This window comes from Mobula birostris, chromosome 7 (genome assembly GCF_030028105.1).
Source record: "Mobula birostris isolate sMobBir1 chromosome 7, sMobBir1.hap1, whole genome shotgun sequence".
NCBI lineage: Eukaryota > Metazoa > Chordata > Chondrichthyes > Myliobatiformes > Myliobatidae > Mobula > Mobula birostris.
The window spans coordinates 637404-759299 of NC_092376.1; the positions used below are offsets into that span (position 1 = coordinate 637404).

Consider the following 121896-nt stretch of genomic DNA (forward strand, 5'->3'; position numbering starts at 1 on the left):
CTCCCAGGCGGGACCTTGTCAAAGGCCTTACTGAAGTCAATGTAGACTATATCCACTGCCTTCCCTTCATCCACTTTCCTGGTAACCTCCTCGAAAAACTCCAATAGATTGGTCAAACAAGACCTACCACGCACAAAGCCATGTTGACTCTCCCTAATAAGTCCCTGTCTATCCAAATGCTTGTAGATTCTGTCTCTTAGTACTCCCTCCAATAACTTACCTACTACCGACGTTAAACTTACTGGCCTATAATTTCCCGGATTACTTTTCGATCCTTTTTTAAACAACGGAACATCATGAGCCACTCTCCAATCCTCCGGCACCTCACCTGTAGACAGCGACATTTTAAATATTTCTGCCAGGGCCCCTGCAATTTCAACACTAGTCTCCTTCAAGGTTCGAGGGAACACCCTGTCAGGTCCCGGGGATTTATCCACTTTAATTTTCCTCAAGGCAGCAAGGACCTCCTCCTTTTCGATCTGTACAGTTTCCATGATCTCACTACTTGTTTCCCTTAATTCCATAGACTTCATGCCAGTTCCCTTAGTAAATACAGACACGAAAAACCTATTTAAGATCTCTCCCATTTCCTTTGGTTCCGCACATAGCCGACCACTCTGATCTTCAAGAGGACCAATTTTATCCCTTACAATCCTTTTGCTCTTAATATACCTGTAAAAGCTCTTTGGATTATCCTTCACTTTGATTGCCAAGGCAACCTCATGTCTTCTTTTAGCCCTCCTGATTTCTTTCTTAAGTATTTTCTTGCATTTCTTATACTCCTCAAGCACCTTATTTACTCCCTGCTTCCTATACCTGTCATACAACTCCCTCTTTTTCTTTATCAGAGTTGCAATATCCCTTGAGAACCAAGGTTCCTTATTCCTATTCACTTTGCCTTTAATCCTGACAGGAACATACAAATTCTGCACACTCAAAATTTCTCCTTTGAAGGCTTCCCACCTACCGATCACATCCTTGCCAGAGAACAACCTGTCCCAATCCACGCTTTTTAGATCCTTTCTCATTTCTTCAAATTTGGCCGCCTTCCAGTTAAGAACCTCAACCCTAGGACCAGATCTATCCTTGTCCATAAGGAAAATCTTGCCTGACGAACCTGTTGGAACTACGTGTATTACATGTAAGATAGATAAAGGGGATGCAGTGGATGTTGTATATTTGGACTTTCAGAAGGCCTTTGACAAGGTGCCACACATGAGGCTGCTTACCAAGTTAAGAGCCCATGGTATTATAGGAAAGTTACTAACATAGAGCGTTAGCTGATTGGTAGGGGACAGCGAGTGGAAATAAAAGGATCCTTTCCTGTTTGGCTGCCAGGTACTAGTGGTGTTCATGGGACAGTGTCTTTTTATGCTGTATATAAATGGTTTCAATGATAGACTAGATGGCTTTGATGCCAAGTTTTCAGATGATATGTAGATTGGTGGAGGGGCAGGTACTGTTGAGAAAACAGACAGGGTGCAGGACTTAGATTAGGAGAATGGGCAAGAAAGTGGCAAATGAAACACAATGTTGGAAAATGCATGGTCATGCACTTTGGTAGCAGAAATAAATGTGCAGACTAGTTTCTAAAGGGGGAGAAAATCCAGAAGTCTGAGATGCAAAGGGGCTTGAGAGTCCGTGCAGAACACATTAATGGTTAACTTGCAGGTAGAGTCGGTGGTGAGGAAGGCAAATTCAATGTTAGCATTCATTTTAAGAGGTCTAAAATACAAGAGCAGGGGTGTGATGCTGAGTCTTTATAAGGCATTGTTAATGTATTATGAACAGTTTTGGGCTCCTCCTCTAAGAAAAGTTATGCTGGCCAGGTGATACAAAGATAGATGGAGGAGCGGGTAGTGTTGTGGAAACAGAGAGCCTGCAGAGAGACTTAGGTAGTTTAGGGGAATGGGCAAAGAAGTGGCAAATGAAATACAACATTGGAAAGTGTATGATCATTCACTTTGGTGTAAGAAATAAACAGGCAGACTATTATTTAGATCGGGGAAGAATTCAAAATGCAGAGATGCAAGGGGACTTGAGAGTCCTTGAGCAGGATACCCTAAAGGTTCACCTCCAGGCTGAGTTGGTTATGAGGCAGGCGAATGAAATGTTGGCATTCATTTCTAGAGGCATAGAATATAAGAGCAGGGATGTGATGTTGAGGCTCTATAAGGTGCTCGTAAGACCACACTTGGAGTATTGTGTGCAGTTTTGGGCTTATAAAAAATATACTGACGTTGGAGAGGGTTCAGAGGAGATTCACAAGAATGAGTCCAGGAATGAAAGGGTTACTGTATGAGATATGTCTGGCAGCTCTTGGGCTGTATTCCCTGGAGTTCAGGAGAATGAGGGGGGATCTCATAGAAACATTCCAAATGTTAAAAGGCCTGAACAGGTTAGGTATGGCAAGGTTATTTCCCATGGTAGGGAATTCCAGGACAAGAGTGCACGACTTCAGGACTGAAGGACGTCCTTTTTGAACTGAGATATGGAGAAATTACTTTAGTCAGAGGGTGGTAAATCTGTGGAACTTGTTGCCACGAGCGGCTGTGGAGGTCAAGTCATTGGGTGCATTTAAGGCAGAGACAGACAGGTTCATGATTAGCCAGGGCAGGGGAGTGGGGATGACTGGATGAATTGGATCAGTCCATGATTGAATGGTGGAGCAGACTCGATGGGCCAAATGGCCTACTTCTGCTCCTATATCTTATATATCTTATGGTCTTACAAGGTTCACAAGGATGATTCCAGGAATGAAAGAGTTATCATACAAGGAACATTTGATGGTTCTGGGTCTGTACCCACTGGAATTCAGAAGTATGAGTGGGGATCTCATTGAAACCTTTCAAATGTCGAAAGGCCTCTTCAGAGTGTTTCCATGGTGGGGAGTCCAGGACAAGAGGGCACAGCCTCAGAATAGAAAAGCATCCATTTAGAATAGAGATGTGGAGAAATTTCTTTAGCCAGTGGGTGTTGAATTTGTGGAATTTGTTACCACAGGCAAACTAGATGCAGACTTGGTGTTCTGGCAGATCCATTGAGCTCCTGGGTCACAGAAGCTCACACTCTTTATCACACCAAATGGATGTTCTGCCATCAAGGATCTCACTGTTGGCATATCATCAGCCCTTGAACTCTTTCAGATGAGGATGAATCAAACTTTGGAGGGACTGGAAGGAGTACCCTGCCACATGGATGATATACTCATCTTCGGAGGCTCAAGTGAGGAACATGACAAAAATGTCGAAGCTCCCTTTGAGAAGCTGAAACACCCAGGAATCACCCTGAACGAAAAGAAATATGCATTTGCAGAGTTGGAGGGCGAAGTTCTTAGGCCACTAATTGTCCTCAGAGGGAGTGCAACCAGATTCAGACAAACTGGCAGAGGAGTCCAGAACATGGAACAACCTACGAATGTATCCGAGATCTGCAGTTTTCTTGGCACAGTAAACCAGATGGGAAAGTTCATTGCAGATTTGGCAAAGAAAACAAAACCACTACGTGACCTTCTCTCTCAGAGAAATATTTGGATGCAGGACGCATTGCAAGAGAGGTCATTCTCATCACTTAAAGCAGAGCTTATGTCTCCACCAACATTGGTCCTCTTTGACCTGAACAAAGCTATCAAGGTCTCAGCAGATGCCTCTTCCTTTGGCCTAGGGGGAATGTTCATGCAATACTGTGGTGGTGTATGGAAAGCAGTGGCATATGCATCAAAAGCACTGACTCCTACTGAACAGTGTTATGCTCAAATCAAAAAGGAGACACTGGCTCTTTTGTGGGCTTGTGAATTCTTCAGTTGCTATTTGATAGGCACAAAATTCCACCTTGAAACAGACCACAAGCCACTTTTCAGCCTCCTCAGCTTGGAACATTTGAATGACTTACCTCCACGTCTGCAAAGATTCAGGATGAAGCTTATGTGATACTGTTATGACATTGAACATGTCCCCGGCAACTCTTTCACAACACCAGACACTCTGTTGAGGATGCCATGCAAAAGAGAGTGGGCGGAAGTTAATTCCCATGGAAAAGATCTAATCTACTTAGCTTAGATTTGTGAAAGCTTTCCTGAATCACAAAGTCAACTATACAAAATTTGCACTGATCTGAGTAAGGACCAAATCTGCAGCAAGGCCATGCAATACCGTGAACATGAAAGGCCAGTTGTTCCAAAAGGAGCTCACAGACTTAGACCTTATTGGTATGAAAGAGACACTCACCATTCTTGATGCTAAAGGGCTACAGGCTCATCATTCCTGCATCTATGCATGCCAAATCATCAGTCAAATCCACCAAGTACATCAAGGCATCGAAAAGTGTCACCAAGAGCAAGGCAATCCGTGTGGTGGCCTGGTCTGAGAACGTCGCTGGAAGATTATGTAAAGCAATGTTAAACATGCAGAAATCTGCACAAAAGTCGTGCTGAGCCTTTCTGTCCCACATTAATATGGTGGGGAATGGGAGCCAGTAAACACGAGCCAGCAGATTTTCAAAAAGATCATGGGTGTAATATGAATGTAAGGAAGGGCAAGCCAACAATTGGGTACAAATGCAGATAGATCAAGGAAATAAATTGTACCAAAGGCAAAATTCAAAAGGGTGAAGAATCCAGGACTGAAGGTGCTGTATTTAAATATGCGTAGCATTCAGAATCAGGTGGACGAACTCGTGGTGCAGTTCTAGACTAGTCAGTGTGACGTTGTGGGCATCACTGAGTCGTGGCTGAAAGAAGGCCATAGTTGAAAGTTTAACATCAAAGGATATACTTTGTATCGAAAGGCCAGGCAGGAAGGCATAGGCAGTGGTGTGGCTCTGTTGGTAAGAGATAGAATTAGATATTTAGAAAGAGGTGACACAGTGCCAGAGATTGTTGAATCTTTCTGGGAGGAGTTAAGAAACTGCAAAGGTAAAACAAAGATTATGGGAATCATATATAAGCCTCCAAGTAGTAGCCAAAATGCAGGGTTGAGATTGCAAAGGGAGCTGGAAAAGGCATCTACTAATGGTAATGTCACAATTGTAATGGGAGAATTGAATATGCAAGGCGATTGGTAAAATCAGGTTGGTGTCAGATCACAAGTGAGGGAATTCATACAAGATGGATTTCTAGAGCTGTTTGTGCTTGAGCCTACTCAGGGAAAGGATAACTTAGATTGGGTGTTGTGTAATAACCCAGATCTTATTAGGGAGCTTAATGTAAAGGAACCCTTAGGAGACAGTAATCATAATATGATTGAATTCATACTGCAATTTGAGAGAGAAAAGCAGAAGTCACATGTACCAGTATCACAAAAGAATGAAGGGAATTACAGAGGCAAGAGAGGGGAGCTTGCCCAGGTGGATTGGAGGAGGATACTGGTGGGGATGATGGCAGAGCAGAGATCTGAAGTTTCTGGGAATAGTTCACAAGGTGCAGTATAGACGTGTCTCTCAGAAGAAGTTGTTTTCAAATGGCATGGGTAGGCAACCGTGGCTGACAAGGGAAGTTAAGGACTGCATAAAAGCCAAGGAAACGGCTTATAATGTAGCAAAAGTGAGTGGGAAGTTGGATGCAAACATGAGGAAGTCTGCAGTTGCTGGAATTTTCAGCAACACACACAAAAGTTGCTGGTGAACACAGCAGGCCAGGCAGCATCTCTAGGAAGAGGTACAGTCGATGTTTTGGACCGAGACCCTTCGTCAGGACTAACTGAAAGAGCTAGTAAGAGATTTGAATGTGGAAGAGAGAGGGGGAGATCCAAAATGATAGGAGAAGACAGGAGGGGGAGGGATGGAGCCAAGAACTGGACAGTTGATTGGCAAAAGGGATATGAGAGGATCCTGGGACAGGAGGCCTAGGGAGAAAGAAAAGGGGGAGGGGGAAGCCCAGAGGATGGACAAGGAGTATAGTGAGAGGGACAGAGGGAGAAAAAGGAGAGAGAGAAAAAGAATATAAATATATATAAAAAATAAATAACGGATAGGGTACGAGGGGGAGGTGGGGCATTAACGGAAGTTAGAGAAGTCAATGTTCATGCCATCAGGTTGGAGGCTTCCCAGACGGAATATAAGGTGTTGTTCCTCCAACCTGAGTGTGGCTTCATCTTTACAGTAGAGGAGGCCGTGGATAGATATATCAGAATGGGAATGGGATGTGGAGTTAAAATGTGTGGCCACTGGGAGATCCTGCTTTCTCTGGCAGACAGAGTGTAGGTGTTCAGCGAAACGATCTCCCAGTCTGCGTCGCGTCTCACCAAACCTATACTGGTATCTGTCCCCCACTTTTCCTATGCTACATCGACAACTGCATTGGCGCTGCTTCCTGCATGCATGCTGAGCTCGTTGACTTCATTAACTTTGCCTCCAACTTTCACCCTGCCGTCAAGTTTACCTGGTCCATTTCCGACAACTTCCTCCCCTTTCTAGATCTTTCTGTCTCTGTCTCTGGAGACAGCTTATCTACTGATGTCTACTATAAGCCTACTGACTCTCACAGCTATCTGGACCATTCCTCTTCTCACCCTGTCTCTTGCAAAAATGCCATCCTCTTCTCGCAATTCCTCCGTCTCTGCCGCATCTGCTCTCAGGATGAGGCTTTTCATTCCAGGATGAAGGAGATGTCCTCCTTTTTTAAAGAAAGGGGCTTCCCTTCCTCCACCATCAACTCTGCTCTCAAACGCATCTCCCCCATTTCACACACATCTGCTCTTACTCCATCCTCCCGCCACCCCACTAGGAATAGGGTTCCCCTGGCCCTCACCTACCACCCCACCAGCTTCCGGGTTCAACATATAATTCTCCGTAACTTCCGCCACCTCCAACTGGATCCCAGCACTAAGAAAATCTTTCCCTCCCCAACACTCTCGGCTTTCCACAGGGATCACTCCCTACTCAACTCCCTTGTCCATTTGTCCCCCCCATCCCTCCTCACCGATCTCCCTCCCAGCACTTACCCGTGTAAGCGGAACAAGTGCTACACATGCCCTTACACTTGCTCCCTTACCACCATTCAGGGCCCCAGACAGTCCTTCCAGGTGAGGCAACACTTCACCTGTGATTTGGCTGGGTGTGATATACCGCGTCCGGTGCTCCCGATGTGGCCTTCTATATATTGGCGAGACCCGACGCAGACTGGGAGACCGTTTCGCTGAACACCTACGCTCTGTCTGCCAGAGAAAGCAGGATCGCCCAGTGGCCACACATTTTAATTCCACATCCCATTCCCATTCTGATATGTCTATCTACGGCCTCCTCTACTGTAAAGATGAAGCCACACTCAGGTTGGAGGAACAACACCTTATATTCCGTCTGGGTAGCCTGCAACCTGATGGCATGAACATCGACTTCTCTAACTTCCGTTAATGCCCCACCTCCCCCTCATACCCCATCCATTCTTTATTTTATATACTTTTTCTCTCTTCCTTTTTCTCCCTCTGTCCCTCTCACTATACTCCTTGCCCATCCTCTGGGCTTCCCCCCCCCCTTTCTTTCTCCCTAGGCCTCCCGTCCCATGATCCTCTCATATCCCTTTTGACAATCACCTGTCCAGCTCTTGGCTCCATCCCTCTCCCTCCTGTCTTCTCCTATCATTTTGGATCTCCCCCTCCCCGTCCCACTTTCAAATCTCTTACTAGCTCTTCTTTCAGTTAGTCCTGATGAAGGGTCTCGGTCCGAAACATTGACTGTACCTCTTCCTAGAGATGCTGCTTGGCCTGCTGCGTTCACCAGCAACTTTGATGTGTGTTGTGGGAAGTTGAATGATTGGGAAGTTTTTAAAATCCAACAGAAGGCAACTGAAAAAAGCAATAAGAAGGGAAAAGATGAAATATGAGGGCAGACTAATCAATAATAAAAAACAGGATACTAGAAGATTTTTTTCAGTTATTTAAAGAGCAAAAGGGAGGTGAGTGCTGATATTGGATCATTGGAAAATGATGCTGGTGAGGTAGTAATAGGAGACAAAGAACTGGCTGATGAACTTAATGAGTACTTTTCATCAGTCTTCACCGTGGAAGACACTAGCAGTGTGCCAGAGGTTTGTGAGTGTCAGGGAGCAGGAGTAAGAGCCATTGCTATTACAAAGAAAAAAGTGCTTGGCAAACTCAAAGGTCTTAAGGTGGATAAGTCACCTGGGCCAGATGGACTACATCCCAGAGACCCGAGAGGGGTTGCTGAAGAGAGAACGGATGCATTGGTCATGATCTTTCAAGAATCATTTGATTCTGGCATGGTCCCGGAGGACTGGAAAATTGCAAATGTCACACCACTCTTTAAGAGGGAGGAAGACGAAAGAAAGGAAATTATAGGCCAGTTAACCTAAACTCCGTGGTTGGGAAAGTGTTGGAGGTTTTGAGGTACTTAAAGACTAATGATAAAATAAGTCAAAATCAGTATGGATCCAGTAAAGAGAAATCTTGCCTGACAAATCTGTTGGAGTTCTTCGAGGAAGTAACAAGCAGGGTGGACACAGGAGAGGCAGTGGATGTCATTTACTTATATTTTCAAAAGGCATTTGATAAGGTGCCACTCGATGGGCTGAATGGCCTAATTCTGCTTCTATGTCTTATGGAATGTTGAAAGGACTCATTGGTGTGGATATGGAGAGGATGCTTCCTGTGATGGGGAAGTCTAAGACCAGAGAACACAACCTCAGAATAGAGGGATGTCCAATTAGTACGGAGATGAGGAGGAATTTCTTTAGCCAGAGAGTGGTGACTAAATCTTTACATATATTTATGGTAGAGGTTGATAGATTCTTGATTTGGGCTTGAAGGAATATGGGGAAGGGGTGGTATGGAGTGGGAGAAGGCAGGAGTTTGGGGCTGAGAGGAAAATAGATCAGCCATGATGAAATGGCGGTGAAGATTCAATGGGCCAGATGGCCTAATTCTGCTCCTATAGCTTATGGTCTTTTGGAAAACGTATCCACCCTGTCCAACTTCTCCTCATAATTAATGTTCTTCAATTCTAACAACATCCTGGAGAAACCCCTATCCAATGCAGCCACATTCCACCCTCCCCCTTGCCTGGTCTCATCTATCACCTTCCGGCTTGTACTCCTTCCTCTTCCCTCGCCACATAACTCTAGCTTCTTCCCCCTCCCTTTGCAGTCCCGATGAAGGGTCTCAGCCCAAAATGTTTATTCAATTCCATAGACGCTTCCTGTTGACCGTTCATCAATGGAACTAGGTCGGGAAACTCACTATGCAACTCATAATTCATCAAAGCTGACATTTTATTGTCTCTGCACAAACAGCAACATAAACATGTTGACCCCGAGCCAATAGCTTAGAACATGAATTCTACTGTTCACTCGGTACCAATACTCACTCAGACCACTTTTCCCATTTATAAAACCAAAATAGGGAATCTCCATTGGCCAGATGATCGATCCTTTCTTCACCCAGGCCCTGAAATGGGTATTTTTCCTTGCGATGGTGGGTCTCTTGAGAGAGTTATTGCTGATAGCATACTCGAAGTGTCCACTTTTATATCAAATATTGCATTCCAGTGTCATTGGCTGTCAGTCATCTGATTGTCCTTTAACATCTTTTTATTGGCTCTGCTCCAGGCCAGCATCCATTTATTGCCCTCTTCCCAGCAAGTGACAGTCGGTAATTTATGGCTGTTGGTTCTCTTCATTAACCAGGTCAAATCCCTCCGAGCGGGCATCAACCCCAACATTCACAAGCCTATATGCTATGTTATATCAAAGAACACATGACAAATAACTTCTTATTTGGAAATGATCTCTAGTCCCACAGATTACCTGAAACATCATCATGTCTACTTTAAAACACAGAAAGCAAAGCAACTCCACCTGACAAAATGGAGGATGTAAAACAGTTCCACAAAATGGTAGCATCCACCTCCAAGCACATGGCAGGAACAAATATGTTGTAACTGGGTTAACTGTCTGGACATGCCCCTCTGCTGACTGCCCCTGTGGCTCCTCCCACAGACCCCTGCATAAAGGCCATTTCGCCATTGCTCCTCCTCCTCAGTCCAGGGGCAGACACTCAGCATGCTGGAAGTCACATTTCACTGCGAATAAAAGCCTTTCAGTATTTACCCTACTTCCAGTCTTTTGGAATTATTGATGGTGCATCACAAAGACAATTGATCTGTCAGCTTTCACTGTCCTTGACCCATTCATGTTCAAAGTTTTCAATCCACCATGGCCTGACCTGCTGAGTTTCTCCAGTATTTTGTGTGTGTTGCTCTGAATTTGCAGCGTGTACAGAATCTTTTGTGTTTTTGATCACGTCCTTCCCACAGTGTGATGACCAGAACTGCTCACAATAATCCATACAGTCTCCCTTGTGTTTTGTGAAGTTGTGAAATACTTTCATATTCTGTGTCCTGATTTATGAAGTTGATCTTTCTGTGCACCTTCTTCACTATCCACTCCATTGTTGTTACATGGGCTCCACCTTGTTACCATGCTCATGAAACCACAGCCTTCATTAACACCCACACGTTCACTGTACATGTCCCAGGTGTCTATTAGATGTAGAGGGTAGTGAGGTTACAGTGGAGCATATTCAGAAGCCAAGGCATTTCAAGATTAGGGAAGAGGTTAAGTCAGGTTTCTTGAGAAACATTAAGGTTATTGAGAGAGGTAAGTAATGAGACTGATATCTTTGAGTCCTCAGAGGACTGGTGAACTGCTAATGTTATTCTATTATTCAAGAACTATGGTTGGGAGGTTACTGGAGAGAATTCTTAGGGATAGGATTTATCAGCATTTGGAAATCCATTGCCTATTTAGGGAGAGCCAGCATGGCTTAGTGCAGGACAAGTCAGGTCCAACTAACTTGATTGAGTTTTTTGATGAGCTGATTAGAGTAATTGATGAAGGTAGAGCTGTGGATTTTGTCTACGTGGATTTTACTAAGGCATTTGACAAGGTCCCTCATGATGGAGTCATCCAGAAGATTAACATACATGTGATCCATTGTGACTTGGTTGTCTAGATTCAGAACTGACTTGACCAAAGAGGACAGAGGGTAGTGATCAATGGGGCTTATTCTGGCTGGAGATTTGTGACCAGCGGTGTGTCCCAGATCTGGACTAAAACCTCTGCCATTTGTGATATACATGCAGTGACCACTTTATTAATTAGTCTTGTAAACCTGCTTGTTAATACCAATTAACCAATCATGTGGCAGCAACTTAATATATAAAATCATGCAGATATGGTCAAGAGGTTCAGTTATTCATTCTAAACATCAAAATGGGGAAGAAATATGATCTAAATGACTTTGACCATGGAATGATTGGTGGTGCTAGATGGGGTGATTTGAGAATCTGCTGATCTCCTGGGACTTTCCACACACTACAGTCTCCAGAGTTTACAAAGAATGGTGCAAAAAAAACTCAAAAACAAAACTCCAGTGAGCGGCATTTCTGATGGTGAAAGTACCTTGTTAATGAGAGAGGTCAGAGGAGAAAGGCCAGACTGGTTCAAGCTGACACTAACTCAAATATGTTACAACAGTGATGTGCAGAAGAGCATCTATAAATCCATAATACACAGGAATGAAGTGGGTGGGCTAAAGCAACAGGAAACCACAAATATACAGTCAGTAGTCACTTTATTATGGGCTAAAGGATGGCTGCCATTGGGAGCTAAACTTCTAAGGATATACGGTATAGCAGAAAGATGGGTTAGTAGGCAGAGGGAGTGGTGTAGCTCTGTGTATAAGAAATAATATTAAACCATTGGAAAGAGATGACATAGGATTAGAAGGTGTACAATCTCTATGGGTTGAGTTAAGAAATGGCAAGGGTAAAAGAACCCTAATGGCAGTTGTATACAGGCCTCCAAACAGTAGCCAGGTGTGGATTACAAATTACAGCAGGAGATACAACGTTGGTAAATGTGAGATCATCCACTTTGGAAGGAATAATAGAAGAGCAGATTATTATTTAAATGGCAAAAGTTTGCAGCATGCTGTTGTGCACAGGGACTTGGGAGTGCTTGTTCATAAATCGCAAAAAAGTTGGCTTGCAGGCACAACAGGTTATTAAGAAGGCAAACAGAATGTTGGCCTTCATTGCTAGAGGAATTGAATTCAAGAGCAGGGAGGTCATACTGCAGGGTACCGGTGAGGCCGCATCTGGAGTACTGTATGCAGTTCTGGTCTCATTACTTGAGGAGGGATATATCGGCTTTGGAGGCAGTGCAGAGGAGTTTCACCAGGATGATTCCAGGGATGAAGGGGTTAACCTATGAGGAGAGATTGAGTCGCCTGGGACTATACTCCTTGGAGTTCAGAAGAATGAGAGGGGATCTTACAGAAACATACAAAATTTTGAAAGGGATAGGTAAGATAAAAGTAGGAAAGTTGTTTCCATTAGTGGGTAAGAATAGAATTAGGGGACATTGCCTCAAGATTCAGGGGAGAAGATTTAGGTCGGAGATGAGGTGAACCTGTGGAATTCTCTGCCCAGGGAAGTAGTTGAGGCTTCCTCACTAAATACATTTAAGAAACAGTTAGATAGGTTTTTACATATTAAGGGAATTAAGGGTTTTGGGGAAAAGGCAGGTAGATGGAGCTGAGTTTACAGACAGATCAGCCATGATCTTACTGAATGGCAGGGCAGGCTCGATGGGCCGGATAGCCTACTCCTGCTTCTATTTCTTATGTTCTTACGAGATAGAAAAGGCGTGTCAGAAAGGCAATGTCGGGATTTGCCTGGTTGTCGCCGATGGAGTAAAAGCTCCCTGCTGGTTCTCCTAACTTACTTTTGTTTCCAACCTTTTGAAATACTACCGCTAGATGGGTTATTATATTACTATGACTACCAAAGCAGCTTTGGAAGCTATTACGGGCTCAATTCAAAAGCTTACTGAGGAGTTTCAATAGTTCAGAAAAGAAGCATCAGCTGATTCACAACAAATCAGCACTGAAATTAAGCAAACAGGTACGAAATTAGATGATATTTAAGCAACTCTAACCGAGCATGACAAGAAGATAAAGGAACATGAAGAGGTTATTTCTATACTGGATGAGCGAATGAATGATTTGCAAAAGCTGTATGAAATACAAACCAAGTCCAATGAATACTGAGACAGAAGATTATTGATTTGGAAAACGGAAGTAGGAGGAACAACTTACAAATCTTGGAACTTAAAGAGCAAACGGAAGGAGATAATTCTAAATAATTCTTTGCAAACCTTTTGATGGAATTATTCCCTGATATCATAAAGTCTCTACCTTTGATTGATCATGTTCACAGGTCGCCTATCTACGGATCGACTTCAAAATCGAAACCAAGAACAGTCATAATATGTTTCCATGAATTTCAAATAAAGAACAGTCTGATTCGTGATGCCCATGGAAAAGGTATGATTGACTACCAAGGTCAGAAGATTTTTCATCAGAAGTTATGGCAGAACATGTTAAGTTTAAAAAAGTTATAGCGGAGCTTTACAGCCAAAATTTTAAGCCTTCTCTTCATTCTCCGGCTCGAATGAGAATCACAGTGGAAGATGGATCATTTAAATGGTTTTGTACGAAGGAGCAGGCGCAAGAAATTTTAGACTCAAAAAAAATGACTGTATACATATATTGAATAGATTAAAAACCTTGCAAAAATAGAAATACTATATATTATAAAAATGACTGTTTAATATTTTTCAGTATGAATAATTGCTCTTTCTGTTTGATAAACCTGTCTAAGCTTGTATTTTATTGTATATTATTTAGTCTTGGTTGGAACAGTAAATAACCTTGAATTCTTTGGAGTGGTTCCAACAGGCTTTCTAAGGGCATGTTTTCAGTGGGGGTAGATAGCAGTTGTTCTTTAACGAATTTTCTCTGTTTGGGAGGACGGAGGGGGAAGGGGAGTTTTTTTTCTTGAAGCTGATTTGGGAATCTAGTCAATTCTGTTGCTTAGCTAATATATCTCAAGGTTTATTATTTGGGTTTAATATACATTTCTTTGATTGCTACCTTAACCTTTCTTATAAATAGCTTTAAAATGGATCAAAGTATTAATTTACTTAGTTTTAACATGAAAGGGCTAAATCACCCTGTGAAAAGAAATAAGATTTTTGTCTATATTAAAAAACTTAAGGTACCAATTGTTTTTCTTCAAGAAACCTATGTACATAAGTGTGACAATTTACGCCTTTTTAATAGATGGAGAGAATCTCATTCCCATTTCTCATTTCAGGCCAAAGCCAGAGAAGTTTCAATCCATAGATAATGAAGTTCCCTTTGTTCAACATGAAGTAATTTCTGATACTAATGGATGTTTGTTATAGCATCAGAGAAACTAAATAAACAAACTAATGGTATTTGCCAATGTGTATGCTCTGAATATAGATGACCCAGGTTTCTTTGAGCGTTTTTTTTTTCATTTTTGCCAGATCTAAGTCTGTACTCATTAGTGATGGGTGGAGATTTTAATTGTTGCTTAGATCCAGCTTCAGATCATTCATCTTCTAAACTAATGATATCAAATAAATCAGCTGTGTTTATGAAATCTTTTTTAATGAAAGGTGGTATTGTTGATGCTTGGAGTTTTTTTTATCCAGTAGACAAGGAATATTCATTTTTCTCTCATGTCCATCATATATATTCCAGAATTATTTTTTATTGATAGCTAAATGATTCCATCATTATATTCCTGTGATATTCCTCTATATATTCCTGTGATTATAAAGAGATTGTTGTATCAGATCACACTCCTGTGTTTCTATCTTTAAATCTTCCTGTTCTTCAGGTAACTAGGTTTTGGCGATTTAATTTAACTTTGTTATCTGATAAAGATTTTTTTAAAAAGTTTACGGAGAGACAAATTACTTTTTTTTAAGAGAATACGTTAGAGGACATGAGATGCCTTTAAGGTGTATATTAGAGGACAAATTATTTCTTATACCGCAAGTATTAAGAAAAAAGCTAATAAAGAGTAAAGTGATTTAGCTAATCAGCTGAGACAATTAGACCAAGAGTATACCTTGGCTCCAGAACCTGCCTTATATAAAAGACTTGTTGAAACTAAAACTAAATATGATCTTCTTTTAACCTATCCAATTGAAACCCAACTCCTAAAATATAAAATTCAATTTTATATTCATGGAGATAAAACAGGTAAATTATTGGCTGATCAAATTAAAACCTTTTTAGCTAAACAGCAGATTAAAGAAATATGCAAAGCAAATGGTGATAGGACAACTGATTATTTAGAAATAAATGATACTTCTAGAGAAGTTTATTCTAAACTGTATAGTTCTGAATCTTCTAAGGATAACACTGTAATGAATATTTTTTTTAGATCAACTAAATATTCCTACAATTTCTGCTGGCAACAGAAAGTTGTTGGAAAGCTCCGGGTCCAGTTGGATTTTCTGGAGAGTTTTACAAGATCGTTTCCTCACTGCTTATACCTCATTTACTTTCATTTTTTTTTTGGATTCATTCAAGTCAGGTAGACTCCCTCAATCTTTTTATGAGGCTTCCATTTCGCTTATCCTTAAAAAGAATAAGGATCCAACTGAATGCTCTTTTATAGACCAATTTCTTTACTTAATGTTGATACTAAGATCCTATCTAAAGTTTTGGCCCATAGAATTGCAAATATTTTACCATGTCATTTCCGATGACTAAACTGGATTTATCAAAAATTGATATTCTCACTTTAATATTCGTTGGTTATTAAGTGTTATTTATTCTCCTTCTAACATAATATTGGAATGTGTGGTATCCCTAGATGCTGAGAAAGCTTTCAACAGAGTTGAATTATTTATTTAAAACTTTAGAAAAATTCAATTTTGTACCCATTTTCATTCAATGGATTAAATTACTTTATTTAGCTCCTTCCGCTATTGATATCACTAATTCTCATAAGTCCAAACAATTTAAGCTTCAACGTGGCACTAGACAAGGCCGTCCGTTGACCCCTTTGCTTTTTGATCTGGCCTTAGAAACTTTAGCCATTGCCTTTCGAGAATCTAATGATATCACCAGTATTTTAAGGAGAGACACTATTCACAAAGTCTCGCTGTACGCTGATGATCTGCTGCTATTTATTTCTAATGTTGAGACTTTGTTACCCCTGCACTTTCTTTACTCTCCTGTTTTAGCCAGTTCTCAGGTTATAAATTAAATCTACATAACAGTGAACTTTTCCCTTTGAATAATTTGATACCAACAAATTCTAACCTTCCTTTTAAAATTATAAGAAACCAATTTACACTTACTGCTAGTGATTGTTACACTTGAGTGTAACAATCACTAAGAACTATAAGCATTTATTTAAAGAAAATTTTCTTACCCTATTGAATCACGTAAAAAGGATACTATCAAATTGGTCGCCTCTTTCCTTATCACTGATTGGCCTAATTAATTCTATCAAAATGAATATATTACCTAAATTTATATACCTTTTTCAGGCATTGCCGGTTTTTATTCCTAGATCTTTTTTTTGATTTTCTTGACTCTATTATATCTTCTTATAAATGGAAGAATAAGCATTCTAGATTAAATAAAATTCATCTTCAGAAAGATAAAAAGAATGGAGGATTAGCCTTACCAAACTTTAGATTTGGTTATTGGGCAGTTAATATAAGAAATCTTACATTTTAGTTATATTACATTAATCGTGAGGATTACCCGACATGGGTTTTTTAAGAAGCTAACTCTGTTAATAAATTTCTATTATTTCTCTTCTTGGATCCTCACTTCCTTTGTCCCTGAGTAAATTAACTGATAATCTGGTAGTTAAACACACTATGAGGATTTGGATACAATTCTGAAAATACTTTGGCTTATTGAGATTTTCTCTTTCTAATTATTTTTTAAAACCCTCTATGATTCATGCGGCTTTTAAAGAATGGGATAGATTAGGTATTAAATGTTTTCAGGACTTGTTTGTAGAGGAACGTCTCTATTCATTTGAACAACTGTCAACTATAGTTTACCCAAAGCTCATTTTTTTTTTGATACCTACAAATAAGAGATTTTTTATGGTCTCAAATAAGTACATTTCCTAAAAGTCCTGATAAGAATCTACTAGATGTAATTTTTAGTTTGAAAGCTTTTTATAATGAATCTGTATCTAATATTTATAATATGCTGCTGGGAATGAGAAGTGTTCCTTCAGATAAAATTAAAAATCTTTGGGAACAAGATTTACAGACTTCAATTTCTGAGGAAACTTGGAACCAAATTTTGAAATTGGTTAACACTTCATCGTTATGTGCTTGCCACTCTCTCCTACAATTTCAAGTGGGCCATAGGGCCCATATGACTAAGGATAAGTTGTCTCATTTTTATTTAGATATATCTCCGTATTGTGATAAAAGTAATAATGGAGAAACTTCACTCATTCATATGTTTTGAACATGCCTGAGACTTGGAAAATATTGGAAAGAAGTATTTCAAACTTTCTCAATACTTTTCAAAGTAAACTTTAACCCTAATCCTTTGACCGTTTTATCTGGTATTGTTGGAGGAAGGGATATTATTTTGGACTCATCTGACTTGCACATTTTGACTTTTATTTTTCTAATGGCCAGAAGAACGCTCTTGCTTAAATGGAAAGATTCAGCCCCTCCTATGCATGCTCAAATGTTACGTGATGTGATGTCATGTTTAAATTTAAATTTAGAAAAGATTCGAAGTTCAATCTCTGAATCTAGCCAAGACTTTCAAACATTGTGGGGACCTTTTTTTGAATTATTTTCAAAACCTTTGATTTGCTCTTAAAGCACAGGTGATGACTTTTTTTTTCCTTTACTAATCAGCTTCGGTCTTAGTAGTGGGTTAGATTTTTTCTTATATAATAAAATCACTATTTCAATGTTATGAATTAATTAATTTGTATGACTATAGGGTAAGGAGTCTTTATATGCAATTTAGTATAATGTACTGATATTTTTTCTTGTACTCCGTATCCTTATATGTAAAATTAATAATAAAAATATTGGAAAAGAAAGAAGAAAGGCAATTTCATGATAATCGTTGCAATTTTAACATGAAGGTGGATTGGGAAAACCAGGCCAGTACTGGACCTCAAGAGAGAGAATTTGTAGAACGTCTAAGGGATGGCTTTTTAGAACAGCTTGTTGTTGAGCCCACTAGTGAAGCAGCTGTGCTGGGTGTGCAATGATCCTGAAGTGATAACAGAGCTTAAGGTAAGGAACCCTTTGGGAACAGTGATAACAATATGATCAAGTTCTCATTGAAAGTGGAGAGGGGAAAAAATAAAATCCAATGTGTCAGTATTTCAGCAGAATAAAGGAAACCACAAAGGCATGAGAGGGGAACTGGCCGAAGTTGACTGGAAAGGAACATGTGCAGGAAGGACAGCAGAGCAGCAATGGCTGGAGTTGCTGCAAAAAATAAGGAAAGTGCAAGACAGAATATTCCAAATAAGATAAAATTATTGAATGGAAGGACACTACAATGGCTTAAAAGGAAGCCAGAGCTAGATGAAAGACAGAGGACTGCGGAGCTTTTACAAACTTGCAGAAGAAAACTAGGAAGGTCATTCAGAAGAAAAAGATGAATTATGAGAGGAAGCTGGCGACTAATATCAAAGATACTAAAAGCTTTTTTCAGTATATAAAGGGTAAAAGGGCTTCGCGGGTAGATATAGGACCAATACAAAATGATACTGGAGATATTGTAATGAGAGATGAAGGGATGGCAGAGAAACTGAATGCGTATTTTGCATCACAGTGGAAGACGTCTGCAGTATACCAGCCATTCAAGAGTGTCAGGAAGTGAAGTTTGTGCAGTAAAGATTACAATTTAGAAGTGCCCAGGAAGCTTAGTGGTCTGAGAGTGGACAAATCTCCTGGCCCTCATGGAATGCACCCTTGGCTTCTGAAGGAAGTAGCTGGAGAGATTGCAGAGGCATTAACAATGATCTTTCAAGAACTGATAGATTCTGGCATTGTACCAGACGACTGGAAAATTGCAAAAGTTACTCCGCTATTTAAGAAGGGTGGGAGGCAGCAGAAAGGAAACTATAGACCTGTTAGCCTGACATCAGTGGTTGGTAAGTTGTTGGAATTGATTGTTTGGGATGAGACTACAGAATACCTGGAGGCACATGACAAGGTAGGCCAAAGCCAGCATGGTTTCCTGAAAAGAAAATCCTGCCTGACAAACCTACTGCAATTCTTTGAGGAAATTAAAAGCAGGGTAGACAAAGGAGATGCAGTAAACATGGGGTACTTGGATTTTCAGAAGGCCTTTGACAAGGTGCTGCACATGAGGCTGCTTAGCAAGACAAGATCCCAAGGAGTTACAGAGAAGTTACTAGCATGGGTGGAGCATTGGCTGGTCGGCAGAACACGATGGGAATAAAGGTAAACAACAGGAATTCTGCAGATGCTGGAAATTCAAGCAACACACATCAAAGTTGCTGGTGAACACAGCAGGCCAAGCAGCATCTGTAGGAAGAGGTGCAGTCGACGTTTCAGGCCGAGACCCTTCGTCAGGACTAACTGAAGGAAGAGTGAGTAAGGGATTTGAAAGTTGGAGGGGGAGGGGGAGATCCAAAATGATAGGAGAAGACAGGAGGGGGAGGGATGGAGCCAAGAGCTGGACAGGTGATTGGCAAAAGGGGATACGAGAGGATCATGGGACAGGAGGTCCGGGAAGAAAGACAAGGGGGGGGGGACCCAGAGGATGGGCAAGAGGTATATTCAGAGGGACAGAGGGAGAAAAAGGAGAGTGAGAGAAAGAATGTGTGCATAAAAATAAGTAACAAATGGAGTACGAGGGGGAGGTGGGGCCTAGCGGAAGTTAGAGAAGTCGATGTTCATGTCATCAGGTTGGAGGCTACCCAGACAGAATATAAGGTGTTGTTCCTCCAACCTGAGTGGGGCTTCATCTTTACAGTAGAGGAGGCCGTGGATAGACATGTCAGAATGGGAATGGGATGTGGAATTAAAATGTGTGGCCACTGGGAGATCCTGCTTTCTCTGGCGGACAGAGTGTAGATGTTCAGCAAAGCGGTCTCCCAGTCTGCGTCGGGTCTCGCCAATATATAAAAGGCCACATCGGGAGCACCGGACGCAGTATATCACCCCAGTCGACTCACAGGTGAAGTGTTGCCTCACCTGGAAGGACTGTTTGGGGCCCTGAATGGTGGTAAGGGAGGAAGTGTAAGGGCATGTGTAGCACTTGTTCTGCTTACACGGATAAGTGCCAGGAGGGAGATCAGTAGGGAGGGAATAAAGGTATCCTATTCTGGTTGGCTGCCAGTTACCAGCTGAGTTCCACAGGGGTCGGTGTTGAGACCGCTGCTTTTTACAATGTATGTCAATGATTTGGACTATGGGATTAATGGATTTGTGGCTAAATTTGCCATGATATAAAGATAAGTGGAGGAGCGGGTAGTGTTAAGGAAACAGAGAGCCTGCAGCGAGAACTAGATAGTTTAGGGGAATAGGCAAAGAAGTGGCAAATGAAATACAATGTTGGAAAGTGTATGGTCATGCACTTTGGTGGAAGAAATAAACCGGCAAACTATTATTTAGATGGAGAGAATTCAAAATGTAGAGATGCAAAGGGACTTGGGAGTCCTTGTGCAGGATACCCTAAAGGTTAACCTCCAGGTTGAGTCGGCGGTGCAAAAGGCCAATGTAATGTTGGCTTTCACTTCTAGAGGTATAGAATATAAGAGCAGGGATGTGATGTTGAGGCTCCATCAGGCACTCATGAGACCACACTTGGAGTACTGTGTCCAGTTTTGGGCTCCTTATTCTGACATTGGAGAGGGTTCAGAAAAGATTCACCAGAATGATTCCAGGAATGAAAGGGTTACTGTCTGAGGAACATCTGGCAGCTCTTGGGCTGTATTCCCTGGAGCTCAGGAGAATTTGGGGGGGGGGGGGGGAGAGAGAATCTCATAGAAACATTCTGAACGTTAAAAGGCCTGAACAGATTAGATATGGCAAAGTTATTTCCCGTGGTAGGGGAGTCTAGGACAAGAAGGCATGACTTCAGGATTGAAGGACGTCAATTTAGAAAAAGAGATGCGGAGAAATTACTTTGGTCAGAGAGTGGTAAATCTGTGGAATTTATTGCCATAAGCAGCTGTGGAGGCCAAGTCATTTAAGACAGAGATAGATAGGTTCTTGATTAGCCAGGACATCAAAGAGTATGTGGAGAAGATAGGGGAGTGGAGATGACTGGAAGAATTGGATCAGCCCATGATTGAATGGCGAAGCAGACTCAATGGGCCGAATGGCCTACTTCTGCTCCTATATCTTATGGTCTTAAATGAGAAGGTACAAACATCAGAGGAGCAGGGGGACTTAGGAGTCCTTGTGCAAGACTCCCTGAAGATTAATTGACAGATGGAGGAAAGGCGGCAAATGCAATGTTGGCATTTATTTCAAGGGAAATAGAATATAAAGAGATAAATGTTGTGGATCTCTAAAACATTAGTCAGGCCACACCAAGTATCGTCAACAGTTTTGGCCCCCATATTTCAGAAAGGATGAGTTGTCATTGGAGAGAGTCCAGAGGAGGCTCACAAGTACGATTCCAGTAATGAAGGGGTTAACATATGAGGAGTGTTCAGCAGCTTTGGGCCAGTACTCACTGGAGTTTAAAAGAATGCTGGGGGGATCTCATTGAAATCTACCGAACATTGAAAGGACCGGGTGGATGAGGATGTTGCCTATGAAGGGGGTATCCAGAACTAAAGGGCACAGCCTCAAAATTGAGGGTCGATCTTTCAGAACAGAGGTAAGCAGGTATTATTTTAGCCAGAGTAGTGAATCTGTGGAATGCGCTGCCACAGACTGCAGTGGAGGCCAAGTCCATGGGTATATTTAAGGCGGAAGTTGATAGTTTTCTGATTGGACAGGGCACCACAGGATATGTGAGAAGGTTGCCATTGACAAGTGATGGTCCGCAGGGTTCAGTATTGGGCCTGCTTCTTTTTATATGGTATATCAATGATTTAGATGATGGAATAGACGGCTGATACCTAGTTTTCAAACGAATAAGATTGTTGAGGAAACAGGAAGGCTGCAGAAGAGCTTAGGAAGATTAGGAGAGCAAGACCATAAGACATAGCAGCAGAATAGGAGCCCTTCAGGTCTGCTCCGCCATTCCATCATGGCTGATCCCGGATCCCACTCAACTCCATACACCTGCCTTCTCACCATACCCCCACCATAGGAAACATCTTCTCCATGTCCATTCTATCACATCTTTTCAGTGAGTACAGGCCCCAACTTGCCAAACACTCCTACGTTAACCCCTTCATTCCCAGAATGGGCAAGAAAGTGGCAAATTAAATACAATGTTGGAAGATGCATGGTCTCGCACCTTGGTAGTAGAAATAAATGTGCAGGCAGAAAATCCAGAAATCTGAGATGTAATGAGACTAGGGAGTCTTGTGCAGAACATCCTAAATGTTAACTTGCAGGTTGAGTTGGTGGTGAAGAAGGCAATTGCAATGTTAGGATTCATTTCAAGAGGTCTAGAATATAAGAGCAGGGATAAGATGCTGAGGCTTTCTTTATAAGGCACTGGTGAGGCCTCACCTTGTGTATCTAAGGAAAGATGTGCTAACATTGGAGATGGTTCACAGGACGTTCACAACGACGATTCCAGGAATGAAAGGATAATCATGTGCGGAACATTTGATGGCGCTGGGCCAGTTCTCACTGGAATTTAGAAGGATGGGGGGGGATATCTCATTGAAACTTTCAGATGTTGAAAGGCCTACGTAGAGTAGATGTGGAAAGGATGCTTCCCAGGGTGAGGGTTTCTCTGACTAAAGGGCACAGCCTCAGGATAGAGAGACGTCCATTTAGAAAAGAGATGAGAAATTTCTTCAGCTAGAGGGTGGTGAATCTGTGGAATTTGTTACCACATGCAGCTGTGTAGGCCAGGCCAATGGGTGTAATTAAGGCAGAGATTGATAGGTTCTTGATTGGACATGCATCAGAAGTTGTGGGGCAAGGGAGGGGGAGAAAAAGGATCAGCCATGTTTGAATGGAGTAGACGCAGTGGGCCAAATGGCCTAATTCTGCTGTTTTATGGAACCAACAAATGTGAACTCCCACTGATCACCCAGCCTTTCAGCTTAGAGACTAATCTGATGATTTCCTACACGCTGGCCTCTGACCTGTCATCCCTCTGCCCTTCTTCAGGAAGGAATAGTAGTTACTGGAGGGAGTGATACTGGAATCTGGAATACATCTGCTGAAATAACTCGGAGGATGAGCAGCATCTGTGAGGGAGGAATTGTTGATATTATGAAGAGAGACCGCACTAAAGTTCCTTTTCTCCCAGCAAATACTGCTTGACCCAATGAGGTTTTCCAGCAGATTTCTGGAGCTAATGTGACTGCTGGGGAGGGTGAGCGTGAGGGATGGAGTTGTGGAGGAGGGGTGGATGGTGGGGGGGGGGAGGAGGGGTGGATGGTGGGGGGGGGGGAGAGGAGGGGTGGATGGTGGGAGGGGGGGGAGGGTCCACTGACTGGTTCCTGTAGGATGGGGTTCATGTCCAATCAGACAGACACCTGTTGCAAATAGTTAATTTATTTTACAGACAGTTATCAGGAGGCATCGATCAGAGAAGCCCCTCCCATCCGACGCCCCTCCCTTCCTCTTCAGCATGGGCAGTCAGAGATCAGTGCACCCTACCCACCAACAGCCCAGGGCAGTGAGTGCAGGGGGAGCAATAACAGAGCGAGGGGAAACTGTTCCTGCAGATAAGCAAGGGTGAGTTAAGGGGGAACAGGGTGAGGGGAGTAGTCACACTGCTGGCAGGATCAGATGAGGGTGACACAGAGGGAGGTCAGACAGTGGGAGATACAGACAGGAGGCCATTTGGAGGGGACCAGACCAGGACGGGGGGGTGGGGGAGGTGGGCAGTCCAGCTAAGACTGAGGAAGATGCCAATCTTCCATCATGGGCACCAAGGAGCCAGGTGTGACAGACACTCAGTTTCGCCCTTCCTCAATACTGTGGGGAGCTCCCTGAGTTGGCACTTTTGCTCCCTCAGTGATCATGGAGAGATTGAAAGGGATAGAGAGAGATAGAGAGAGAGAGAGAGAGAGACACAGAGATAAAGAGAGACAGAGATAGAGAGAGAGAGAGAGAGAGAGAGAGAGAGAGATGTATCGATTAGAGCGACAGTGACAGGGAGTTGGTGAATGATACTGATGGAAGGTGGAGCAGGGGATCCCTCAGAGGAGGTCTCTCAGATGAAGGTCTGCAGACAGCCCAGGTGGGCAGCAGAGAAATGATGACCCCAGGCCACTGACCAAAGCTTCCTCCTCCAGATATATCATGAAATAAGCCTCCTTCCCACCTCATGACAGTGACCCAACAAGAGGACAAGACTAAAACAAACACACACACACACACACTCACTCACTGGGGGATGGTCCCACATTCACATCGACTCTCACTGGGGTTTGGTCCCATGCACACGCAGACCTTCACTGGAGGCTGGGTCCCACACAAACACACACATTAACCCTCACAGGGGGACATCCCACACATACACACTGATCCTCAATGGGGCACACATACTGACCTTCACTGGAGGACGTTGGTCCCACACACATACACACACCCACACACTGACCCTCACTGGGGGTCGGTCCCACACACTGACACTCACTGGGGGTCAGTCGCACACTGGGAATGGGCCAGTGGGACATCACTGTGTTGTGTCTTTTCTTTGTCCCCGGAAACATTGTGTATTTAGTGGTTCCAGTGAGCGGTCAGCCAGTCCTGTGATGTAGTTATGGTCAGGACCTGGCTGATCTCCAGACAGCATCCAGCCCGCTGTACACGGATGCAGGGTAAATAGCAGTCGCTGATTTCTGTGGTCTCTCTCCACACTGGCGTATCACTGCTGGACTCCATGATATTTACAATCACACAGGTCCTGAGCTCAGGCCGCTCTGGCCAGTCACTACGCCTCATTCACTGCAGGTATCGATAAACCTTGAAACAGTGATTGCCCGAGTCTGCCACAGCTACGTGTCCATCAGACGTCAAAGCCAGTCCCTGGGGGCCATACAGAGGGTCTGCAGCTGTGTTAATGTACGATAGGAAAGATCCCGAGCTGTCAAATACCTATGGAGAGAAACAGAGGGCAAGTCACATTGGGCTGACAGTGGAGAGGGTGGGAGGGAGATAGGGCTGGGAAGAGTTTGGGCAGGGGGAACTGGAGAGGGGAGAAGTGAGACTGACCAACATCTGTGCACCTTCAGTAGCTGCAGAACCCTGCCCTCTCCAAAGCTTCGATGTCCTCAACACTCAAAGCTGCTGCGCAGGTTGACTCTGTGGTTAAGAAGGCACATGGTGCATTGGCCTTCATCAATTGTGGGATTGGGGTTAAGAGTCGAGAGGTAATGTTACAGCTATATAGGACCCTGGTCAGACCCCACTTGGAGTACTGTGCTCAATTATGGTCGCCTCACTACAGGAAGGATGTGGAAACCATAGAAAGGGTGCAGAGGAGTTTTACAAGGATGTTACCTGGATTGGGGAGCATGCCTTATGAGAATAGAACTCAGCCTTTTCTCCTTGAAGTGACGGAAGATGAGAGGTGACCTGATAGAGGTGTATAAGATGATGGGAGGCATTGATCGTGTGGATAGTCAGAGGCTTTTTCCCAGGGCTGAAATGGCTAATACAAAATTGCACAGTTTTAAGATGCTTGAAAGCAGGTACAGAGGAGATGTCCGGGGCAAGTTTTTTTACTCAGAGAGTGGTGAGTGCGTGGAATGGACTGCCGGCTACAGTGATGGAGGCGGATACGATAGGGTCTTTAAGAGACTCCTGGACAGGTACACGGAGCTTAGAAAAATAGAGGGCTATAGGTAATTTCTAAAGTAAGTACATGTTCAGCACAGCGTTGTGGGCCAGAGGGCTGTATTGTGCTGTAAGTTTTCTATGTTCTATGTCCTTCCTACAATGGGGTGACCAGAACTGCATGCAATACTCCACATATGGCTCACTAGAGTTTTATCAAGCTGCAACATAACTTTCTGACTTTTGGATTCAATACTTTGACTCATAAAGGCAAGCATGTCAAATACCTCCTTAACCACCCGATCAAGCTGCGTAGCCACTTTGAGGGAGCTTCCACCCCAGCATCTCTTTGTAACATCAATGCTATTGAGGGTCCTGCCATTAATGGTGTGTACGGGGTCTCTTCTTTGTATGTTAAAATTAAAATGGCTTTTTTGTTATGTTGATCTTTTAAATTGCTGTGTATGTGGATTAAAATGGCTTCTTTGTTATGTTAAATGCTGAGAAAGTCATTTGCCTAGGTTAATACAGAGAGCATGGTGCTATTAGCCAATGGGTGTTCATGTTATTATTTCTTGGGGTGATAATGCTGTCTCATGTGACTGGGAACGGGGGTTTTTGGCAGGGAGTCGGACGAGAGACCAGGATAGATGACGGACGTGAGGGAAGGCTCCTGTCGATCACTCCAGGCAGTCCTGAGCCACGGGGTAAACGGGGTCCGGGCGGTCCCGAGCCGCGGGTCCACGGGGTCCAGGCGGTCCCGAGGAACTTCCTGAGCTCCAACTTGTGCACGAAGAATTTGAACTTTGATAAGTCTGGCGCCTTTTTCCATTCCTTCTTTTTCTGTATTGAACTTACATTAATTTCATAGACTTAGTAACATCTATAAAGTGTACTTGGTAAAACTTGGGGTGTGTGTTGCCTGATGCTTGATGTTTGGGACTGATTTGGGGTGGCAGTGGTACAGCAACGCACCCAGGTGGGCGCCGGGCGGCATTTCCCTTAGATATATACGAGCCAATATAGCGGAGCTTTACAGGTGTAAGGCTTGTTATATCTGAGTGAGGTATGTAAAGTAGAAGACCACAAGACATAGGAGCAGATTAGGCCATTCAGCCCATCGAGTCTGCTCTGCCATTCCATCATAACCGATAGATTCCTCTCAACCGCATTCTTCTATCTTCTCCCCGTAATCTTCAATGCCCTGACTAATCAAGAACCTATCAAACTCCACTTTAAATATACTCAATGACCTGGCCTCCGCAACCTTCTGGCAATGAATTCTACAGATTCACCACCATCTGGCTGAAGATAAGACCAACATGATGAGCAGAATGAACAGAATGGGCCATAACAGACAGACAGACACCAGAGGGCAGAGGTGTAAGGTAAGAGGAAAGAGGTTTCAAGGAATCCGAGGATGAATGCTTACCCCAGAGAGGGGCTGGAGTCTGGAATGCAGTGCCTGAAGAGGTGGTGGAGGAGGCAGAGACATTGAAGAGGTGTCTAGACGAGCACCTGAGTTGCTAAGGCAAAGAAGGCAACAGGACAAGAGATTCTGCAGATGTTGGAAATCGAAAGCAATGCACAAAATGCTGGAGGAACCCAGTAGTTCAGGCAGCATCTATGGAAACAGTTGACATTTCAAGCCACATCCTTCATCAGGACTGAAAAGGAAGGGGGAAGACAGCAGAATAAAAAGGTGGGGGGGGAGGAGAAGCAGGCTAGCTGGAAGATGATATGGGTGAAACCAGCCCTTTACCTTTCACACCCACCTGGAGAGGAGAGAAGTGTTGACCATAGGAGAAAGGGAAGAAGGTAGGGCATGGGGGGGGGGGGGGGTGAGGAGGAGGTAAGAGGCCAGAGTGGGAAATGAAAAGAGGGAAGGGGGAGGGGAAAAATTACTGGAAGGAGAAATCAATGTTCATGCCACCATGTTGGAGGCTACCCAGACAGAATATAAGGGGTTGCTCCTCCAACCTGAAAATGGGTTCATCCTGGCACAAACAGACGCCTTGAGCCAACACAGCAGAATGGGAACGGGAATGGGAATTAAAATGTTTGGCCATCAAGGAAATCTGCCTTTGGCAGATTGAGTGGAGGTGCTCAACAAAGCAGTTCCCCAGTTTACGTCGGGTCTCACTGACACAGAGGAGGCTGCATTGGGAGCACTGGATACAATAGATGACCCCAACAGATTTTCAGATAAAGTACTGCCTCACCTGGAAGCACTGCTTTGGGCCCTAAATGGAGGTGAGGGAAGAGGTGAATGGGCAGGTGTAGCATTTCTCTCACTTGCAGGGATAAAGGCTTTGAGGGAGATTAGTAGGGACGGACAAATGGATAAAGGAATCATGGATGAAGCGCTCCCTGCAGAAAGCAGAGAGTAGGAGGGGAGGTAAAGATATGTTTGGTGGTAAGACTCCTTTGGAGATGGCAGAGTTGTGAAGAATGATGTAATGGATGTGGATACTCTTAGGGTGGTAGGTGAGGACAAGAGGAACTCTATCACCGTTAAGGTGGCAGGAAGATGGAGTGAGTGCAGATGTCCCGGAAATGGAGGCAATGTGGGTGAGGAAGGCAACAATGGTGGAGGAAGGAAAACCCCGTCTTCGAATGAAGAGGACACTTCTGGAAGGGAAAGCATCATCCCAGGAACAGGTATGGCGAAGATGAAAGAACTGAGAAAAGGGTTTTTTTTAACATACAGGAAATAGGGTGGGAAGAGGTACAGTCAAGATAGCCGTGGGAATCAGTAGGTTTATAAAAGATGTCAGTCACAGTTTGCCTCCAGGGATGGAGACAGAGATAAAGAAAGGAGAGGGAGATGTCAGGAATAGACCAAATGAAGCTAAGTGCTGCGTGGAAGTTGGACACAAAAATTGATGGAACTGGCAAAGCAGCACCAATGCAGTCGTCAACATAAATAGGAGGAGCTAGGGAGCATTAACAGGAAAGGCTTGGAACACGGACTATTCCATGTAGCCAACGAAAAGGCAGGCATAGCTAGCGCCCATCTGGGTGCCTATGGCTACCCCTTGAGTCTGAAGAAAGCAGGAGGAGCCAAAAGAGAAATTGTTGAGTAGGGACCAGTTCTGTCAAATAGGTTTTGGGAATTGACAAGAATGAGAGAGATAAGTGAAGGGAAATGCTCTAAGAGCTAGCGTTCAACTCCACACTGTCCCATCAACACTACACCATACAATCACACACTCCCAGGGTCATACACAAGGTGAAGCTCCCTCCACACTGACCCATCACACACTACTGGGTCAGACATGGAGTGAAACTCACTCCACACTGTCCCATCACATGCTCCCAGGATCAGACACAGTGTAAAGCTCCCTCAACACCGTCCCATCACACACTCCCAGGGTCAAACACAGAATGAAGCTCCCTCCACCCCATCCCTTCACATACTCATGGACATCCCATCACCCACCTGTATTCGGCTGTTGCCCCAATCAGCTACAATGATGTTCCCGTTGGCATCCACAGCCACTCCAGTTGGGGCGTTGAACTGTCCATTCCCCTCACCATGGGACCCAAACTTGAAGAGGAATTCACCGTCTGAATTATAAACCTGTAGAGTTAGGAAGCCATCAGCATAACAATGCAGACAAGCTTGCTCCAAGGAGAACAGCCCATGTTTGTCCACCACCTCATCATCACTCCTATCCTCTAATGCAGGGAGCATCCTAGGCAACCTCCCGTACATCATGCCTGCAAAGAGGTGAACAACACTGCACAATACTCCCAGTGCGGTTTGATGCACCATGATTTCCTCACTCTTATTCTCAACAACTCTACCAATGAAGACGAATGAATGGATGGCACAGATCTTCTTTATCAACCGCTCCACTTGTGCAACCATGTTCAGTGAACCGTAGAGCTGGACCCCTGAGACCCCGCTGGACATCAGTGCTATCCATTACTGGCATTCTTTGTTCAGCCATTTTCAGTGAAGTAGACCATAAAGCCATTAAGACACAGGAGCAGAATTAGGCCACTTGGCCAGTCAACTCTTCTCCACCACTTAGTCATAGCTGATCCTTTTACCCCCCTCCTCAAAACCACTCCCCAGCCTTCTCCCCGTAACCTTTGATGGCATGTCTAATCAAGAACCTGAGTCTCTGCCTTAAATACACCCGACGACTTGGCCACCACTGCTGCCTGTGGTAATAAACTCCATAAATTGAGCACCTTCTGGCTAAAGAAATGTCTCCACATCTCTGTTTTAAATGCATGCCCCTCTGTCCTGAGGCTGTGCCCTCTTGTCCTAGACTCTCCCAACATGGGGAAACATCCTTTCTACATCTACTCTGTCTAGGCCTTTCAACATTCAAAAGGTTCCAATGAGATCCCCCTTCCTCCTTCTGAATTCCAGTGAGTACAGACCCAGAGCCACCAAATGTTCCTTGTAATGATAACCCTTTCATTCCCAGAATCATCCTCGTGAATCTCCTCTGGACTCTATCCAATACCAGCACATCTTTTCTTAGATGAGGAGCCCAAAACTGTTCACAATACTCAAGGTGAGGCCTCACCAGTGCCTTATAAAGCCTCAGCATCACATCTCTGCTGTTGTATTTAGACCTCTTGAAATGAATGCTAACTTCCTCACCACCAATTCATCCTCCAAGTTAACCTTTAGGGTGTTCTGCACAAGGACTGCTAAGTCACTTGGCATCTCAGATTTTTGGATTTCCTCCCCATTTAGAAAACAGTCCGCACATTTATTTCTACTACCAAAGTACCTGGTCATTTTCCAACAATGTATTTAATTTGCCACTCTCTTGCCCATTCTCCTAATCATCTCAGTCCTTCTGCAGCCTACCTCTTTCCTCAACACTACCTGCACCTCTACTAATCTTAGTATCATAGGAACATAGAATTCAACTGCACATTACAAGCCCCTTGGCCCACAATGTTGTGCCAACCATGTAACCTACTCTAGAAACTGCCTAGAATTTCCCTACTGCATAGCCCTCTATGTTCCTAAGCTCCATGTACCTCTCTAAGAGTCTCTTAAAAGACCCTATTGTATCCTCCCCTACCACCTTCACTGGTAGTATATTCCATGCACCCAACACTCTCTGTGTGAAAAACTTGCCTCTGACATGCCCCTTGTACCTACTTCCAAGCACTGTAAAACTATGCCCCTCGGGTTAGCCATTTCAGCCCTGGGAAAAAGCCTCTGACTACCCACACGATCAATGCCTCTCATCATCTTATACACCTCTATCAGGTCACCTCTCATTCTCCATCACTCCAAGGAAAAAAGGCCAAGTTCATTCAACCTATTCTCATAAGGCACGCTCTCCAATCCAGGCAACATCCTTGTAAATCTCCTCTGCACTCTCTGTATAGTATCCACATCCTTCCTGTAGTGAGGTGACCAGAACTGAGCACAGTACTCCAAGTGGGGTCTGACCAAGGTCCTATATAGTTTTAACATAACTTCATGGCTCTTAACTCAATCCCACGAGTGATGAAGGCCAACACACCATACGCCTTTCTAACAACCTTCGCAGCAGCTTTGAGTGCCCTATGGGCATGGACCCCAAGATCTCTCTGATCCTCCACACCGCAGAGAGTTTTACCATTAATACTATATTCTGCCATCATATTTGACCGACCAAAATGAACCACTTCACACTTATCTGGGTGGAACTCTATCTGCCACTTCTCAGACCAGTTTTGCATCCTATCAACGTCCCACTGTAACCTCTGACAGCCTTCTAAACTAGCCACAACACCCCCAACCTTTGTTATCATCAGCAATTTACTAACCCATACTTCGACTTCCTCATTCAAGTCATTTATAAATATCACAAAGAGAAGGGGTCCCAGAACAGATCCCTGAGGCACAATATTGGTCACCAACCTCCATGCAGAATATAACCCACCTGCAACCATTCTTTGCCTTCTGTGGGCAAGCCAGTTCTGGATCCACAAAGCAATGTCCCCTTGGATCCCTTGCCTCCTTACTTTCTCAATAAGCCATGCAGGGGGTACCTTATCAAATGCCTTGCTGAAATCTATGTCCACTACATCTACTGCTCTACCTTCATCAGTGTGTTAGTCACATCCTCAAAAAATTCAATCAGGCTCATAAAGCACAACCTGCCTTTGACAAAGCCATGCTGACTATTCCTAATCATATTATGCCTCTCCAAATGTTCATAAATCCTGCCTCTCAGGATCTTCCCTGACAACTTACCAATAATTGAAGTAAGACTCACTGGTCTATAATTTCCAGGGCTATCTCTATTCCCTGTCTTGAATAAGGAAACAACATCTCCAATCCTCTAGAACCTCTCCCATCCCCACTGATGATGCAAAGATCATCGCCAGAGGCTCAGCAATCTCCTCCCTCGCCTCCCACAGTAGCCTGGGGTACATCTCATCCGGTCCCGGCGACTTATCCAACTTGATGTTTTCCAAAAGCTCCAGCACATCCTCTTTCTTAACATCTATATGCTCAAGCTTTTTCAGTCACTGTAAGTCATCCCTACAAACGCCAAGGTCCTTTTCCATAATCAATACTGAAGCAAAGAATTCATTAAGTACCTCCGCTACCTCCTCTGGTTCCATACACACTTTCCCACTGTCACACTTGATTGGTCCTATTCTTTCACGTCTTACCTTCTTGCTCTTCACGTACTTGTAGAATGCCTTGGGGATTTTTTTAAAAATCCTGCTCGCTAAGGCCTTCTCATGGGCCCTTCTTGGTCTCCTAATTTCATTCTTAATCTTCTTCCTGCTAGCCTTTTAATTTTCTTGATCTCTATCATTACTTAGTTTTTTGAAACTTTCGTAAGCTTTTCTTTTCTTCCTGACTAGATTTTCAACACCCTTTGTACACCATGGTTCCTGTACACTACCATCCTTTCCCTGTCTCACTGGAACGTACCTATGCAGAACGCCACGCAAATATCCCCTGAACAATTGCCACATTACTGCTATATATTTCCCTGAGAACTCCTCCCAATTTATGCTTCCAAGTTCTTGCATGATAGCTTCATATTTTCCCTTACTCCAATTAAACGTTTTCCTAACTTGTCTGTTCCTATCTCTCTCCAATGCTATTCTAAAGGAGATAGAATCTCCAAAATGCTCTCCCACTGAGGGACCTGACACTTGACCAGGTTCATTTCCCAATACCAGATCAAGTAGTCTCTCCTTTTGTAGGCTTATCTACATATTGTGTCAGGAAACCTTCCTGAACACACCTAACAAACTCCACCCCATCTAACCCCCTCACTCGAGGGAGATGCCAATCAATATCGGGGAAATTAAAATCTCCTATCACGACAACCCTGTTACTATTACACCGTTCCAGAATCTGTCTCCCTATCTGCTCCTCGATGTCCCAGTTACTATTAGGTGGTCTATAAAAACACCCAGTAAAGTTAATGACCCCTTCCTATTCCTAACTTCCACCCAAAAGAGACTCCGTAGACAATCTCTCCATGACAATCTACCTCACTCTATTCCTATACTCAGATACGTGGCACAGGCTGTAATCCCGAGATTACTACCCTCGTGGTCCTACTTCTCTGCTTCTTTTTTCATTCCCTGTAGTCTTGTTTTCAGCACTTCCTCCCTTTTCCTACCTATGTTGTTGGTACCAATATGCACCATGACCTCTGGCTGTTCTCCTTCCCACTTCAGGATAACATGAACGCAATCAGAAACATCCCGGGCCCTGGCACCTGGGAGGCAAACTACCATCTGTGCTTCCTTCCTGGGTCCAATGAATCGCCTCTCTTATCCCATAACTATATAGACCCCTATCACTGCTGCCATCCTCTTCCTTTCCCTACCCTTCTAAACCACAGGGCCAGACTCTGTACCAGAGGTGTGGTCACTGTTGTTTCCCCCAAGTAGGTCCCCACCCCAACAGTACTCAAACAGGAGTACCTATTGTTAAGGGGGACAGCCACAGGGGTACTCTCTAGTATCTGAATTTTGCCCTTCCCTCTCCTGTTACCCACTTTTCTGTCTCCCGAGGCCCAGGTGTGACTACTTGCCTATAGCTCCTCTCTAACACCTCCTCACTTCCCCTGACCAGACAAAGATCATCGAACTGCATCTCCAGTTCCCTAACACAGTCCCTAAGGAGCTGCGGCTCGATGCACCTGGCGCAGACGTAGCCGTCTGAGAGGAGGAGTCTCCAGGACTTTCCACATCTGACACCCACTACAGAACACCAACCTCACAGCCATACTTCCTATTCCTTTGTCTGATCTTGTCCTTTGTCACCAAGTACTCCATAACCTTATTCTCAACAATTGATTCCAACATCTTCCCAACCACTGAGGTCAGCCTAACTGGTCTATAATTTCCTTTCTGCTACCTCCCTCCTTTCTTAAAGAGTGGAATGAAATGACATTTGCAATTTTCCAGTCCTCTGGTACCACGTCAGAGTCCAATGATTTTTGAAAAATCATTACTAATACCTCCACAATCTCTACTGCTACCAGAGTCAGAATCCCAGGGTGCAGTTCATCTGGTCCAGGTGATTTAAGTTCCCTTAGGTCTTTCAGCTTTTTGAGCACCTTCTCCCTTGTAATAGAAGCTGCACTCACTTCTCTTCCCTCGTACCCTTCAACATCTGGCACACTGCAAGTGTCTTCCACAGTGAAGACTGACGCAAAGACCAGTGAAGACCTGGAACCCACTGGACCTCAGTGCTATCAAGAGGTCCACTACTAACTGTACACTTTTTCCTTTCGATTGATTAAGATCAGATTAAATCAGCTTTGTCACCTGTAGATCTAAACGTCAGAAGCAAACAGTCAGTGTTGCTTTGCGTCAATGACCAATGCGGTCTGAGGATTTGCTGGGGGCAGACCGCAAATGTTGCGATGTTTCTGGTGCCAACATAGTATGCCCATCACTCACCAACCCTAAACGGTACATCTCTGTATTGTGGGAGGAAAGTGAGGCACTCAGAGGAAACCCACGCAGTCATGGGGAGAAGGCACAAACTCCTTACAGACAACTGCGGGAATAGAAGTGATCGCTGCATTGGAAAGCATTTGCACTGACCGTGCCACCCAGAGTCTGATCTCCCAAAGTGCAGAACCTCGCACTTGCCCAGATTAAATTCCATGTGCTACATCTGTGCCCAGATCTCTAACTGATGATAGTCCTTTCCAATATGCACAGGGGACATCAGTACGTGATGGAATGCTCTCTGCTCGCCAAGATGACGGCAACAATAGGCTCAAAACCCGCACCACCAAGAGAAAGTCAATGAGCACCCATCCACACTCGAACCACCAATCATCCCAGTGCGGAGTATCTACAGACTGACTGTAGTCATCAGGCTAGGTGACACTGACAGAACCTCCCAAGCTTTCCATTCATCACAGGTCGAGCAGGGAACACCACCACCTGAAGATTCCTCTTCACAGCACACACCATCCTCACCTGGAAATATCCCATTCCTTCATCATCATTGGATCTGAATCACACAGCTGCCTCCCGACTTCACCAACGTAACTGGGGCCAATAGCATAAGACTATCAGACATAGGAGCAGTATTAGGCCACTACGCTGATCTAGTCTACTCCACCATTCTGTCATGGCTGATTTATTGTTCCTTTCAACCCCATCCTCCTGCCTTCTTCCCATAACCTTTGACACCCTGTCTAATCAAGAATCGATCAATCTCTACTTTATTATACCCAATGACTTAGCCTCCACAGCAGTCTGTAGCGATGAATTCCATAGATTCACCATCTGGGGAAAAAAAAAATCCCAACAACTGTGTTCTAAGTGTATGTTCCTCTATTCTGAGGCTGTCCCCTCTGGTCCTAGACACACCCACTACAGGAACATCCTCTCCAAGCCAACTGTCTTGGCCTTTCAATATTCAATAGGTTTCAATGAGATTCCACACCCCATGCATCCCAGCCCCAATCTTCTAAACTCCAGCAAGTACAGGCCCACAGCCATCAAAATGCTCCTCACACATTAACCCATTCATTCCTGGGATCATTCTAGTGAACCTCCTCTGGACCCTCTGTAATTCCAGCACAAACTTTCTACACCACCCACCCCCAAAACTGCATCAACATTACTTCCTTTTTTTTTTACATCGTAGTCCTCTCAAAATGAGGACCACAGACTCAACCTGCAAGTCAACCTTTAGGAAATCCCGCACCAGGGCTCCCAAGTCCCTTAGCTCTGAGTTTTAAATTTTCTACTAGTTTACTAAACAGATTACATCTTTCTTCCTTCTACTAAAGTGCACGGCAGGGGTATGGGAACCTGAATGATAGGACTGAGGATAGGGCTGTTGGTTTGCAAACAGAGGAAGAGTATAGTGAGACTGTCAGGAAGCAATGGCAGATGACAGGGCAAAATTACTATCAGTGGGATGAGTTGCAGTGTAACAGTGGGACAAATCAAAAAGGATGTTGATACAGGATTGAAGATGTTATATTTGAATCCATGCAATATACAGAATAAAGTAGATAATCATGTAGCGTAGTTAGAGATTGGCAAGTATGACATTGTGGGCATCACTGAGTTAAGACTGAAATAAGATCATAGTTGGGATCTCAACATCCAAGGATACACATTGTATCCAAAGGACAGGCAGGTAGGCAGAGGGGTGGGGTAACTCTGTTGGTAAAAAATGAAATCAAATCCTGAGGAAGAGGTGACATAGGATCAGCAGATGTTGAATCCTTGTGGGTGGAGTTAAGAAACTGCAATGACAAAAAATACACTGATGGGAATTATATACGGGCCTCTGAACAGTAGCCAGGATGTGGGCTACAAATTACAACAGGAGATGGAAAAGGCTTGTCAAAAGGGCAATGTTATGATAGTTACGGGGGATTTCAATATGCAAGTAGATTGAGAAAATCAGTTTGGTGCTGGATTCCAAGAGAGAAAATTTGCAGAATGCCTATGAGATGGCTTTTTAGGGCAGTTTGTGATTGAGCCCACTGGGGGAAAGGCTATTCTGGATTGGGTGTGTGTAATGAACTGGATTTGATTACAGAGCTTAAGGTAACTCTTAGGAGGCAGTGATCATAATATGATAAAATTCACCCCGCATTTGAGAGGAAGAAGCAAAAGTGAGATGTATCAAAATTACAGGAGAGTAAAGGGAATTACAGAGGCATGAGAGATGATTAAAACAGGACACTAGCAGAGATAACAGCAGAGCAACAAGGGCTGGAGTTTCTGGGAGCAATTCAATAGTTTCAGGATACATTCCAGAGTAGTTTTCTGAAGGCAGGATGATGCAACTGTTACCGACAAGAGAAGTCGAGCCAACATGAAGGTAAGCTAATCAATGATATTAAAGAGCATACCAAAAGTTTCTTTTCAGATACATAAGGAGTAAAAGAGAGGCAAGAATTGATATTGGACAGCTGGAAATTGACAATGGACTAGTAACAGGGCACAAGGGTATGGTGGATGAACTGAATAATTATTTTGCATCACAGTATGATGGAAGTTCAAGAGTGTTGGGGCAGAAGGGAGTGCAGTTGCTATTACAAGGGAGAAGGTAGATGGTCTACACCCTAGGATTCTGGAAGAGGTGGCTGAAGAGTTTGTGGAGGTATAAGTAATGATTTTTCAAGAATCACTAGATTCTGGAAGACTGGAAAATTATAAATGTTATCCACTCTTTAAAAGTGGAGGAAGGCAAAAAAAGGAAATTATTGGCCAGTTAGCCTGACCTCAGTGTTTGGGAAGATGATGGAGTTGATTGTCAAGGATGAGATTTCAGGGTACTTTAAGGCACGTGATAAAACAGACCAAAGCCAGCATGGTTTCCTCAAGGAAAAATCTTGCCTGTTAGAATTATTCGAAGAAATAACAAGCAGGATAGACAAAGGAAAATTGGAAGTTGCATACTTGGATTTTCAAAAGCCTTTGACAAGGTGTCAAGCATGAGGTAGCTTAGCAAGATAAGAGAACATGATATTACAAGAAAGATATTAGTATGGATAGAGCATTGGTTGATTGGCAAGCAAAGAGTGGGAATAAAGGTGGCTTTTTCTGATTGGCTGCCAGTGACTAGTGCTGTTCCACAGGGGTCTGTGTTGGGATGGCTTCTTTTTATTCTGTATATCAATGATTTGGATGATGGAATTGATAGTTTTGTCACCAAGTTTACAGACGATATGAAGATAGGTAACATTAGGGGTAACATGAGGGGGACCTTCTTTACTCAGAGTGTGGTAGCTGTGTGGAATGAGCTTCCAGCAGAAATGGTTGAGGCAGGTTCGATGTCATTTAGGGTTAAACTGGACAGCTGTGTGGACAGGAAAGGAATGGAGGGTTATGGGCTGAGTGCAGGTCGTTGGGACTAGGTGAGAGTAAGAGTTCGGCACGGCCTAGAAAGGCCGAGATGGCCTGTTTCCGTGCTGTAATTGTTTTATGGTTATATAGGTGGAGGGGCTTAACTTATCTTAGAAAGGATGCGCTGACACTGGAGAGGGTTCAACGGAGGTTCACAAAATGATTCTGGGTTTGAAAGGCTTATCATATGAGAAGCATCTAATGGCTCTGGACCTGTAACTGAAATTCAAAAGAATGAGTGGGGGGGATCTCCTACCGAATGGTGAAAAGCCTAAAGTGGATATGGAGAGGATGTTTTCTATAGTAGAGGAGTCCAGGACCAGAGGGTATAAGCTCAGAATAGAGGGATGTCCATTTAGAACAGAGGTGAAGAGGAATTTCTTTCGCCAACAGGTGATGTATCTGTGGAATTCGTTGCCACAGGCAGCTGTGGAGGCCAGGTCATTGAGTGTATTTAAAGTGGAGGTTGATAGATTCTTGACTAACTTGGGGCATCAAAGATTACATAAAGACAGGAGATAGGGGTTTGAGAGGGAAATGGATCAGCCAAGATGGAATTGCTGAGCAGACTCGATAGGCTAAAAGGCTAATTCTGCTCCAAAGCCTTAGGATTTTATACACTACCCTGCACTATATTCGACACCTTCAGGTGTAAGTAGGTGTGGTAACAATAGTGGCCTCGAAAGCAACCATAAGATCAGTGAGAATAAGGAAGTCCTCACCTTGACGGAGTGGTTGTGGAAATCAGTCACCAGGATCTCATTCCTATTGTTGACAGCAACAAAGTGTGGTCCTGCCAAAGAAAGAGAGAGCGCGAAAGTCCAGGTCACAGCAGCAGCCCAAAGAAGTCATACCTCCTCTCCCCGTCCAGAGAGGAAAAGTGAACTACAGAGGAAACATTAAGGACACCGCACCAGTCCGGGCTACACTGCCCATCTGGGATGCCCCACCAATCTCATCTGGGATGCCCCACCAATTCCACCTGGGATGCCTGTGTGGTGCTCAGGGTGAAGCGACCGGCATGACTCCCCACAGAAGCATTGGCCTCCATCCACACCAAATCCTTAACTTTGCCCAAAATACCCACACTCCTCCACCACCCGAACTCCCAACCCCTCCTGATCCTCACTCCAAACCCTGCAGAGCCCACTTCTGGACACCACTCCACACCCACATAGACCATGCTCCGCGGCTGCCTGGACCCCACAGCTACCCCTGACGCACCCATATCTCCCTCAAATCACACACCCACCCCTGGCACACCAACATCTCCCTCAAATCACACCCACCCAACACACCCACATCTCCCCCAAATCACACACCTCCCCAAACACACCCACATCTCCCCCAAATCACACACTCACCCCTGGCACACCAACATCTCCCTCAAATCACACACCCACCCAACACACCCACATCTCACCCAAATCACACACCCACCCAACACACCCATATCTCCCCCAAATCACACACCTCCCCAAACACACCCACACCTCCCCCAAATCACACACCTCCCCAAATGCACCCGCACCTCCCCCAAATCACACATCTCCCTCCCACACACCCACACCTCCCCAACACATCCACATCTCCCCCAAATCTCACACCTCCCCAAACACACCATCTCCCCCAAATCACACACCTCCCCAAAAACACCAACACCTCCCCCAAATCACACACCTCCCCAAACACACCCGTACCTCCCCCAAATCACACACCTCCCCAAACACACCTGCACCTCCCCAAATGCACCCGCACCTCCCCCAAATCACACACCTCCCCACACCTCCCTCCCACACACCCACACCTCCCCCAACACATCCACATCTCCTTCCAACACACCTATATCTCCCCCAAATTGCACACCTACCTGCCCCACAGCCCAGACTGAGAAATGTAAATGTGAGCGAGGCAGCTGATGCGTGAGGTTGAATTTGCTGAAATTCCCTCATGTCAGGGAGGGTTGCTTTGGAGTGGGAAAGACCAAATGCAAGAGAGAGGGACAGCAGGAAAGCACAGGCCACCCAGCATGTTACCAGGAAAGTGGCAGAACCGTTCACACTTAGTAATCAGGTAACATGACATCTGATTTCCGAAAGGGAACTTGGTGTTTGACCAGAAAACTGCAGTTCTCTGAAGGATTAACATAGAAAAATTTTTACCCCAGGGAGGGTAATGCACATAGATTTAACATAAGGTGGGAGAAATTTAAACTATAATTTCAGACAGAGGGTGTTGCATATTTGAAACAAGCTGATAAAGGAAGTGGTGGAGAGAAAGTTTGGTCAGGTATGTTGATAGATAAACCATAAAACTAAGACATGGAGCAGAATTAGGCCATTTGGCCCATCGAGTCTGCACCGCAATTTCATCATGGCTGATCCAATTTTCCTCTCAGTCCCAATCTCCTGCCTCTCCCCATATCCCTTCACACCATGACCAATCAAGAATCTATCAATCACTGCCTTAAATATTCATAAGACTTGGCCTCCACGGCTGCCTGTGGCAACAAATTCCACAAATACACCACTCTTTGGCCTTGGACTTTCCCACCATAGAAAGCATCACATCCACTATCGAGGCCTTTCGCCATTCGATAGGTTTCAATGAGGTCACCCTTCATTCTTCTGAATTCTAGTGAATACAGGCCCAGAGTCATCAAACACTCTTCATACAACAAGCCATTCAATCCCGGAATCATTTTGGTGACCCCCCCTTTGAGCCCTCTCCCATTTCAGCACATCCTTTCTAAGAGACCCAAAACTGCTCACAATGTTCCAAGTATTGCCTCACCAGTGCTTTATGAAGTCTCAACATTACATTCTATTTCCTCCCCATTTAGAAAATACTCAACCTTTTCATTTCCTCTAACACAGTGCATGACCATACACTTCCAAACACCATATTCCATCTGCCACTTCTTTGCCTATTCTCCTAATCTAACTCCTTCTGTATCCTACTTCTTCAAAACTACCTGCCCCCTCCAAATATCTTCTTATCGTCTGCAAACTTTGCAACAAAGCCATCAACTCCATCATCCATATCATTGACATACAGTGCTTATAAAAAGTATTCACCAACCACCCCCCCACACCTTGGAAGTTGTCATGTTTTATACTTTTACAACATTGAATCACAGTGGATTTAATTTGGCTTTTTTTGACACTGATCAAAAGTAAAAGACTCTTTTGGGTCAAAGTGAGAGCAGATCTCTATAAAGTGATCCAAATTAATTCAAAAATAAAACACAAACTAATTCATTGCATCAGAGTATTCACCCCCTATAATATAACACACCAAATCATCACTGGTGCAGCCAATTAGTTTTAGAAGTTACAAAATTAGTTAAATGAAGATCACCAGTGGACAATCAAGGTGTTTCAATTGATTGGAGTAAAAATACACCTGTATCTGGAAGGTCCAACTGCTGGTGAGTTATTATCCTGGCAAAAACTACACCATGAAGACTAAAGAACACTCCAAACAACCCTACAAAATAGGTTATTGAAAAGTACAAGTCAGGAGATGGATACAACAAAATTTCTAGTTCACTGAATATCCTTTGCAGTACAGTTAAGTTAATCATCAAGAAATGAAAAGATATGGCACAGCTGTAAATCTCAGAGCAGGCTGTCCTCAAAATCTGAGTGACTGTGCAAGAAGGGGACTAGTGAGGGAGGCCACCAAGAGACATATGACAACTCTAGGAGAAGTACAAGCTTCAGTGGCTGAGATGGGAGTGACTGCGCATACAACAACTGCTGCCTGGGTGCTTCACCAGTTGCAGTTTTATGGGAGAGTAGCAAAGAGAAAGCCACTGTTGAAAAAAATTCACATGAAACCTCAGCTAGAGTTTACTACAAGGCATGTGGGAGACTCTCAAGTCAGCTGGAAGAAGGTTCTATGGTCTGATGAAACCAAAACTGAGCTTTTTGGCCAACTGACTAAATGCTATGTTTGGCATAATTCTGGTCACCGAATTATAGGAAAGATGTCAATAAAATTGAGAGAATACAGAGGAGGTTTACTAAAATGTTGCCTGGGTTTCATCTAAGTTACAGAGAAAGGTTGAACAAGTTAGGTCTCTATTCTTTGAAGCGTAGAAGGTTAAGAGGGGACTTGATAGAAGTGTTTAAAATTATGAGGGGGATTGATAGAGTTGACGTGGATAGGCTTTTTCCATTGAGAGTGGGGGAGATTCAAACAAGAGGACATGATTTGAGAATTAAAGGGCAAAAGTTTAGGGGTAACATGAGGGGGAACAACTTTACTCAGAGAGTGGTGGCTGTGTGGAACGAGCTTCCAGCAGAAGTGGTTGAGGCAGGTTCGATGTTGTCGTTTAAAAGTTAAATTGGATAGATATATGGACAGCAAAGGAATGGAGGGTTATGGATCGAGCGTGGGTTGGTGGGACTAGGTGAGAGTAGGAGTTCAGCGCGGACTAGAAGGGCCGAGATGGCCTGTTTCCGTGCTGTAATTGTTATATGGTTATAAGCCAAATACTGCACTTCATCAATAACACACCATCCTTACTGTGAAGGTGGTGGCTGCAACATGCTGTGGGGATGCTTCACTGCAGCAGGCCCTGGAAGGCTTGTGAAGGGAAAGGGTAAAATGAATGCAGCAAAGTACAGGGAAAGCCTGGAGGAAAAGCAGCCTGCAAGAGAACTCTTGACTTGGGAGAAGATTTGTTTTCCAGCAAGATAATGACACCAAGCATAAAGCCAAAGCTACACAGGAAGGCTTATAAACAACAAAGTTAATGTCCTGCAATGGCCAGATCAGACTCCAGACTTCAATCCAATTGAGAATTTGCGGCTAGACTTGAAAAGGGCTGTTCACTCACGAGCCCCATGCAATACGACAGAGCTTCAGCAGTTTTGTGAAGAATAATGGGGAAAAATTGAGTGCCCAGATGTGCAAAGCTGATAGAGACCTATCCACACAGACTCAAGGCTGTAATTGCTGCCAAAGGAGCATCTACTAAATCCTGACTTGGAAGGGGGTGAGTAATTATGCAATTAAATATTTTGTATTTAATGATTAAAATAACTTTAGAACAATTTCTAGAAAATTGTTTTCCTTTTGACACAAAAGAGTATTTTATGTTGATCAGGTTAAAAAAAAAAGCCAAATTAAATCCACTATGGTTCAATGTTGTAACATAATAAAACATGAAAACTTCCAAGGGGGTTGAATACATTTTATAAGCACTGTATAGCATAAAAAGCATCGGTCCCAACAAAGACCCCAGTGGAACACCACTAGTCACCGGCAGCTAAGCAGAAAAGGCTCCTTTTATCCCACTCTTTGCCTTCTGCCAATCAGCCAATGTCCTATCCATGCTGGAATTGTACTTGTAATACCAGGGGTTCATAGCACTCCAGCGCGTGGTGAAAACTGCCCAGCGGATTATCGGCACCCAATTGCCTACCATTGAGAACATCTACCATAAACGCTGCCTGGGCAAGGCGAAAAGCATTATCAAGGCTGCATCTCACCCTAACCATGGACTTCTTAACTCTCCTCCCATCTGGTAGACACTACAGGAGCCTCCGCTCCCGCACCAGCAGGCACAAGAAGAACTTCTTCCCTGAGGCTGTGACCCTGCTGAACCTCACATCACAGCACTAAGCAGTACTGCACCCATATTGTACTGTCTCAGTACTTTTATATTTGTGTGCTGTAGTACTTTTTTGTAGTTATTTTGTAAATAACACTATTCTTTGCACTTCTGGTTAGATGCTAACTGCATTTCACTGGCTTTGAATCTGTACTCGGCACAATGACAATAAAGTTGAATCTAATCTAATCTAATAGCTTGTTAAGCAGCCTCATGTGTGGCACCTTGTCAAAGGCCTTCTGAAAACCGAAGTACATATCAACTGATTCTCCTTTGTCTATGTTGCTTATTTCTTCAAAGAATTCCAACAGATTTGTTAGGCAAGATTTTCATGCATCTCCAAGTACCCTGAGATCTCACTCTTATTAATCAACTCCAACATCTTCCCAACCACTGAGGTCAGACTAACTAGCCTATAGTTTCTTTCTTCTGCCTCTCTCCCTTTTTGAACAGTGTAGTGACATTTGCAATTTTCCAGTCTTCCAGAACCATTCCAGAATCTAGTGATTCCTGAAAGATCATTAGAATGCCTCTACAACCTCTTCAGCCACCTCTTTCAGAGCCCTGAGGTGTACACCATCTGGTCCAGGTGACTTATCTACCTTCAGATCTTTCAGGTTCCCAGGATCTTAGACCATAAGACACAGGAGCAGAATTAGGCCACCAGCCCATCAGCTGTGCTCCACCATTCCATCATGGCTAATCCTGGATTCCACTCAACCCCAGATACCTGCGTTCTTGCCATATCCTTTGATGCCCTAACCAGTCAGGAAACTATCAACTTCTGCTTTAAATATAACCACAAACTTGGCCTTCACTGCAGTCTGTGGCAAAGCAGTCCACAGATTCCCCACTTTGGCTTAAAAAAATTCTTCCTCACCTCTGTTTTAAAAGGTCACCAATAATTTTGAAGCTGTGCCCTCTAGTTCTGGATACCCCCACCACAGGAAATGTCCTCTCCACATCCACCTTATCTGGTCCTTTCAACATTCAGTTGGTTTCAATGAGATCACCCCACATTCCAGTGAGTACAGGCCCAAAGCTGCCAAATGCTCCTCAAATGTTAACCCCTTCATTCCCAGAATCATCCTCATGAACCCCTGTACATTGGATGCTCTCCAATGACAACACTTCTTGTCTGAGATCAGGGGCCCAAAACTGTTGACAACATTCCAACTATGGACTGACTAGTGTCTTATAAAGCCTCAGCATTATATCCTTGCTTTTATATTCTAGTCCCCTTGAAATAAATCCCAACATTGCATGTACATTCTTTACCACAAACTCAACCTGCAAATTAACCTTCTGGGAGTCTTGCACAAGGACTCCCAAGTCCCTCTATGCCACTGATGTTTGAAGTTCCTCCCCTTTTAGATAATAGTCGCACTATTGTTCCTTTCACCAAAATGCATAATACATTTTCAAACACTGTATCCCATCTGCCACGTTTTGCCCAATCTTCCAATTTGTCTAAGTTCTGCTGCAATCGCATTGTTTCCTCAGCACTACCTACACCTTCATCTATCTTCGTATCATCCACAAACTTTGCCACAAAGCCATCAATTCCAATATCCAAGTTGCTGACAAGCAAGTAGCAGTCCCAATACTGAACCTTGAGGAACACCACTAGTCATTGGCAGCCAACCAGAAAAGGCCCCTTTTCTTCCCACTCACTGCCTCCTGCCTGTCAAACCTTCCCCTATCCATGCCAGTATCTTTCCTGCAAGGCCATTGTATTTTACCTTGTTAAGCAGCCTCACGTGACACCTCAACAAATGCCTTCTTAAAATCCAAGTAAATGACATCCACCACCTTTCCTTTGTCCACCCTGCTTGTTACTTCCTCAAAGAACTCTAACAGATTTGTCAGGCAAGATTTCCCTTTACAGAAACCATGCTGACTTTGATTTATTTTATCATTAGTCTCCAAGTAGCCCAAAACCGCATCCTTAATAATAGACTCCCAACACTTTCCCAACCACTGAGGTTAGGCTAACTGGCCTATAATTTCCTTTCTTTTGCTTTTCTCCCTCCTTAAAGAGTGGGGTGACATTTGCAATTTTCCATTCCTCTGGGACCATGCCAGAATCAAGTGATTTTTCAAAGATCATGGCCAATACATCTGGTACCTCTTCAGCAACCTCTCTCAGGACTCTGTAGTCCATCTGGTCCAGGTGACTTATCCACCATAAAACCTTTGAGTTTGCCTAACACTTTTTCCTTTGTAATAGCAATGGCTGTCACTCCTGCTCCCTGACCTCTAGCACATTGCTAGTGTCTTCCACAGTGAAGACTAATGCAAAGTTCTTCTTAAGTTCATCTGCCATTTCTTTGTCCCCCATTACTACCTCACCAGCATCATTTTCCAGTGGTCCTGTATCAACTCTCACCTCCCTTTCACTCTTTATGTAACAGAAGAAACTTCTAGTATCCTACTTTATATTATTGGCTAGTCTGCCCTCATATTTCATCTTCTCCTTTCTTACAGCTTTTTTAGTTGCCTTTTGTTGGATTTTAAAAGCTTCCTAATCATCCAGCTGCCCACTCACTTTTGCTACCTTATATATCCTTTCCTTTTATGCAGTCCTTAACTTCCTTTGTCAGCCACAGTTGCCTACTCCTGACATTTGAGAACTTCTGCTCTAGGACATATCTATCCTGCGCCTTGTGAACTATTCCCAGAAACTTCATCCACCTCTGCTCTGCTGTCATCCCTGCCAGTATCCTCCTCTAATCCACCTGGGTAAGGTCCTCTCTCATGCCACTGTAGTTCCTTTTATCCCATTGTGATACTGATACATGTGACTTATGCATCTCCCTCTCAAGTTGCAGTACAAATCCAATCATATTATGATCACTGCCTCCCAAGGGTTCCTTTACCTCAAGCTCCCTGATAAAATCTGGGTTATTACACAATATTCAATTTGAGGTAGCCTTCCCCCTAGTGGGCTCAAGCACAAGCTGCTCTAAAACGCCACCTCCTAGGCATTCAACAAATTCCCTCTCTTGCGATGTGACACCAACCTGATTTTCCTAATCCCCTTGGATATTGGTCCCCCATTACAGTTATGACATTACACTAATTACATGCCTTTTCCAGCTCTTTGGGCAATCACACCACCACATCTTGGCTACTATTTGGATGCGTATATGATTGCCATAACGGTTTTTTACCCTTCCATTTTCTTAACTACGCACACAAAGATTCAACATTCTCTGACCCTATGTCACATCTTTCTAAAGATGTAACTCCATCCCTTACCAACAGAGCCACACCACCGCCTATGCCTTCCTGCCTGTCCTTTTGATACAAAGTCTATCCTTTGATATTAAGCTCCTAACTATGGACTTCTTTCAGCCTTGACTCAGTGATGCCCACAACATCATACAGACCAATCTCTAATTGTACTACGAGTTCATCCACCTCATCCTGAATACTACACGCAATTAACTATGGCACCTTCAGTCCTGCATTCTTCACCCTTTTGAATTTTGCCTTTGTGGTACAATTTAACTCTTTGTTCCGTCTGCATTTGCACCCAATCATTGGCTTGTCCTTCCTTACATTAATGTTGCATCCATGCTGGTTCTATCATGCTGTTTCCCATACTGCTGCCATATTAGTTTAAACCACTCTCAACAGCTCTAGTAAACCAACCCACAAGAATATTGGTCCCCCTCGGATTCAAGTGCATCCGTTCCCTTTTGTACGGGTCCTACCTGTCCCAGAAGAGGTCCCAATTATCCAGAAATCTGAATCCCTGCCCCCTGCTCCAATTCTTCAGCCATGCATTTATCCTCCATCTCATTCTATTTCTACACTCACTGTCACATGGCACAGGCAGCAATCCCGAAATTATTACCCTTGAGGTCCTGCTTCTCAGCTTCCTTCCTAACTCCCTGTATTCTGCTTTCAGGACCTCATCCCTTTTTCTACATATGTTGTTGGCTGCTCACCCTCCCCCTACAGGATACTGTGGACACATTCAGAAACATTGTGGACCCTGGCACCTAGGAGGCAAATTACCATCCACAGAATCGCCTATCTGTCCCACAAACTATAGAGTCCGCTGTTACTGCTGCCATCCTCTTCGGTTCCCTACCCTTCTGAGCCTCAAGGCCATACAGTGCCAGGGGCACAGTGCTGTTGCTTCCCCCAGGTAGTCTCCCCCAACAGTACTCACAATGGAGTACTTATTGTTGAGGGGGACGGCCAACAGAGGTGCTCTCGATTATCTGACATTTTCCCTTCCCCCTCAGTTACCCATTTATCTGTCTCTTGTAGCCTTAGGGTGACTACCTTCCCATAATTCCTGTCTACCACTGTTTCACTTTCCCTAACAAGCCGAATGTCATCAAGCTTCAGCTCCAGTTCCTTAAAACAGTCTCTAAGGAGCTCATCTCGAAGCATCTGGTGCAGATTTAGCCATCGGAGGCTGATAGTCTCCCAGAAATCCCACATCTGACACCCAGAACAGAACACTGACATATCCACTATTCTATCAAGAGTTAAATCAAAAATATGGAATATACTTTTCTACTTACCTTGCCTCTGCCTGTTCTCGCCGAAACCCTGTTGAGCCAAAGCCTTACCACTCCGACTCAGACTGCTTTCATGATGACTGCTCCGCTAGATGATACCCCTCTTTTATGGAGACTGGGTTTTTAAAACTCTTCACCAGACTTGTGCAGGAATGCGTTACTACGTCTGCACAGTACTCAATCAAAAACATTCTCTGTAGTTATGTTAACTTTACACACTTCATGACCCCTGACACCTGGAACTTCCACCATACTGCTAGTGTCTTCCACAGTGAAGACTAATGCAAAATACTTATTCAGTTCATCCCCCATTACTACCTCTCCAGCATCATCTTCCAATGGTCTGATATCTACTCTCACCTCTGTCAAACTTCACGTATATGAAAAAAGGAACTTGTAGAAGCAGTTTGACAGGTACGTAGATGGATAAAGGAAATGGTGAAGGCAGAGCTTGACCGTAAACACAGGAGCAGAAATAGACCATTTAACCCATCGAGCCTGCTCTGCAAACGAATCATGGCTGATCCTTTTCCTTCCTCCTCAGGCCTACTCCCCTGGCCTTTTCCACATAACCTTTGATGCTGTGTCCGATCAAGAACCTATTGAGCTCTGCCTGACAACAACCAACAAACGCCTCCGCAGCTGCCTGTGCTAACAAATTCCATAAATTCACCACCCTCTGGTGAAAGAAATTTCTCTGCATCCGTTTTCAATGGACATCCCTCTATCCTAAAGCCGTAGCCTCTTGTCCTCGACTCCCCCTCCATGGGAAACATCCTTTCCACATCTACGCCGTCTAGGCCTTTCAACATTTGAAAGGTTTCAATGAGATCCCCCATATTATTCTAAATTCCAGTAAGTACAGACCTAGAACCATCAAACATTCCTTGTATGATACCCAGAATTATCCTTGTGAACCTCCTCTGAACCCTCTCCAATACCAGCATATCTCTTCTAAGGAGCCCAAAACCATTCACAATACTCAAGGTGAGGCCTCACAAGTGCCTTATAAAGCCTCAGCATCACATCCCTGCTCTTGCATTCAAGACCTCTTGAAATTAATGCTCACACTGCATTTGCTTTCTTCACCACTGACCAAACCTGCAAGTTATCTTTTAGGGTATTCTGCACAAGGACTCCCAAGTCCATTTGCATCTTAGATTTTTGGGTTTTCTCTCTGCTTAGAAAATAGCCCGCATTTATTTCTTCTACCAAAACACATGACCATGCATTTTCCAACATTACATTTCATTTACCACTTTCTCGCCCATTCTCCTAATCTGTGCAAGTCCTTCTGCAGCCTACCTGTTTCCTCAACACTACCTGTCCCTCCACCAATCTTCATACCATCTGTAACCTGGCAACAAAGATATCTATTCCATCATCTGAATCATTCAGAGCATAAAAAGAAGTGGTCCCAACACCAACCCCTGTGGAACACCAGTAGTCACTAGGCAGCCAACCAGAAAAGGATCCTTCTATTCCCACTTGCTACCTTTTAACAATCAGCCAATGCTCTAACCATGTTAGTAACTTTCCTGTAATACCATGGGCTTTTAACTTGGTAAGCAGCCTCGTGTATGGCACTTTGTCAAAGGCCTTCTGAAAGTCCAAATATACAACATCCACTGCATCCCTTTTATCTATCCTACATGTAATCTCCTCAAAGAATTCCAACAGGTTCGTCAGGCAAGATTTTCCCTTAAGGAAACCATGCTGATTTTATCCTATCTTGTCCCCCTGTGTCACCAAGTACTCCATCACCTCATCCTTAATAATTAACTCCAACATCTTCCCAGCCCCGAGGTCTATAATTTCCTTTCTGCTGTCTTCCTCCTTTCTTATCGTGGAGTGACATTTGCAATTTTCCAGTCTTCTAGCACCATGCCAGATCCAATGATTTTTGAAAGCTCATTACTAATGCCTCCACAATCTCTACTGCTACCTCTTTCAGAACCCTAGGATGCAGTTCATCTGGTCCGGGTGACTTATGTACTTTTAGGTCTTTCGACTTTTCGAGCAACTTTGATCAAAAGTTGAGCAGCTTTTAAGGTGCTTGGAAGTAGGTACAGAGGAGATGTCAGGGGTAAGTTTTTTTGTTTTTACACAGAGAGTGGTGCGTGCGTGGAACGGGCTGCCGGTGACTGTGGTGGAGGCGGATATGATAGGTTCTTTAAGGATAGGTACAAGGAGCTTAGATAAATAGAGGGCTATGGGTTACCTGAGGTAACTTCTAAAGTAAGTCCATGTTCAGCACAGCATTGTGGGCCGAAGGGCCTGTATTGTGGTGTACGTTTTCTACGTTCTATGTTTCTAACTTCTCTCGTTATAGTAACTGCACTCACTTCTCTTTCCTCACACCCTTCAACAGCTGTCACATTGCTAGTCTCTTCCACAGTGAAGACTGATGGAAAATACTCATTTAGTTTATCTGCTATCTCCTTGTCCCCCATTATTATTTCTCCGGCCTCATTTTCTAGCAGTCCTATATCCGCTCTCATCTCTTTTTTACATATTTGATATTGTCTGCTAACTTGCTTTCATATTTCATCCTTTCCTGCCTTTAACTGGGGAGCCGTGAACAGGAATTGGTGTAGTGAGTACATAAAAGAACAACTGCCTCTGGAAGATTCGAGCTCCACCAAGCACTTGTGACTGTTTAACTATAATGGGCACTTTGTTTTTTTTTCTTTTCTCTTCTTTAATAACTGTCTGCTTTAGTTAGCATTCTTAAATGTACTCCAGCGAGTTGTTTCGTTATGTCTTCCCTCCTGCTGTGAAACGGGGACACCTCTTTTTCCCTTTTAAGGAAAGAGAGAGCCTATGGTATGAATTACTGGCTGAACGAGTAGTCTTTGGGGTACTGCAAGTCCATGTCTTTACTGACGCTTTGCTACATGTTTGAGTGCTCGGTGGGGGGCATCGATGCTTTTTTGCTAATGGGGGAGGGGAGGGGGATCATTGCTTTGCTGCTGCTTGTGCGTGGGAGGGGGGGAGCTGGGGGGGGTGTTTGGGGTTCTAACATTTAACTGTCATTTATTCTTCAGGGCACTTATCTATTTTCATGGATGTTCACAAAGAGAAAGAATTTCAGGGTGTATATTGTATACATTTCTCTGACATTAAATGTACCTATTGATATACTTTCTATATAATTGTATCCAGACTGTGATCTGTTATTTTTTGCTAATGGGCGATTACAGGGGGTAGTAATCACACAGCATTCACACAAACCGGGGTTTGGTGGAAACAAAGTCGTATACACCCTCGACATATGGAGCCTCAGAAAGGTGGTTTCCTTGCCACAGAGACCAGTGGCTGTTAGCGAGGGGCCAACAAGCCACATCTCTAGAGATGCCCAATAAAAGGGGTTTTATTACTGGGGCTTTCGGCCCAGATTGAATTCATTGAATGCTGTGTAATTGATCTAAGAATTGATTAAGTGGTTTTGTGTTAAACTATTGTCCAGGAAAGTGATTAAGATACATGGTTATGGGTGCCACAAGGATTAGGCGCTGGTGCGATGCAAAGAGATTACCTGCAATTAATGCTCGTGTTCTAAGTGGGATGGATATTTGCAGCCCAGATGAATTGTTGATTAGGGTTTTAAGTACTGTTAAAGTATTACAGCAAGTTGCCATCTTGGAGTGGCAGTTTGACCTAACAGCGGGGAAAGATGTAGTATGAGTTGAGACTAGCGCTGACGTGCTGGGAGTGGATCTGGCTGGTATCACTGGGGTCCCGGGTGAGGTGAGGCCACAGGCTGTCCATACTTTAAGAGAAGAGGAGAGTGAGACGACGGTTCTGATTCGAAAGCTGAGTTTCCCATGGCTGGGGGCTGAGACTTTACAGACAAGTTGCTGTCATTTCTGTGGAGTGAGGGGAAGGAGTGGTCTGATGTGGAAGGTCTAATGAGTCCTCCAGCAAGGGGTGAAAATTCCGAGTTGTTATCGGCAATTACATCCCTGGTGGATAAATGGCAATGGAAACCAGTGGAGAATCAAAGTTACCGTAGGCTGAAAATGTTCTCAGGAGTGAAGCCAAGAGGGAGAAGATGGTAAAGTTTATTGGCCAGAGAGCCAGAACAGTGATGTGGATGTATTGTCTCAACGTGAGCATGAAGAGCTGGAAATGGACGGGGAGTGTTCCTGTACCTGGAGTTAAAGCAGTGTGGCAGTTTTCCATCACAGGAAAATCACAGGCAGGATAGAGAGGTGGTTCATGTGGGAGCTTCTGGTTGTGTCATTCCACAAGCTCACTGCATCCTGACTGCTCTGAATACAGAGTCGTAGCCTGCACTGAGTCCCGGGAAGTGGCTGTCACTCAGCCAGATGACCTTTGTATAGGGTCATCTTTGGGCAGCTGTTGCAAAAGGGGATATGCCCCAAAGTGAAGAGATGAAACACCCTACCACACCTCTACTGCTTGAGAGAATGGAACAAACTGGAGTTGAGTGACCAGGTTCCATACCAGGTCACATCTCCTTCAGATAGGCCTCAGAATTCCCAGTTGATTTTGCCTGAGAAGCATCAGAGGATTGTGTAGAAGTCACTTCATGATGGTTCAGGTTATTTGGGACTTGACAAGACATACTGATTGGTCCGAGTTCGGTTCTACTGGTCCCGAATGAAGCCTGGCCTGAGGTCGAAGAGTACTGCAAGTTATGTATTCAGTGTTTTCAGAGGAAGACGCGGCCTGCTGTGCTGTACTATTCTATGTCTATGTCCACAAGGGACACTCCTTTATCCCATTTGCATAGCTTAGGGACACATTTTCTAGTATATATGGATTTCCTCTCCATAGAGCCTCATTCCAGCAACATGGCGAATGTCTTGGTTACCACTGATCATTACACCAGATATGCTCAAGTCTTCCCTGCAAAGGATCAGAGGGCATCCACCGTGGCCAAAGTATTATGGGAAAAGTATTTTGTTCATTATGGCCCTCCCAGATGGATACACAGAAAACAGGGAAGGGATTTTGAGAGTAGGCTCATACATAAGTTACTGAGTTGAGAAGTTGAGGACTACACCTCATCACCCTCACGATGATCCCCGGCCTGAGAGGCTTAAACGGACATTGCTAGACATATTCAGAACCCTAGGTATCAGGAAGAACAAATAGAGTCAGCATACTGGGCATCTGATCTACTGTTACAACTGTACACAGAATGAAGCTACTGGATATTTGCCATATTATTTCATGGCTGGGCATGAAGCAAGACTGCCTGTACACCTTTGTTTTGGGACTGATGGGGGAGACCTGCCACAAAGGACCTAACTTAAGTATGTGTCTGACATGAGGAGGGAATTGCAAAAAGCTTGTGAACTAGCTGAGGTTTCTGCTACCAGGCCGCATCAAGGAAACAAGAGGAGATATGATCAAAAGACAAGGTTCTTCCAAATGATGCCTAGAAAAGGAGTTCTCATAAAGTATTCGGGGCTACCAGGGAAGCATATGTAGGCTGACTGCTGAGTGGCTATGCCTTACGTAGTGGAGAGTCGGATGCCAGACGTACCTGTTTTCCAGGTGAAGCCAGAAGATGGGAATGGACATGTCAAGATTCTCCATCAGAACCACTTTCTACCTCTGGGACAAGAGGTACGTGTTGACCCAGAGCCTGACATGCAACCTACACCTAGTAAGAGGACTCTGTGGCAAAATAGAACAGAAGGACAAGCAGCGGAGAGACCTGGAAGGGATTTAACCACTGAATGTTGTACAGACTGTATGCAAACTCCCCAATAATTGACAGAGATTTTCAAACCTCCCCACACTAGTGCAAATGTAAAGGGGGGCGGGGGGGACCGACAGTGAACCGGCAGGCTTGTGGCCGTACAATGAAGGGAAACTGGGCCCCAAAATAACTGGGGATGAAGCTGAGATCAGTCAAGAGACAGGGGATAGAGTTGCCAGTAGGTATGAGTCCTCTCTCCAAGTAGACAGGAAAGATCACAAGGACTGTCTGAGACGGAAGAGGATGATGGGATAAGGTCTCAGAGTCAGGAAACCCCCAGATAGGCTGGCCGATGCAGCACCTGGGGAACAGTGTTGCGCCTCTCCTCCTAGTGAGGTATGTCACTACAATTTACAAATGCACTGGGGGTCCTGACATCACGAAATTCCTTTGAAAATTGTTGCTAATGAGGGGATGATAAATTTCAAGGTCACGAGGATATAACTATGGGGGGAGAAAGAGTGTAATGCCCTGGTAAAGGTTTTATTGCTAGTGTTGTAGGGTATTATATGTATTGGTTTTTCTGTTGGAGCAGTGTGTTCTGCTGGCAGTGTTTGGATTAAAGTTAAGGGATGCTTAGGAATGTGTGTGTCATCCAGTCAGGAGGGTGGAACTGGGAGAAGGTTCTGGAAAACGGTGGGGGAACAGACTTTGTGATGGACCTTGGTGTAGGCCGAGGTCTTTTTCAGTGAGAAATGGAGAGAGAAAAGCCTCGAGGGAACAGACCGTAGGATTCGAATGTACGATCCAATGGAACCCAAGAGGAGAACTTTTACTGGGGAGTGGTGAATAGGGGTTGATACAGTGATCAACCCAAAACAATGGCTATTGGAATATTTGAGCTCCACCATGCACATGTGACTATTCAACTGTAATGAGCCCTTTTTGTTTTTTCCCTTTCTTTTCCATAAGACCATAAGTCATACGAGCAGAAATAGGCCATCTGGCTATTCGAATCTCCTCCGCCACTCAATCATAGTGGATCCTTTTTCTCCCCCCTCCTCAACCCCAGTTCCCGATCTGCTCCCCGTAACCTTTAATGCCATGTCCAATCATGAACCTATCAATCTCTGCCGTAAATACATCCAACGACCAGTCCTCCACAGCTGCAAGTGACAACAAATTCACCACCCTTTGACTAAAAAAATTTTTCCACATCTGTTTTGAAGAGGCTGTGCCCTCTTGTCCTAGATTCTCCCACCATGGGAAACATCGTTTGTACATCTTCTCTATCTAGGCCTTTCAACATTCAAAAGGTTTCAATGAGATCCCCCTTCATCCTTCTGAATTCCAGCGAGTACAGACCCAGAGCCATCAAACATTCCTCTTATGATAACCCCTTCATTCCTGGAATCATCCTTGTGAACCTCCTCTGGACCCTCTCCAATGTCAGCACATCTCTTCTAAGATGAGGGGCCCAAAACTGTTCACAATACTTAAGGTGAGGCCTCACCAGTGCCTTATAACACCTCAGCATCACATCCTTGCTCTTGGATTCTAGACCTTTTGAAATGAATGCTAACATGGCATTTGCCTTCCTCACCACTGACTCAGTCTTCACGTTAATCTTCAGGGTGTTGTGCACTCCCAAGTCCCTCTGCATCTCAGATTCCTGGATTTTCTCCCCATTTAGAAAATAGTCCGCACATTTATTTCTACTACCAAAGTGCATGACCATGTGTTTTCCAACATTGTATTTCATTTGCCACTTTCTTGCCCATTCTCCTAATCTGTCTAAGTCCTTCTGCATCCTACCTGTTTCCTCAACACAACCTGCCCCTCCACCAACCTTCGTATCATCTGCAAACTTGGCAACAAAGCCACCTCTCCCATCATCTAAATCATTTATATACAGCATTAAAAGAAGTGGTCCCAACACCGACCCCTGCGGAACACCACCAGTCACTTTTCTTTAACAAATGTTTGCTTAAGTTAACATCCTTCAATATACTTTCTTTATAATTCCACGCAGTGTGCAATCTGCTATTTCTTGCCGACGGGCGATTGCAAGAGGCCATAAATCATACAGCATTTACACAAACCGGAGTTTGGGTGGGCAAGACATCCAAATCTCACGGGTTTGGCAGGACAAAGTTGTGTACACTCTAGACATACAGAGCTGTGAAAGGTGGTTTCCTTGCCACAGAGTCCAGTGGCTGTTAGCGAGGGGTTAATGAGCTGTATTTCCAGAGATAACGGATTTCACACCCAATCCAGTATAGCCGATTCCCTAGTAGGGTCAGCAACAATCCGCTCTAAAAAGCCATTTGTAAACATTCAACAAACTCACTCTCTTGAGATTCCTGATTTTCCCCAATCAAGCTGCATGTTGAAGTCTCCCATGTCCATCACAACATTGCCCTTTTGACATTCCTTTTCTATTTCCCGTCGTAATCTGTAGTTCACATCCCACCTACTGTTGTAGATAACTACCATCAGGGTCCTTTTACCCTTGCAGTTTCTTAACTCAGCCCACAAGGATTCACCATTTTCCGATCCTATGTCACATCTTTCTACTGATTTGATGCTATTCTTTACCTGCAGAGCCACGCCACACTCTGCCTATCTTGCTATCCCCCCAATACAGCACTTGGTTAGGAAGGGTGATGGATAAAGGAAGAGGTGGAAACAGTTTGATCAGATACGTGGATGAATAAAGGAAGTGCTGGTGGCCGAGTTTGATCAGGTACGTGGATGGGAGAGAAACAGAGGGACTTGGGGCTAATACAGCCCAATGGAACTAATACAAAACTGCACCATCGGTCAGCACAGACGAGCCAGGCCAAAGGGCCTGTGTGGTGCAGAGGAAGAGGTAGTGGGAGTTATTACCGTCCAGTGTACCTGCAAACTGTCTGTCTGCAGTGCCTCGAGCCCCGAACCGCGTCACCAGCTTCCCGTTGGACTGGAAGATGAAGACACTACACGCTTTGTTATCAACCACAATCAGGTGGCCGTTCCGGTCTACTGCCACACCCTTCGGACCCAACAGCTTCCCCGCACCGATCTTACTCTGCAGAGAGAGTCGGAGACAGAGTGAAAGAAGTTCAGAGACAAAGTGAGAGTCAAAGAGAAAGCGAGGGTCAGTAAGAAGGAAAGGAGGGGGAGGGGACAGGGTGGGGAGACCAGGAGGGGTTGTCTAGAAGGGGGAGATGGGGGAGCGGAGGGTGGAAGGGGGTGACAGGGGCGGGCGGAACGGATGGGGGGTTCAGAATGGGGGAACCAGGCAAGGCTGTTGCCCCTTCCCAAGAATCTAAGGAGACTGTGGGGGTGAACCATATAGAGGGATTTGCACAGTACTGTTGGTGAGGAAATAGACACAGATAGAGGAACGAGCAAATAATAAGGTGGTTAACATGACGGGTGCTATGTTCGACTTTATTGATTGAGGCATTGAGTTCAAAAGTCAGGAAGTTATGTGGCAGCTTCATAAAACTCTAGTTAGGCTGCATCTGGAGTATTGCACACAGCTCTGTTCACCCCATTCTGGGAAGGATGTCAAGACTTTGAAGAGAATGCAGAAGAGGTTTACCAGGATGTTGCCTGGATTTGAGGTCATGTGCTCTAGCGAGAGGTTGGACAAACTTGGGTTGTTTTCTCTGGAGCAGCGGAGGCCGAGAGGAGATCTGATGGAGGTCCAATGGGCCTGTTTCTGTTTGATGTTTACTCTTGAGCAATTGTATCGGAGAATGCTTGTTAATGTAGTTTACTACACCCCCTCCACCTCACTCGCTCACGCCCCTCCTCTCCCCATTCACTGCCCCCTCCCTCGTTCTCTCCCCATTCACTGCCCTCCCCTCCTCATAGTGCTGAGCTAAGTAATCCATTGACTGAATGAATCTGATGCCCATCATTTCTGCCAACACCACTCCAGCAGTGCATTCCAGGCACCCACCACACATACTTTTTTTTTTAAACGTCTTGCCTCTCACATCTCCTTTGAACTTACCCCTTCTCAGATTGAATACATGCCCTCTGCTATCAGACATTTCAAAACTGGGTTAAAGCAACCAACTATACACTTTATCAATCCCTCTGATATTACGAGGGATGAAAGGTAAAAGGAGTCAATTTTAGAAAACCTAGAACATTTATTTTTCCTACATTTACACACTCAGTCCAGCAGTCGTGGAGCATACAGATCCCTTCTTTGTAGAAGTCAGTGTCTTGGACCTCCAGAAAGTGGTCCACAGCAGGGGTGACTGATAAGTTCGTGGCCGAAGGTAAAAGGAGATGATTTATTAACTTCAAACTTTCTGCAATTTCACTCAAAGTGTTAAACTGCACGTGCATATAACAAGAGCTGTATAACTCATCTCTTTCTACCCAAGGCCACGAACTTATCTATCATCCCTACTGTGGGCCACCTGGAGGTCCAAGACGCTCTCGTTACATGCACGTGCAGTTCAACTCTGAGTGATAATGCAGAAAGTTTGAAGTTAATAACTCATCTCCCTTTACCTTGGGCCACGAATTTATCAATGACCCCTGCTGTGGACCACTTCTACAAAGAAGAGATGCGTATGCTCCATGACCACTGGACTAAGTGTGTACATGTAGGAGGGGACGATGTTGAAAAATAAATGTGCTAGGTTTTCTAAAATTGACTCCTTCTACCTTAGGCCACGAACTTATCAATCACTCCTCGTATTTACATCTCTGTCAAGATGCCTCTCCATCCTCCTCTGCTGAAAAGCCCTTATAAGACATGCCCTCTAATCCAGGCAGCAGTCTGGTGAGTCTCTCTTTTCTCCCTCTCCATAGCCTTCACATCCTAGCAAACAGAAATGATGCAATACTCCATATGTGGCCAAACGAGAGTTTTATAAAGTTGCAACATAACTTGAAGTCAGAGTCATAGAACACAGAAACAGGCCATTCAGCCTATCTGGTCCATGCCGAATTATTGATCTGCCTTGTCCTATCGACCTGCACTGGGATCATAACCCTCCATACCCCTCCCATTCATGTACCTATCCAAACTTCTCTCAAATGTTGAAATCGGCCCCACATCCACCACTTGTGCTGACAACTTGTTACACACTATCACCACTCTGAGTGAAGAGGTTCCTCCTCATGTTCCCCTTGAACATTTCACCTCTCACCCTTAACCCTTGACCTCTAGTTGTAGTTTCACCCAAGCTCAGTGGAAAAAGCCTGCTTGCATTTACCCGATCTATACCCCTCATCAAATCTCCCAAAGTCGTAACGTATTGAAACTTTCTCTATAACTCATGCCCTCGAGTCCCTGCAACATTTTTTTGAAAGTTTCTCTGCACTTTTCAATCTTATTGCCATCTTATTTACCTTCTCCTCTCTCTACACTCACAACCTCCACTTTCCTACCAATTTACTCCCCCCGGACCACCCCACTCCACCTCTCCGCTCTCTCTCACACTGCCCCATTCGGTCCCCATACCTGCCCTTTGCTTTTACTCCCCTACACCCATTCGGGCCCTACCTATTCACCTATTCCCCCTCACTCCCCCCACCACCCATTCAGCCCCTACCTTGAACTTGCCATCAGGAGTGAAGGTGCTGACCCATCGGTTGTCATAATCGGCCACAATGATGTCACCGTTGGGGTCAATGGTCACTCCAGTTGGACGCTGGAGTTGGCCTGGAGATCGCCCCCGCACCCCGAAGCGTAGTTTGAACTGTCCATCGTTGGAGAATATCTGGGGGACAGACAGCACATCGTCACAAACGCTCCCTCCTGTCAAAGACAGTTCCCTGCTCACAGACGCAGTGCCAGTACCTGAATACATTGGTTGTTGCTATCGGCAACCACAATGCGGTTGTTTCCCGAGGCAGAGATTCCCTGCAGGTTGGTGAACTCTCCCTTCTCCCGACCTCTACTCCCTGTGGGCACAACACACACAGAACTGTAAGGGGCTGTGATACAGGAATACACAGAGATACACACACACAGAACTGTGAGGGGCTACAATACAGGTATGAACAGAGTCACACACGCACAGAACCGTGAGGGGCTGTGATACAAGGATACATAGACACACAAGAGAACTGTGAGCAGCTACAATACAGGTATGGACGGAGAAACACACACACACAGAACCGTAAAGGGCTATGATACAGGGATACACAGAGACTGACACACACAGAACTGTGAGGGGCTACAATACAGATAAAGACAGGGACACACATACACACCCCCGTGAGGGGCTACGATACAGGGATAGACAGACACACACAGAACCGTGAGAGGCTGCAATACAGGTATAGACAAGAGACACACACATACAGAACGCTGAGGGGCTACAATACAGGGATACACAGAGACAGACAGACACACACACACACAACCGTGAGGGGCTGCGATACAGGGATACACAGAGACGCTCACACACACAGCTGTGAGGGGCTGAGAGACAGATTGCCACAGACACACACACGAACACAATCCACCACCCTGCACAGATTCAAAGACACTCAAGCACACATCTGCGGATGGCTAGACCCAGAGGCAGACTAAAGCAGCATCTTAGAAAAGATGTGCTGAAACTGGAGAGGGTTCAAAGGAGGTTCACAAAAATGATTCCAGGATTAAACGGCTTGTCATATGAAGAGCATTTTATGGCTCTGGAACTGTAATCACTGGAATTCAAAAGAATGAGGGGTGAACTCATTGAAACCTATTGAATGGTGAAAGGCCTTGATAGAGAGTTAATGAGAGGATGTTTCCTATGGTGGGAGAGTCTGATACAGAGGACATAGCCTCAAAATTTGGGGTGTCCTTTTAGAATGGTCATGAGGAATTTCTTTAGCCAGAGTGTTGAATCTGTGGAATTCGTTGCCACAGGAAGTTGTGGAGGTCAAGTCTTAAGTATATGTAAGGCAGAGGTTGATAGATTTTTGATTGGTCAGAACATGAAAGGAGATCGGGTGGGCGGGGAGGAGGAGATTGGGGCTGAGAGGAAAAATGGATCAGCCATGATTGATTGGTGGAGTAGACTCGATGAGCCAAATGGCCTAATTCTGCTCCTATATCTTACAGTCACCTGGTCTAAAACGTCACAGCAATATTCAGGATATTTGGAGATAGTGATCATAATTCTATCTCCTTTACAATAGCATTGGAAAGAGATAGGAAAAGACAAGTTAGAAAAGCATTTAACTGGAGTAAGGGGAATTATGAGGCTATCAGGCAGGAAATTGGAAGATTAAATTGGGAACAGATGCTCTCAAGGAAAAGTACAGAAGAAATGTGCCAAATGTTCAGGGGATATTTGTGTGAAGTTCTGCAGAGGTATGTTCCAATGAGACAGGGAAGTTATAGTAGGGTACGGGAACTGTGGTATACAAAGGCTGTAATAAATCTAGTCAAGAAGAAAAGAAAAGCTGACAAAAGGTTCAGAGAGCTAGGTAATGTTAGAGATCTAGAAGATTATAAGGCTAACAGGAAGGTGCTTAAGAAGGAAATTAGGAGAGCCAGAAGGGGCCATGAGAAGGCCTTGGCAGGCAGGATTAAGGAAAGCCCCAAGGCATTCTACAAGTACATGAAGAGCAAGAAGATGTGAAAGAATAGGGCCTATCAAGTGTGACAGTGGAAACGTGTGTATGGATCCAGAGGAGATAGCAGAGGAACTTAATGAACACTTTACTTCAGTATTCACTATAGAAAAGGACCTTGGTAATTGTAGTGATGACTAGCAACAGACTGAAAAGCCTGAGCATATAGACATTAAGAAAGAGGATGTGCTGGAGCTTTTGGAAAGCATCAAGTTGGATAAGTCACCGGGACCAGATGAGATGTACCACAGGGTACTGTGGGAGGCGAGGGAGGAGATTGCTGAGCCTCTGGCGATGATCTTTGCATCATCAGTGGGGATAGGAGAGGTTCCGGAGGATTGGAGGGTTGCGGATGTTGTTCCCTTATTCACGAAAGGGAGTAGAGATAGCCCAGGAAATTACAGACCAGTGAGTCTTACTGCAGTGGTTGGTAAGTTGATGGAAAAGATCCTGAGAGGCGGTATTTATGAACATTTGGAGAGGTATAATATGATGAAGAATAGTCAGCATGGCTTTGTCAGGGCAGGTCGTGCCTTATCAGCCTGATTGACTTTTTTGAGGATGTGACTAAACACATTGATGAAGGAAGAGCAGTAGATGTAGTGTATATGGATTTCAGCAAGGCATTTGATAAGGTACCCCTTGCAAGGCTTATTGAGAAAGTAAGGAGGCATGGAATCCAAGGGGACATTGCTTTGTGGATCCAGAACTGGCTTGCCCACAGAAAGCAAAGAGTGGTTGCAGACAGGTCATATTCTGCATGAAGGCCGGTGACCACTGGTGTGCCTCAGGGATCTGTTCTGGGACCCTTACTCTTTGTGATTTTTATAAATGACCTGGATGAGGAAGTGGAGGGATGGGTTAGTAAATTTGCTGATGACACAAAGGTTGGGGGTATTGTGCATAGTGTGGAGGGTTGTCAGAGGTTACAGCGGGACATTGATAGGATGCAAAACTGGGCTGAGAAATGGCAGATGGAGTTCAACCCAGATAAGTGTGAGGTGGTTCACTTTGGTAGGTCAAATATGATGGCAGAATATAGTATTAATGGTAAGACTCTTGGCAGCGCGGAGGATCAGAGGGCTATAGGTAAGCCTTGTAATTTCTAAGGTAGGGACATGTTCAGCACAACTTTGTGGGCTGAAGGGCCTGTATTGTGCTGTAGGTTTTCTATGTTTCTACCCCAGCAGTGCATTCCAGGCACCTACCACTCTGTGTTTAAAAAAAAACAAACAACAACGACCACCTACCCCTGACATCCTCCAATCATCTTAAAATGAAGACCCCTCAATCGCGGAGAAATTTCTTTAGCTAGAGGGTGGTGAATTTGTGGAATTTATTACCATAGGCAGCTGTGGAGACCAGGTTGTTGGGGTGTATTTAAGGCAGAGCTTGATAGGTTCTTAATTGGACATGGCATCAAAGGTTACTGGGAGTAGGGCTGGGGAGGATCAGCCATGATTGAATGGCAAAGCAGACTTGATTAGCCAAATGGCATAATTCTGCTCCTATGTCTTCTGGTCTTATTAGCCATTTCCACCTGGGAAAAAGCCTCCGGTTACTCTTGTAACACCTTGTTACAGACTGATTAACTCATGCTGATTTGAGTGGATTTCTATGTTACATTGACTGTTCTATTTATTATAAATTACTATGATTACACATTGCACATTTAGACAGAGATGTAACATAAAGATTTTTACTCATGTATGTGAAGGATGTAAGAAATAAAGTCAATTCAATTCAACACCTCTATCAAGTAAATTAAGACCAAAAGGGCAACTGAGGAGAGAATACGTTTCCTAAAGGATCAGTGTGTCTGACTGTGTGGAGTCATGGAAGAAGGGTGAGGAGTTAAAGGAGTATTTCTCATCGATATTTGCCATACAGAAGGTCATAGAAGCTTTGGAATTCAGTTAAGAGAGGAGTGATGTCTCAAAAACAATCCATGTTACAAAAATGTAGGAACTGGCTGTCTCAAGACACATAAAGGTGGATAAATCCGCTGACCAAGTACATCCTAAGACATTGTGGGAAGCAAGTAAAGAAATTTCTGGAGCAACACACACAAATTGTTGAAGGGACTCAGGTCAGGCAGCATCTGTGGAGAGGAATAAACAGCTGATGTTTCAGGCTGAGACCCTTCATCTCAATTTGATATCTTGAGACAAGCAATGCATTTCACTATAATATACTTGATAAATTAATAAATGTGAATCTTGAGATTTTCATACCAAAATTTGAGATTTTGGTATTTTCTTTAGCCATGGTGATTTACCGGAAGACTGGAGGATGAAAAATGTGCCTTCAAGGAGGATGACAATGAGATACCATGAACTACAGGCCTGTGAACCTAACACCAGTGCTGGGAACTGGAGGGGATTCAGAGAGACTGTCTACCTGCATTCGCAAGGACAAGGACTGATTAAGGTTAGTCAGGTTTATTGTCATACTAGATAATGGGGTGGCCCGTTGGGGCACCCTTTGAGAGAAGGGTAGTGCAGTCTGATGTGACCAGAATGAACATTAAATTTTCCTGAATGCTATTGGTATTGCTATGCTTTGGAAATTGAAGAAGAAAACCTCAGTTTCTTAAAGAAGAATGACGCGTAGCAAGGCAAATATAGCTCCTCCTTGTTTAACGAAGGACACTTTTGATGGCATCATTTCTGGTTGATCTGTCACCCTTGTGCTTCTCATTGTCATTCTAGGGACGTGCAGTCCTTTCATCCGCTATCTCTTCATCTCTTCTGCTGTTTATTCTTTGTCTCTGATCCTGGAGACGTGCATTTCTCTGCTCCTTTGTCTCTTCCTCTCTCCTACTCCTGTGCCTGTTTTTGTCATTCTGGAGACGTGCAGTCCTTTCATCCCTCGTCTCTTCATCTCTTCTGCTGTTTGTTGTTTGTCTCTGATCCTGGAGAGATGCATTTCTCAGCTCCTTCATCTCTTTGTCTCTCCTCCTTCTATGCCGGTTGTTGTCATTTTGGAGACGTGCATGCCTCTCCTCCTCTGTCTCTTCTTCTTTCATCTTTTTTTGTCCTGACTCTTTGATCCTGGAGTCATGCGGCCACGGCCTCATCTGATTCTTGTTCTCTCCCTCTCCTTGCTGCTTCCCAACGATGTTTGGCATCATCTCTTGACCATAATGTCCCCCTTCTCTTTCCACTCAGCATAATTAGGCTGACCATATTTTTCTTACCCTATTGCTGGATAGAAGATATGAAACAGTAACACCAAAAGCCTCTAGGATGCTGATTATTCTTGATGATGTGGTTGGTGCTCTCCTAAATGGACGTGATATAGTCACCGCTGCCCTTTGAATGCAGCAAAGGGTTTGATGGGTGTCTCGAAGTACATCATTACAATAAGATTGAACTATCTCTTATTGATGGGTCTCAGTTTGATCTGTCCCAATCCTGCACATGCTGATGGTGATTAGCAGAAAGTGACAGCTTGAAATAGAGCTGCCCTGCCCTTTTCTCCTGTTGGTGTCGCTGCTGTGAGTATCATGAGTCGCTTCTGAGGCTGGCCGTGCTCATGCGTCGTGGTGTCGCGTCGCGGTTTCCATCATGGCTGACATCAGCTCTCGGGTGAAAGTGGGGCTGTTGATTTTGGCGAGTGAGCAATTTTATACGAATACATAACCCTGAACTTTGCCTGCATTCTGTAAGTTAGCGCATTTTAAGTTGATTTAGCCAAAAATAGTGCCACTGTAATGCACCATTTGAGCTAATTAAAGGTCACAAACAGAGCATGAGAGTTTTAGTAGTACATAGATGCATAAGTACATGGTTTGTCAGCAAGGCTTGGTGCATGGGACATTGTGTCACATAAATGTGATTGAGGTGACCAAGAGGAATGATAAGAGCAGAGTTGTACATTGTCTTTCTGGACTGTGGCAAGGGTATAGACAGGGTCCCACACAGTGGGCTGGTCCAAAAGATTTGATCACATGGGATCCAGGATCAGACAGCCATTTGGATACAAAATTGGCTTGGTGGTAGGTGTCAGAAGAGAGCAGTGGAGGATTGTGCTTCAGATTGCAGACTTGTATCCAATGATATGTCAGGATCAGTGCTGGGTCCACTATTTGTCATATTTGTAAACAACTTAGATGAAAATGTAGCTGGTATGATTACATAGCCCCATGTCCAAAAGAGGAAGGTTGGAAATAGGGCTAGCAACCACATCCCATAAAAACCCAGATCTACAGAAACACCAACAGAAGCTGCAAAGACTTCATCTCTGGGAGAAGAAGGAGCTTTGCCTAGAAAACACAGATGTGCTACATCTTGACCTGAAAGACTGGCCCAGGACAGAGGGCTCCGGCAAGCTGCTGTTGGCGGCCTATGCCCCAGTATAGCCGCTACAGGATGTTACAAGATGCTTTGTGAGACCACATCTGGAGATACTAGAGAACAAGCTAGAGACTGTACAGCAATATTCACTGGGATGTTGTCAGCGCTGATGGCTTGAGTTAGAAGGCAAGGCTGGGAGTTTTCCCTGGAGTGAAGGAGGATAACAGGTGACTTACAGAGGTTGACAAAATCATGAGGAGTGTAGATAAGGTGGACAGTGACAGCATTTTTCCTCCAGCATAAGGGTCTCAAACTAGAGGGCAAAGATGTAGGGTGAAAGGGGAAAGATTTAAAAGGTCATAATGGATACGCACCCTTCGACCCATCATGGCCCTGCTGACCACAGTGCCCATCCAGCTAGTCCTGATTTCCAGTGTTCGGCCCATATCCCACTAGTCACTGCCCCTCTATGTACCTATCCAAATGCTTCTTAAATTGTATCTGCCTCAACCATTTCCAATGGCAGCTCCTTCCACATACTCACCACCGTCTGCACAAAAAAGTTGCCCCTCAGGTCCGTTTTAAATTGATCTCCTTTTATCGTAAAGCTAGTTTATGTCTTTCCTACCCTGGGGAAAAGACTATGCACATCAGGATTTTATGATCTTTTATAAACGTCACCCCTCAGCTTCCAACACTCCAGGAAAATAGCCGGCCTGGAACATAGAAAGTACAGACCTGGAACAGGCACTTCTGCCCGTAATATTATGCCAATTAAATTAGTAATCAAATGCCTAACGATATCCAGCAGGTTTATTCCGAAGAACCTCTTAAATACCTCTACCATATCTGCCTCCACCAACCCTAGCAGTACATTCCAGGCATCCACCACATCTCCTTTCCCTGCTCTCACCTTAAATGCATGCCCTCTGGTACTAGACATTTCAACCCTGGCAAAAAGATACTGTCAGTACTGTATGTCTCTCATAATCTTATTAATCCCAGTCTCTGGCACACCAAAGAAAATAACCTAAATTTGCCCAATCTCTTGTTATAGCTGCAGAAAGCTGTGAACTCAGCCAGCTCCATCATCCCCAGCGTCAAGAACATCTTCAATAGGCAATGCTTCAAAAAGGCAGCATCCATCATTAAGAACCCCATCACATAGGACATGCCATCTTCTCATCGGTATCATCAAAGAGAAGGTACAGGAGCCTGAAGACATACATTCAACATTTCAGGTACAGCTTCTTTACCTCTCCCATCTGATTTCTGAATGGACAATAAATCCATGTAAACTATCTATTTTTTTTCCTCTTTTTGTACTTACTTAATGTTATATATTTTCTTTTTGTAATTTATAGTTACATAGAAACAGAAACAGAAATTACAGACCCTTCAGCCCACAATGTGCCAACCATGCAAATTACTCCAGAAACTGCCAAGAATTTCCCAACCACAGAGCCCTCTATTTTTTTAAGCTCCATATGCCTATCTGTGTTGGCGCATGGCCAAGTGGTTAAGGCGTTGGGCTAGTGACCTGAAGGTCGCTAGTTAGAGCCTCAGCTGAGGCAGCGTGTTGTGTCCTTGAGCACACTTAACCACACATTGCTCTGCAACAACACTGGTGCCAAGCTGTATCGGCCCTAGTGCCCTTCCCTTGGACAACATCGGTGGCGTGGAGAGGGGAGACTTGCAGCATGGGCAACTGCCGGTCTTCCATACAACCTTGCCCATGGTCTCATGAGACTAACAGATACCTATATATACCTACCTAAGAGTCTCTTAAAAGACCCTATTGTATCCACCCCACCACCATCGCTGGCAGTGCATTCCACGCACTCACCACTCTGTGTGGAAAATCTTACCCCTGATATCCCCCTTGTACCTTTTCAAAGCACCTTAAAAGTATGCCCCCTCGTGTTAGCCCTTTCAGCCCTGGGAAAAAAGCCTATGGCTAGCCACACGGTCATTGCCTCCTATCATCTTGTACACCTCTATCAGGTCACCTCTCCTCTGTCACTCCAAGGAAAAAAGGACAAGTTCACTCAGCCTATTCTCATAAGGCATTCTCTCCAATCCAGGTAACATCCTTGTAAATCTCTTCTGCACTCTCTCTATAGTATCCACGTCCTTCTTGTAATGAGGTGACCAGAAATGAACACAGTACTCCAAGTGCAGTCTAACTAAGGTCTTGTATCGCTGTTAACATTACCTCACGGCTCTTGAACTCAATCCCACAGTTAATGAAGGCAAATACACCATATGCCTTCTTAACAACATTGTCAACCAGCGCAACAGCTTTGAGTGTTCTATGGATATGGACCCCAAGACCTCGCTGATCATCCACACTGCCAAGATCTTACCATTAATACTATATTCTGCCATATTTGACCTACCAAAATAAACCACTTCACACTTATCTGGGTTGAACTCCATCTGCCACTTCTCAGTCCAGTTCTGCGTCCTATCAATGTCCCGCTGTAACCTCTGACAGCCCTCCATACTATCCACAACACCCCCAACTTTTTTGTCATCAGCAAATTTACTATCCCATCCCTCCACTTCCTCATCCAGGTCATTTATAAAAATCATGAAGAGTAGGGGTCCCAGAATAGATCCCTGCAGAACACCACTGGTCACCGTCCTCCATGCAGAATACAAACCATCTATAACCGCCCTTTGCCTCCTGTGGGCAAACCAATTCTGAATCCACAAAGCAAGGTCTCCCTGGATCCCATGTTTACTTTCTGAATGAGCCTTGCATGGGGAACCTTATCAAATGCCTTACCATATACACAAAATCCACTGCTTTACCTTTACTAATGTGCTTTGTTACATCTTCTGAGAATTGAATCAGGCTTGTAAGGCACAACCTGCCCTTGACAAAGCCATGCTGACTATCCCTAATCAGATTATGTCTCTCCAAATGCTCATAAATCCTGCCTCTCAGGATCTTCTCCAACAACTTGCCCACCACTGAAGCAAGACTCACACTGAAGTAAGTTTTTATTATGCATTGCCCTGTACTGCTGCCTCAAAATAACAAATTTCATGACATATGGCAGTGATATTAAACTTGACTCTGATGCCCTCTAATCCAGGCAACAGCCTGATAAACAATTCCTGTACCCTTTCCAAAGTCTCACCATCCTTCCTATAATTGGGTGACCAGAACTGTATGCAATACTCCAGATACAGCCTAACTAGAGTTTTATGAACTACAACTTAACTTCCTGACTTTTGAATTCAATGCGTCAATAAAAGCAAGCATGCTGCATGCCTTCCTAACCACCCTAATCAACCTGTGTAGTCACTTTCAGGGATCTCTGAACTTGGACCCTAAGATCCCCCTGCTCATCAACACTGTTAAGGTCTAGCCATCAACAGTGTACTATCTCTTTATGTTTGACCAATCAAGGGGCAACACTTCACATTTGGATGGGTAAAAGTCAATGCTTATGTGAGAATGCTGTTCTTGGACTACAGTTCAGCATTCAACACCATAGTTCCATCCGGCTCGACCATAAGCTCAGAGAGCTCAGCCTTGACCCTGCCGTGCAGCTAGATCCTGGACTTCGTGTCAGATCACCAGCAGGTAGTAAGAATAGGCTCCCTCACCTCCAACCCTCTGACTCTCAATACAGGGCTGTGTACTGAGTCCCCTCCTTTCCTCTCTGTATACCCATGACTGTGTTGCCACCCACAGCTCTAATCTGTTAATTAAATTTGTTGATGACACTACACTGATTGGCCTATCTCAAACAATAACGAGGTAGCCTACAGGGAAGAAATCATCTCTCTGACACAGTGGTATCAAGAAAACAACCTCTCCCTCAATGTCGCAAAAACAAAGAAGTTGGTTGTAGATTACAGGAGGAATGGAGACTGGCTAACCCCATTGACATCAATAGATCTGGGGTTGAGAGGGTAAACAGCTTTAGGTTCCTCGGCATCCACAACATCAAGGATCTCACCTGGTCTGTACACACCAGCTGTGTGGTGAAAAAGGCACAACAGCGCCTCTTTCACCTCAGATGGTCGAGGAAGTTTGGTATGAGCCCCCAAATCCTAAGAACTTTCTACAGGGGCACAATTGAGAGCATCCTGACTGACTGAATCACTGCCTGGTACGAGAACTGTACCTCCCTTAATTGCAGGGCTCTGCAGAGAGTGGTGCGGACAGCCCAGCGCGTCTGTAGTTATGAATTTCCCATGATTCAAGACATTTACTGAGACAGGTCTGTAAAAAGGGCCCGTAGGATCATTGGGGACCCAAGTCACCCCAACCACAATCTATTCCAGCTGCTACCATCCAGGAAACGGTACCACAGCATAAAAGCCAGGACCAACAGGCACTGGGACAGCTTCTTCCACCAGGCGATCAGACTGATTAACTCATGCTGATTTGAGTGTACTCCATATTACATTGATTGTTCTATTTATCATAAATTGTTATAAACTACTATGATTGCACATTTAGACGGAGACGTAGCGTAAAGACTTTTACTCCTCACGTATGTGAAGGACGTAAGAAATAAAGTCAATTCAAATTCAATCGCCTTTCGCCATCCATATCTGCAAGTGATCTACAACATCACCAATCCTTGTATTAACTGAAACCTTACTAACCCACCCATCAACATTTTCATGCAGGTCATTTAAATACAGTTGCAAATTTCAAAGGACCTTAGAAGAATTGAAGAGATGCATGAACCTTGAAAAGGCTACAAAAGCATTTCTAAAGACCTGAGCATTCAACAGTCCACAGCAAGAGAAATTGACTACAAATGGAGGAAATTCAGTACTGTTGCTACTCTCCCTAGGAGTGGGTGTCCTGCAAAGATCACACCAAGAGTACAACGTGCAATGCTGGAGGAGTTTCAGAGTTCAAAATGTCAGCTATATTCTTTTCCATAGATGCTGCATGGCCTGGGGCATTCATCCAGCATTTGTGTGTGTTCCTTGGATTGCCAGCATCTGCAGATTTTCCCTTGTTTGTGGTTGGTAACAGCAAAAGACCTGCAGAAACCTTTAGAACTTGCTGAAGTCTCTGTTCATGTGTTTGCTATAAGAAAAACACTGAACAAGAATGGTGGTCATGGAAGGACACCATGAAAGAAACCACTGCTCTCCAAAACAAAACATTGCTGCACGTCTCAAGTTTGCAAAAGACCACCTGGATATTCCACAATGCTTCTGAGACAATGTTCGGTGGACAGATGATACAGAAGTTGAACTATTTGGCAGAAATGCACATTGTTATGTTCGGAGGAAAAAGAGCACAGTACACCAACATCAAAACCTCATCCCAACTGTGAAGCATGGTGGAAGGAGCATCGTGGTTTGGGGCTGCTTTGCTGCCTTGGGGCTTGGACAGCTTGCATTCATTGAGAGAACAATGAATTCAAAATTGTATCAATACATTTTACAGGAGAATGTCAGGGTAGCAGTCTGTCACCTGAAGCTTAATAACGTAGAAGTTGGATAATGTAACAAAACAATGATCTGAAAGACAAGAGTAAATCAACAACAGAATGGTTTAAAAAGAAGAAAGTTTGTGTTTTGGAATGGCCAAGTCAGAGTCAAAGTCCAGACCCTAACCCAATTGAGATGTTGTGGCTGTTCATGCAAGGTAGCCCCAAAATATTGATGAACTGAAACTGTTTTAAATAGAGGAATGGTCTAAAATTCCTCCTCACTGTTGTACAAGTCTGATTGGTGGAGGTTATTGCTGCTAAAGGAGGTTCTATCAGTTATTAAATACAAGGGTTCACTTCCACCCTGGACTGTAAATGATTAAACAATGCCTCACTCCAGGAAGGATGTGGAAACCATAGAAAGGGTGCAGAGGAGATTTACAAGGATGTTGCCTGGATTGGGGAGCATGCCTTATGAGAATAGGTTGAGTGAACTCTGCCTTTTCTCTTTGGAGCGACCGAGGATAAGAGGTGACCTGATAGAGGTGTATAAGATAATGAGAGGCACTGATTGTGTGGATAGTCAGAGGCAGAGAGTGCTGAGTGTGTGGAACGGGCTGCTAGCGGCGGCGGTGGAGGCGGAAACAATAGGGTCTTTTAAGAGACTCCTGGATGGGTACACAGAACCTCAGATAAATATTATGTGCAGATTTGTGACAAATATGATTACACGATATATATGTACAGTATCTGAAATACATCTTTTGAAAATGTTTATTTGATGATGAAATTCAATAAAAAAATTACAAAAAAAAAGGGCTCTGGGTAAAACCTAGGTAGTTCTAAGGTAGGGACATGTTCAGCACAGCTTTGTGAACCGAAGGGCCTGTATTGTGCCGTATGTTTTCTATGTTTCTAATGCAATAGAGACATGAAAATTACAATTGTGTTTATTTCAGTCAGATTATATTTGTCTATTATTGATTTAAATGAATATCAGACCACATTTTATAAATAATTAATGCAGAAAATCAGGTAATTGCAAAGGGTTCACCAACTCTTTCTTGCAACTGTACATCACAAACAGAAGAGGTCCCAGTACAGATCCCTGGGGAACACCACTGATCACAGAGTCACAGAACACTACAGACCCTTCAACCCATCTGGTCTGTGACAATCTGTTTATCTGCCTAGACCCATCAACCTGCATCTGGCCCATAGTCCTCCATACCCTTCCCGTTATTGTACCTGTGCAAACTTCTCTTAAATGTTGAAATCATACCCACATCCACTACTTCCTCTGGCAGCTCGTTCCACACTCCCACCACCCTCAAAGAAGTAGTTCCCCCTCGTATTCCCCTTAAATATTTCACCTTTCACCCTTAACCCATGATCTAGTTGTAATCTCACCCAATCTCAGTGGAAAAACCCTGCTTACATTTACCCTATCTATGCCTCTCTTAAGGATGTATCCCTCTATCAAATCTCTGCTCAAACCATACCTATTCATCCTTTCACTATACAAGTCTTGGCAACATCTTTGTGAATAATCTCTCTACTCTTTTCCTGTAGGTAAGTGGCCAACACTGCAGACAATACTCCCGATTAGGCCCCACCAACATCTTATACAAATTCAACAGAACATCCCATCTCCTGTCACAAGCAAGAGAAAATCTGCAGATGCTGGAAATCCAAGCAACACACAAAAAATGCTGGAGGAACTCAGTAGGCCAGGCAGCATCTATGGAAAAAAAGTGCAGTCGATGTTTCGGGGTTGAATGGGATCCAGGATCAACCATAATGGAATGATGGAACAGACTCAATGGGCTGAATGGCCTAATTCTGCTCCTATGTTCTTCTGTAGCCTCTCTACTTCCTCAAAACTACTTGCCCCTCCATCTACCTTCATATCATTTGCAAACTTTGCAACAAAGCCATCAATTTCATCATCCAAGTCACTGACATATAACATAAAAAGAATCGGTCCCAACACAGACCCCTGTGGACCATCACTAGTCACCAGCAGCCACACAGAAAAGGCTCTCTTTATTCCCACGCTTTACCTCCTGCCAGTCAGCTACTGCTTTATCCATGCTAGAATCTTTCCTGTAATACCACAGGCTCTTACCTTGCTAAGCAATCTCATGTATGGCACCTTGTCAAAGGCCTTCTGAAAATCCAAATACACATCAACTGATTCTCCTTTGTCTATCCTGCTTGTTATTTCTTCAAAGAATTTCAACAGATTTCTCAGGCAAGGTTTGATGAAACAATGCTGACTACAGGCTACTTTATCATGCGCCTCCAAGTACCCTGAAACCACATCCTTGACCATAAGAATTTGACCATTTGGCCTATCAAACTGGCCCAACAATTGACTCCAACATCTTCCCAACCACCGAGATCAGACTAATTGGCCTATACATTCCTTTCTTCTGCCTCTTTCTCTTCTGGTTTGCCACAGTTGTTTCATCTTGCCTTTAGACTATTTCTTCCTCTTTGGTACATACATTGCTACTCCGCCATCATCCCTGCCAGTGTTCTTTTCCAATCAATTCTGGCCAAATCCTCTCTCATGCCTCTGTAATCCCCTTTACTCCACTGTAATACTGATACATCTGACTTTAGCTTCTCCTCAAATTTCAGGTGGAACTTGATCATTCGATTATCACCTGTCCCCCTAAGGGTTCTTCATTTTAAGCTCTGATTTAAGATAAAATTCCGGTTCATTGCACAACATCCAATCCAGAATAGCTGATCCCCTAGTGGGCTCAACCACAGGCTGCTCTAAAAAGCTAACTCATAGGCATTCATGAATTCCATCTTTTGGTATCCAGTACCAACCTTATTTTCCCAATCTACCTGCATAGTGAAGTCCCCCATGACTATTATAACATTAAATAATCTGCAGACGCTGTGATCAAAGCAACACTTTCAGTACGCTGGATGAACTCAGCAGGTCCAGCAGCATCAGTTAGAAATGATGAGTCAACGTTTTGGGCCAGAACCCTTCGTCAGGACTGAAGAATGAAAGATGGGTAAGGATTTGAAGAATTCTTGTAGTTTCAGTTGAAAGACCAGTAATTTGAAAGACAAAGGGGTGGGGGAGGGGAAGCATTGGCGCAATAGCCCTGAAAACAATGGGTAGTAGGAGGAGGCGGAACCATGAAGGAGCTGGGGGAGGGGGTAGAGTGAAATAGGAATAGAGGAATCTATTGCATCCAGTGCTCCTGATGCGGCCTCCTCCACATCGGTGAAACCCAACGCAGATTGGGGTACCGCTTCATCGAGCACTTCCACTCCGTCCGCCACAACAAGACAGGATCTCCCGGTAGCCACCCACTTCAACTCTGCTTCCCATTCCCATTCAGATATGTCAATACATGGCCTCCTCTACTGCCATGATGAGGCTAAACTCAGGTTGGAGGAGCAACACCTCATATGCCGTCTTGGTAGTCTCCAGCCTCTTGGTATGAACATAGAATTCTCCAACTTCCGGTAATTCCCTCCCCCTCCCTTCCCCTATCCCTATTTCACTCTACCCCCTCCCCCAGCCCCCTCATGGTTCCGCCTCCTTCTTCTACTATCCATTGTTTTCACGGCTATGATGTCAATGCTTCCCCTCCCCCACCCCTTTGTCTTTCAAATTACTGATCTTTCATCTGAAGCTAGAAGCATTCTTCAAATCCTTCCCCATCTTTCATTCTTCAGTCCTGATGAAGGGTTCTGGCCCGAAACGTCGACTCATCGTTTCTGACTGATGCTGCCCAACCTGCTGAGTTCATCCAGCGTACTGAAAGTGTTACTATTATAACATTGTCCTTTTGACACGCATTTTCTATCTCCCATTGTAATTTGTAGATCACATCCTGGCTACTGTTGGGGGGTCTCTATACAACTCCCATCAGGGTCCCTTGCAGTTCCTTAGCTGTATCCACTATGATCTAACACCTTCCAACCCTATGTCACCCCTTTCTAATGATTTGATTTCATTTTTTTTTTTTACCAACAGAGCAATGGCACCACTCTGCCTTCCTGCCTATCCTTTCAGTACAATGTGTATCCTTGGACATTAAGCTCCCAGTTATAATCTTCTTTCAGCCATCTTGTCACGTAGATCATTGATAATAATGACAAAGAACAATGGACCCAGCACCAATCCCTGCAGCACAACACTAGTCGCAGGCCTCCAAACAGAGGCAACCATCTACTACCACTCTCTGGCTTCTCCCACAAAGGCAACATCTGATCCAATTTCACTACCTCATCTTGAATGTCGAGCAATGAACCTTCCTGACCAAACCACACTGTGGCGTCCTCTGCACTAGTGACACCAAGCAAAGAACCAGTGCTTAACAAAACACTGTCTGCTGTCCACAAGTTGTCTTGAGCTCCTGTTGTGTCATTTCAACTACTTTTCCCGTTCCCTCACCGACCACCGTCCCGAGCCTTCACCACTCACTCCAAGCAGCCAAACACAAACTCCATGGTTGAGTCGATGGCGAGAAAGGCACGTGGAATGTTAGCATTCATTTCGAGAGGACAAGAATATAAAAACAAGGATGTAATCTGAGGCTTTTTAAGGCATTGGTCAGACCACACTTGGGAGTATTGTGAGCAGTCTTGGGCCCCTTAACCAAGAAAAGATGTGCTGGCTTCGGAACAGGTCCAGAGGAGGCGCAAGAGAACGATACCACAAATGAAAGGGTTTACGAATGAGGAGAATTTGATGCCCCTTGGCCTGTACTTGCTGGAGGTTAGAAAAATAAAGGAGAATCTCAATTAAACCTATCAAAGGGAACAGCATAGTCATGATGGCGCTAAACAGTGACTCCTTTGCCCGCATCTTTGGAAACAGCTCTATTTCTATCTTTGATATCTCCTTTTTTCCCCTCTCAAGGTTCTTTTGAAGACCCTGACCTGGAGTTACACTCTGAGTTTGATTCTTTGCAGGAATGGGACCCGCTCTCAGGGCCTCATGACCGGCCACTTTTTGAGATGCCAAGGGCGCGGCCTGGAAGACTAGCGGTGCCAGATTTTCGTGGCTCTGGAGTCGGGCTGATTTGAGGTCGGTGCTCCTGACTGAGGCAGGGACACCGGAAGCAGCAGGCTAGCTGATGGCTGTGTGCCCAGAGACACGAGTTCTTTGGGCCCAGAGCTCGGAAAAAGCAACTCAACAGACTTTTAACACCATAAGTCAGCAAGCTGTTTGTTGTATCTCCCCTCTCGCTGGGAAATGGGGACACATCTTTGCCCTTACTAAGGAGAGAGAGAGAGCCTGGGGTATGTCGAATTACTGGGTGAACAAATAGCCTTTGGGGTACTGCAATTCTGTGTCTTTTTTGATGCTTTGCTGCACACTTGAGTGCCTAGTGGAGGGCACTAATGTTTTTTTTGCTGGTGTGGGGGGGGGGGGGGCGGATTTTTGCCTTGTTGCTGCTTGTGCGTCGGGGGAGTGGGGGGTCTTTGGGGTTCTAACGTTTAACTGTCATTCATTCTTTGGCGCACTCCTGTTTTCATGGATGTTTGCGAAGAAAAGGAGTTTCAGGATGTATATTGTATACATTTCTGTGACATTAAATGTACCTATTGAACCTACTGAATATTGAAAGAGCTGGATAGAGTGGACGTGGAAAGGATGTTTCCCATAGTGGGGAGGTCCAGGACCAGAGGGAACAGCCTCAGAAGAGAGAGATGTTCATTTAGAACAGCGATGAGGAGGAATTTCTTTAGCCAGAGGATAGTGAATCTGTGGAATTCAGTGCCAGACAGCTGTGGAGGCCAAGTCATTGGGTATATTTAAAGGGAGTCTGATAAGTTATTGATTAGTCAAAGCATCAAAGGTTACGGGAGAAGACAGGAGAATGGGGTTGAGAGGGATAATAAATGATGGAATAGCAGAGCAGACACGATGGAGTGAAAGAACGAATACTGCTATGTCTGATGGTCCAAATCTGGATTGTCCAAATACAGGTACGGACTCTCTGTGACCCTTCCCTTCCCCACTTCCATCTATCCAGCCACGGTCTCCAAACAACTCCCCTACATGCCCCCAACTCTCTCCCATTCACCTGTTTCCATCTGTTCACAACCCCACACCCCTCAACTCCATCTCTCCATGTTTGTTCCTGCCCCTCAATCTCGTTCCCCAAATCCCCCACCCCTTCTCTGTTCATCCCTCAGCTCCCTCCCTTCCATCAGTTTTCCCCAGCACACACTCTCTCTCCCCCCTTCCATTAGTTTTCCCCAGCTCTCTCTCTCTCCCTGGATACCCATCAGCTCTCTCTCCCCCACTCCCCATTTCTCCCCCACTCCCCATTTCTCCCCCTCCATTCATCACCAGCTCCCTCTCATTTCCCATTCCCCCAGCTCTCTCTCAAACCCTGTACCTCCTGTACCCCCAGTCTTTCGTGTCACCATCACTCCTCGCTCTGCCCCCTCACTCTCTCCACTGCCCCCAGCCCCCAGCCCCAGGCTGCTGTGCTAACTCACCCACACGGAAGATGAGTTCATCCTCAATGGGATTGTCCTTCCTCTTGCCAGTGCCATACATGCTGGCTGGGCGCCGGACAGCCTTTTGCCGTATGTGGCCGCTGCCCGGTGACTTCACTCTACGTCTGACATCATCCGGCGACTGCACCGCCTCGGAGGACTTGGCAGCGCGGACCCGGAAGGGGCTGCCCCTGACCGGTTGTCCATACAGAGTGATGGATAGCATGTGGTCACCCTCTGACCTCAGGGTGTAGAGCAGGTCATAGGTGCCGTTCCGGTTATCCACGATCTCACCCTCAGCCGTGCTACTGTCTGGAGCAGTGATCTGTGCCCGGACGTCCGCACTGCCCGTCTTCACCAGCTCACCATCTTTGTCCTTGGTGGTGATGGTGACCGTGGTGGGCTGACCCACCACTGTGTTGCGCAGTCCTTCACCTGAGGCCACTGTCTGCCGGGCCACTGCGCTGGTGGTGAGCAGGGCCCCCAGGTTCTGCAAGGAACGCCGTACTGCCTCCGTCTCCACCACACACTCGAGGTGTTCATTCTCCTGAGGGTGCAGAGGGAACTCCTGCTCAGCAAGCTCTCTCAGTGTTTCATTCATCTGCTTCTTCACCAGGAGCACCTCAGCCTCAGTTCCCTGGCTGAGAGCCTGCTCCGTAAACTCCGAACTACTCCGGATCTGCTCCCGGCCCTGAATCAACTGCTGCAGCTGCCTCCGGAGAACCTAGGGACAAAGAACATGTGCACATCAGTGTCCGCACTCCATCAACCACATAGACATGGACATGGTCAGTGTCCAGAAGACTGACAGGGTCACGGGGTGAGCATTCCATCACCCAGTACCTCCGGGGAACCCAAGGACAAAGAGCATGAGGCACATCAGTGTCCGCACCTCATCAGCTGTACAGACACAGGGCGGGGTCATGTCAGTGTCCAGAGAGCTGACAGGGTCAGGGGAGAGCATTCTGTCCCTCAGCGCCTCCACAGAACTCATGGGCAAAGGGCAGGGTCATGTCAACTTGGACTGATTCCACTACTTACAGCCTCACTTTCAAGGACCCAGCTCACTTTCAACTTATGTTCTTGATATTACTTAATTTGCAGTTTGGCTTCTTTTACACATTGGTTGTTTGTCAATCTTTAGGCACAATTTCTCATAAATTCTATTTTTTTAATTCTCTTGTAAATGCCTGGAATAGAATGAATCTCAGGTTTGTATATGGTGATATAGATGTACAAAGGTTTGTACTTCGATAATAAATTTACTTTAAATTTTGACACAGCTACATATAAGCAGCATTCACGACCAAAATATAAATTAAATGTAAACTATACATGAATTTATCAACGAAGAACATAATTAGAACGAAGAAATCCATTAGGGTGCGAAGTGGTCATAGCTACTGTACTGAGGTAGTGACGGTTCACGGCTCAATCAGAGGTTGATAGGTCCTCGATTAGTCAGAGTGTCAAAGGTTACAGGGAGAGGCGGGAAAATGGGGTTGAGAGGGATAATAGTGGAATGTCGGAGAAGACTCAATGGGCTGAATAGCTGACGAAGCCATGTAGAGGCTGCTCCAACCCCAGCACCTTGAGACAACTAGAGGGCAAAGGGCAAGGAGTCGCGTCTGACCCCACTGGCCGCATGAATGCAGGGGAGACCCACACCACGGGTAATAGGGTCACAGAGAGACCATTCCCCACCCTCTCAGCACCAGGTGCACAGTGCAATCCCAATCAGGTCCTCAATACCACACATCACCCTGCAATAGGTGAACCCTCAAACCTGAGCCCCGGTCATTCACCACGGTCCGGTGCCCAACCACAGACAGGTGAAACCCGATCACCACCCCAGCCCCTTCCTTCAGCAGTCACACCCAATCCCTCTTCCTCGCCCATTCCCTTTCTATCCCTGCCCATCCTCCCTCCCCCTCTTCCCCCACCCTTCTAACCCTAACCTCCCTTCTTTACCACCCACTCCTCTCTCTGCTTCCCCTCTTCCTGCCACTCCTTTAACCCTTCACACCTCCCCACCCTGCCAGCCACCCATCTCCCCTATCCACCTCACCTCCTGCCCAGGGCTGCAGATGCTCCACAGGCCCTACACCTGACCGGCCTTGCATTCACAAAGCCCTCATAACCCTCTACTACCCCTCACACTAAACCTCCTCCACCTTTACCCCGTCCCCTTCCCCCTCCGCCCTGCCCCTTTCTTTTCCCTCTCCCCCTCCCCTCTCCATCCCCACCCCCCCTCACCTCCTGCTTGCTGCTGCAGACGCTCTCCAGGCCCTGCACCAGGCCAGCCTTGCGTTGCTGCAGGGTCTGTTCCAGCTCCTCGAAGGTTCGGCTCACCTGCCCCACTGCCTCGTCCTTGTTCACCGTCAGCTGCCGGCAGATCCCATCGATCAACTCGATGGCCGTGTTCAGCTGGGGGAGCCTGTGGTGGGCAGAGGGGAGAAGGTGAGAGCAGAGGGGGCAGTCACTTTGCAGACCCACATTCCTTCCCCTTCAGCAACTTAGTTCCACACCTCCCCTCCCTCCCGGAACTCCCCCTCTCCATCTGCCCCCTCCCAATTCTCTCCCCCCCCCCCCCACCACCTTCAATGGACCCATTTATCCTTTAATAATTCCACCTGTGTTCAGTGCCTACTCTCTGCCCACTTAGAGAATCACGGGGCACCACAGTCACTCAGCAGTTAGCGTGACACTATTACAGTTCGGGGCGTTGGGAGTTGGAACTTCGATTCCAGCACCCTCTGCAAGCAGTTTCTACATTCTCCTCATAGAATGTTTGCGTATTTTCTAGTGCTCCAGTTTCATCCCACAGTCCAAGCACGTACCAGTTAGTAGGTTAATTGGTCATTGTAAATTGTTCTGTGATTAGGCTGGGGTTAAATTGGTGAGTTGCTGTGCTGTGTGGCTCGGTGGGCAGGAAGGGTCTGGTTTGCACTGTATTTCAAAGTCAGTAATTAAATAGCTCTTCGAAAATCATAAGACAGGAGCAGAATGAGGCCATTCAGCCTATCCAGTCTACTTTGTTATTTCATCATGGCTGATCCTGATTCTGACTCACACCCATTCACCTGCCCTCTTCCCATATCCTTTGATGCCCCGACCGATCAGGTAACTATCAATTTCTGCTTCAAAAGTAACCACGTACTTAGTCTGCAGCAGAGCATTCCACAGATTCACTACTCTCTGGCTAAAAAAAAATCCTACTTACCTCTGATCAAAAGGGTCACCCCTCAATTTTGAGGCTGTACCCTCTAGTTCTGGATACCCCCACCATAGGAATTATCCTCTCCACATCCACTTTATCTAGTCCTTTCAACAGTCAGTAGGTTTCAATGAATTCCCCCCACATTCTTCTAAATTCCAGTGAGTACAGGCCCAAAGCTGCCAAAAGCTCCTCATATGTTAACCCCTTCATTCCTGGAATCATCCTCATGAACCTCCTCTGGACTCTCTCCAATGACAACACATCCTTTGAGATATGGGGCCCAAAACAGTTCACAATGCTCTGTGTGGCCTAACTAGTGTCTTATAAAGGCTCAGCATTATCTCCTTGCTTTTATATTCTATTTCCATTGAAATAAATGCTAACATTGCATTTGCCTTCTTTACTACAGACTCAACCTGTAAATTAACCTTCTGGGAGTCTTGCACAAGGACTCCTAAGTCCCTCTGCACCTCTGATGTTTGAATTTTCTCACCATTTAGATAATAGTCTGCACTTTTGTTCCTTTTACCAAAATGCATTATCGTACATTTCCCAACACTGTATTCCATCTGCCACTTTTTTGCCTATTCTTCCAATTTGTCTCCCTGCTGCAATCATATTGCTTCCTCAACACTACCTACCCCTCTACCTATCTTATAATCTGCAAACTTCGCCACAAAGCCATCAATTCCACTATCTAAATCATTGACAAACAATGTGAAAAGTAGTAGTCCCTATACTGATCCCTGAGGAACACCACTAGTCACTGGCAGCCACCAGAAAAGCCCCCCTTTATTCCCACTTGTTGTCTCGCCCGTCAGCCATTCCGCTATCCATGCCAGTATCTTTCCTGTAATGTCACGGGATTTGATCTTGTTAAGCAGCCTCATCTGTGGCACCTTGTCAAATGCCTTCTGAAAATCCAAGTAAGTGACATTCTGTGCTTCTCCTTTGTCCATCCTGCTTGTTACTTCCTTGAAGAACTCTAACAGATTTGTCAGGCAAAATTTCCCTTCACAGAAACCATGCTGACTTAGCACAAACAGGAGAAAGTCTGCAGATGCTGGAAATCCAAGCAACACACACAAAATGCTGGGGGAACTCAGCAGACCAGGCAACATCTATGGAAAAGAGTACAGTTGACGTTTTGGGCCGAGACCCTTTGGCAGGACTGGAGAAAAAAAGATTTAAAAGGTGGAGAGAGTCTAGACTTCAACATTCCTCTCTCTAATTCAAACCTCATTAACGTCTGAAAGCTCTGCTCTCCACTCGTTCTGCACCAATCCTAACCTCACTATCAAACCCGCTGACAAGGGAGCATGTAGTAGTCTGGCATACTGACCTCTATCTACCTTGCTGAGGCCCAGCCCCAACTCTCATACACTTCCTCTTACTTACCCCTCAAAAAGGACCCCACTAAGGAACACCAGGCCATTGTCTCACACAACATCATCAACCTTATTGACTCTGGGGGTGGGGGGGGTCTCCAATCCAACGCCAACAACTTCATAGTTCCCGCACCCCATATCTCCCGTTTCTACGTGCTACCCAAGTTCTACAAACCTGCTTGTCCAAGTAGACTCATTGTTTCAGCTTGTACCTGCCCCACTGAACTCATATCGGCATACCTCGACTCTGTTTTATCCCCCTGGTTCAGTCCCTTCCTACCAACATCTGTGACACTGCACACGCTCTGGATCTTCTCAATGATTTCAAGTTCCCTGGCCCCCATCGTCTTATTTTCACTGTGGATGCCCAGTCCTGATACACCTCCATCCCCACCAGGAAGACTCAAAGCTGTCCGTTCCTTTCTGGACACCAGATCCAACCAGTTCCCCTCCACCACCACTCTCCTCCGCCTAACAGAACTTGTCCTCGCTCTACATAATTTCTCCTTTGGCTCCTCCCACTCCCTTCAAACAAAAGGTGCAGCCTTGGCATTCGCATGGGTCCCAGCTATACCTGCCTGTTTGTTGGCTACGTGGTACAGTTCCAAGCCTACACTGGTGATCACCCTGCACTTCTCTGACATTACATTGACAACTACGTTGGTGCTGCTACTTGTACCCATGCTGAACTTGTCAATTTCATCCACTTTTTCTCCAACTTCCACCCTGCTCTCAAATTTACCTGGTCCATTTCCAACACCTCCCTAGCCCCCACCCCCCCCGAACTCTCTGTCTCTGAAGACAGTTTATCTACTGATGTCTATTACAAACCCACGGACTCTCACAGCTACCTGGACCATATCTTTCCCACCCTGGTACTTGTAAAAACGCCATCCCCTTTTCTCAATTCCTCTGTCTCTGCTATACCTGCTCTCAGGATGAGGCTTTTCACTCCAGAACAAAGATGTCCTCCTCCTTCAAAGAAAGGGGCTTCCCTTCCTCCAGCATCAACGCTGCCCTCAACCACATCTCTTCCATTACACGCACATCTGCTCTCACCATCATCCCGCCACCCTACCAGGGATAGGGTTCCTCCTGTTCTCACCTACCACCCCACTAGCCTCCACGTCCAGCACATAATTGTCCGCAACTTCTGCCATCTCCTAAGGGATCCCACCAAGAAGAACATCTTTTCCTCACCCTTCCACTTTCTGCTTGCCACAGGGATCGCTCCCTACGTGACTCCCTTGTCAATTCATCCCTGCCCACTGATCTCCCTCCTGGCACTTATCCTTGCAAGTGCTTCACCTGCCCCTACACTTCCTCCCTCACTACCATTCAGGGCCTCAAACAGTCCTTCCAGGTGAGCGGTAACTTCAGCTGTGAGTCTGTTGGGGTCATATACTGTGTGTGTTGCTCCCGGTGTGGCCTCCTGCATAGCAGTGAGACCTGACGTAGATTGGGAGACCACTTTGCCAAGCACCTACACTCCATCTGCCAGAAAAAGCCGGATCTCCCAGTGGCCACCCATTTTAATTCCACTTTCCATTCTGATATGTGTATCCATAGCCTCCTCCTTCACCATTCCCCATCCTCTTTTTCCTCCCTCACCTTATATCCTTGCCCTCCCATCGCTTCCCTCTGGTTCCCTTCCCTTCGCTTCCCTTTTCTTTCTTCCATGGCCTTCTGTCTTCTATCAGACTCAACCTTCTCCAGACCTGGATCTCTTTTACCAAACAAATTCCCAGTTTTTACTTTATCCCTTCCTCTTCAGGTTTCCCCCATCACTTTGGGTTTCTCTCTCCTCTCCCCCTCCCCCCACCTTTTACATCTATTCCTCAGCATTTTTTCTTCAGTCTGCCAAGAGGTTTCGGCCCAAAACATTGACTGTACTCTTTACCATAGCTGCTGCCTGGCCTGCTGAGTTCCTCCAGCATTTTATCCATGCTGACTTAGACTTATTTTATCGTTAGTCTCCAAGTACTCCAAAACCTCATACTTACTAATGGACTCCAACCCTTTCCCAACCACTGAGATTAGGCTAACTGCCTTCAAGTTTCTTTCTTTTGCCTTCCTCCCTTCTTAAAGAGTAGAGTGACACTTGCAATTTTCCAGTCCTCCGGGACCACAACATAAGATTTTTTGCGCACACTGACTACTAAAAATTAGAAGGAACATTGCTCTCTGGTCTATAATTTCCTGGGCTATCTTTACTCCCTTTCTTGAATATTGGAACAACATCCGCAACCCTCCAATCCTCCGGAACCTCTCCCATCCTCATTAATGATGCAAAGATCATTGCCAGAGACTCAGCAATCTCCTCCCTCACCTCCCACACAGCCTGGGGTACATCTCGTCCGGTCCCAGTGACCTATCCAACTTGATGCTTTCCAAAAGCTCCAGCACATCCTCTTTCTTAATATCTACATGCTCAAGCTTTTCAGTCTGCTGCAAGTCATCTCTACAATCGCCAAGATCCTTTTCCATACTGAATACTGAAGCAAAGTACTCATTAAACACCTCTGCTATCTCCTCCGGTTCCCTACACACTTTTCCACTGTCACACTTGTTTGGTCCTATTCTCTCATGTCTTATCCTCTTGCTCTTCACATACTTGTAGAATGCCTTAGGGTTTTCCTTAATCCTGTCCGCCAAGGCCTTCTCATGGCCCCTTCTGGCTCTCCTAATTTCTTTCTTAAGCACCTTCCTGCTAGCCTTATAATCTTCCAGATCTCTATCATTACCTAGTTTTTTGAACCTTTTGTAAGCTCTTCTTTTCTTCTTGACTAGATTTACAACAGCCTTTGTACACCACGGTTCCTGTACCCTACCATAACTTCCCTGTCTCATTGGAAGGTACCTATGCAGAACTCCATGCAAATATCTCCTGAACATTTGCCACATTTCTTCCGTACATTTCCCTGAGAACATGTTCCCAATTTATGATTTGTAGGGGGATGGGAACCAGAGTGCCAGAGCTGACAGTGTGGCTGGGGTGAAAATAAATGATGTTGAAAGTTTAAGCAAATCCGCTGATAGAAAGGTTGTGAGTGGTGGTAAAAATCTTCTGAGGTGTATATATTTCAATGTTAGGAGTATTGCGGGGAAGGCGGATGAGTTGAGGGCGTGGATTGACACGTGGAATTATGATGTTGTAGCAATTAGTGAAACTTGGCTACAGGAGGGGCAGGACTGGCAGCTTAATATTCCAGGGTTCCGATGTTTCAGATGTGATCGAGGCAGAGGAATGAAAGGTGGGGGAGTAGCATTGCTTGTTAGGGAAAATATTACAGCAGTGTTCAGGCAGGACAGATTAGAGGGCTTGTCTACTGAGTCCTTATGGGTGGAGCTGAGAAACAGGAAAGGTATGGCCACATTAGTGGGATTGTATTACAGACCACCCAATAGTCAACGACACTTGGAAGAGCAAATCTGCAGAGAGATAGCAGGCAACTGCAGGAAACATAAAGTTGTGGTGGTAGGGGATTTTAATTTTCCATACATTGATCGGGACTCCCATACTGTTAGGGGTCCAGATGGTTTAGAATTTGTAAAATGTGTTCAGGAAAGTTTTCTAAATCAATATATAGAGGGACCAACTAGAGGGGATGCAATATTGGATCTCCCGTTAGTAAACGGATTAGGGCAAGTGATGGAAGTCTGTGTAGGGGAGCATTTTGGTTCCAGTGATCATAACACCATTAGTTTCAATTTGATCATGGACAAGGATAGATCTGGTCCTAGGGTTGAGGTTCTGAACTGGAAGAAGGCCAAATTTGAAGAAATGAGAAAGGATCTAAAAAGCGTGGATTGGGACAGGTTGTTCTCTGGCAAAGGTGTGATTGGTAGGTGGGAAGCCTTCAAAGGGGAAATTTTGAGAGTGCAGAGATTGTATGTTCCTGTCAGGATTAAAGGCAAATTGAATAGGAATAAGGAACCTTGGTTCTCAAGGGATATTGCAACTCTGATAAAGAAGAAGAGGGAGTTGTATGAAATGTATAGGAAACAGGGGGTAAATCAGGTGCTTAAGGAGTATAAGAAGTGCAAGAAAATACTTAAGAAAGAAATCAGGAGGGCTAAAAGAAGACATGAGGTTGCCTTGGCAGTCGAAGTGAAGGATAATCCAAAGAGCTTTTACAAGTATATTACGAGCAAAAGGATTGTAAGGGATAAAATTGGTCCTCTTGAAGATCAGAGTGGTCGGCTTTGTGCGGAACCAAAGGAAATGGGGGAGATCTTAAATAGGTTTTTTGCATCTGTATTTACTAAGGAAGCTGGCATGAAATCTATGGAATTGAGGGAATCAAGTAGTGAGACCATGGAAACTGTACAGATTGAAAAGGAGGAGGTGCTTGCTGTTTTGAGGAAAATTAAAGTGGAAAAATCCCCAGGACCTGACAGAGTGTTCCCTCGGACCTTGAAGGAGACTAGTGTTGAAATTGCGGGGGCCCTGGCAGAAATATTTAAAATGTCACTGTCTACGGGTGAAGTGCCGGAGGATTGGAGAGTGGCTCATGTTGTTCCATTGTTTAAAAAAGGATCGAAAAGTAATCCGGGAAATTATAGGCCGGTGAGTTTAATGTCAGTAGTAGGTAAGTTATTGGAGGGAGTACTAAGAGACAGAATCTACAAGCATTTGGATAGACAGGGGCTTATTAGGGAGAGTCAACATGGTTTTGTGCGTGGTAGGTCATGTTTGACCAATCTGTTGGGAGTTTTTCGAGGAGGTTACCAGGAAAGTGGATGAAGGGAAGGCAGTGGATATTGTCTACATGGACTTCAGTAAGGCCTTTGACAAGGTCCCGCATGGGAGGTTAGTTAGGAAAATTCAGTCGCTAGGTATACATGGAGAGGTGGTAAATTGGATTAGACATTGGCTTGATGGAAGAAGCCAGACAGTGGTGGTAGAGAATTGCTTCTCTGAGTGGAGGCCTGTGACTAGTGGTGTGCCACAGGGATCAGTGCTGGGTCCATTGTTATTTGTCATCTGTATCAATGATCTGGATGATAATGTGGTAAATTGGATCAGCAAGTTTGCTGATGATACAAAGATTAGAGGTGTAGTAGACAGTGAGGAAGGTTTTCAGAGCCTGCAGAGGGACTTGGACCAGCTGGAAAAATGGGCTGAAAAATGGCAGATGAAGTTTAATACTGACAAGTGCGAGGTATTGCACGTTGGAAGGACAAACCAATGTAGAACATACAGGGTTAATGGTAAGGCACTGAGGAGTGCAGTGGAACAGAGGGATCTGGGAATACAGATACAAAATTCCCTAAAAGTGTCGTCACAGGTAGATAGGGTCGTAAAGAGAGCTTTTGGTACATTGGCCTTTATTAAAGTATTGAGTATAAGAGCTGGAATGTTATGATGAGGTTGTATAAGGCATTGGTGAGGCCGAATCTGGATTACTGTGTTCAGTTTTGGTCACCAAATTACAGGAAGGATATAAATAAGGTTGAAAGAGTGCAGAGAAGGTTTACAAGGATGTTGCCGGGACTTGAGAAACTCAGTTACAGAGAAAGGTTGAATAGGTTAGCACTTTATTCCCTGGAGCGTAGAAGAATGAGGGGAGATTTGACAGAGGTATATAAAATTATGATGGGTATAGATAGAGTGAATGCAAGCAGGCTTTTTCCACTGAGGCAAGGGGAGAAAAAAACCAGAGGACATGGGTTAAGGGTGAGGGGGGAAAAGTTTAAAGGGAACATTAGGGGGGGTTCTTCACACAGAGAGTGGTGGGAGTACGGAATGAGCTGCCAGACGAGGTGGTAAATGCGGGTTCTTTTTTAACATTTAAGAATAAATTGGACAGATACATGGATGGGAGGTGTATGGAGGGATATGGTCCGTGTGCAGGTCAGTGGGACTAGGCAGAAAATGGTTCGGCACAGCCAAGAAGGGCCAAAGGGCCTGTTTCTGTGCTGTAGTTTCTATGGTTTCTATGCTTCTAAGTTCTTGCCTGATAGCCTCATATCTCCCCTTACTCCAATTAAACACTTTCCTAACTTGTCTGTTCCTATCCCTCTCCAATGCTATGGTAAAGGAGATAGAATTGCGAAGACTATCCCCAAAATGCTCTCCCACTGAGAGATCTGACACCTGACCAGATTCATTTCCAAATACCAGATCAGGTACAGCCTCTCCTCTTGTAGGCTTATCTACATATTGTGTCAGGAAACCTTCTTGAACACACCTAACAAACTCCACCCCATCTGAACCCCTTGCTCTAGGGACATGCCAATCGATATTTGGGAAATTAAAATCTTCCACCACGACAACCCTGTTATTATTACCGATTCCAGAATCTCTCTCCCTATCTGCTCCTTGATGTCCCAATTGTGTGGTCTATAAAAAACACCCAGTGGAGTTATTGACCCCTTCCTATTCCTAACTTCCACTCAAAGACTCTGTAGACAATCCCTCCATGTCTTCCTCCTTTTCTTCAGCCATGACAGTATCTCTGATCAACAGTGCCACACCCCCACCTCTTTTGCCTCCCTCCCTGACCTTTCTGAAACACCTAAAGCCTGTCACTTGAAGTGACCATTCCTGCCCCTGAGCCATCCAAGTCTCTGTAATGGCCACAACATCATAGCTCCAAATATTGATCCACACTCTAAGCTCATCTGCTTTGTTCATAATACTACTTGCATTAAAATACGCATCTCAAACCACAGGTTTGAGCGCATCCCTTCTCTATAACTTGCCTATCTTCCCACTTGCACTGTCTCCAAGCTTTCTCGACTTGTGAGCCAACCTCCTCTTCCTCCATCTCTTCAGTTTGGTTCCCACCCCCCAGCAATCCTAGTTTAAACTTTCTCCAGTAGCCTTAGCAAACCTCCCCGCTAGGATACTGGTCCTCCTGGGATTCAAGTGCAACCCGTCCTTTTTGTACAGGTCACTCCTGCCTCAAAAGAGGTCTCAATGATCCACAAATCTAAATGCCTGCCCCCTGCTCCAATCCCTCAGCGACGCATTTATCCTTCACCTCATTCTATCCTATACTCACTGTCATGTGGCACAGACAGTAATCGCAAGATGACTACCTTTGAGGTCCTGCTTCTCAACTTCCTTCCTAACTCCCTGCAGTCTGCTTTCAGGACCTCCTCCCTTTTCCTGCCTATGTCATTGGTACCAATATGTACCACAAACTCTGGCTGTTCTCCTTCCCACTTCAGGATATCGTGGACGTAATCAAAAACATCCCAGATCCTGGCACCTGGGAGGCAAACTACCATCTATGCTTTTTTCCTGCATTCACAGAGTCGCCTGTCTGACCTCCTAACTATAGAGACCCCTATCACTGCTGCCATCCTTTCCTTTCCCTATCGTTCTGAGCCACAGGGCCAGACTCTGTTGCTTCCCCCAGGTAGGTCGTACCCTTCTCCCCCAGCAGGACTCAAGCACAAGTACTTATTGTCAAGGGGTACAGCCTCGGGGGTGTTCTCTAGCCTCTGACTCCTGCCCTTTCCTCCTGACTGTTACCCACTGCCTACAGGTCCCTCTATTACCTCCTCAGTTTCCCTGACCAGACAAAGGCCATCGAGCTGCATCTCCAGTTTCCTAACACTGTCCCTAAGGAGCTGCAGCTCGACACACCTGGTGCAGATGTGGCCATCCGGGAGGCTTGGAGTCTCCCAGACTTCCCACATCTGACTGCGAGCACAGAACACCAGCCTCACACACATTCTTCCTGTTTGTATTCTACAAGGTCAATCTACCTCACCTCGACCCATTATCACCAAAGCCCCATTGAACCAAAGCTTTTCTACTCTGTCTACCTCTACTCCGTCGCTCACTCCTCCAACACCCGCTCTATAAGGTGTCTCCTTTTAAACTCTTCTCGCTGTTCTCACTGGCTGACATCCACGCACTTGCGCAGTCGTGCCCCGATCAAACTGCTGAAAAAAATAACCGTCTCCCTTTAAACACTTCTCGCTTTTAAACTCTTCTCAGTGTTCTCACTGGTTGACGTCCATGTGCTTGCGCAGTCGTGCCCCGATCAAGCTGCTGAAGAAATAACCATTTTGAAGAATTTGCCACTTTCTTGCCCATTCTCCTTATCTGTCTAAGTCCTTCTGCATCCTACCTGCTTCCTCAATACTACTTGCCCCTCCACCAATCTTTGTATCAACTGCAAACCTGGCAACAAAGCCATCTATTCCACTAGTCACTGGCAGCCAACCAGAAAAGGATCCTTTTATTCCCACTCACTGTCTCCTACCAATCAGCCAATGCTTTAACCATGTTAGTAACTTTCCTGTAATACCATAGACTCTTAACTTGGTAAGCAGCCTCATGTGTGGCACCTTGTCAAAGGCCTTTTTGAAAGTCCAAATGTACAACATCCACTGCATCCCTTTTATCTATCCTACTTGTAATCTCCTCAAAGAATTCCAACAGGTTCATCAGGTATAATTTTCCCTGAAGGAAACCATGCTGACTTTGTACTATCTTATGCTGTGTCACCAAGTACTCCATCACCTCATCCTTAATAATTAACTCCAACGTCTTCCCAACCACTGAGGTCAGGCTAACTGGTCTATAATCTCCTTTCTGCTGTCTTCCTCCTTTCTTAAACAGTAGAGTGACATTTGCAATTTTCCAGTCCTCTGGCACCATGCCGGAGTCCAATGATTTTTGAAAGATCACTTTTAATGCCATCACAATCTCTAATGATGCCTCTTTCAGAACCCTAGGGTGCAGTTCATCCGGTCATACCCAGTTCTGAAGGAGTTCTCTTCCCACAGACACTGCCTGACTTGGGTCTTCGGCCTAAAATATTAACAGTTCCTCTTTCTAGACACTGCCTGACAAGTTGTGTGTTGCCAGTGTTTTCTCTTTTCAATTGATGCTATATTCATTTTGGTCTGCTCCTTGAACACTCAACACTGAACTCTTATCCAATTGTCACCTTATCCCCGTCCATCAAATCCCATGTTCTCTGCTTCTCCAGAGCTGGAACACAAACCCCCTCTCCTGTACTGTCCATCTCCATTGTCAGGTGCCCACTCCCATTATACATCATACAGATTGCTGTATGATAGGACAGACTCTTGACCTCACAATCTACCTTGTCATGATCTTACACTTTATCGTTTAACTGGACTGCACTTTCTTTAAACACAAGGGACTGTGCAGATGCTGGAAACACACAGCAACACACATACACACTGCAGGAGGGTCTCAGCAAGTCAGCCAGCATCTATGGAAGGGGGAATAAACATTTTATATTTTGGGCCTAGACCCTACTTATTCCCCTCCACAGATGCTGCACAACTTGCTGAGTTCCTCCAGCAGTGTGTGTGCATTACCACACTTTCTCTGTAACTGGAACACTTCATTCTACATTGCTATTGTTTCATTTTGTTGTACTTCAATGCACTGTGTAATGTAGGAACAGTATACAAGACAAGCTTTGCACTCTAGCGCGATGTGTGTGACTATATAAATCAATTTCATTCCATCCCGGACACCACTCTTATGAGAGACAAGTCACATTGAGAGAGTGTGGGGAACCTGCCATTCATCGATGGACATATAGATCGTTGTGGTAGAGGAATTGAATGTTTATCAGAGCCCGGATTAGGATGAGCTGTGGGCAACCCCAGAGTCAACAAGGTCAGGGTTCACAGGGCAGCTCCTGCCCTGCTCCAGTCCACCAGTTTGTATTAACAGTCACAGGAGATTCTGTAGATACTGAAAATCCAAAGCAACACACACAAAACGCTGGAGGAACTCATCAGATCAGGCAGCATCTACGGAAATGAAAAAACAGTCAACATTTCTTGCCGAGACCGTCCAAGTTAATGTGGTGCAGACTGTGGTGAGTTCCATCTCACTGAGAAGAATTCTCAGGTACAGGAAGTCCAGAGTACAGTGTGGGGCAGTAGGGCCATACGCTCTAGATCTGAACCAGGTCTGCATTAGGAAGCCCAGATCTCACCACTCTCTCACCATACCCTGCCCTTCTTGAAGGCTTGTGCCCAGATTCCTCAGTTACTGCACATCCACCCACCCAAAACCGCTAATTCAAAACCATAGAACTGACCCACCTGTAACAGCCCACAGCTCTGACCATCAGAACACCCGGAGACGGGGTCCCCTCCCCACCCAACACCCAATGGACAAACAGTGAGGGTCTGAGGAAGAACACAACCCAGAGAGTAGTGGTGGGGAAAGAGGAGGAGGGAAGAGAAAGAGGGGGGAGGCAGTGGAAGGGAAGAGGGAAACAGTGCAGGTGGGAGGAGTCAGTGTGGGGAAGGGGGTCAGGGCTAAGTCGGAGGTCCGGGGCTGGAGGGTGCAATTGCTCTGCTCACCGGCTCTTGATGGTGTCCAGTTGCTTGCGAAGTGCCGCCTTATGTTGCTCCACCACATCCTTGAGTGGCACAGTGCGGTGCTCACGGTGCTCGGCCTCGGTACACTCCCCACACATGGCCGTCTCACAGGGGCCGCAGTAAAACTCCATCACCTGTCACAGAGAACCACCGTCAGGCCAGAGGGTGCGTCCACCTGACCCAGGAGGCGAGGGACGTCGACAGGACGGGGTAGAGACGGCCTTCCACTGGACAGGACCGGGATGCTCGGCTGTTGAGGGGTCAAAGACTCTACAGACCGGCTGGGGTAATATAACTCTCGGAATGGGCAGGGAGGACAGCCAGTCGCAGAACCTCTGAACCCTATTGATATAACACATTCCACCACCTACTCCTGGTGGACGTCAGTGTAGTAGGACCCTCCCCATTAGGTAGATGCTGGGACTGACCCAGAGACACCCCGGGATGGTGGGGGTGGGGGGGGGGGGTTGTCCAGTGATAGTGAGAACAGGCATGGAAAGTGAGAGGTGTGAACCAAAAAGCACATTGAGGGATCCAAAAGCCCTCGAGCTATGAGGGAAGCCAGTCCTGTCCCAGGCTGAGACTGTGTGGTACTCAGGGGGTCTCAAACCCACACAGAACCACAGAGTTGTAACCATTACAGAGAATTGGCTGAGGGTAGGGCAAGACTGGCAGCTCAGCATTCCAGGTTTCAGACACAAGAGAGGGATGTGAAAGAGGACCAGTGACAAGGGAGAGGGGCACAGCGACATCCTGGAGAGACCATCCAGTCAGGCAGAATGGGCAGAGCTACTGTTCAATAAAATGTATTTTTACTAATGTGATACAAATCCTCACCATTTTGAGAGTTATGAAAATAACGTTTTTAAATCCATAAACACTAATTCTTGTATTTTATTCTATCCTGTCCACAGTGAACAAAGAGGTAGAGGGGCAGATGATAGAAAGTTCAGGGTAGTTGTAGTGCATGCCCTTGATTTCCCCAATATTGATTGAGACTTCCTTACTGTCAGAGGCTTGGACAAGGCAGATATTGTTAGATGCATCAAGGGTTTCTTGACACAAGATGTTGATGGAGACACAAGAGACAGCGGATACTGGAAATGTAGAACAACGTACAAAATACTGGAAGAACTCAGCAAGTCACGGCAGCATCCACAGAGGGAAATGAAGAATCAATGTTTTGGGTCGAGACCCTTCATCTAATTCAATGAAGGAAGGGGACACATTGGACCGTGTATTGGGCAACAACTTCTAATAACTTTCTACAAGAGCACCATCGAGTGCCCTGTCTGGCTGCATCACTGTGTGGAATGGGTTCTACAAGGCGTTGGACTGAAAGACCCTACAAAGGACAGTATAAAACTGCTGGGGGGATCACTGGTCTAGAGCATTGTTGAGGATCCCTACCACCCATCCCACACTCTCTCTGCCCCACCACTGTCAGGAAGGAGCTACAGGAGCATCAGGACTAGGACTGCCAGACTGGGTAACAGCTTCTTCCCTCAGGCTGTGAAACTAATGAATACCCTGCCATCATCGAGGTCTCCTCACCAGGACAAGCAAGCCATTTACTACACTTGACTATATGCACTATGGATTATATTAACTTATTTGTGATAATATTTTGTTTTTTTGTGCTGTGTGTGATAATATGTTTTGTGGATCACCACAGTCAAGAGAAACGTTGCTTTTTTTTGGTGGTATATAAGTATAGTCAGTTGACAAAAAACCTGAAGCTAATCCATGACTAGCAACGTGATATTTCAATGGGACTGGTTTTTGATAACGGATTGGAACAGCTCTATCCAGTATAGTTATGGACAAGATCAGAGCTTGTGGAAAAGTACTACATTGGATAAAGGCTAATACAATGGTATTAGGCAGGAACCAGAGAGGGGGCAGCTGGCTGGGGGGTGGGGGGGGTGCGGGAAGAGCGGACAGGTGGAGGGGGTCAGAGGGCCAGAGTGAGAGTGTGAGTGTATCTGTCCAACAATCTCCGACCCCTACCATCAGTCAGGAGGTACTGTAGCATTAGAACAAGGACTGTTAGGATGGGAAACAGCTTCTTCCTCCAGGCACACAGACTGAATTCCCTGCCACCACCCAGGTTTCATCATGTATGAAGCACCAGTGGCATTAGACTGTTCACCTTTTAACCTGTGTCATAAATGCACCTTGTTATTTGTTAACTTATATGTGATAACATTACTTCATGCGTTGAGACGTACAAGTTACATGTACTGTGTTATGCGGAGGAACATTGTTTCGTTTGGCGGTATAAACTGAACTTGACTATATGCTGGGGGAAGATTATGATTTATACTAAACATCAGGTCCAACTTCACCCCAACCCCTGCCCTGTGACCCTAGGCAGCGTGGGGCCAGAGGTGGTAGGTCCACTAACCTTGCCCTCGTGGTTGGGGCAGGAAAGAGAGTGCCCAGAGACGGCCCCCACTGTTGCTTTCATGGACGTCTCCTCTCGGTTGCAGGACGGATCTCGCTGAAGCACCTCCATCAGATTACTGATGAAGAAGTTGTTCTGGAGGGCAGCCACCCCCTTCTCGGGGAGGATAGATGTCTGTCGGCACACGGGGCAGGACAAGCTCAGGCTCTGCGGCGGTATGTAGTTCTGTAGGCACCTAGAGAGGGGAGGGAGTGATGGTGAGAGAGCCAGAGACTGCTGAATGCAGACAGAAACCAAATTCCACCCACCAACAACAGCCCTCCCACTGACCTTCCCCCAAACTCCACCCACACCCACTGACCTTCCCAGGTCAAACTCCTGCACTCACTGTCCCATCCCCATCATTCTACTGAATGCAGGCACCAACACTAGGCGCCAATCAACACTACCAGTCCCACATTTGGGCGCGCTCACACACACACACACACACTCACTCACTCTGTGACAACGCTCAGGAAGTGGTGAAGTACACTCACCTCTCACAGAAGGTGTGCAGGCAGGGCAGCACCTTGGGGTTGTTGTAGCGATCAAGACAGATGCTGCAGACAAGGAACTGCTTGTCAATCTGTCGGACCACCGGGCTGCTGAGAGACTCACAACTCGCCATCGTCAGCTCTACTCAATTACCACTCATACAGCACGGCCAACCTGCAGAGGAGCAGCGAGAGGGGTGGGGGCAGTGAGAGGGCAGAGGTGGGGGAGGACAGGGAGAGATGGAAAGAATGGCAAAGAGAAGTGGGGCCAAGGAAGAAGAAAGAACAAGGTGAAGGAAGGGGGTAAGAGGGAGGGTGGAAAATAAAAGAGTTTGACAGAGGAGGGCAGGGAACAATAGAGAGCAGAAAGAGAGAATGGTGGAAGGAGAGGTGCGGGAAAAAGGAGGGAGAGAAATGGGTCAGAAATCTTAGAAGCCAACTTGCAGCAAATGATACCACGGGGGTAGGGAGAAAAGGGAGAAAAGGGGAAAGGAAGGATTGGGTGAGGGGAGATGAAGCAACACAAAACAAATTCACTGTTTAAACTGAATCAAAAACTGAAAATCTGAAGTCTCTCCTCAGTGACCTTAAAGAGCCCTGCTCTCAGACCTTGGGCACTGTGGTGGTGTACACCCACAGAGTTGACCCTACAGAGGGGGAGGTACAATGGTGTACAGCAGGAGAGAAATGCCCTGAGGGTCTTCAGCACCAGCTCCAGGAGCATATGCCATGGGATCAGGTTGCATGATGAAGGAAACATCCCGAATGAGTAGTCCACAAACTCAAACTTCACTATACAACACTGACCTGTTCCCACGAGCTATTGACTTACTTTCAAGGACTCATCTCAATTCACACCATTTATTGCTTATTTATTATTTCATTTTTCTTCTTCTTTATGTATTTGCACATTGGTTGTATGTCTGTCTTGTTGGGTGCGGTCTTACGTTGATTCTATTGTATTTCTTTGTATTTGCTATGAAACTCAGGGTAATATAGAGACATATTCAGTAGTACTAGAAAGTTTGTGAACCTTATAGAATTTTCTCTATTTCTGCATAAATTTGACCAAAAATGTAATCAAATCTTCACACAAGTCTGAGACTAGAAAAAGAGAATCTGATTAATAACACAAAAAAATTCTACTTGTACATTTATTTATTGAGAAAAATGATCCAAAATCACATGTATTTGTTGGAAAAAGTATGTGAACCTTTTGCTTTCAGTTACTGGTGTGACCCCCCCCCCCCCCCACCATACAGCAATAACTTCCACCAACGTTTCAAGTAACTGTTGATCAGTCCTGCACATCAGCTTGGAGAAACTTAAGGCCATTCCTCACAAAACTGCTTCAACTCTGGGATGCTGGTGGGCTTCCTTGCATGCACTGCTTGCTTCAATTCCTTCCCCGATATCGCCATAGGATTTAAGGTCAGGACTTTGACTCGGCCATTACAGAATACAGATTTTCTTCTTTTTAAACCATTCTGTTGATTTCTTCTTTTTTTTTTTTACGCAGAGAGTGGTGAGTGCGTGGAATGGGCTGCCGGCAACAGTGGTGGAGGCAGATATGATAAGGTCTTTTAAGAGACTTTTGGATAGGTACATGGAGCTTAGGAAAATAGAGGGCTATGGGAAAGCCTAATAATTTCTAAGGTAGGGACATGTTCAGCACAACTTTGTGGGTCGAAGGGCCTGTGTTGTGTTGTAGGTTTTCTATGTTTTTACTAAGCTTCAGGTGCCAAAAAGTTCAACTTTCATCTTATTTGTCCACAGAACATTGTCCCAGAAGCATTGTAGAAAATCCAAGTGATCTTTTGCAAACTGGAGATGCGCAGCAATGTTTTTTTTAAGAGAGCAGTGGTGTCCTTCCACAAACACCATTCTTGTTCAGTGTTTTTCTTACAGTGGACACATGAACAGAGACTTCAGCAAGTTCTACAGATGTGTGCAGGTAGGTCTTTTGCTGCTACCCTTGTGCTGTTGGATTTATCCTTGTAGGATGCCCACTGCTAGGGACACAGCAACAGTATCGAATTTCCTCCATTTGGAGACAATTTCTCTTACTGTGGTCTGATGAACACTCGGGTCTTTAGAAATGCTTTTGCAGCCTTTTTCAGCTTCATGCATCTCTACAATTCTTCTTCTAAGGTCCTTTGAAAGTTGTTTCGATCGAGGCATCATGCACATAAACAGATCTTTCTTGAGAAATGCAGGCCCTGTCAGTAACCTGACTTTGTGTGTCTTTTTTATAGGGCAGGGCACCTCTACAACCCACACCTCCAATCTCATCTCACTGATTCGAACACCCAACTCCAAGTAGCTTTTGTAGAAGGCCTTATCCAAGAGGTTCACATACTTTTTCCAACAAATACATGTAATATTGCAACACACATCAAAGTTGCTGGTGAACGCAGCAGGCCAGGCAGCATCTGTAGGAAGAGGTGCAGTCGACGTTTCAGGTCGAGACCCTTCGTCAGGACTAACTGAAGGAAGAGTGAGTAAGGGATTTGAAAGTTGGAGGGGGAGATCCAAAATGATAGGAGAAGACAGGAGGGGGAGGGATGGAGCCAAGAGCTGGACAGGTGATAGGCAAAAGGGATACGAGAGGATCATGGGACAGGAAGTCTGGGAAGAAAGACGGGGGGGGGGACCCAGAGGATGGGCAAGGGGTATATTCAGAGGGACAGAGGGAGAGAAAGGAGAGTGAGAGAAAGAATGTGTGCATAAAAAAAAAGTAACAGATGGGGTACGAGGGGGAGGTGGGGCCTTAGCGGAAGTTAGAGAAGTCGGTGTTCATGCCATCAGGTTGGAGGCTACCCAGACGGAATATAAGGTGTTGTTCCTCCAACCTGAGTGTGGCTGAGTGTTCCTCCATAAGACCACAATTCAGGGCAAGTGAGTGTCTCTCTGACACAGAACAGCAGAGTGAGTGACTACCACACAGTCCTAACTATTACACAGTCATACTTGAGACAGTCCTGGGTGACAAGCGAGGTGGAAAATCTAATCAGATGGAAGAAGGCAGCATACATGAGGTTTAGGAAGCAAGGATCAGATGGGTCTATTGAGGAATATAGGGAAACAAGAAAGGAGCTTATGAAGGGGTTAAGAACAATAAGGGGGCATGAGAAGGCCTTGGCGAGTAGGGTAAAGGAAAACCCCAAGGCATTCTTCAATTATGTGAAGAACAAAAGGATGACAGGAGTGAAGGTAGGACCGCTTAGAGATAAAGGTGGGAAGATGTGCCTGGAGGCTGTGGAAGTGAGCGAGGTCCTCAATGAATCTTCTCTTCTGTATTCACCAATGAGAGGGAACTTGATGACGGTGAGGACAATATGAGTGAGGTTGATGTTCTGGAGCATGTTGATATTAAGGGAGAGGTGGTGTTGGAGTTGTTAAAATACATTAGAATGGATAAGTACCCGGGGCCTGACGGAATATTCCCCAGGTTGCTCCACGAGGCAAGGGAAGAGATTGCTGAGCCTCTGGTTAGAATCTTTATGTCCTCGTTGTCTACGGGAATGGTACCAGAGAATTGGAGGGAGGCGAATGTTGTCCCCTTGTTCAGAAAAGGTAGTAGGGATAGTCCGGGTAATTATAGACCAGTGAGCCTTACGTCTGTGGTGGGAAAGCTGTTGGAAAAGATTCTTCGAGATAGGATCTATGGGCATTTAGAGAATCATGGTCTGATCAGGGACAGTCAGCATGGCTTTGTGAAGGGCAGATCGTGTCTAACAAGCCTGATAGAGTTCTTTGAGGAGGTGACCAGGCACATAGATGAGGGTAGTGCGGTGGATGTGATCTACATGGATTTTAGTAAGGCATTTGACAAGGTTCCACATGGTAGGCTTATTCAAAAAGTCAAAAGGCATGGGATCCAGGGAAGTTTGGCCAGGTGGATTCAGAATTGGCTTGCCTGCAGAAGGCAGAGGGTTGTGGTAGAGGGAGTACATTCAGATTGGAGGATTGTGACTAGTGGTGTCCCACAAGGATCTGTTCTGGAACCTCTACTTTTCGTGATTTTTATTAACGACCTGGATGTGGGGGTAGAAGGGTGGGTTGGCAAGTTTGCAGACGACACAAAGGTTGGTGGTGTTGTAGATAGTGTAGGGGATTGTCGAAGATTGCACAGAGACATTGATAGAATGCAGAAGTGGGTTGAGAAGTGGCAGATGGAGTTCAACCCGGAGAAGTGTGAGGCGGTACACTTTGGAAGGACAAACTCCAAGGCAGAGTACAAAGTAAATGGCAGGATACTTGGTAGTGTGGAGGAGCAGAGGGATCTGGAGGTACATGTCCACAGATCCCTGAAAGTGCCTCACAGGTGGATAGGGTAGTTAAGAAAGCTTACGGGGTGTTAGCCTTCATAAGTCGAGGGATAGAGTTTAAAAGTCGCAATGTAATGATGCAGCTCTATAAAACTCTGGTTAGGCCATACTTGGAGTACTGTGTCCAGTTCTGGTTGCCTCACTATAGGAAGGATGTGGAAGCACTGGAAAGGGTACGGAGAGATTTACCAGGATGCTGCCTGGTTTAGAGAGTATGCATTATGATCAGAGATTCAGGGAGCTGGGGCTTCACTCTTTGGAGAGAAGGAGGATGAGAGGAGACATGATAGAGGTGTGCAAGATAATAAGAGGAATAGATAGAGTGGATAGCCAGCGCCTCTTCCCCAGGGCACTACTGCTCAATACAAGAGGACATGGCTTTAAGGTAAGGGGTGGGAAGTTCAAGGGGGATATTAGAGGAAGGTTTTTTTTTTACTCAGAGAGTGGTTGGTGCGTGGAATGCACTGCCTGAGTCAGTGGTGGAGTCAGATACACTAGTGAAGTTTAAGAGACTACTAGACAGGTATATAGAGGAATTTAAGTTGGGGGCTTATGTGGGAGGCAGGGTTTGAGGGTCGGCACAACATTGTGGGCCGAAGGGCCTGTACTGTGCTGTACTATTCTGTGTTCTATATGTTCTACTTCATTAGGAATTTGAGGACATCTGGAGTGTCGCCAGAGCAAATTTCTACAGATGTATGGTGGAAAGATTTTGACTGGTTGCATCACCATCTGGTATGGAGGGGTCACTGCACAGGATCGGAAAAAGCTGCAGAAGTCGTAAACCCTGACAGACCTATCACAGGCAACACCATTGAGGACTATACCTCACAAAGCACTCTTCCTCTTTCTGCACTATTTATTTTTGTAATTTAGCCACTGGGTATATTTAAAGTGGAGTTGACAGGTTCTTGATTGTACAGGGCATCAAAGGCTACGGGGAATAGGCAGGAGAATAGGTTGGCAGGGATACTAAATCAGCCAAGATGGAATGGCAGAGAAAACTTGGCAGGCCGAATGACCCTAACTCTGCTCGTATGTCTTTAAGGAACCAGGAAGCAACTACTTCACAGACTACAAAGTGAACCGCAAAATTCATCATCTTGTATGTCAAGGCCTTCAGAAGGATGCTGATAAAACGCGAACAAATGGATTCGGAGCAGGAAAGTATATAGCCAACAAAGGTGCTCACACTGCTGATCTGACCACAATTTCATCTTCCCATCCCACCCACCCAGGTAGCTCACCAAGAATCGCTCTTCCTCTACCTTAACAATATTCAAGGGCTGTGCTTTCATCACCCTGTGAGGAAGAGCTCCAAAGACTTGCCATCATTGAAAGGGGGAACAAACCATCACCACACAGTGACCCCATTTCTAGATACCCTCAGGAGGAAACATTCCCTCCACATCCATCCTGTCCAGTCTCCTCAAGGTTTTGCACAAGGACTTCTAAGGTGTAGAGGGACTTGGGAGTCCTTGTGCAAGACTCCCAGAAGGTTAATTTACAGGTTGAGTCTGTGGTGAAGAAGGCAAATGCAATACTGGCATTTATCTCAAGGGGAGCAGAGTATAAAAGCAAGGAGATAATGCTGAGCCTTTATAAGACACTAGTCAGGCCACACTGAGAGTATTGTCAACGGTTTTGTGTCCCACATCTCAGAAAGAATGTGTTGTCATTGGAGACAGTCCAAAGGAGGTTCACAAGGATGATTCCAGGAATGAAGGGGTTAACCTATGAGGAGCTTTTGACAGCTTTGGGCCTGTACTCACTGGAATTTAGAAGAATGCAGGGTGATCTCATTGAAACCTACCGAATGTTGAAAGGACTAGATAGGGTGGATGTGGAGAGGATGTTTCCTATGGTGGGGGTATCCAGAACTAGAGGGCACAACCTCAAAATTAAGAAGCGACCTTTTAGAACAGAGGCAAGGAGGAATTTTTTTTAGCCAGAGATTATTAAATGGGTTAAATGCTCTGCCACAGACTGCTGTGGAGGTCAAATCTGAGCGTGTATTTAAAGCAGAAGTTGGATCGTTTTCTGATCAGTCAGGGCATCAAAGCATACGGCCAGAAGGCAGGTGTATGGGGTTGAGTGGGATCTGGGATCAGCCATGATGGAACGGCAGAGCAGACTTGATGAGCTGAATGGCCTAATTCTGCTCCTATGTCTTATGGTCTGAGGTCTAGAGTTTCCACTGTTCCCTCCCCTGTAATCTTGGGCAGGTCAAAGGAAGGGAATGGTCAGCAATTCAAGTCAAGTCCTTAATTCAGAATCTGATGTAGAGTATCTGTCTAAAACATCAACTATTCTTTAAACTCAAATAGTTTAAACATTATGTACTCTTTTATATCACAAAAACCCAACAAGAAAAGTGGTCTAGTATCATATCATACTGGATGGAAAGAGGAGCAACACTGGCTACAGCCAACCCAAAAAGAGCCAATCTCTCAAACTTCAGCCAAAGGCTAGCACAAGAGAATGAAAACGAAACACGAGAAACACACATTAAGATTGTTAAACCACTGGGGGTGAGTGTCAAGGAAAAAACTACCCAGAGGTAACATGGGCCCATTCCAGACTAAGACAAGAGACTGTACTTTGAAGAAAAAGAAAATGATAGAGAAATTAAACATAGAGCAGTGGAGGACCAGAGTGAATGGGGAGCATAAAAATATCAGCAGCAGTAACAATCCAATGAGCTAGAAAGCCAGTAGATCGTTGGACCTGGAGTATTGCGGGAAAGTGGATGAATTCAATGGCATCACACAGACTGCAAGGTAGAAAATGTAACTGAAATATAGAGGAAAGAAAGTTCATCAGTAGTTATATTTCATTAGGAGTTTGAGGAGATTTGATACATCAAAGAACTCGCAGCTTTCTAACTGGTGGCATCGCTGTCTGGTATGAAGGGACAACCGCACAGAATCAGAAAAAGCTGCAAGTTACAAACTCAGTCAGCTCCATCGTGGACACTAACCTCCCCGGCATCGAGGACATCTTCAAAGGGCGATGCCTCAAAAAGCTGACATAAGACCATAAGACATAGGAGCAGAATTAGGCCATTTGGCCCATCCAGCCTGTTCCACCATTCAATCATGGCTAATCCTTTTTTTTTCTCCTCCTCAACCCCAGTTCCCGGCTTTCTCCCCATAAAATCTGATGCCATGTCCAATCAAGAACCTATCAATCTCTGCTTTAAATACACCCAACAACCTGGCTTCCACAGTTGCACATGGCAACAAGTTCCACAAGTTCACCACCCACTGGCTAAAGAAATTTCTCCACATCTTTGTCTTGAATGGATGCCTCTCTATCCTGAGGCAGTGCCCCCTTGTCCTAGACTCTCCCACCATGGGAAGCATCTCTTCCATACTGTGTCTAAGCCTTTCAACATTTGAAAGGTTTCAATGAGATCCTCCCTCATCCCTCCAAATTCCAGCTGTAGACACAGAGCCATCAAACATTCCTCATACGACAATCCTTTCATTCCTGGAATCATCCTTGTGAACCTCCTCTGGACCCTCTCCAATGCCAGCACATCTTTTCTAAGATGAGGAGCCCAAAACTATACACAATACTCAAGATAAGGCCTCACCAGTGCCTTATAAAGCCTCAGCATCACAACCTTGTTCTTATATTCTAGATCTCTTGAAACGAATATTAACATTGCATTTGCCTTCCACACCACCGACTCAACCTGCAAGTTAACCTTTAGGGTGTTCTGTACAAGGACTGCCAAATCCCTTTGAATCTCAGATTTTAGGATTTTCTCCACATTTAGAAAATAGACCGTGTGGCGACCCACTTTCTGGCACACACGAACCGGCTCACAACAGCGCGCGCAGGCAGAGGGCCGGCCCCAAAAAGGGCGCCAGGCCATCTTCACCAGCAGGGGGAGAATCCCGTGCGCAGAAAGGGTCTGGAATATGCAATCCCCACAGCAGTCCCACCCCAGGGAGGGCGGGAACAAGAAGGCTTTAAAGCAGGCCGCGAAGTTTGAATAAATCTCTTTCATCGCAACTCTAACTCACCGACTCCGTGTCGTTATTCTAGCGCTGTGTGTAGCACACCGCTACAATTGGTGACCCCGACGGCCCAAACACTATTTGGACCAGAGATGACCGACGCTGCATCTGTTCACGCAGTTTCGTTAAAACTGCCAAGCTTCTGGATGCTGCGACCCCAATTATGGTTCGAACAAGCAGAAGCACAATTCCACATTCGGCAGATAACCTCGGAGTCCACCTGCTACTACTACGTGCTGAGCTCTCTCGACCAAGAGACTGCTGCACAAGTTGAGGAGTTTATACAGTCGCCCCCGGAGGACAGCAAATACACAGCATTCAAAGCCCTGCTCATAAGGACTTTCGGACTTTCACGGCGCGAACGAGCACGCCGCTTAATACACCTGGATGGTTTGGGAGACAGGCCGCCATCAGCCTTAATGAATAAGATGCTGGCCCTGGCTGAAGGGCACAAACACTGCCTCATGTTTGAGCAGGCGTTCCTAGAGCAACTGCCCAAGGACATATGCTTGCTGCTGTCCGACGCAGATTTCAGCAACCCCCGGGAGGTGGCAGCCCGAGCAGATGTGCTATGGAATGCCAGGAAAGAGAGAGGGGCGCCCGTCGCACAGATCACCAAGCCGCATGCCCAACGACAGACCAGACCAGGCCCGGCAGCAGAGCCTACAAAACCCGGCGACGGGAGTGAGGAGCCCAACGGACAATGGTGCTTCTACCACCAGCGGTGGGGCACAGAGGCCCGCCGCTGCAGACCACCCTGCAAATACCCAGGAAACGCCAGGGCCAGCCACCACTGATGGCTACGGCGGCTGGCCATCAGGACAGCCTCCTGTACGTCTGGGACAAGCAGTCGGGACGCCGCTTTTTGGTCGACACCGGAGCGGAGATCAGCGTCTTACCTCCGAGTTACGACACCTGCAACAGAGAACCAGGACCCACCCTGAGGGCCGCAAATGGCAGCACAATATGAACCTACGGCACCCGCACAGTGTGGCTACAGTTCAGCTCCAGCCGGTTCACGTGGGACTTCACACTGGCCACCGTGGCCCATCCAGTCCTGGGGGCGGATTTTCTACTAGCCCACAGCCTGCTGGTCGACCTGCAAGGGAAGGAATTAGTCCACGCCAAGACTTTTCAAACGTTCTCCCTGGGTGAAGCACAGTTGCCAGCCCCACACCTGGACATCACGCTGTCCGACGACGAATTCACCAGGGTTCTGGCGGATTTCCCATCAGTACTGACACCGCAGTTCACGGCAGCCATGCCCAGACACGGAGTACAGCACCACATCCCGACCCAGGGACCACCCCTCCACGCCCGTGCTCGAAGGCTTCCCCCGGACAAGCTCTGACTGGCGAAGGAGGAGTTCAAGAAGATGGAGGAATTGGGGATCATACAACGGTCCGACTGCCCATGGGCCTCCTCCCTTCACAAGGTGCCCAAGGCAACGGGGGGGGGGGGGCTGGAGACCATGCAGTGACTACCGCAGACTGAACAAGGCTACAACGCCAGACCGCTACCCTGTGCCACACATTCAAGACTTCACAGCAAACCTACACGGCACAAGGATCTTTTCCAAGGTAGACCTCGTCCGGGGATACAATCAACTCCCTGTACATCCGGATGACATCCCCAAAACAGCACTCATCACCCCATTCGGACTTTTCGAATTCCTCCGAATGCCATTTGCTCTAAAGAATGCCGCACAGACTTTCCAGCGGCTAATGGACGTGGTGGGACGCGACCTGGACTTTGCATTCATCTATTTGGACGACATCCTCATAGCCAGCAGTAGTCGGCAGGAGCATCTGTCCCAACTCCACCAGCTCTACTCCCGCCTGAGCGAATTCGGCCTTACAATCAACCCAGCCAAATGCCAGTTCGGACTTGATACCATCGACTTCCTGGGCCACAGGATTACTAAAGACGGGGCAACCCCGCTGCCGTCAAGGTAGACGCAGTCCGCAACTTCCCCCGACCCAACACAATCAAAGGCCTGCAGGAATTCGTGGGTATGGTGAATTTCTACCACCGTTTCCTCCCCTCAGCAGCCCGAACCATGCGCCCCCTGTTCACTCTAATGTCGGGTAAGGGCAAGGACATTACCTGGGACGAAGACACCGCAGCCGCTTTCATTAAAACCAAAGAAGCCTTGGCAAACGCCGCGATGCCAGTGCACCCCAGAACGGACGTTCCTACTGCCCTCACGGTGGACGCATCCAACACAGCAGTCAGTGGAGTGCTGGAACAACTCATCGAGGGTCGCTGGCAACCCCTGGCGTTCTTCAGCAAACACCTACGACCACCTGAACTCAAATACAGTGCTTTCGACCGGGAGCTATTGGCACTACCTGGCAATCCGGCATTTCAGGTACTTCTTAGAAGGTAGGCCCTTCACCACGTTCACAGACCACAAACCGCTTACCTTTGCGTTCATCAAGGTGTCCGACCCCTGGTCGTCCCGCCAGCAGCGACATCTGTCCTACATCTCCAAGTACATGACGGACATCCGGCATGTCTCTGGAAAGGACAACGTCGTGGCGGACGCACTATCCAGACCTACCATACAGGCCCTGTCCCAGGGGGTGGACTATGCAGCGCTGGCAGAGGCACAGCAGGCAGACGCTGAGATTCCCAGTTACAGGACTGCAGTCTCCGGTTTGCAGCTCCAAGACCTCCCCGTAGGCCCAGGTGAAAGGACCCTACTATGTGACGTAGCTACCGGCCAACCCCGCCCCATTGTCCCAGCAGCCTGACGCCAGCGGGTTTTCGAGTCCATTCACAACTTAGCGCACCCCTCCATCAGGACAACGGTCCGGCTGGTCGCCAACAGGTTTGTGTGGCATGGACTTCGTAAGCAGGTCAGTGAATGGGCCAAAACGTGCAAGCAGTGCCAAACGGCCAAGGTGCAGCGGCACACCAAGGCTCCGCCGCAGCGGTTCGAACCCACCCACCGGAGGTTCGACCACATTCATGTGGATATCGTGGGGCCCCTGCCAGTGTCACGAGGAGCACGGTACCTCCTAACTATGATAGACCAGTTCACCAGATGGCCAGAGACAGTCTCGCTCACCGACACCACCTCTGACTCCTGCGCCCGAGCACTGATCGCAACCTGGGTAGCCCACTTCGGGGTACCGGCCCACATTACCTCCGACAGGGGCGCCCAGTTCACCTCCAGCCTGTGGTCGGCTATGGCCAACCTTTTAGGATCTCAGCTACACCACACAACTGCCTACCACCCACAGTCGAACGGACTAGTGGAGCGCTTCCACCGTCACCTGAAATCGGCTCTCATGGCCCGCCTGGAGAGGCCTAACTGGGTGGACGAGCTTCCCTGGGTCCTGCTCGGAATCCGCACGGCGCCCAAAGAGGATCTGCACACCTCGTCGGCTGAGTTGGTGTACGGTGCACCCCTGGTAGTCCCAGGAGAGTTCATACCAGCCCCAAGGGGGCAAGAGGAAGAACCCACAGCAGTCCTGGACAGACTACGGGAGAGGCTCAGTAACCTGGCCCCCATCCCCACTTCACAGCACGGACAGAGCCCGACCTGCGTACCCAAAGACCTGCAGAACTGTAAGTTTCTTTTTATACGACGTGGCGGACACCGGGCACCGCTACAGCGGCCCTACGAGGGGCCGTTTAAGGTGATCAGGAACAACGGGTCCACGTTCGTGCTGGACACAGAGGGGAGAGAGGAGGTTTTCACGGTGGACCGACTCAAACCGGCCCATGTGGACTTGGCGCAGCCGGTCCAGGCTCAGGCACCTCGGCGCAGGGGCAGACCTCCCAAACAGAGGCCGATCCAGACTGTGGACATTGGGGGAGGTATCACCGGTTCTGGGGGGGGGGGGGGGGTTATGTGGCGACCCACTTTCTGGCACCCACGAACCGGCTCACAACAGCGCACGCAGGCAGAGGGCCAGCCTCAAAAAGGGCGCCAGGCCATCTTCACCAGCAGGGGGAAAATCCCGTGCGCAGAAAGGGTCTGGGAACATGCATTCCCCACAGCAGTCCTGCCCCAGGGAGGGCGGGAACGGGAAGGCTTTAAAGCAGGCCGCGAAGTTTGATTAAATCTCTTTCATCGCAACTCTAACTCACCGACTCCGTGTGGTTATTCTAGCGCTGTGTGTAGCACACCGCTACAACCGCACATTTATTTCTGCTACCAAAATGCATGACCAGGCATTTTTCAACACTGTATTTCATTTGCCACTTTCTTGTCCATTCTCCTAACCTGTCTTAATCCTTCTACAGCCTAACTATTTCCCCAACACTACCTGTCCCTCCACCAATCTTCATATCATCTGCAAACTTGGCAATAAAGCCATCTATTTCATCATCTAAATCATTTATATACAGCATAAAAAGAAGTGGTCCCAACACCAACTCCTGCAGAACACTACTAGTCACTGGCAGCCAACCAGAAAAGGATCCTTTTATTCCCACTCGCTGCCTCCTACCAATCAACCAATGCTTTAACCATATAACTTTTCTGTAATACCATGGACTCTTAACTTGGTAAGCAGCCTCATGTGTGGCACCTTGTCAATGGCCTTCTGAAAGTCCAAATATACAACATCCACTGCATCCCCTTTATCTATCCTACCTGTAATCTCCTCAAAGAATTCCAACAAGTTCATCAGGCAGGATTTTCCCTGAAGGAAACCATGCTGACTTTATCCTATCCTGTCCTGTGTCACCAAGTATTCCATCACCTTGCCCTTAACAATCAACTCTAACATCTTCCCAACCATTTTGGTCAGGCTAACTGGTCTGTAATTTCCTTTCTGCTGCCTTCCTTCTTTCTTAAAAAGTGGAGTGACATTTGCCATTTTCCAGTCCTCTGGCACCATGCCACAGTCCAATGATTTTTGAGAGATCATTTCTCATGCCACCACAATCTGTAACACTACCTCTTTCAGAACCCTAGGGTGCAGTTCCTCTGGTACATTTAGGTCCTACAACTTTTTGAGCACCTCCTTCCTTCTGATAGTAACTGCACCCATTTCTCTGCCTTCCTGCACTACAACATCTGGCACACTGCTCGTGTCCTCCACAGTGAAGACTGATGCAAAATACTCATTTAGTTCATCTGCCATCTTTATAGGCCACCATCACCCAGGAAATGCCCTCTTCTCATTGCTACTATCGAAGAGGAAGTACAGAAGCCTGAAGACACACACTCAATGTTTCAGGATCAGCTTCTCTCCCTCCACGTCAGATTTCTGAATGGATAATGAACCCATGACCACTACCTCACTATTTTATTTTTTCCTCTCCCTTTTTGCACTATATATCTTCATGTAATTCATATTTTTATGTACTGCTGCTACATAACAATAAATTTCACGACATATATCAGTGATATTGAACCTGATTATGATTCAGAGAAAAACAATCACAGGTCACTTACTCTGACACCAGCAGGAGAGTGCTGCAATCTATTGTTAAAGACGAGGGCTCATGCACTATAACACTGATGTTAACCAACAGAGTACAGTGAGAGGGAGGGTTCGGTGGACCAGCTGATGTGGTGAGGTTGGAACTGAGTCGAGTGCCACACAAGAGATTATTGAACAAACATAGAGCAAGCTATTGATGGTAATATCCAGAGGTGAGCTAAACAGGCAGCTGAAAGGAGGACTATACGGGCCATTTCTGGTTTCAAGAGCCGTGGCCAGAGTTGGGTGAGGCAATCTGCCTGCATGCTTTGGATGAAGGGATGAGCTATGACCGATCTGTGATAAAAGTTGGGTGTCAGCATGAGCCGTGAACAGGGTACAGGGAAGCTTCGAGTGAACACAGATGGTGTAAGTGAAGCAGCAAGGAAGAGGCAGATGGAACACAACATGATCATCTTCTCGCTGTTAAAAAAAAATTGCAGAGGTGAAATAGATCTTAAAACAGTGGAAGGATAGAAGGCACTGGTGTTCAGAGACCACAGTGTCCTTGCAAAGCTGAAAATGAATTTAATATCAAAGTACATATATGTCACCACATACAGCCCTGAGATTCTTGCAGGCAATCACAATAAATGCAAATAACACAAAAGAATCTGTGAAAGACCGACCCAAGAGGATGGTCAAACAAATTGTGCAAATAGAAAAATGGGAAAAATATAAATAGTAATAATAAATAAGCAATAAATATAGAGAACATGAGATGAAGAGGCCTTCAAAGTGAGTCCAATGTTATGGGAATAGTTTAGTGATGGGTGAACGAAGTTATACCCTCTGGATACCAACCACCAAGTTAAAGCAAGCCTGTACTGAAAGCAGGGAATAGATAGATTCAGCCTGGGCAAAGAGAAGCAGGTAACGTTCCAGGTCTGGGACTGTTACCAGAGGATTCAGATACAAGGAGCAAGGACACCACACTCCATCTATATTCATTCATGTGACTTTAACACCAAAGACAAAGGTTGCAGGTGCAGTGCAACATCACCATCTGTAGGCTTTCTCTTGTTTAGAAGTACATTGTCATTGTCTAGTCACTAGAATACTACAGTCACAAACAGGCCCTTCAATCCCTCTAATCCGTGCCAAACTATTAATCAGCCTACTCTCATCGACCTATACCCGCACTATAGCCTTTCATAACCCTCCCATTCACGTACCTGTCCAAATTTCTCTTAAAAATTTTCCTGGCATAATTTACATATTACTATTTAATTATTTATGGTTTTATTACTATTTAATTATGGTGCAACTGTAACAAAAACCAAAGTCCCCCAGGATCAATAAAGTATGACTATGACTAAAATGCTAAAAATGAGCACGCATACACCATTTCCACTGGTAGCTTGTTCCACATTCTCACTATCCTCTGAGCAAAGAAGCTCCCCCTCATGTTCCACTTGAACATTTCACCTTTCACCCTTAACCCATGACCTCTAGCTCTAGTCTCACCCAACTTCAGTAGAAAAAGATCTACCTACATTTACCCTATCTATATCCCTAATAATTTTGTACACCTCCATCAAAACTCCCTTCAATCTACATTCCAAGGAATAAAGTTCTAACCTATTCCTTTCCTTATTCTTTGTGATTGGACTACTACACAGTGAGGTCTTTTCCAGGAATGTCTAACTGAAGTTTAAATTCTCCCTTCAACAGGAGTTCAGTGAAACCTCTCACTGCCCCCCTCTGTGATCTCTGCTGTCATCCGACTCTGACCATGTGCTCAGAGACCTCCTACCATAGCCACGTATCCTTCTGTGATCATCTTTGCCACCATCTTCTACGCCATCTCCAATTGAATCCTACCACCAAGCACATATTTTCATCGCCGCCGCTCCCCCCCACTCCCCCCCACTTACTGCTTTCCAGAAGGATCACACCCTACGTGACTCCTTTGTCTATTCATCTACCACCTGGCCCCCCAACCCCCGCCACCCAACTGATCTCCCTCCTGGTACTTATCCTTCCAAGCAGAACAAGTGCTACACCTCCTCCCTCACTATCATTCAGGGCCCCAAACAATCTTTCCAGGTGAGGCAACACTTCACCTGTGAGTCTATTGCGGTCTTCTACTGTATCCGATGCTCCTGGTGTAGCCTCTTGTATATCGGCAAGACCCGACATAGATTGGGAGCTTCACTGAACACCTACACTCCGCCCGCCAGAAAAAGCTGGATCTCCCAGCTGCAACCAATTTTAATTCTACTTCCCATTCTGACACAAAGCAGTAAGACTATAAGACACAGGAGCAGAACTAGACCATTTGGCCCGTCGAGTCTGCTTTGCCATTCAATCATGGCTGACCCTTTTACCCCCCTCCTCAACCCCATTCTCCTGCCTTCTCCCTGTAACCTTTGATGCCATGTCCAATCAAGAACCTATCAATCTCTGCCTTAAATACACCCAACCACCTGGTCTCCACAGCTGCACGTGGTAACAAATTCCACAAATTCACCACCCTTTGGCTAAAGTAATTTCTCTACATCTGTTTTAAATGGATGTACCTCTACCCTGAGGCTGTGCCCTATTGTTCTAGACTCTCCCATCACGGGAAACATCCTTTCCACATCTACTCTGTCTAGGCCTTTCAAAGGTTTCAATAAGATTCCCTGTCATCCTTCTAAATTCCAGCAAGTACAGACCCAGAGTCATCAAACATTCCTCATATGATAACCCTTTCATTCCCGGAATCATCCTCGTGAACTGCCTCTGGACCCTCTCCAATGACAGCACAGTTTTCTGAGATGAGAAGCCCAAAACCATTCACAATACTCAAGGTGAGGCCTCACCAGTGCCTTATAAAGCCTCAGCATCAAATCCCGGCTCTTATATTCAAGATCTCTTGAAATTAATGCTCACACTGCATTTGCTTTCTTCACCACTGACTCAACCTGCAAGTTAACTTTTAGGCTGTTCTGCACAAGGACTCCAAAGTCCCACTGCATCCCAGATTTTTGGATTTTTTCCATGGTTAGAAAATAGACTGCACATTTACTTTTACTACCAAAGTGCATGACCATGCATTTTCCAACATTATATTTCATTTGCCACTTTCTTGCCCAATCTCCTAATCTGTCTAAGTCCTTCTGCATCCTACCTGTTTCCTCAACATTACTTGCTCCTCCACCAATCTTTGAATCATCTGCAAACTTGGCAACAAAGCTCTCTATTCCATCATCTAAATGACTGACATACAGTATAAAAAGAAGTGGTCCCAACACTGACCCCTGCGGAACACCACTAGTCACTGGCAGCCACCCAGAAAAGAAACTATTTATTCCCACTCGCTGCCCCCTACCAATCAGCCAATGCTCTAACCATGTTACTAACTTTCCTATAATACCATGGGCTCTTAACTTAGTCAGTAGCCTCATGTGTGGCACCTTGTCAAAGGCCTTCTGAAAGTCTAAATATATAAGATCTACTGTATCCACTTTATCTATCCTACTTGTAATCTCCTTAAAGAATTCCAACAGGTTCATCAGGCAGGATTTTCCCTGAAGAAAACCATGGCTTTGTTCTATCTTGTCCTGTGTCACCAAGTACTCCATCACCTCATCCTCAACAATTGACTTTAACATCTTCCCAACCACTGAGGTCAGCAATTTCCTTTCTGCTGCCTTCCTCCTTTCTTAAAGAGAGAAGTGACATTGCAGTTTTTCAGTCCTCTGGCACCATGCCACAGTCCAATTATTTTTGAAAGATCATTACTAATGCCTCCACAATCTCTACCGCTTTCTCTTTCAGAATCCTTGGATGCAGTTCATCTGGTCCAGGTGACTTATGTACCTTTAGGTCATTCAGCTTTTTGAGCACCTTCTCCCTTGTAATAGAAACTTCTATTCCTTCACACACTACATCTGGCACAGTACTCGCGTCTTCAACAGTCAATCCATGGCCTCCTCCACTATTGTGATGAGGCCACATTTGTGTTGGAGAAGCAATACCTTATAGTCACTCTGTGTAGCCTCCAAACCTGAAGATATTGACATTGATTTTTCAAACTTTCGGTAATGCCCTCCCCCTCACCAATCCCCATTCCCATTTCCCTCTATCACCTTATCCCCCTACCTGCCCATCACTTCCCTCTGGAGCTTCCCCCTTCCCTTTTTTCTATGACCTTCTGTCCTTTCCTGTCAGATTCCCCCTTCTCCAGCCTTTACCTCTCTCACCAATCGACTTCCCAGTTCTTCCCTTCATCCCCTTCCCCTTCCTGGTTTCACCTATCACCTACCAACTCGTATTTCATAGAACCATAGAAACTACAGCACAGAAACAGGCACTTTGGCCCTTCTTGGCTGTGCCGAACCATTTTCTGCCTAGTCACACTGACCTGCACACGGACCATATCCCTCCATACACCTCCCATCCATGTATCTGTCCAATTTATTGTTAAATGTTAAAAAAGAACCCGCATTTACCACCTCGTCTGGCAGCTCATTCCATACTCCCACCACTCTCTGTGTGAAGAAGCCCCCCCAATGTTCCCTCTGGTTTTTTTTCTCCCCTTGCCTCAGTGGAAAAAGCCTGCTTGCATTCACTCTATCTATACTCATCATAATTTTATATACCTCTATCAAACCTCCCCTCATTCTTCTACGCTCCAGGGAATAAAGTCCTAACCTATTCAACCTTTCTCTGTAACTGAGTTTCTCAAGTCCCGGCAACATCCTTGTAAACCTTCTCTGCACTCTTTCAACCTTATTTATATCCTTCCTGTAATTTGGTGACCAAAACTGAACACAATACTCCAGATTCAGCCTCACCAATGCCTTATACAACCTCATCATAACATTCCAGCTCTTATACTCAATACTTTAATAAAGGCCAATGTACCAAAAGCTCTCTTTACGACCCTATCTACCTTGACGACACTTTTAGGGAATTTTGTATCTGTATTCCCAGATCCCTCTGTTCCACTGCACTCCTCAGTGCCTTACCATTAACCCTGTATGTTCTACGTTGGTTTGTCCTTCCAACGTGCAATACCTCACACTTGTCAGTATTAAACTCCATCTGCCATTTTTCAGCCCATTTTCCCAGATGGTCCAAGTCCCTCTGCAGGCTCTGAAAACCTTCCTCATTGTCTACTACACCTCCAATCTTTGTATAATCAGCAAACTTGCTGATCCAATTTACCACATTATCATCCAGGTCATTGATATAGATGACAAATAACAATGGACCCAGCACTGATCCCTGTGGCACACCACTAGTCACAGGCCTCCACTCAGAGAAGCAATTCTCTACCACCACTCTCTGGCTTCTTCCATCGAGCCAATGTCTAATCCAATTTACCACCTCTCCATGTATACCTATACCCCCCCATCTTCTTACTCTGACTTCTCATCTATTTTTCCCTCAGGCCTGATGAAAGGCCTTGGTCCAAAATGTCGACTGTTTACTCTTTTCCATTGATGCTGCCTGGCCTGCTGAGTTCTTCCAGCAGTTTGTGTTTGTTGCAACCTTCCCCTAGAACTCAAGACCCAACAACACCATCACTTTCCAACCAACACTAAAGAAACAGGCAGAGACCACTCAAGCCCTTCTACTGAGATCATGGCTAATCACTCACGCTCAGTACCAAGGGATGCATTATCACCAGAAGACACAAATAATAGGCGATTTTGGCCAGATCCTGAATCATTAATCAGCAGGAAGAGTTGCTAACCTCAGCATTTCACAAGGAACACGATGCATGAGGTGCCGGAACTTTGAATAAGGTGCTGATGAAGATGGTGAGGGCTCTGGTTTAACCGATTCTGTGAAACGGAAGGGGGTGAGATGTGGTTTCCGTACTGCAGGAGGGAGAAGGTGAACAGGGAAAGACCAATTACACAGGCAAACATCAGCAGTGGGGGCATTGCCTAGACCTGCAATAAAGGACACACATCAAACCCAGAAGAAAGAATAATATCCGCTGAGCACAATCAACAATTTATGGTAAGTCATATTAGGGTTCCTCTGGAGTAGTTGGGGATATTCCCAGCAGTGGGGATGAGAAAGACCAGTGAATGCGATGGGGTGGCTCTGTTGATACAAAATACAATTAAATCCTTAGAAACAGATTCTGCTCACGTTATAAATCAATGATTTGGATTGCGGGTGATACAAAGATAGACGGGGGCAGGCAGTGTTGAAGAAGCAGAGAATCTGCAGAAGGATTTAGATAGATTAGGAGAATGGGCAGATGGAATACAGTGCCAGTAAGTGTACGGTCATGCACTTTGGTAGAAGGAATAAAGGCAAATAAAGGAATAAACAGAGAAAATTCAAAAATCAGAGCTGCAAAGTGCAGGAATCCCTAACGTTGAGGAACATTGCATTTGCTTTCCTTACCACCACACTGGAGGACCCACACACACACTGACCCTCACTGGCAGACGGACCCACACACACTGACCCTCACTGGGGGATGGACCCACACACACTGACCCTCACTGGGGGACAGACCCACACACACACTGACCCTCACTGGCAGACGGACCCACACACACACTGACCCTCACTGGGGGATGGTCCCACACACACACTGACCCTCACTGGCAGACGGACCCACACACACACTGACCCTCACTGGGGGATGGTCCCACACACACACTGACCCTCACTGGCAGACGGACCCACACACACTGACCCTCACTGGGGGACAGACCCACACACACACTGACCCTCACTGGGGGACGGACCCACACACACACTGACCCTCACTGGGGGATGGTCCCACACATACACTGACCCTCACTGGGGGACAGACCCACACACACTGACCCTCACTGGGGGACGGACCCACACACACACTGATCCTCACTGGCAGACGGACCCACACACACTGACCCTCACTGGGGGACAGACCCACACACACACTGACCCTCACGGGGGACGGACCCACACACACACTGACCCACACGGGGGACGGATCCACACACACTGATCCTCACTGAGGGACGGTCACACACTGAGCCTCACTGAGGGACGGTCCCACACACACACTGACCCTCACAGGCAGACGGACCCACACACACACTGACCCTCATGGGGGACGGACCCACACACACACTGACCCTCATGGGGGACCAACCCACACACACTGACCCTCACTGGGGGACGGACCCACACACACACTGACCCTCACTGGGGGATGGTCCCACACACACACTGACCCTCACTGGCAGACGGACCCACACACACTGACCCTCACTGGGGGACGGACCCACACACACACTGACCCTCACGGGGGACAGATCCACACACACTGACCCTCACTGAGGGACGGTCACACACTGACCCTCACTGGGGGACAGACCCACACACACTGACCCTCACTGGGGGATGGACCCACACACACTGACCCTCACTGGGGGACAGACCCACACACACACGGACCCTCATGGGGGACGGACCCACACACACACTGACCCACACGGGGGACAGATCCACACACACTGATCCTCACTGAGGGACGGTCCCACACACACACTGACCCTCACAGGCAGACGGACCCACACACACACTGACCCTCATGGGGGACCGACCCACACACACTGACCCTCACAGGGGACGGACCCACACACACACTGACCCTCACTGGGGGACCGACCCACACACACACTGACCCTCACTGGGGGACGGACTCACACACACACTGACCCTCACAGGGGACGGACCCACACACACTGACCCTCACAGGGGACAGACCCACACACACTGACCCACACACACACTGACCTTCACTGGGGGACGGACCCACACACACACTGACCCTCACGGGGGACGGATCCACACACACACTGACCCACACGGGGGACGGATCCACACACACTGACCCTCACTGAGGGACGGTCACACACTGACCCTCACTGGGGGACAGACCCACACACACTGACCCTCACTGGGGGACGGACCCACACACACACTGATCCTCACTGGCAGATGGACCCACACACACTGACCCTCACTGGGGGACAGACCCACACACACACTGACCCTCATGGCGGACGGACCCACACACACACTGACCCACACGGGGGACAGATCCACACACACTGATCCTCACTGAGGGACGGTCCCACACACACACTGACCCTCACTGGAGGATGGACCCACACACACTGACCCTCACTGGCAGACAGACCCACACACACACTGACCCTCACTGGAGGGTGGACCCACACACACACTGACCCTCACTGGTGGACGGACCCACACACACTGACCCTCACTGGGGGACGGACCCACACACACGCTGACTCTCACGGAGGGACGGACCCACACACACACTGACCCTTACGGGGGACGGACCCACACACACACACTGACCCTCACTGGGAGATGGACCCACACACACACTGACCCTCACGGGGGACGGACCCACACACACACTGACCCTCACAGGGGACGGTCCCACACACACTCTGACCCTCACTGAGGGAAGGGCGCACGCGCACACACACACACACTGACCCTCACTGCCAGATGGACCCACACACACTCGGACCCTCACTGGGGGATGGACCCACACACACTGACCCTCACTGGGGGATGGTGCCACACACACTGACCCTCACTGAGGGACGGTCCCACACACACACTGACCCTCACTGGGGGACGGACCCACACACACACTGACCCTCACTGGGGGACGGTCCCACACATGCACACTGACCCTCACAATGAGCTCTGAATGAACTTAGGGTCTATTGTACAGTTGTACAGTTTTGGGCTCCTTATCTAAGAAAAGATGTGCTGGCGTTGGCGAAGTTCACGAGAATGAAAGGGTTAATGTACGAGGAGTGTTTGATGGCTCTGGGCCTGCACTCACTGGAATTTAAAAGAATGGGGGGGGGGGGAACTTTCTCATTGAAACCTATTGAATAATGAAAGTCCTAGAAGATATGGAGAGGATGTTTCCTACAGAGTGAGTGAGTGTGAGGGCCAGTCCCCCAGTACCATTCTGACTACATCTGCAAATATGAAAGAGCACCAGGATTTGGGAGGGGTATCCAAATGTCGATGTTCCATCCAGGGTTAGCCTTAGGCACAGACACTAAACCTGGTGGGAGGAGGACTGTGTCTGAGGGTGGGTGACAGGGGATGGGAAGGGTGTGCATGGAATGACCCCAGTACCAGGCCTAGAGGCCAAATTACCAGCTGCTGACATTGACAGACTCATTGTGAGTGATGGCCCAGCAGGGAGAGGTCTGAGTGACTGAGGAGCAGGGAGCTGAGGGAGATAGGGGGAGGGGGGAAGCAGAGGGAGACAAGTGGGGAGATGGAGGGTCAATCCAGTCAGTGACCCCACACACACTCTGCACCGATGCAGTCTCAATGGAATTCAGGGGCTTGTCAACCCAACCAACAGAATCCCACTCATATCACCCTGTCCCCATCTCTCCCATCAACACCCGCCCTTCACCACCACCCCTCCCCTCAACACCACTCTCCCATTATCCCCACCCCCTCCCCATCACCCCTCTCCCTCCATCAACCCCACCCCAACACCCCGTACCCCTCCCATCACACCCTACCCCTCCCACCACTCCATACCCCTCCCCTCACCCCCACCCTCCCATAATCCCCACCCCCTCCCCCTCCCCTCACCCTCACCCCCTCACCCCCTACCCCTCCCCTCACCCTCTACCCTCCCATAATCCCCACCCTCCCCATCACCCCTCTCCCTCCATCAACCACACCCCATACCCCTCCCCTCCCAACACCACGTACCCCTCCCCTCACCCCCCCATAATCCCCACCCCCTCCCCATCACTCCTCTCCCTCCATCAACTCAACCCCATCATCCTATACCCCTCCCCTCCCATCACCCCTCCCCTCACCCCCTACCCTCCCATAATCCCCAACCCCCACCCATCACCCCTCTCCCTCCATCAACCCCACCCCATCACCTCGTACCCCTCCCCTCACCCCATCACCCCGTGCCCCTCCCTCAGCCACAAACTGTGACCCATGCTGGCTATTCTCTGCTACCAGGGGACGGCTCCGTTAACTCCGCCGATCCTGAGGCCGGAGCCGCCCGGCCAGCCCAATCTCGAGCCCCGGGGCCACTCCCTCGCCGCTGATCCTGAGGCCTGAGCCGCTCCCAGCCCGGGTCTCGGACACCGGGATCAGCAGCCGGTGCAGCCCCTCCTAGCCGTGATACCCCCGTCATCGCGACCGGCGGCTCCCTCTCTCCGCTTGCCCGCCCGCCCACAGGCCCCGGACACAGAGACTCACGGTGCCGCTCATGGCCGCGGGATGCGAGCCCCGGCTGCGGGAAGCGGCGGCGCCAGAGGCCGAGGACGACGGATCCGTCTGCCGATCCACCCGCCGATCCCTCTTCCCAGCACTCCCGATCCCCGGGTCCGGTCCGTCCGCCCGCCGCCGACCGCTGACTGCGGGCACTGACGTCAGGCTGCAGCAAGGCGGTGCCGGGCGGGGGCGGAGCGGCTCCGCCCCGGGGAGGGACCGGGCACCGAGCACTGGTGGAGGGGGCCAACAGCGTCTGCTTACCGGCCACCAGGAGCGAGCTGGGGCGGGGCTCACTCCGGGAGCGGTGCGTGGAGAGGGCTCGCACCGGCTCAACACAGCAACAATGCCCGGAGCAGTGCTCCCAACAATGCCGGAACACCACATCACTGGTGCACCAACAACGCCTGGACTGTACTCCCACCAATACAGCAACAATGCCCAGGCAGTGTATCCCTAATGCAGCAACAATGCCCGGAGCAATACTCCCACCAATGCAGCAACAACGTCCAGTGTAATACATGACCCCCTCCCCATGCAGCAGCAATGCCCGGCAAAGTACATTCATCAATGCATAAACAATATCTGGTGTAGTATATCCCCAAGACAGCAACAATACTCTACTCAATTAATGTGGCTCAATTAGTTATCCAGATATTATCCAGTACCCTTCTGCTAATGCACTAATAATGTTCTCTGCCACCAATGCAGCAGAAATACACCATTCAGTAGCACAGACTCAAAATAATGGGACGTCCTTTTGGAACAGAGATGATGAAGGTTTTCTTCACCCAGAAGGTCGTAAATCTGTGGAATTCCATAAGGCACAGAGTCTGGCCCTGTAGCTCAGAAGGGAGGGAAAGGAAGAGGATGGCAGCAATGATAGTGGACTCTATAGTCAGAGGAACAGATAGGTGACTCAGTGAAAGCGAAAATGGAACACGGATGGTAGTTTGCCTCCCAGGTGCCAGGGTCTGAGATGTTTCTGGACTCATCCACAATAACCTGAAAAGGGAGGATGAGCAGCCAGAAGTTGCGGTACATATTGGCATCAATGACACAGAAAGAAAAAGGGGTGGAGGAGGGCCTGAAAACAGACTACAGCATTAGGAAGGAAGCTGAGAAGCAGGACCTCAAGGGTAGTGATCTCAGGATTACTGCCTGTATCACGTGCCAGTGAGGATAGGAATAGAATGAGGTGGCAGATAAATGCGTGGCTGAAGAATTGGAGCGGGGGCAGGGATTCAGATTTCTGTACAGTTGGGACCTCTTCTGGGGCAGGTGTGACCTGTATAAAAGGGACAGGTTGCACTTGACTGTAAGGGGGACCAATATTCTTGCGGGCAGGTTTACTAGAGCTGTCGGGAGTGGGTTAAACTAATATGGCAGGGTGATGGGAACGGCAGGTATTATGACAGAACTGAGCAGGTTTACAAGCAGATGATGGGTGTGACATGAATGTAAGGAAGGACAAACCAATGATTGGGTACAAATGCAGACAGAGCAAACAGTTAAATTGTACCACAGGCAAAATTCAAAAGGGCGAAAATTGCAGGACTGAAGGTGAAATGCACGTAGTATTCAGAATAAGGTGGACGAACTTATGGCAGAGTTAGAGATTGGTCAGTATAAAATTGTGGGCATCACTTAGTTGTGGCCGAAAGAAGCCTAGGTATTGGTAGCTTAATATTAGAGGATATACTTTGTATCGAAAGGACAGGCAGGAAGGCACAGGCGCTGGTGTGGGCCTGTGATACCCTGCTGGTCAGTACCTGACCATGTAAAAGGTGGTGAACCTGTGATCCTGCAATAGTCACTACCTGACACTTGGAAAGGTGCTCCCTTGTTTCTGTTTCTGTCAGCAATCTGCTTCCTTCTCAATAACAACACCTTCCTGCCAATTCCTTCACCTTTAATTCTGTGCGCGTTAATCTCTTACATGGAATGTTATTGAAGCTTTGTGAAAATCCAAATACACCCCACCCACTCAGATGCTCTGCTGGCTTCACTGCCAAAGCATGTAGTCAGAAAAAGGCCAGTAACATCATGACGGATCCCACCCACCCTGCTCATGTGCTGTTTGTCTTAATCCCAGCAGGAAGGAGATATGTTGCATCCATGCCAGAACCACCAGACTCACAAACAGCTACTTTCCCCGAGCAGTACATCTGATCACACCTCCACGGACTAAATCACCACCACACCACCCTGCCCATCCCC

At 46.1% G+C, this 121896-nt stretch overlaps 1 protein-coding gene across 8 annotated transcripts; it reads right to left on the bottom strand.

The window, feature by feature from the left end:
• Positions 1-23431: 23431 nt before the first annotated feature.
• Positions 23432-119844, bottom strand: LOC140199933 (tripartite motif-containing protein 2-like). Of its 8 annotated transcripts, XM_072262414.1 has the most exons (13): positions 119665-119844; positions 115106-115232; positions 95617-95788; positions 95081-95315; positions 92656-92807; positions 79984-80164; positions 77728-78451; positions 59743-59846; positions 59495-59662; positions 56817-56997; positions 38809-38879; positions 29190-29330; positions 23433-25066 (listed from the first exon to the last, which is right to left on the bottom strand). In XM_072262414.1, exons 3-13 carry the CDS (start codon positions 95745-95747, stop codon positions 24914-24916), a joined length of 2241 nt encoding a protein of 746 aa, XP_072118515.1. In that variant the 5' UTR covers positions 95748-95788; positions 115106-115232; positions 119665-119844; the 3' UTR covers positions 23433-24913. The 8 variants fall into 8 exon arrangements, with proteins under 8 accessions (XP_072118517.1, XP_072118515.1, XP_072118516.1 ...); XM_072262416.1 differs by lacking the exon at positions 115106-115232 and having other exon boundaries at positions 23432-25066; positions 80080-80164; XM_072262415.1 differs by lacking the exon at positions 115106-115232 and having other exon boundaries at positions 56829-56997.
• Positions 119845-121896: the final 2052 nt, after the last annotated feature.

What these genes read in the sequence shown, in the direction of transcription:
- LOC140199933 (XM_072262413.1), bottom strand. Translation starts at nt 95,747, where the DNA reads ATGGCGAGTTGTGAGTCTCTCAGCAGCCCGGTGGTCCGACAGATTGAC. An exon ending in CTGGACACCATCAAGAGCCG is followed by an intron (nt 80,165 to 92,655) that starts GTGAGCAGAGCA and finishes TGCCCACCACAG; the next exon opens with GCTCCCCCAGCTGAACACGG. An exon ending in TCCACAACCACTCCGTCAAG is followed by an intron (nt 29,331 to 38,808) that starts GTGAGGACTTCC and finishes CTAACTCTACAG; the next exon opens with GTTTATAATTCAGACGGTGA.